At 45.1% G+C, this 143,126-nt stretch overlaps 1 protein-coding gene across 1 annotated transcript; it reads left to right on the top strand.

Annotated features, from left to right (window-relative positions):
* The first annotated feature begins 31,582 nt into the window (after positions 1-31,582).
* PRKCH (protein kinase C eta) lies at positions 31,583-138,252 on the top strand. The gene is made up of 14 exons (XM_065747534.1): positions 31,583-32,009; positions 54,562-54,625; positions 73,669-73,819; positions 74,600-74,634; positions 75,998-76,086; positions 78,017-78,146; positions 78,963-79,090; positions 81,076-81,219; positions 81,923-82,096; positions 95,568-95,722; positions 119,517-119,655; positions 120,534-120,722; positions 135,634-135,777; positions 137,187-138,252. The coding sequence occupies exons 1-14, from the start codon at positions 31,650-31,652 to the stop codon at positions 137,331-137,333; spliced, it is 2,049 nt and encodes a 682-aa protein (XP_065603606.1). The 5' UTR covers positions 31,583-31,649; the 3' UTR covers positions 137,334-138,252.
* Positions 138,253-143,126: the final 4,874 nt, after the last annotated feature.

Here is a 143,126-nt window from a genome sequence, read left to right as displayed (position 1 = left end):
AAATACAACTATGGAAGGAAATTTTACTTCAGGCAGAAAAAAAAAAAAAGTGACAAACTATGAGCACAATGAGCACACACATTTCTCTTTCCATAGACATTATAACTGACTAATGTTGGGCAAGCCACGCTGGAGCTGCACATCAGGAAACTTGACCAACAGTGTCATGGCTGGTAGTCATCTGACAATGGACCTGTTCTGCTCAGTGCCAACTAGCAAACGTCTGCGGTAACCAATGCAGTAGAAAACCCCAGCAATGCAAAGTCCAGAAATACCTGTTATTCCTCATATTCCTACTTTGGCCTTTTACTGAAGATTTAATTAAGACTTTAATTACTCTTTGGTAGTTTTTGCTCAGCAAAAACACATTGGAGCTGATCAAAGTGCCTGTACTTTTTTTGGCCAAGGCAAAGTACTGAAGAATTGATTTGAAGAAGGATTTTGCTTAGATTGTGCCACAGTTACTGGGCTTTCGAGCTGCATCAGTTGCCTTCTTGCTTCCATAAGGCTTTCTTTTTGAATAAACTCCCTCTGTTCCACAGCCATCTGGCTTCCAGCATTTTCATCCCAGTCTTCTTCATGCACAAGCACAGATTACAGGAGTTTGTTCCAGCTGCAGATAAGTAACTAGTAGCTGGATCTCTCTCTTGCAGCTGCCAAACCGCCACAGTCCATCACAAGAAACACAGCCCCAGCTATGCATCACAACCTACAGAGCTTTGAGGTACTTGGCCTGCAGCCTCTATTTTGTCAGCTCACGTGTGTGCAGAAATGAATATAGAGCAAAAATAAACATCCCAGGCTCCCAATAGGAGAATAAAATAAGTGTCTGCAAGGCTGATTACAGCAATTGATGTTTTCTTTGTTGAGGACGTTGCATTCTTGCTATTCCACCAGAAAATTTGAACCAGCACTAGTTAAATGTGAGGAGTGGGTTTCATTCGTCCAAATGGAAATGCCTGCAGTGTAGTCCTTCATACTGTGTTAATACTGTGCATTTCTTTATAGCCCGTTGAGAGAGAGCCCCATGGTGTGTGATTTATCTTACTGCAGACCTCCAAAACACTTCAGATGAACTAGAACTGGAAGTGCTTCACTGTCTCCAGTGGCTGAAGGGAGCATAAGTGATTATAAAACAGACCTCTAACTGGAAAATTCTCTCTAGCTCCTTAGAGAAAGAAGATGTGAGAATGTCTGCAAATCTGCTGATTTGGGTAATGCATTTATTTATTTTTTTTTCACCATACTTTGGCCAAGCACCGACTAGACATGAGCATCTAAGGGTGATTCTAACAATCAGGTATTTGCAGCTGTGACATTGCTACCACAGGCTGTAGATCAGAAATTCCTCCAGACCAGTTGAAATGTGCTTCCCATCAATATCAGGTAGGGATATGTCTCTTTCCCTTCCTTTTTGATTGTAGGGAGGGGGGCTGGGGAGCAAACCACATATTTTGCAATTCAAAACGGACGCAGTTCCCATATGACTTTCTTATAGTACGCTGGGAACTTCGGGAAGGGGGATCTTGTTTCACACACATCTGTCTTTTTCGAACCCACATCACCACAACAGCAAACACTTGGTTTTAGTGACCTCCTGTGCCAGTACTTGTGTCTCATTGGGGAGGGAAAGGATTTTCCTCACTTGGCAGGTGAACGTCTAGATTGTGTCTCATATTCCATCTTCTCAGAGCCAAGGCTCACAGAACATGCATTATGAGGGCAGCAGTCTTAAGGCCTCAGGAGAACAAGCCAGTGTTATTAAACCAGTGCTCTTTCCCTTTACAATGGTATTTTTCTACCTGTGGTCTCTGTGCCCCTGGGAGCCTGTAGAATACTTCCATGAGGTCCATGAAAAACAGCTAACAGAAGCAAGCCTATTGTCAGTTGGTTTAAATTCTCTATACAAAGATCCATACCTCTTCTGTAAAAATTTTAGAGGGCTTGTTAATTGAAAACTGTTGAAAACTGCAGCTCTATAACGTCTCGCAGAGTAATTTTTTTAAGTGCTCAATGCATGAAAGGTCAGAGGGTGATTTATTCTAGCTCAGTGGTTAGCACAATCACTCTGGGAACAGCAATTGCTCCAATGAGCATTTAATTATTTTGTACAAACGAGAGACTGAAAAAGACCTACCTCAGAATATCCGATAGTGCAGAAAGAAGGAAAATCTCTAGGAAGGTGAGAAGCTCAAATTGGGCAGGAAAAAATGTGAAAGTCAGTACATCTCCGTGGAATGTTCCTGCCCCCTCAATGCTGGGTATAATAGAAACACCTTTTCACACATCTCTCTTCCTGATGTGTAGTGCCGCATTGGATCTGGTAAATGCTTCTCCTTGTGCACGTGCTCAATGTTGGGGAAGCTGCACGTGTGCGTGTCTTTGAGTGTGCTAATCTCAAGCAACTCTGCAGCAGGGTGCTGAGCTTCTGGGTTTGTGAGTGGGGCACCAGAAGATGTTTCATGGTGAAGCCTGTCACAGTGTGTCTCAGGTTTTCGATATGAGCAACAAGGGCAGGACAGAGGAAAGGACAGTGCTCTGGGTTGGGTGTACAGAGAGGGTGTGAAAAGAAATAGGTTGGGCTTGTGCATCCAATGGGGCTTTACAAAGAAGGTTACTGCTGCCCCACCATGAGCTTCCTGTTGGGCTTTCATGTAGCCTTGCAGGGAGAGGCAAAGATAGACTCACGATTCTAGTAGAAACAGTGCTTGGCTAAAATAAATAAATATGTCCTGCAAGCTGATCCTTGTTTCTTATTCCTAGAAAGAACTGTAATGGAAGTCAATGCAATCCACTACTTCCCAAGGGCTCTGTCATACTGTTCAGCCATCCTAAGGAACTATAATTGGATTTTTACTATAAACAAGTATTGAGAAACACGTTTCTTATTTAGATTGGTTCGTGTGTTTGTTTCCTTTTTTGCTTCTTTGTTAGTCAATAGAATTTCTGTTACTGCAAGTGAGAACGGGAAGTTAGCAGTTCAAGTGGGGAAGGGCAAACCTCTGAAACTTTACAGACTTCAAAACTATCAACCTATTTTATGGATTTGAAAAACAAAATGTTTGCCTTCACAAACATGCTTTGCCTGTAATTTAAACTCATTTTAAATTTCAAAAACAAACAGATTTTCTAGGGATTGCATGTATGTATAAAAAAAAACTGACAAAAGCAAAGCAGCCACAGATCAGTCATCAGTAAAGTATTTATGTCCTTCCATCAGACTTTCCAGTGTTTCCTGTTTTATTTGTATTTGTTGTATTGATTGTATTTATTTCTAAGCTTTTGTTTGTATTTTTTTATGTGTTGTAGCCTCTCTTTGCTTCTCTTTTCTTTCATTTCATAATGTCTCTGCCAACTTCTCTTGTGTGTGGCTTGCATTTTCTAGCAGGAGATTCTACTCTCTTTAGAAAACATGAGCCCAATAACGAGGGAGGGAACTTTCAAACATAATTTATTGATGTTGTCAAAGAGTTTGGACAGTTACAAACCCCAAGGGAAATATGGCTCAGAAAGCAAATGTTTAGATATGTTGAGAACAGGAACATGATTCTACAATTCTATGAATATTTCCAAATCTTCCTTTCATCTGTACAAAATTCACTTGGTATAATTGTTTTTGTTGTGGCTTTTAAAGAGTCACATTCTATTTTTTCATCTATTCAGAAAGTTTTGACACATAGCAGTAGCAAAAAAATGAAGGCTGAAGGAAGCTGAAGGCGATGGACATCGATGGGTATATTCTCACCCTATTTGCAATGGGCTTGAGTCAAAACCTCATGAAATCATTCTGAGCTTTCTCTTTGACTCCAGCTGTCTTTGGCTCATGTCCAGTGAATGGGGAGCCAGTTGACTTGTATTTCTGACCCCAACTTATTTTTATTTATTATGAGTGGACACCAGCTGTTTCTTTGTTGTCTAAAATATACTGTCTGCCCTTGAACTTCAACATTTTCCTTCCAAAAGGATGATTTAGACTTTGTCAACAGTTTGCCAAACCAGCAGGTTACCTTATAATTCTGGACTTCCAACAGATCACGAGTAGCTAATCTCTCACCCAACTTCGTACAGATGCATAAAGTGAAATACAAAAAACACACACAAGGCCTTATGAGATGGGAGTAGTGATCGACAGGGCCACAGTTGGTGTGTACCACCTTTGCTGATACATTCAGTTAACAGCCTTGATGAAGAGAACCTGGTTTGGGTCTCTCAGCCTTACTTCATATAAGTTGATAGTCCTCAGCATCCAACAGTGGGATAAACCAGATTCCTTAGCTTTCTTTGTTTTGGCCTACCGTGTCTCTTTATGAGGAAAATGGTCAAAGTAAAGTGCTTCCTCTGTGTATTTTGACAGGAAACAGTACTAATATGCTTTCCTTTTGTCGTATGCCTTGCTCTTTTCTCTCTGTGTTGTTTAAATATTTTCAGTCCAATGACATATTTATTAACCCACCACTCTCTGCATGGGGTAAGACTTTGATTGGCCCATCTGTAAAGACTCTCAGTTAAGGTGGTTTTTTCAGCGAGAGTTAATAATATTACTACTATTCACGTAAAACTCTGAGACAATCTCTTTAAAAATGGAGCACATTTATCTAAAACAGCTGGTTAAGAGAGCATGAGGGCCCAGCTAGAGTCAGCAAGGTCGGGGGTCAGGGTTAACACCAATCTCTGTGGAACTTTGAAGCTGACATTTTACAGATTATATGTGTCTCAGTGCACAGTGGGCATGGCATATAAATTGGTCTTAGAGGCCCCTATTTGTTCTCTGCATTTTTATGAGCCCACAGAGTTGTTCTTTGAAGCAGCACACACAGAAAATAAAAACTCATTTTAATGTTGTGGAACTATTTGCAGTAAATCATGTTAACATCCTGGCTTTTCTTTAGAGAGAAGAAGTGTGCATTTTCCATGTTCTTGGGTGCTGCGATTGCTTCAGTTTTAATCCTATGCTTCAGATTTAATCCTGCATTTTTCTTTTTAATCTCACTTTATACTTCTCATCTTCTTTCCTGATCCCTACGTTGGTATTTACATGGTTATCCTGTATGCCTGACCAATACTGAGCTAGCAAGGATGCCCTTATTTTGTTTCATGCAGTGACCTAGCTATTGTTAAGTCCTTATTCTTTTGCCTATTGAAAATTCTCTGGCATTGTAAACCTCTTGTTATTATATGGTACTGTAACCTTACAAGAAAGCATCTGATTTCAAAGAGACTAAGTTCAATTCTGGAACTAATTATATCATTTACTTTATGGATTTTTTTTTAATTGCTAGGTGTTTAAACTGGAAAATCCTGAATTCTGGAGAGCCACAAGGAACAGACACTGCTAACAGAATCTGCTGGAGGTATTTTAGCCACCTAATTAATTTTCAATAAATGCTTCCAATAGGTAATTTGCTTCTGGCCAAATGTAAATCAGCCAGAGACAAATAGGGTTAAAATTAGAAATGTGTGATGGGGGCAATGTTTATGGACAAAATAACCTGGCGCTCCTAGAAATAACTTGTTGACAGTAATAGAAAATTAGACCACACAGATGTTAACAAAAACTAAGCTTTGCATGTTGCATGGCTCCAGTAGAGTTCCTCCAGCTGGACACATAACTGGCTCCTGTGTGTGTGTCTCACCACAAAAGGCCTGCCTGTCCTTAACTTTCCCTTGGTATGGATTGTGTCTAACATGGCCTCTGACCTTCTTTGTCTAACATGCTTCTAAGATTCCTTCTCTCTGTGTTTCTTTGCAAATACATACCTTACTGTCCCCCTGAGACCTCCAGGGAACCTCAGAGACACTCCAACTAGCAGGAAAACCCACTGCACAGCTCCAAGCTTTTATGTCATAGGATCACAGAATGGCTTGGGTAGGAAGAGACCTCAAAGTCCATCTAGCTCCAAATTCCCTGCCATAAGCAAGGTTGCTTTAAAGGCAACTAGTAGCTAAAATACAGATATCTGATGAATAATGTTTTCAAATTTTATTCATTAGTAACAGTGTTAAGCTAATTCAACTTCTGGGAAAAATATACAATTTTTGACAAAATAAACCTCTTGCTATTTGTTTTATTTATTTATTAGTTTCCTCACCCCTCTCACATGCTCTGCACTCACGAAGATGTGCCTTCTAATTCTCGGATAAATCCCCTTGTCTTCTCCTGAAAAAAAGTTCTGTATCTGTCCCTCTCTAAAAGGGCTGGTGAGAGGATTTTTTTTCCTAACTTCCAACCCCCTGTGCCAGGTAGCCCTTGGGTGGGTCTGTCAAGTGATCAGGGTCCCATAGAAAGCGATTTGTATAAGTCCCTTCTTACCCTTGAATTTAAACTGTAAAAAATGAGTTTGTCCTGGATAGTAGGAGACTCTAGCCATGGAGGCTTTCATTCTCTTTATTATGTGTCTTATGTCACTTGGCATTCTAATTCAGAATAAATCAGACCACTTGATTCAGAGAACATTACCGGTTTGCTGTTACTTGGTACTGAGTGTGCTTGTGAGCTGTAGATACTGGAACAGCCTTCAGATAAGAAAGGAGATCTGTCAAAGCTGACTTTCATGGGCAGAATAGCAGCAGCACTAATGAGACATGGTGGACTTGCATGACATTGCTGATCTGAAACACTGGTCACGGATAGCTACGGAGTAATGGACATGACAAATATAGGAACTATTAAGTAAACATAAGGACGAGTCAGCTTTGGCGGCATGCAGTTACCCTTCTAGAAGGAAGCTTGCTTGCATCTTTAGCATTATCTGAAAGTGAAAGTCAATGACAGAAGCTTACAACTTGTATAAACTTCTGAAAACATAAAGGAGACAAAGCAAACTATGAGAATTCTCCAGGTATTTTTCTAGCCTGTTACTGAAAAGATCCTCCCAAGATTTTTCTGAACGTTCTCAATATTTTCCCAAGTTTCAGTGGATTTAGGTCTGGCTGTGCTCTGTAGATAGGACCTCTGTCAAGTTCAGCAAAAGGACTTGGAAACAAATTTGCTGGTTGGTGTAGCTAGAGTTTTTAAAACTATAAAATCACGAGGGGGTCTGGAAAATTTTGTTCATCTTTCTGCAGCCTCACAAAGTTTATTTCTGTCACTTTATTTTTCCGTGATGGCCAGTGTATGGAAAATGGCAACATATCAGGCTCCGTTCCTGTCTCTAGCAGCCCCAAACAAGGTTGTGTGCTGGCTCCCACGCTGTTTTCCTTCTTTTTCTTGGCTGTGCTGGCGGAGGCATTTTGCTGACATTGAGAGAGGAGTATTTATTTAGTTCTGTACCAATGGAAAGTTTCTCCATCTGCAGTGCCGCTCACCAGAGATCTTCTTTTTTCAAATGACACTATGCTGGTAACCTCTTCAGTTGGAGGCTTTTGTTTAAGCAGTGTCCATTTTGCTGAGCAGTGAGTTGAAGTGGTCTCCTGACTGGACAACAGAATACACACTACTGCTTCTCTGCGGTCTAGGAGATCTTTCCTGGTTAGTAAGAATGCTGGCACGAAAGGCCCTACCCACTGATGAGGGGAGCCATGGTACGGCTTCACATTTTGGCTCTGGTCACATCTCTGTAGAACAGAAAGCTTGTGAAAATAAGTAACAATAATGATGCCTGTCAAAATGCCCAGTTCATAATACTCCAACGTGGTTATAAGACATGGGTAAAATACCATTGCTCCATCAGAATATCTAGGCTATACAGGCTGTATGATTGGGTTTGTCCTGTTTAGGAAGTTAAATGATGGGAGAAAATACCAAATACCTAAATTTTGGTATACTGAAATTTTTTTTTACTATATGGCCTTACTATATGGCTTGAAAATTCTTAAGGGAATATTTTATGATTAAAAAAACCCAAAAACCTAAATCAGCTGTTGTGATTTTGATGGAGTAATGCAAATCTGTCTGGAAAGTGTGATGCACTGACCTCTACAACAGAGCAAGGTGGGGGCAGCAGTGCTGTAAGTGCCTTTGAAATAAGTACAGAGTTGTACAAGGAAAGAGCACTGTTCCTTGATATCTGTAATATTTCCACTTGTCCCACATCCAGCTACTCTTATGACTTTGTCATGGCTCTGGTTTTTATACCTGGCCAAGCAGAATGTTTTCTGGCTTCATTTTTGCTGAGATCAGCACGAGACTTGTTATTGATACAATAACAAGGAAGGCAGAGGAGCTCCCCATTCAAACTGAAACGTACATCTTGATGCAAGATCCCATAATCAAACAGATATTTTAGATGGGCTCCCCAGGGTGATGTTCTGAAGTAGTTTAAAAATTGATAAAGGAAGCAACCGGATTGAAAATATTATGTAGAGATGAGGTCAGCTGGCAAAAATTTCTATTGCTCTGAAGAAGCCAGTGGAGCCAGACCATTCTATAGTAGATGATGATTCAGCCCATAAAATTATCCATTTCCATTGTTAATTATGAGCTATGTTTTTGAAATTCAGTCAGGTGAATAATTCTATACTTGACATGGTGACTAGTCACACATTTGAGAGTTACAGGAAGAGGGAGAAATAAATATAAAGACCAACATGAGAGAATCAGAATCTGATTCCATACAGTGTTTAAGAAATATTTTTCTGTTTTATCATGGAGGAGATGAGTTAATTCTCCTGAATCACACTTAATAATCGAGACTCAAACAATCAATGATGTCTTCTAGGAATTCTAATTCTATAACCCATTCACCTACAGTAGTGAATTACATATGTTTGCTAACTGTTTATGATGAAGTTACTATGAGCTCTTTTCACTGCTAATGTTGACTACAGATAATATAATATCAGAGAACTGAATCAGTTTGGGATAATAGAGTCTCAGCTTTTGGAGAATGACAGATATTTATTCCTAAAATTATGTGAAGGTAACTAACAGCAAGTATTTTGTAATCTCAGTGCTAACCAGTAGTATAGGTTAGCTAATAAGTAACTTAGAAAATGCTGGGAATACTTTATTTTTGAATTTATGGACATTTGATACAGTGCTGAATCTATATACTGCCTTTAAATGTAAAAAAGCATAACAAAACTCGACATTTTCTGCATTAAGCTAGACGTATTTAATTAGTAGTACAGCACGAGGCTGGGAGCCAGGAGGTCTGGGTTGGAACCGCTATGGGGATCCTTTGGAAGCACTCGCCTTCTCTGTCACCTGGGAATCAAAGTCTCTCCAGGGAAGTTTTGCCACAATGGAACTTAATTTATGGGTGTTTTTAAAGCATTTTAAGGGGCTGAAGTGGGAGGCGTAGGACAAATGAGAATTGTGTGGAACTACTGCACGTCCTAATAGCTGGTAACTGTTAATGGTGGGCACGTTATAGAAAGTTTACGGAACAGCCATGTATTTCTGTGTACAGCAAACTTACAGCCCATTGCTTCCAAAATGCAAAAAGTCCCACTCTAACCCCAACGAAAGCAAGAGCAATCCTTGTTCTAGGTCTGTGTGAAAAAATGGTGCAAGGACATTTTTGTAAATTAAATGGAATTTGAATTTTAAGCTGAAGACGGGCTCTTCTTGAATGCTGTGTACAGATTTATTTTACTTTGCTATTGCCGCTTTCTGTATCTGCTGCCAGTCACTGTTCATTTGAGCTCTCACGTTGTGATTAAACACATTGAGTGAATGAATGAAGATGGGAAATGCCAGCATACATAAATCACACAGACTGCCAGTTGTTCTCCATTTGCCTCCTCCTCCTCTCCCCACACCCATGATCAGTGCTGTTTCCTGCTTGCTTTGCTCAAATGGAGGTGCAGCCTGATCCTGCCTTACTATACACATGGTTTATAAAGCCTCTCTGTTCCAGATTTCCCTTTTTTTTCCTTGGGAAAGCCCAAGTGAGCTCAACTGTAATGCTCAGGTGACTCAAATCCAGTCGGTCTCCATCAGAATTGCAAGGGACAGGAAAAAAAGATTGAGTTTTCAGCCTCAGTCACGTGAGGAAAGCTCTTAACACGTATCTGTTCTTGTGTGTCTATCCCAGCAATGGCTCCTGCTCCTCACCAAAGAGTCTTTCATTGTGTTGCCCATAGAGGAACATGGAAGGAAAAGGTGGTGCTACATTTGTAGCATGGGTGTTGAGATGAGAAACGCACTCTTGTCTGCTGGTATCTATTTCTTTCTTTGGAGAAGATCGCAGACATGATAAGAGAAACAGCAACAACAACAACAAAAATGGTAAATCACTCAAAGAAAACTAGATCTCTTTTGTTTTGTCCCAAAGCGTTTCATTATAATCATAAACTATAAGGTGTTAAAGGGGTTAACAGGCTCTCAACTCATTGTCAACTAATTATCTTTAAGGTGTTGTCATCACATACTAATCGCTGGGTTCATGCCAGTTCCACCGCTGGGAGGTGCCCAACCCCAGGGTGACCTTCTCTCACCTAACAGATGCTTACTTCATTAACTTCAACCATCACTTGCCCCCCAAAAAAGCTTTTAGGAACTTTCATCTTTTTAAAAGGGCAGGGAAAAGAACTCTAATAAACTGGTAGCCTGGTTAGCAGTAGGTGATAGCTTTAGCTTAAGGCACCATGGGTGGCTAAGATGTATGAGAAACAGATGTAAGGCCTTTGGTGATAGGTCTGCACTTTCTATTTATTGACAAATGAAATAGGCAATAGAAGGCAATTAAAAGCCAATGATTGCACACAAACAGTGAAAACCGTAACAGAAGAGGGGGAAGAAAAGCAACAACACCGTGCAGCTCAGCTCTTTCTGGGCCAAGTGATATTGAATTGGGAAGCAAAACTGTGATTTATTTTTAAAGAAAATGCTTTGAATTAAAAGTTGAGGAAGTTTGATATTTGTTCTTACTTTTGTGTTCTGTTTTTCCCAGAATGCTGCCTGCTTGCAAAGCACTTTCTGTGTGTTTCTTCCACTTGTTTGACTCTAGTGGGCTTCAAAGAGGATATTTTGGTATTGCTTTTAAGTGATGCAATGAATGAGAGTGAGAATCAAATGTGAATAGAGCAGCAACAGGACCGTTCTTTCTTTCTGCGTCTGAATGTGTCAGTGGTTTGACATCAAACTACAACTCTGATCACCTCTTTGGATTTAAGTGTGCTCTTAACAGGCAGGTGAGAATTGAACACAAACTGATAAATTGGAGTGCCTAGACTCAGCTTCTCCTAAGAGAGAGATTTGTCATTTTTTTTTAACTAATCTTCTGTCCTCAAGAAATAAGTTTGCAAGATCATTTATTTCCTAAAGGACCTGAGGAGCTGAGTTCTGCTTGTGGGCTGACCTCCCGACCCTGGAACATGCAGACAGGTAACATGGGGAAGAGGAGATCTTCTTTGTAGGCGCTTTAACAACCATTTTATACTCCGACCTGGGATAACACCTACTTTTCACTTAATATGCTGAAGGTGCAAATCCATAGGCCTAATTTAAATGTGCCTTTATTCTGCAAACTATAATTTTGCACCAGAGGCATGGGGGAAAACAGTTCACCCTCCCAGGATGATGTTATGGCCAAGGAGAATCTCATTAAAAATCAATTCCTTGTGTCCATAAAACAAGTTTATTTTATCTTGTGGGAGCCTGCTGCTAGTGCTCACACAGTCCCATTGTGTGGAATTCTTGCCTCTCGTTGTATGCCAAGCTGCACAGTGTACCATTAACGAGTTTCAATTTTATGCTAAGCTTTTCAATATTTTTGGTGTCATTTACTGCAGGTTATTCTGCCAGCATGTGGTGTCTTACAACATACGTTATTAATAGTGATGACATGTTTAGGTTCTGAAGGTTTAAACAAGACCTCCAATATTTACATTTATAAAAACGGGAAATGATGAGAGAAGGACTGTGATTGGCCACCAAAGGCTCCAGCTGTGCAGGTATTCATCCTAACCCTTGCAGGTCAAGGTTTGCTGGCCAACTGTTACAAAAAACATAATGCAAAACACATTTTGTAAGTGCCACAGGACACGTCAATACATGTTAATTATCTATTAATCTGCCCTTTCTGCAGAGGGCAGTAGGAAGCACACATTTCTGACCTTGTGCTCCACAGAACCCCATATACACAATGGAGGTGTACACACCACCCTGGGAGATGCAGAGGGTGCCCTCCTGTGTTACCCTATTTAATATCACAGCTGAGCAGTATTTTGTCACTGGGGCCGTGCTTGTACCTGCAAGAAAAACAAGATAAAACACGTTAACTTCAAGCTCAGAAAAAGAGGTTTGACTAAATGCACTTCAAGCTTTATTGCAACAGATTAGGAATATGTGCATGCTCAGTTACTGCAGTTTTGTTGACCTATAGTAATTTAAGCTGCTGTAACTGGATTGTGTCTCTAGGTCTTCCACCTACAGAGCTTTTATATCTCTGTTTATCTGTGTTTCCATTTCTGAAGTTGTTATTTGGGATTTTTTAGGCACTATTATAATCAATAAATAATGATGTTGTAGAAATTAAGAAATGCCAACGTAGAAAGCTGGGAAGAAAACACGATATGCTGAAAGTATTGTGAATCTGGCGTGCGTCTGTCTTGGGGGGAGCCACAGTTCTAAGAACCAGATATAATTAGGGTGATTAGTCAGTGCTGACTACGCTGTAGATTATGGTGCTTGAGTATGGTGCTCTGTGGCACAAGAAAATGACTCATGTTTAGGAACGATAAACACAGAATCTTAAATGAATAATAATGCATTCAGTAGCAGCGGAAGAGTCTCATTTTGTATTTCTGCTGCACCCAAAATTCCTGGGCTAGGGTTTTCAGGACGCCTTTGGTTTTATTTGGGCAGGCAAAAGCTGTTGACTTTGCTCCCTCAGATTCCCTTAGAAATCCCAGTGACATCAGCGGATGTTTTCAGTTCAGCACAGGACTCAAGCATGGAAAATGGCAGCTTAAAGGGATGCTTCCCATGAGCAATGCAGAGTTCCCATGTTCGTGACAGGTAGATGTGGGTAGCAAGGAACCAGTCACAAATGTGCCTGCTGGCCCAGCTGCACAACTTCCTGTATGTTTAACAGAACTAGGTGCGGGCATGAGACCACTGGAGAGAAGATGACTGCCTTTTATTCTTCTCTCGCTTGGCAAAACGACATCCTCGAGGGCATCATCTGTTTATTCAAAGCATTGTGTACGTGCAACATATTGAGTACATAATAAACCAATGTTTTTTTCTGATCAGGGCAATTATGTCAGGTTTTTAGATGCTTTGTTTTCCAAAATTCTTCTTTCCCAGAATGAAACAAAATGCATTGCACTCAAAAAGCAAGTGCAGGAACTTCACATGTGAAATCACACTCCTGTTCATTGTGTAAGCCTTAGCAATAGAGGAATACCACTTCACATCTTCTGTCTGGCTGAGGGCAATGGCATGTTATGTATAAAGTGGTCCTGAAAGCCTGTAATCTTTACACTCTGTTGTGTCGTGAGATTTCACCACCTAGCAAATATCTGTGAACCTTTTTATTTCCAGCTGTTGTCTGGTGGCTGATGGTGGCACGTGAAGAACTGAGCAATCATTATACTTTATATAACAGTGATGTTACTTGCTGTAATATCAAACGCTTGAATTAAAATCTAGATAATGAAAAATATAGCATAACCTCATGCCAGTATCTCTGGAAGAGATCATCATAGAGCACAGCCAGGAGCTGTGTGACACATCAGTTGTTGGAATAATCCTCAGAAATAGTGGCTGAGCACTGGCACAGGTGGCCCAGGGAGTGGTGGAATCACCATCACCATAGTCAACTTATTTTATTTTCCCAGTACTTTGAATTGGAATTTCTCAATAAATAAACCCAGCAATAAAGTATAAGTGAAAGTACGATTATGGATAAAGAAACAAAATTATCTTACTTCACTTTTTTTTCTTACATCTGTATTTTCAACTTCCATTCACCCAAGAAAACTTTTGAAAAGTTTAAGGGAATACTAACCAAATGATACAAACAGGACAAAGATTCAAATAACTCTGCGTCCAAATCTGGGGCCCTAGTGTGGGAAAGATGTTGAGCTTTAGGGGAGGGTGCAGAGGAAAGCCAAGAAGATGATCCAGAGGCTGGAGCACCTCTCCTGTGAAGACAGGCTGAAGGAGCTTGGGCTTGATCAGTCTGGAATAGAGAAGGCTGTGGGGAGACACTGTATGGCCTTTCAGTATTTAAAGGAAGTTTATAAACATGACAGAAACCAACTTTTTACTTGAGCAGATAGTGAAAGAAAAAGGGGAATGGTTTTAAACTATAGGAAGGGAGATACAGATTAGATGTTGGGGGAAGTTTTTTTACTGAGAGAGAGGTGAGCTGCTGCAATAGGTTGCCAGGTGGATATCCTGTCCCTGGAGGTGTTTAAGGCCAGGTCGGATGGGGACCTGGGCAACCTGATTTAGTACTTGATCTAGTGGCTGGCAATCCTTCTTGCAGTTTGAGAGTTGGAACTCAATGACCCTTGAAGTCTCTTCCAACCCAAGTGATTCCATGATTCGAAGCACGGATTCAGAAAGTATTCTAATGGATTTTAGGGAAATAAGCATCTGTGCAAAAAAGAAAGATCCAAGTGAATGCCCTCACTGAGAGAAAGGCTACAGCACAGTGTCTGCTGTATGAATAGAGATGGGAATTACGTGAGAAGGACTTATACTGAAGACCCAAAGAACAAAAGCCTTGCTGGAGTTTGTGCTGTGTTACACGTAGGGTGATCCATGTGTGAGACAACCACAAGGAACAAGGTTTCACAGGTCACGTTGTTTGCAGCAGCCCTTGATGTTTCCGCCCGCAGAAATTACAGCTGAATTTGGATTCAGCATCATAGGAGAACACCTATAAACTGGAAATCTCTCATAGTCAAGGCAGTTCCACAGAGTTCCCTATAAGGTAGACAAGGAATCATTTGCTCTTAAATTTGTTAGATAAGTCAGGAAATATCACTCTAATTTTATTTTATCTAGAATAATTAATCTTTTTTTTTTTTTTAAGTAATGTTGGAGGTTTTCAAGGCAACCGAACAAGCTAGATATCCCCTGCTGGTTTTCAGTGGGAACTCTGCAATTCAGACATACTTTTACTTTAAAATCTTCCTTACTAGAATGCAAGCACTCATTTAGGCAGGGATAATTATAGATAGAAGAGGGGACCAGAGCTTTTGTGCAGCTCCAGGAGCAGGGGCTCAGCTGGGTGGTGAGCCAGCTTCTGTCCCACCTCACCAATGCACTTGCAAAAGCTGCTCCTGCATGTCGGCTTCCAGCGCTGCAACGCCAACTTGAAAAATGAAGCTGGCGACTTTTTGTTTTATTGTTATTTATCTCCTCTTCTTAAAAATCTCCAGGCTGGCTAGAATTTCACAGCAAGGCCCCCTGAAGTCAGAGGGAGTGAAGTGGTTGGAACTGGAAAATTTGGGCCAACCGGAATGATCTGATCTTTATTATTGATCCTCCCTGGTTTGCACTTTATTGCTGTTTTGGGAAGTTGTCACAACTTAGGTAAGGTATCCCTTAAAGGTCACTCCAAAACCTTTTGGATTCCTGAGAACCCTCACCTTTCTCGAGTTCATCTGTTGGCATAAAGGAAGGAAGTGTCTGGCTTGCTCACCCTTCCTGTCTGTGTCTCCTCTTCAGGACTCAGAAGCCATTTCCTCTCCTTCTTGTCTGGATGTATTTAATCTCAGCTGGTCTTGCAATTAGCAAGTATCCCTCTGCTATAAAAGTATGCCCCCAATTCCTGTTGTCTGCGTGAACGTACAGTCCCTTTTGTCTCTTTATTTCAAAATTCTCTTTCTGCTCTGCCTTCCTGTGTTAGGTGACCCTGAGAAGATCTGAAGTGACCAAAGTCCCCTACTTTAGTTCTTTTCCCTCCCTGTCTTTGTGTGTTTATCAGACTTTAAATAAAGAAGGTGGCAGCCTTCTCTCTGTCCAAGGCATTTAAACAAGCTATCAGCAATATGTAATGACCCCCCTTTCTTTTTATTAGCCATGTGCAAAGGCACAACACTTTCTCTGATCACCTCCTGTAAATTCTGGGACTCTTCAAGCCAAAGGGAGCCAAGAATGAAAAAAAACCCTGCTCAGAATGGAGTTTGCAGCCTCTCAGCCATGCAGAGAGAGTCCCCTGCACCGAGCAGCATTCACAAGCTGTGTGTGGAGAGACTGCCCAAACTGTCACTGAAGTTAACATGAATTTTTATAGTCTTTCCCTAGGAACGTATATTACTTTAACAAAATAAAAAGACTTTCCCCTTATCAAGCATTATTCTTTAACATTTACAGTTTGTCTGACATACAGGAGTAATATTCCATGGTTTGCTACAACTTATAAGTTTATGACCCTTCTGTGGCAGATCAGACTAAACATAATTCATTCACAGCTACTTAGTGTTCTGGGAAATAAACCCCTGAACTTAAATAACTATAGTGTGACCTCTGTAAAATATTATTTATGGGTTAAGAACTATTATTATGTACATATCAAGATGTGCCAAAGGTTATAAAACAAACACTAGTCAGCAAACTGCACTGTTTACTGGCCTAGTCACTCGTGACTTTCTTCCTGGTTACAGTTCTACAAATATATGTAAATGGAGAGAAATATTACTTGGCTGCCTTGGTAATTAGAGTGGCATTGATGCTATGGACCACTAAGGATTCAACTACAAATGATCTCTACTGTAAGAATAATGCCAAGGTACAACTAAGTGATCCATTCTGTTTGTTAAAAAACACTGATTGCTGCAAGGGTGCAGCCACTGTCAATATCAGCAGGGAAATGGCAGCTGCTCGTCTGCTATTCATTTTGTTAAATCAGCCAGTGCGTTGCAGGGGGAAAGCTCCAGGCACATGCATACAGCTCCAACAGGGAATGTCAAGTTCTTTCTCTGATATCTAATGACCCACAGGGGATTGGAGAAGTGTGTGATTGTGCAGTCAGTGCTTGTTCGTGTATAACCCACCTATATCAGAACACATCTTGTGCTCAAGGCTCCTAAAGTGTTTTACAGGCAGAGGTGTATAGACACATACATCAGAAACATTCATATTAGTCAAAAACACATCATATAATTTTATGTGAGAAATCTGTCCTAGTTTATTCCCCCTCACCACCATCCCAAAACTAAAGTTTGGTTGGGAAATGAACCCCTGACTCCAATTGGACATGTTTTATAGCAGCCGAGCATAATGTTGCAGGTCTGATCTCTGTATCCCTTCCTCAGACATAAAATTTCCCCACTGGCTGCACAGTGGGGTTGCAGTAATTACTCAGTGAGGATAGACATATCTGCACACAGGTTCTCCTGTCTTTCCAATCAAGCCACTGCTCAAGACATAAAAATGCCTTCCATCCAACTCTGTCTTCAGACATCAGGGATGGTTTCTGGCATACAAGAGAGGTGCTAATTCCTTTGCGTGGGGAAGCAATTTTTTTTCAACCTTGGAAGAATTTTTCTCTTTTTTTAACCTTTAACTACAAAAAACGCTGAGTAAGAGGGCTGGTGCCAAACAGCAAATAGCCCTGTGGTAGGGCATCTGCAGAGATGCTGATGACCCGAGTCCTCTGGCCAGTGTGGGATCTACACCTTGGTTTTGCCTTGTCTGCTGACCTGTGTCTGACGCTGACCAAAATCCCACCCTGGGCTGAGCTGGGAGCTGAGAGGAAACCAACACTTTTCCCATCAAAAGGGTTTTGATTCAGAGGAATGCTTCAGTTCATTTTGCTGAAGGATTCCTTGCTGCCCTACCAGTTAAGCATTCTTCTATCATAGTTGTTGTGGGGGTGTGAGGGACCTCAGCCCATTACGTATCTTAACATTTCCTTCATAATGTGAACCCTTTGTATCAAAGATACATGTGGAGCAACCCCAAATACTCAGAGAAGCTGTTGTTTACATTGGTTTGAGGCTGTATGGGAATTGTTGAATCACGGCCTGATCCACTGATGGATCAGCTGAGGTGAGCACTGAGTCAGCCACGGGAGCACAGGTGCAGGCAATGTACCTGTGTGACCAGAAGGGGTGGATCTGGCTCCACCTCTCCCAGACCCCATTTAAGGGCTGATCGCCACTGGGGAAGGTTCTCTTGTTGGAGATCCCTCCCATGTGGAGTTATTGTCAAATCTCAACTATGTGCAAAAGGTGAGCCTCTCTTTATTTACTGTTTGTCTGTTTACCATCCAGATAAGCCTAGCAAAATATGCCATTTTCCTCACTATTTTCTCTGAGTACCACTCTTGTGGGTTATTCATCCAATAGAGGCTGGTTTTTTTTAAGGATACTATTGTATACTTCTTCCATACTGTGCTGTTTGATTGTCCTGGCATTTGCCTTTTGTGTTCTTTCTTCACTGATGTCTGAAGAGCAGTGAGAAAGACTGTTGGAAAGGGGATGCTAATGGAATAAATCTGAGAGGAAAACTTTTCCTGTGGTTTGTAGTACAAGAATGCAAATTAAAGACTCCAGTTTAGTAGAAAGCAAAATGGATCTTACCATCAGTCTGGAGCACTGGGGAAAGGAGGTTCCAGGAGTGGGGAATAGTTTACTCTCTGTAGCCAGGAGTCCTTACTTCCCATTGAAGTGAGCTGGAGTTGCATGAGTTCAGGATGCAGGATTTTCTGGATGACAGCCCTGACCTGGATGAAAACTATCACAATGAGTTAGAGTAGCCTCAAAATATGGCAGGTGCAGACAGCCAGCAGCCTGAAGGTGTACAGGAGGAACTGGAACAGTCAGAGCTTCTAGTGCCAGATTTGCTTTCCATTGATGTGAAAATGAGTGTTATTTCCAAATATTTGGTCCTTTTTGCTAGATCTAGGTTTGGGAAAGCGTGACCCAAAAATGAGAAACCTGGTAGGGGAACTGGGCAGCTTGGCTTCTAGTCCTGGTTCTGCTCCATCTGCAGGGTGTTCTTGGGACACCAATTTGACCCTCTTTTAGTCTGTTTTCCTTCCCCCTTATGCTGATGGTGAGTTCTGCAGGACAGGCTGAGTACTCCTTACTAGGTGTTTGCCCACTTCCCAATGCAGGGCAGTCCTGTGCTCATTTTGTTCCCCTTAGGCACGGCTATAATACAAGTAATATTACAGATCTGAACATTTTTGCTCTTATCTCTCCAATAAAATTAAATATGTATTTTAAACGTGAGCTCCTGCGGGCCCCCTGCTGTTTTTCATTTACTCCCCAGGGTCATTTGCAGCTTTGATTGCACGTGAGGCTATAGCAGTTCCATTCTGGGCTGGAGCTGTTAGTTGAAAGCACGGCTGTACGCTGCATGGCACAGTCCCAGCCTGCCCAGGGGGCTGCTGTGACTGAGCAGAGTCAAATTAAAGCATGTCATAAAATTACGGCATGCTTTTCTGTAAAGCTCTTTTACTTTCCTGGGCCTGGCCTTCAGGTATCATTAGGGGCAGCATCCAGCCTTGCTCCTGGCTCAGTACCAGCATGCTAAGGGTACCCTGTAGCAGAACAGGCACCGGGAGCTACCAGGTCCAGGGCAGAGGTGCAAAGAGCAGTGTAATATGGTTAGTGCTTCCTTCTACCTGCCCGCAGTTCTGGTGTGGCAGTGCCCTCCAGGCTCACATGAGCTCGCAGGCTGAGCATGATGCTCGTGTGGTCAACAGTCCTCAGAGCTGGCAAGCTTGAAATCTGAGGGTACTATGGTGCACTGAAGGGACAGGCCTTTCAGAGATGAAGTGCCCATTTGTAGGAGGAAGAGGCCTCTTTTCTTCTTCAAGAGAGTCTGTGTCAGCGCTGAGCTGAGCTTCCAGGCTTCTGTCAGTCTGTACTACCCCAGGGAGGCAGATCAGTGTGGCTGCCTTCTGTCCCACTGGGCATCTGGCACGTTGGTGGCATTCACATCCCAGTGATCTGCAGTCTGCTGTCCATCTTTTCACTCCTCAGCATTACTCTTCTGGAATAGGCAACTTTTAAAATCACAGAATGGCCTGGGTTGAAAAGGACCTCAAAGATCATCGAGTTCCAGTGATCTGCTGTGGGTAGGGTCCCCAACCACTAGAGCAGGCTGCCAGAGCCGCATCCAGCCTGGCCTTGAATGCTTCCAGGGATGGGGCATCCACAGCCTCTCTGGGCAACCTGTTCCAGTGCCTCACCACCCTCTGAGGGAAAAAATTCCTCCTCATATCTAACCTAAATCTCCTCTGTCTTATTTAAAACCATTCCCTTTTGTCCTATTACTGTCATCCCAGAAAGCAGTACAAGGGCGTGGGTAGTACGCTTTGTGTCTCGAAGGACTGCAGAAAGGCTCGGGACATCTAATGACGGGAAAACACGGGTGCCAAAAGACGCATACACTGCTGCAAACGCTAAGCTTCCTTCCCTGACAAAGCATTGCGTTTCTCCCTGCTTTATGACTAGCGGTGTCTCACTAGCTGGTGCTTGGTTTGAAAAGAAAAGGGGTAGCTCCATCTAGAGGAGTCAGGCAGTAGGCAAAGACCTGGTGTTCTTAGCTCTGTGCTTACAGCTTCTGGCTGGCACAGCGTTGTGTGCACGGGGTGCTTCCCTTGTGCAGCGTGGCTGCATCTTCTGGTTTCTAAATGTTCAGTAAGTTCTAAAACTTCGGAGCAGGGCCTTGAAGATTTAGAGCAACCCTGTGATACTGATTTTCTTCCCCTGCTCTTTTCAAGTTGCAACTCAGGAAGAGCACCCATATTGCATACAGATTACAGCATCTGTGTGCTTCCCAGCAGAAATGGGATGAACAGTGTTTCTCAGTTGTTTCTCTGTGTATTCATGCATGTCTCATAATTTCACAGTGCCATTTGTAGAGACAGGACTGCACTTGAGCCAGTGTTGGTGTTGTTGTCTGAGCTTATGGAAAAGATGAGAAGAGTGTCACTGTGGTAATCCCTGTGGACGGGAGGATGGAGACACGCAGGTAACTTACATATGTTGGTGTGCACCCATAGAGGTATTTTTCCAAGCAATTAGGAATCTAATAATTCTTATCAAGGAGTACTTGGGACAGCATCTTTGTGTCACAGAGTTATGATTTACTGAGATTTTAAAGAGCTCAGTAAAAGGGCATATGCAGCATGTTTTCTTGCTATCAGTAAGGAGGAAAGCAGAAACACGGACACATCTGATGCACAGCATATCCTGGAAGTACAGGCCTGCCACAGCACTGTACTGGTGTGCTGGGGATGTTTTGAGGTTTGCTTCCAATCGAAGAGGAGAGTACTTTGTAATGAAGTGAAGAAAGAAATCTGTATGCCGCATGTTGAATTGAAAGTCTTGTAATGCCCAACAACTCCTATGTACTTCTTTTTCCTGTCACCTCGTCCGGGCAGTTGCTCCTTTCTCCCTTGGAGCAATCTTTCTCAACATTATATTCTCTATAGTACACTTACCTCGGTATACTTTTAACTCCACTCACTCTAACCCTTTCTTGCTTGCTTTCCGACTTCCATCTGCTCCATAGGTATGAAAGATGATAGCTCTTGTGGTTACAAGAAAATGCACAGATAAATAGAGATTATTGGTGAGCTCCTGCATTTCAGAGGTACAGGGTTCAGCACTTGAGATGATGAAAAGAACGTGCAGTTCTTGGCAGATGGATTTTATTTATTTCTGATGAGAAAAAGGAATTTAATGAGAGACACTGCAGGAAAGTGAAAGATCAGATTAAGCTCTGACAAAAAGAAGAACCTTGAGGGCTTGCAGATTCTTTGCCAGTGTTAATGGAGTCAACTCAGGTATTATTAGCTAATATGAGTCCGCAGCATGTAGTCATTATAATCCTATCACTTTAATGCATTTCTTTTTCTTTCCTCTTTAGCCTACTTTACTGTTAAACAATATCTACTATTGTTTTAGCATAGGTCACAGTTCAGTCTTTCGAGGACTTAAAAAAGTATATCAAATTTAAGCTGCTCAGGAAAAGAAAATCATCCAACATCTTAAGGAGCAACATTCCTATTAGATAAACACTTCTGGGGGGCAAACGGAGTACTTGTTCTTAAACAGACCTCCAGTCCCCACTGCAGTGGTTTGGTGCTCCAAGCTCACCATCGGTCATTGCTTCACCTCCTCCGTGCTCTCCCACGAGAGCCACGCAATTAGGCACAATTGGTGCTGATTTCTCACAGAGATTACTTCTCACTCAATGCAAGCAGGTGGGTGTTGCTTTGTCTCCTGGGGGCCAGAACATGGCAGCCCTCAGAGCTGGCTGCCAAACTTCCTTAGCAACACAGCCCTCAGCTCTCTGCATCTGGCAGAAATCTTCTCCCAGAGACATGATGTTGGCACCTGCACAAGGTCTGGTGCAGCTGAGGGGCTGTGCTGGTGATCTGGAGGCACACAGGCTGGATGCACCACACCCTCCTTATCTGTCTGCCTTTCTCTAGCAAACTCTGGTAGTGTGGCAGAGTTATATATGTGTAAGTTTCTTCTAGTTTCAGAGCATGTGCCCAGGTTTTCACACCTATGAATCCTTTTACTATGCCTTTAATGAGACTGTAACTTAGAACTTCTCTGGACTGTAATACAGGCCTTCTGTGATCCCTGTCGATATCACAAAAATGCTTTTGCGTGCGTATAGAAGAGCTTTAGCAAGGTCTCCTTGTGGGTACCATTCAGACTCTGGGTTCAAAAGGTCTACCTTGCATCTTTGGTGATGGAGATCCAGCAGCAACCCAGGTTACAGAACAGAGGTTCTGTTTGTCCTACAGCACTACCCTACAATGCCCCAGCTGGACTTTACCCTTTTTATTTTCTAAATGACTGACATCCAGTCAACACTTAAGCCTCAGGACCTACTCATTTTCTGTTTTACTTGATTAATCTCAGTCAAAGGACCCCCCTGAAGATGTCCCTCTGATGCAGTGCTGGTCAGTGGTATAGCAGTAGGTGCTACGTGGCTCACAAGAGGAGTATCCAAAGTCAGTGCAGTTGCCCTCTATCCAAGAGACATTGACTTGTGGAGTGAAGTCTTGGTGGTCGAGACTCAGACTGAGGCCCTTTCTCATCAGGTGGATTCCACTAGCAGGGACAAAGGAAGGACAGAAAAAGTTTTATGGCTATGTGAAGGAGAACGACCTGAAAGCCCAGACTCCTTAGGTTCATTATTCATCTTAACTTCAGCTTGCTCCTTGGAGTTAGTCTTTTTTTGTGTGTGTGTCTGAGTAGCTCAGGATCTCAGGACATGGGCTGCCAGTGCAAGGACTTTATTTGGCTGTGGCAGGTAGCTGATTTGAGAAATTGTTTTTCCTCCAGGGTATCTTGGCAGCTTTTACTTCAGAGATCTGCATTTCTGCTTGCTCAGGTGTGTGCTGCAGAAACAAGGGAACCACAGATTGGAAAGCTCAGTTCTGGTTCTCACTAAAATCTTGCTTTTCCAGTAGGGAACAATGGGGCTATATACTGTCACAGCAACAGGTTCTGCCCTGACTCTCTTCTCCCCTCTTTTAAAAAAAGTGGAAATTGAAGCTCTTACTGCATGCAGCTGAGGCTCAGCAACTATGCTTGGGCAGTAGCTTTTGACCTGAGCAGCATGAAGAGAATAAACAGCACTCAAAAAATTGAAGGGTCAACCTGTCAGCATGCTGTGGATAGGTGCACCAGCAAATCACAGCATGTTCTTCAGTTGCTGTGACAGGATCTCTTCTGCTGACTGACACCTGGATCCTTGGAGAAGGAAAAATGATTCAATGAGGGTAGTGTTTCGTGGAGTGCATAGTGACTGAAGACCCACTCCTGCTAGAGGAGCTTGAGGCAGAAAGATAGGAAAGAGAGGGGTGTTGGTAACATTGCACGATGTCTCATGCAAGACCAGGGAGCGGTGTGCTCAGCCTCTTTGTGGCAGAGGTCTAGATCACAGCTCTGAAGCCTATTTTCTGTGTGGAAAGCAAAGGCACTGCTGTTTTCTGTTTGAGCAGTTCTGCTGTCCATGGAAAATCCTGGGATTTTATTTGTTCTGGAGCTGCATCAGGAGGTGAAAGAGGCAGAGATGCCCTTTTTATTCTCCCCTCTCTGTCACTGCAAGGTAAGAAGGATGCATATATGCTCAACAATCTGGAGCCATTCCTAGCAATTCTCCACTGAGTCAGCTTCTTTGTGGTATAATGTACACATCTCAGGCTTCTTAAATATGTTCACATTTCTTGTCCAGCTGGTTCTGTTGCACAAGATGCTAGCACGTGCTAGATTGGGAAAGAGTAGGAAGGAAGTTGTTATCAGAAGCTGATAGGAGGGAAGCTGTAACCAAAGCGTCTCATTTATAGGCAGGAGCAGATAAGCTGACTTGAATCTTTCGTTGTCTGACACTGCGGCACCACAATTCCCCATGCACACACCACCCAACACGCGGGCATGAGATAGAGAAGGGGCTTTAATGTCTGTCCCGGGGATGGTATAAACACTCTGAAATGACCTGACATGGTCATGCAGTGTCTTGAGCCTGTTCTTAGCAGAGTATCTCATCCTTTTCCTCTTGATGCTGAATAGCATTCTGTTTGCCATAGCATCAAAATGTGTTTGCAAATAGCAATGGGCTGATGTACCTTGGCCAAATCTGCACTCTCTTATGGCCCTCTGATCACTTTGTGTGTAATCAAACCACGGTAAGACCTTCTTTCATGAGCCAAATGAGAAAGAGGAGTGGTGGGGTGTCTCCAGCACAATATGCTCAGACCAGTTTATATGAAAGAGTGTAGCCTTTCTTCCTCAGGCAATTTAGCACCTTGTGGAATCACAATGCCTCTGTGCTGGTTATGGCCCTATCTTTCTGGCTGTCCAAAGACCTTAGTGAGTCAGTAGCGTAACTCATACTAGGTACACTCTTACAGCTTTGTAAGAGAAAAGAAATTACAACTACACATAGCATCCATAACTGCAGCGCAGTAGGAAAAGCCCAATAGCTCAGAAGTTATTTCCACCTCATAAAATACACCCATCCCCAGAGAAGGTAAACCACAGTGTCACTGCATGGATCTGCTCAGTGCTGATAGCTTCCTTGCAACACCAGTCTGGACTGATTGGCGGCAGTCTGGAAGATCCTGTTTCCAAAGAAGACTAACAACACATCTGTGTCTCCTCCCTCATGGCAATGCAGGTGAAGAAAGCTGCTTGATGAAAGCCACCTTCATGACAAGCCTTTGCTGGTCCTTCATGACAATTTAACACTGGTATTGTCTTTTCTATTGCTTTGAGCTGAATCAGGGTGAAGAAAGCAGAACAAGTAAGATGTGTGCCAGGGGTCTTTAATGTTCAGAATGTGGAAGGTCTTCCCATGCTTGATAACACTGAGTAATGTTCCTCATGTGCAAACGTGAGTAAGACTGGCTCAAAGCTGTCAACTGCCTGGTCTAAATGTCTATACAAGAAAGAGATGACCTTTACTTGATGCATCAGTCCCAACAAGGAGGAAGTAAAATACGTACTTAAACTTTCATGTTGGATTTCAGTGAACTAGGAAGGGAAGGGGAGAGAGACAGAAAGAGATCCCGAGAGAGGTAACAGTGAGTGAAGCAGAAGGTTTCAAGGAACGTGGCATGTGGCACTGAATGACATGGTCTAGTGGGCTTGGTGGGGATGGCTTGATGGTGGGACTAGATACACTCAGTGGACTTTTCCAGCCTTAATGATTCTATGATTCTCTGCCTCCTAGATACAGACTGAAGTGTCTTCTTAAATCCCCTTGTTCTACACGCAGATGAAATGGAAGCTGCTGCCAAACAGAGATACAGATACATCAGAAAAACAGGCTCCTGCAGCCTGATAGATAGCTTGGAGCTCTGGTGTAAGGGAGGTTTGTTGGGCAGAAGGTGACTGGCACATGAACTGACTGTCTTCATGGATGACTTGAACCCATTTCTGACTGTGTCAGCTACATTTGGGAATAAGCAAGTAGCTATATTATAAGTAATAGGGCAAGGCTGCTGGGAAAGAAATAAACCCCCATAAACCAAAGCAATCCGTTTGTTCTCCAGTGTTTCCTGTACAAGTAATAAAATCTAATAACTGAGTTGCTGTTAACTGTTAATGACCACTGCATTTGTTAATGGACCCAGACAAATGAGAGCAGTTTAGTACAACAGACAGACCATTAGTTGTATTAATGGTTGGCTTGTAGGAGTTAGTGCTCTTATAAACTATATTCTGCAGTTTATAATACCAGCACTTTATAAAATGACTTGGTGCTTAAAAAAAGAAAAGATCAGGTGAGCTCCAACTTAGCTGTGGAAAATAAGTATACATTCTAAATAAGAAAAGCTAATATTAGTTTAAATCTCTCTTTCTGGTTTGCACTGGTGTAAATCAGGAGCAAGAGTGGATATACCAACCAGGGCTGATTCTTATGTAGCTTAAATGAGTGGCAGTTTTTCTCTTAACTTCAGTGAATTTTGGATTGATCCTGTAATTATTATCATTAAAGAGGGATTAGATCTTTTTTCTTGTTGTGTGCTTTTTTTTTTTTTCCCAGACCACAAATGATTCCACAGATGGGATATTTGGTTTTTAGCAGCTGTCATTATTTAGAAAAAAGAGAACTTGTATAAATAGACTAAAATTAATAGGGAAACGAAATAGAGTAGTTCCTGCCTTGCTAGCCTCTGCAGCTCTTTTACTTTTTGTGTTCTTAAAATGTATTTAACTGCAGTTCCATTTACAAGAGATGTCAGCAGTGTTTCTGCAATGGTGGTTGTGAAAGCTGAGGTTTTTCCATCACTTTACAGACTCGCTTCTGAATGTAACCAGTGTTTGGTAGTGAAATAGTCCAAGCATTTGCCCTCTACTTGCCAGATGGGGAACGATACTAAGTTATTAGAGAATTACAGGTTACTGGTGAAGGGAATAGTGCACATTTTGCTAGGGAAAAGGAAGCAGAGGCTTTTACATGACACATGAATGGGCTCTAATTCGTGTGTAGCTGTAGTGTGAAATGAGGCCAGGCCTTAAATCATAAACTTAAATCATAAGCTGTGTTTGCAAAGCCAGATTGCAAGTTTCCCAGATAGGCTACCAAAATCATAAGAGAGCTTGCATAAACTTACCCTTAAGGTTACTGTGACCTGAAGGAAAATGCAAGAGTCATCTCAGGGAGTTGGTCCCTTCTTTGGCCATTTGCTTGTCTGCAGGAGTGGTGTGACTAAGCCAGTCTCAGGAAGTGTCTTTTCTGAGTTTTTCTCACTTAAATATGGGAATTACAGTCCAGGGGAACATCAGAAGAGGTGTACTCATTCCCTTCTTCGTACTTCAGCTGTACTGTTCCGTACAATGGCCAGTAACATAGGCTTCAGAGTAAGAAATAAGATGCTGAAGCAGAAAAGGATAAGAAATAAGAGAAACACAGCGTTCCTTGCTCTGTGGAGTCTCCCAGCTGCCAGTTTGTGGTTAAAGGACTTCCTGAGCAAGGGTTTGTCTCCTGGTCAGTAGCCACATGGAGTCTATCCTCTATAAATGTCTAGCCCCTTTATGAGGCTGTTTGTTTCTCGCCTCCATTCTTAGCAATGGAATCTATATTGGAACTGTACATAGTGTTAAAAGGTGTTTACTTCTGTATGCTTTAAACCTGCTACCTCCTAATTTCAGCAAGTACCTCTTGGATTGTAAGTTGGAGAAAATGAAAAATCCTTCCCCGTTCATCCAGTTCCAGGTTTATGATTGCACAGATCCCTCCAGCATGTTCCCCTTCATTCTTTCCCAAACTGAGAAATCACAAGCCAGCCAGTCCCTCTCCCTCTTCCACAACTCTGTTTCATGCCTTTGATCACCTCTGCCATCTTTTATTTTTTATAATCAGCTGAGGATTTTTTATGCTTTTTTAATAATCAGATTTTTTTTTTTTAGTTTTTTTTTCCCAAGTGTTTCTCCACCACTGCTCTGAAATCCTCTAGACTGGTAAAGCTCATTAAGAGTGTCCATTCCCTGATTGTTTATTCTGCCATTTGTTACTCAGCTTGTGCTTTATTCTGTGTTTGTTGCCGTTGGATGCTGCCTCCATCCTGCTGCTCGGGCACAGCACCAGGACATCCGTGCACTCTTCACAGCCCTTTTTGGGAACAACTACGTGTCATAGCGGCCGACCGCTCAGGAAACCATACAGCTGGGCAGGAAGCACCAGGAAGGACTCAGCCTCCCTGCACACCGACAGGGCACAGAATGAACCAACTTGCCATGCCTGGAGCCAGTTCTCTGAGCTCCTGCCAGGGATGAGGTGAGAATCTGCACTTCTGCAGACACCTCAGCTCCTGCCTGGCACCGAAAGATGTGCGCAGAGGTTCAGTGCAGCCATCACCAGATGGTGCTGCTGCATTCAGGGTCACTGCATGCACGAGCATTGGGATTCCTGGAAGGAAATACTGAACTGTGGATGTTTTCCCACTGCTTGGACGTCTGGAGAGTAGGCAGGGCATGCTCTGCCTTCACGTCACTAGCCAGTTCTCTTCGGGCTTTGGCCGGGGATTCAGAGCAGGGGTGGGTTCAGATGATGTTTGAGATGATCTGATCTGTTCCAGCCTGGTTCAAGTGGATAAACAATATTAGTTAGGCCCACATCGTAGGATTCCATGAGATTTATTTTTCCTCCAGTGAAAAACTGGCTGGCAATGGGTACTGCTGCCAATCAGGGAAACATATCACTACAGTTCAACCCTTTTTTTCCGTAAGTTTTACAGTTTTATTTTTTATTTTTTAAAGACCAAACTCCAGGAATCATGTTATCACATGAGAATCCAACACCTAACACACAATTGTACAGAAAATGTCATATCATCTTTCCTACATCTATTACATATGAAACCATGGTGCACAAAGAGCTTCAGCTGATGTGATTAAGCAGAGGAAACAGCACTGAATGTCTATCTAGCAGATTTTAGTCTTCCCCATGGTGGTGGCAGGAAAGGTGATTAATGTAAAAAGTGGCTCGGGAAGGCTTTCATCTCTGCTTCCTCAGAAAATGGAAGAAAAGGTCAAAGGAAATATTTTGGCAGAGCAGTTTGCAATTGTAATTCATGCTTATCTATTAATTATAGTCTCCATCTTAAAGTTTATTTGAACTGCTGGGGGAGTGTGCAGAGCTCTCAAATTCTATAGGGCAAATAGGTGCAGTGCAAGAAACTCAGTAGCTAAGCCAAAAGTTGTACTTTTTTTGAATCAGCATTCTTCATTGCTATTGCACTGAGATCTCTGAATGCCTCTAAGCTGAGGAAAATCTATGTTGGATGATCTGGAGCTCAGAAAGTAGGTGCTCCAGCCTCCATAAGGTTCATCCTGTGGACATTCAAGCTGTGTGCTTTAAAGCTCTGACTGCCTTTAGGTCCTGGCTGCAGCCATCACAGAGTCCTGGGGGAGCTCTGTAAGAACTGGGATTTGGTCACCCAGGTCAGAACGGGATCTGCTCAGACTCATGGATTCTCAGGGACAGCTCATGGCTTGGAAAGATAGGGATGATGAAAGTGCAAAATGACAAACAGCGATGCTCTTAAGAAAGTAAACGAGGAGCTTTTTTTATTTTATGGTGTTATGAAAGAAGAATAGTGGTGAATACCATGAAACTAAACTGATAGGAGACAGCTGCTAAAAACAAATGTTCCTTTCTGACTAGCTGTGGAGTAGAGAAATCCAAGGAGATCTGAGGATTAAGAACAGAACAATAATGAACACTAAAATGAATTTCAAGAGGAGTATCAACCCAACAAAAAATGCCTAAATCTTGAAGTTCTTCATGGAGATATACTATTCTCTGCTTGCTTGGCGATACCTTCTGTCAAAACACCTGGAGTTGGCCTCTGCTGACAACAAGCTCTTGGACCCCGTGGTGTCTGGATATCATCAGATATCATCATTTGGAAATTTCTAAGGTTAGACACAACAAAGCTCAAGAACACTTAACCCTTCTTATCTTCAGCTAATAGTTATACATCATGGAACTTAAAAGCTTCACAAAGATGTATGTCAGAAGTCTGATTTTTAAGGATCTTCAAGTTTTCCTGGCAGAACTGTTGCTTCTACATGAGGAATGATCCCATGACCGAACCTGTTCCACCTGCTCTGTCCTGAGGAGGGAACAGGAACCCTGCTCTGTCTGAGGCTGACAGAGTCTCCTCTGAAATGTGAAGTGTCTGGAAGGAGGAAAGGGCAAGGAGAAAATGGGGTGGGAGACCATCAGTAGCAATGTGAAAAGTGAAGAGCTGAGGGGAGAGGAACAGCCTGGAAATGTAAAGTAAAATAAAAACACAAAAAGAAACATGGAAATAAGACAGCAGGATGATGGGAGAGGGGCGGTAATGAGTTTGACAAAATGAGAGGGTAGAAGAGGAAGAATGTCATCTCATAGTTGTGCAGGACAGTGTTGGTTGCACAGAGCAACTGTGAGGACAGAGCTCATATACAGGAAAAGAGAGCTCACAGGGCAGCCAGGAGAAATCAGAGCAATGGGAAGTGAGGAAAGCATTTCATAGAATCTTTTGAGTTGGAAGAGACCTTTAAAGGCCATCTGGTCCAACCTCCCTGCAATGAACAGGGACACCCACAGCTCCATCAGTGCTCAGAACCCTGACCTTGGCTGTCTGAAGGGATGGGGATCCCTTACTATAAAAATGCTTTCCTTATATCCAATCTAAATCTCCCTTCTTTTAGTTTGAAATCGTTTCCCCTTGTCCTATCAAAACAGACCCTGCTGAAGAGTCCGTCCCCTTCTTTCTTACAGCACCCCATTAGATGCTGAAGGGCTGCACTCAGGTCTCCCTGGAGCCTCCTCTTCTCCGGGCTGCACAGTGCTCTCTCATCCTGGCCTCGAAAGGAGGCATTCCGTCCCCTGGAGCATTTCTGTGGTCCTTCTCTGGATGTGCTCCAACAGGTCCATGTCCCTCCTTCGGTAAAATCCCAGCTGAGGGCACCACGGTTGCCCCGTGTCTATTTAGTGCCTGCAGTTCGTGACCTTCGTGGGGTCCCAGCAGGATGCCCATCGCCGTGCTCTGTATTCTTGGCCAGGTCTTTGTGAGCGCATCCGCTGCTGCTAAGCTCACAGCACCGCGCAGTGCCAGTGGGAGGGAGGATGGTGCGGCTCCCCAGCCTGCTTCACGCTGTGAAATCCGAATGTAATTAAGTGTATTTAAGTCTGACTTTTATTAATTGCGTGCAGAAACCAGAAAGGAACCCACCCCCAAACAAACCCCGCGCACGGAGTGCTGCAGAGGTTAATCACACGCGGCTAATCCCCAAAGTCGGGGTTGTAGCCGTAAACTTCCCAACAGCAGAAGCAACGTTTCTTTACGTTTTCTGTATGTTTCTCTTCTCAATTTATTTCATAGAACCTCAGGACGGCTTCGCGTGTAAGGGACCTTAAAGATCACTACGTTCTACCCCCGCGCCGTGAGCTGCCCCCCCCCCAGCCCTGAGCACCTCCAGGGACGGGGCAGCCGCAGCTCCCCGAGCAGCTCCCCGCCCTCCCGGGAAGGATTTACCCTCCCACCCCCGTCCCGCCCTCCCGGCTCGGGCTGCCGGCCCCGCCCCGCCCGGCGCCGTCCCACGCTCCAGGTGCCCGCGCCGAGCGGAGCCCCGCGCCGCAGCCGCGAGGGGTGGGGCGGTGCGGGGCGGGCGCTGTGGGGTCGCGGCATGGCGCGGGGCAGGCTGCTCCGCTGCCGCCCGGCCCCCTGAGCAGGCGAGGCGAGGCGAGGCGGGCCGGGCCGGGCCGGGCCGGGCCGCGGCTCCGGCTGTGCTCCGGACTCCTGGGCGCCCCCGGGGGGGCGGCCATGTCCGGGGCCATGAAGTTCAACGGGTACCTGAAGGTGCGGATCGGCGAGGCCGTGGGGCTGCAGCCCACCCGCTGGTCGCTCCGCCACTCGCTGTTCCGTAAGGGCTACCAGCTGCTGGACCCCTACGTGACGGTCAGCGTGGACCAGGTGCGCGTGGGGCAGACCAGCACCAAGCAGAAGACCAACAAGCCCACGTACAACGAGGAGTTCTCCGCCACGGTGACCGACGGCCATCAGATCGAGCTGTCCGTCTTCCACGACACCCCCATCGGCTACGATGACTTCGTGGCCAACTGCACCTTGCACTTCCAGGACCTCCTGCGCTCGGCGGGGCACGGCGACAGCTTCGAGGGCTGGGTGAGTGGGGCTGCTGTGAATGAACGGAGGCAGAGCCGGGGCTTGTCCCCGCACGCCCGTGCCGCGGATGCGCGCCGTGCCGCCGTGCATCTCCGCGTGTCGGTGCCGGACTGAAGGGGACACGTATGTGGTGACGGCTGAACGCTGATGCTGAGGACGGCAGTCTCGGCTTTGCGGCTGAGGGCTGTGCAGTCTCCCGAGGGCATTTGTACGTACAGCAAAGTACACCTGCGCTCACGGGGTTACCGGCCTGCCTTCCCTCGTGGCCGTGCACGCGGAGACGTGGATGCATGCGTGTATTTCTGCTGGGATCTACACCTGCTTGCACAGTTGTTTGCTGCGTGCCTTTCCAGCAGAACGGCAGGACCCATCCTGCATGCGCTATTTACACCGCTGTACTGCTTGAACACGGTTTCACTTAAGGTTAATTTTAGGCTATTTCCACATCACTTGTATCCAGCCCAGAGAATCAGTTATGTTTTAGTCGTGATGGTGAGTGAGAGGAGAAGGACAGGCTCTGAAGTTGTGCCTTTGTTTCTTGTGCTTTATTGCAGGAGGAAATGAACACATAGATTCAAACTGTAGTTTGCTCCTAAGTGTTAAGCTCAAAAGAAATACATAACTTTTTTCTGTGGGCAGAGAATGTGCAGAAAAACACAGCACTGCAGAAGTTAATACAGGTATTAGTGCTTAAGTACCAGGAAGCTCAGCCCGTGTGGTCAGGTAACCACCACAATAAAATCAGGCAGGGAGGAAAGAGCTGACAGCAGAGAGCTGATAGGTGTCTGCATGGCATGGCTGGGACAGTGCTGGTGCTTTCAGTTCTCAGCTGCTGCCTGTGACTCAGGTGTGAAGCTGCATCTCTGGGGTGACTACCAGGAAACACATTCCAGTTGCAAGAGCACTAATATTGGTGCTGCTTATTTATTTATTTTCATTGTTATTCTTAGGTACCATGTTCTTAGGGCTTAGCCCAGTGGGTGTGTACTGAGCTTCCCAGGTTGTGCTGTTGGAGAGAAATTGTCCCTGTGACTTGTGATAAAATGGTTTATGTGTGGCCAGATCCCTGTGGGACTGAGCAGTGGAACACGCTCAGGACATAGGCTTGTGGTTTTGAGGGTTTTCTTCCTGTTTGATTTTTGGGAGTGTTTCCTATTTGCTGCTGAGAGAGCCCTTAGCCCCTTGGAGTGCTGGAGTCCTGACTGCGGTGGGTTTGGGCTGCCCTGTTGTGGGGTGGTGGCCTTATTTACACTACCAAAATATAACGTTGCCTGTGATGTGGATGTGTGCGTCCAGAAGTCCACCGCTTCTTTCCTTCCTCACATCCCATAGATGTTGGGTTTTAGGTTAGGTGCTGCATGTGGCCTGCCAAGCAGTTTCAAGTTCTCAGTTAGTGTTGGATTGGTGTGTGTCCTATGAACTCCTGTATCAGTGAGCTGAGAGGTGCAATGGGGTGGGAAGTCGGTGTCTTAAGCATCAGTTTACATCGGTCTATAGTTTGTCTGGGTAGTAGACAGAGGTGAAGAACTGCTTCTGTCTTTCCAGTTAGCATCCAAAATGTGCAACTGCTGTGGATTTAGTGGGGAGGGTGAGCAAGTGTTTGTCTTCTGTGTCCCTTTTTCCTCCTGTCCTTTTTGACGTGCTCTGCTAGATTCTTGCATAGCGTGCAGCCAGGATCGCATGATGACAATGGGAACAGCATCTTGCCCTGATAATTTAATATGTCTTGATAAATCCAGCAAGGCTGGGTTTTCTGCAGCCTGAAGGATAGGAAGTGCTGCCCTGTATGAACACAAGGTGCACGAGCTGCTGGCATGAGAAAAGGCACCGCAAAGGTTTGAAGATGATCTGCAACATCTCCACACTGAAATCCCACGTGCTGCCCTTTTTCCAACCCCTAAACAAAAGCATGTATATTGTTTCAGGCAAGGAAGGAAAGGAATTAAGTGAGGGGAAAACTGGTGAGAGTTTAACCTGGCTTATACTTAGCTGTATGTAAAAATCACAATGATAGCAGTTAATTTTTTTTTCCCTAAACTTACATAGTCCTTCAATACAAAATCGTTGAGAAACAGTGATAAGGAATGCCCTGGGGGATAGAGCATCCCGGATTGTTTAAGTATCCTGACAGGAACTGAAGGCAGAGAAGAGCTGGTAAGATGTTTGAATTGATGGTATATGGGAGGGAAGAAAGGAATGTTTGCTGGTTTTTGTTTTGGTTTGAAATGTAATGTTTATGTTCACTTTTCAGAGAAGCTGCAAGGACAGGGATGTATTGGTAAACACCAAGCACATTTGCATTGATACAGCCATGCAGTTCAGGGCAGCTGGAGGAAGGGAGAGGGAAGCAAGAGACATCTGGGGACTACCTGGGACAGTCCCCCAACCAACATACTGCCCAGCCCTCAGGCTCTTGTTCTTCTGTTGATCAGTGTGGGTTTTCTTCTGTAGGGGAAAATAGTGATTGGTTGCATTATTCAATGCCAGCTCTTTGTTAGAGATAATAGGAAGTGTCAGAGAGAAGCAGGTAGGAGAAACTGCAGAGCTCTTGGTCCAGAGGAGGGCCACTAAAATGATCAGAGTGCTGGAGCACTTCTATGAGGAAAGGTTGAGGGAACTGGGCTTGTTTAGCTTGGAGAAGACTGGGGAGACCTCGTTGTGGCCTTCCAGAACTTGAAGGGAGTGTATAAACGTGAGGGGGAATGATTGTTTACATGGGTAGACAGTGATAGGACAAGGGGGAATGGTTTTAAAGGGGAGATTTAGGTTGGGTGTTAGGAGGAAGGTTTTCACACAGAGGGTGGTGATGCACTGGAACAGGTTGCCCAGAGAGGCTGAGGATGCCCCATCCCTGGAGGCACTCAAGGCCAGGCTGGATGTGGCTCTGGCAGCCTGCTCTAGTGGTTGGTGACCCTGCACATGGCAGGGGGGTTGAAACTGGGTGATCTTTGATGTCCTTTTCAACCCAGGCCATTCTATGATTCTATCACTTGGTGTGTAAACGTTGGTGCTTCCCTGGTGACTTGCAGGTGCATCACTGCAATTATCACCCCAACCGTTTATGCACATGAGTCAGTGTATGGGCATGAATCGTCTCCTCAGTAATGCTCGAGTCATCCCACTCAGTACTGGACAGGGGACTGTGGTCATACTTTGCGTTAAAATCCATATTCTGTAGACTGTCTGAAAATACCTTTTTCTTCTCACCATTTGGATTGTTTTCTGAAGTTCTTTTATGAAACAAATTACCACAGTCAGAATGTACTTTTTAATTTTTGTGTTAGTTGGTCAAACGCCTTTGGCAAACTTCCCACAAATCAAATCTGTGAGAGCTTATTCACCTCAAGGCCCCGCTCTCCATTTCCCATTATTTTACATGTACCGGCTGGATGGCAGCGCAGTACTTTTCGGTAGTATTGTCAGCTGAATGCCATCTTGCCTTGAGCAGGCTGTGGCACAGCTGACATGGGCGAGCTCCCTGGTGCCATGGTTTTTCAGGTGGGCGGTTTCCTGTGGATCAGTGGGTGTGAAATAGTGCAAACCTGAATGGTGGCATTTTACACAGCTGCACATGACCCTGCCAGGTGCAAGTAGTAGAGAATTCAGCTGGTACTGCCTGTAAGCAGTGAAGTTGTGATTTACAGCAGGAGTTAAACCTCTTTCTTCAAGCATTTATTTAATTTAGCACGTACTAAGATCTTTTTACTCCTTTAGAAGGTAATTTCTCCTCTTTTTACTGTCTTCAAGGACCGTGTAGGAAACATCAGTGAGACAACGAATAATTTGGAGTACTGAGTTATTGAAAAAGAGACTTGCAATATGCAGAGTTACTCCTATGAGGTTTACATAGTAGCTGAACTCATTTTTAAGCTTGGAGAGGCACTATTTATGAAAGATAGTGAACGGCATTGGGAATGATTTAATTATGACTGAAAAAATGGTTAGTCTGTGGGTAGATGTGTAATTTCGAACGGGGAGTTAAAATTAAACCTTCTGTGACTCAATCTTGAAATAGCAAATTATCGCAGTACACTGAAGGAAATTAGATAACAGATGGACTATTAGATTAATGAGCCAATTGCGACTTCCTGATGAGCTCGTTCCCATGTGCTCGTTTGAGAGCTGCTAGATTTGTTTGCAGGAAGAGATTAAAACAAATAATCCCCATACGTTGCTTAACCTGAACTCCTTCAGCTGTACTTTTTTCCTGTGATTTTTCCGTTCTTAAAGCAGAAAGAATAGTGTTTTAGCCATTCATTTGTATGCAGTCGTACTTAGAGAAGGTGGTGGTGAAGAGCTGAAGGAGAACATGACTTCCTCCCTCGAGCGCTACGACCTCAGCAGGGTGCTGGGGTGTGGTGGGCCAAATGCTGTAGGGTTTGCAGCTCCCACTTTGCTGCAGTGTTCTCCAGGTGGACAAAACTGGCATCAGGAAGCCAGAATATCTTGTAGTCATTGACAGTGGATTTTGTGATGTACATGGTCTCTGAATTTTCTGAGCTTGCTTCACATGGAGATTTGAAGAGAATGATGCGACTGCTGAGCAGAATGTCAGATGAGGCTGTCTGAGTTCAAAAAGAGGATTGTGCTTCTTACCTGTCTCTGTCAGCTCATCTATGGGACGGACTGCACCTTATGCAGCTGGCATAAATGGGTTCTCCATCCATAAGCACGAAGAGCAGTAGCATTTTGTTTGTGATTTCCCATTTCCATGCACGCAGTGGAGATCTCTGACAGCTGTTCTGCACATAAATGACAAAACAGGCTTCAGTAAACTGAGCTCCATCTCCTTTTTGTGTTAAGTCTTGTGTTTGTAATGGTGATCACTGATAGGCAGTTACATAGTTGAATAGGAACAGTGGAGAGACAAGCCCATTGCAAGAAGATGGTTCTTGAGGGCTATCAGAGTTTCAACTTGTCTCTTTCTTTTGGCAGATAGCTGTACTCTATATGAGCAAACCCTTCAAAGCACCAGTCCAGTGCACCAAGATACCTGAACGTGCCTTGCAGCCTAAAACAAGGATTGTGAAATCTAAAGAAAGAAAAACTGTTGCTGTTTGTCAGGTGCTTACATAAACCTGGCTTGTGTTGTTAGCAGCTTTGCTGATTGAGGCAGGTGAGAAAGAACAAAAGTGGTTGTATTGTGATGGGCTGCAAGTTTGCTGCCCTGTTTCAGCATCAGAGATTGAGAAGAGCTACTCCTTTATTTCTCTCATCCACTAAGTCCTCCATAGGACAAAGCCTGTCTGACAGCTGTGAGCATCCTTGGAGAATGCAGGTATTCTGCTTGAGAGGTTTTTTTTTCCATCTTTTTTTTAATTTGCTTTGTTTCTTTCCACTTAAGGAAGTCTGAGGCTGGAAAGGTTTGGTCAAACCATGAGGAAATCCAGTTTCCAGTGATGGGTGTCACTAGGATGCCAGCATGTGTCTGTAGGACCGGCGGCTGTGCCCTGAATTAGTGTTGGATACAGCAGGACACTGAGTTCTCACCTTAATTCAGCCAGGTGCCTGTTGCTGCCATGGCTGGAGTAGGGAAGGGTTCTGGGAGTTCAGAGAGGAGCCTGCCTTCCTGCCCTGCCCTCCTGGTTGGGAGCTCATGCCTTCCTACCACCCAAGGCTTTCTGTAACTGTCTGCGGAGCCCTTGCTCGTTTGCTGGCTCGTGGTGGGGTGCAGGGCCACTTGTGGAGGTGGAGAAGTGAGGCTGAGATGGCAGCATGAGCACTCTGAGCACCACAGGAAGCTTCTGTCCCTGCTCTGTGCAGCCTCTGCTGCGTGCACTGGTGAGGGGAGCTTGGCTTCTTTGCTTGCTTTTTATTTTTAGCTTTTACCACAGGTCTTTCTGTTAAAATGTGTTTCATCCAGGCCATCTAAGGCTTTCTGTTTTGAGTATTTTCTGGGTAATGATTTGGTTCCTAGCCATTTTGAGCTTATAGGCAGTAAACCTCCACAGAAAATATTGTCAAGGGGGCTGTTCAAGCTATTGAAATGCCATTAAAAAGTCTACTGATTTACAGTGTAATTCACTATGAAAGCGTATCCTTTACTGAACTGAGTAAGACTCCCACCCTTCCTTTGCAGCCTTTGAGAGCTCCTTTGATGTTTTAGGATGATTGTAGCTATTGTGCTTTGCTAAAACAATCAAGAAGTCAGGGACCTCTTATGTAACCTCGGTGGGGGGCATGGAAAAGACAAGCAGAATTGTTGCTGGCAGCTTTGTAAAGGATTCTGCGTCAGGCATCACACCTTCTTGCCTGCAACATCTCACCCTATTTAGGCGAGCAGTTAATATATGTCAAACCACACTGTAGGCTTCGTTTCTTCTGGAGACAGTGAGCAATTTTATTTAGTTTGCTTATTCCACCCCTGCACTGTCTGTGTGGCTGTAGTGAACCAGGCTGGAGCCCTGGGGAGCACCTGGCTTGGTGTCCTGAGGGCAGCCAACCTGCAGCCCATCAGCACTTGTTCCTCTCCTGAGCCATTGCCCTTGGTTGATACTAGGAGCCATGTCTGATTATGAGGGAAAGGCTTGTTTTCTAATTATATCTGAGATAGCAAATGCACATCCAAAACAAAGTGCCACCCAAAGCATCCAATTAATGTTGCTCAACCACTTAGTGTTAGCCGGACAAACGACTTAAACTTCTGCAGTACCTTTTTTTTTGTTGTTCGACATCATGAAATGTTCTGCTCACTCAGGGGAGTCAATTGCTGAGGAAACCATCCTGCTCTGTTTCTAAAGGCAGTGCCATGAGCTGGCACAGCTGCCCTGGGAGTGGGGAGGGTCACCGTCCCTGGAGGTGTTCAAGAACAGCAGAGATGTGGCCCTGAGGGACGTGGTCAGTGGGCACGGTGGGGATGGGTTGGGCTTGGAGGTCTTTTCCAACCTTAGTGATCTGTGATTCCACAATTCTATAAACTGATAAAAGCCAAGTTTAGTGGCATTAGCACAGTGCTGCGTGAGACTGAACTTATCTGGGCAGCTGTGGCACTGCTGATAGTGTTAAAATCTGAGTGACTGCTCTGGGCCCAAGGTGACGGGAAAAATGCATTAGGCATTGCTGCCTGTAGGCCTGCACCCGTCACGGTATCCACTGCAGCTGGGGGTGCCCGATGGGTGTGTGCCAGACCTCGGTGGCAGATGAATTGTGTCTTTGAGGGCAGCCTTACAAACAGATGAAGACCAGCCTAGGAAGTCTGTGAGCCTCAGTACAGGGCTAAACACGGGACCTGTTTGCAACAGGAGCTCAGCTTTTCTGCTAACCTCCCTTGACACTGTGTGCAAATCATTTCTGCGTGCCTTTACAGTGTGTGGACCTGCCCCTCGGGCTGGTGCAGCTCCTACTAGAGTTCAGGTACACAGGTATAGCTACCCACCTGCTTTGCCAACACTAAAAAATGTTGGCAGAATGAAAGGGAGGGGAGCGTGAACCTGGAGATGACACTACGTAAAACCTTTTCCTTGGCATACAGCTATTAAGTTTCCTAAGTATGGAGTTTCATTAGGTAGCTGTGTTTGAGGCAGTGGCAGGGCAGCAGCTCTGCAGGTTTCCTTCCACTGAGCGGACAGGAGATGGAGTGCTGGTGTGTAGACAGAAGGTGGGTGGTGGTAACTGACAGCAGTTTGTGAGGTGAGAGAGTTATTCCATTTTTATTTTTATTGTAGCTAGCAAGACAATGCTGGCATAGGCCTTAGTGGAAATCATTTGACCTTTTGTTTATTTTTAATTTCTTGCAATATGTGTATTTCTGTCAAAGGAAGGAAGGGGAGGAAAATATGTCCATAGCGGACAGGAGTGCTGCATGTCTGCTGTGTCTTATTTATTTAAGATAAAATGATTTGCAGTGCAAAATCACTTGGCAGATGAGCAGAGCCCTATAACCGCTCTGATGCAGGTTAGTCAGGGAGAGGATGTGAACACCATGACATGTGTCTGTTGTATTGCAGGGCATCACAGCTAATAGTAAGAATTGTACTGACAGACAACCTGCGTCCAAGAGGTTGGAGATTTGAGATGGTAGTTCCATGTTGAATGCAGCTTTTCCTGCCTTTCTCTGCTGTGTTTAGCATCAGCCATCTTCAAGGGCAGGATTTTGACTGTCAGCTGGTCTGATTTTGTCTGGAACTGCAGCTCATTCCTTCCTGTAGCACTTCTGATTTAGCCCTCTCTCTGGCCTGTTCTGTGGTTTCTGTTTTTCCTTCACTTGTTTGTTGTTGTTTTCTTGGCAGTTTGTCATTAGTCTCCATTTTGGGCTAGTACTGCACTTTGCATTTCTCTCATGACTAAATTCAATTTTATCCTGTCACGTAAGCAAGATGTCACTTGTAAATTGAACTGTTCACGTAATCCATCTCCGTTTGCTTTTGTGTCTTAGTCCTCATACAGTAGCAAATGGAGTCTTAGTTTGCAAGTCTTTTTTTTAATTGCTTTTGGATATGAAATATTTGCAGTCGTTCAGTAGATTTGACTAGGACCCAGTCGTAGTTGTGCTGAGTGCTGTAGGTATGAAGCAGACAGAAGGATGGCTTGGGATTGTGTCAGGTCTCTGGAGCTGCTGGCTCTGCTGCCTGCACAGGAAGGTGAGTGACAGTTTTACTAGGTCACTGAAAATGAGCGTGGGATGGCTGCACTCCTAAGAGCTTTTATCTGACAGAACAATTGCAACAATGTGCTGTCTTTGATAGTATAAAAGTTGTCTTGTAAGTACAAGCGAGTTAATCTCTAGTGTACTCTCTCCATCCAGACTAGTCAATACGCTCATTCTGTATTAAATATATTCAGTTCTGCATTGAGTTGGTTCAGAATAAGGATCAAGAATGACTGGTAAAGGACTAGCTCATCCTGTTGAATTCTTACTTGGTCCTGTATTTATTTCCCTTTGCAAACAAGGCCATACAACTTGTCCAGATTTTGCCCAGGACTGAGGAAAAGAGGAAAAGCGAGCTGATCTAAGTAGTGCAGTCTGGGGAGTGATTCACTGAGTGCTTTCCTGTATCTCGTATCTTTTAATTTTCATTAGATTTAAATGCTTTAAATCTGGAGAAGAGAGAGCAAGGTCTTTTTAGAATCATAGAATCACTGAGGTTGGAAAAGACCTACAAGATCATCCAGTCCAACCGTCCACCTATCACCAGTCATTCTCACTCAAATCTGTGTTCAGGGAAGGCCAGGAGTTGGGCCACAAACTGTTGCACTCTCTGAATCTGCTCTCTGTATCTCACTTCTTTCAGGTGTCTATTCTAAATAACATATAAGTAAATGAAAACCATCTTCCTCCTTTCTCATTTGTTGCAAAGTGTTAGTTTATAAAAACTTCCCATTTTTTGGTGAGATTTCAGTAGAAGGCTGGTGTGCTCCACTGCTTTTGCTTGCTGGGTTTACATCCCAATAGCATCGACGGAACTACGCTGCCTGCTTTGCACCAGTGTAATTGGGAGAACTGGGCATACATTCCTTCTTCCTGTGTGCAAGAAAGATTTATGATGGCTGGTTATACATTATTTACTGAGCACAATGTGCTCATAGAGCTCTGAGAAAGGAGAAACTGGCTTCTGTGCCATGAGTTTATTATCTAGGTCATTCACAGACCGAGGCATCAAACATTAATATATTCAATGAGAATTTATTCTGTAAGGCAGCTTGTGGCTAAGCTTGGAAGCAATGTCATCGTGTGAGGAAGATGCCCCTGTGTGGTCCAAATATATGGTGGGGTTTCTTGTCAAAGCTACGAAGTTGGAATGTGCTGCAGCTTTTATCTAGGACAAAATCTACAGTGGTGTCAAATGCGTGGGGTGATCAGCCACCTCCTGACAGGCTTCTCTCTAGAAGCATTGCTGATTGTCATCATTTTGCAAGACTGAGCCCTGAAGTTAGCTCTTTGTTATCTGTTTGCTTTATAACAGAAAATCAGAATGCGGGAGCTCTGCATGCTCCTGCAAGAGTTGTTCACCAGATGGGTTTGTGAGAGCAGTGACTTAACGGTCACTGATTTTAGGCTCATTTCCAACAGGTTTCCTACCTTAAACTTTCCAGCCTCTTGTTTGTGGAGGGAATTCATGATGTGACAGCTCACAGATCTGCCCTAAGAAAAATGCTGTTTTATTAAGTCTTAAAGTAGTGAGATGTAATTGTGAGGGTTTAGTAGCTATGATACAAGCAACAAGCCTGTATTGTTCTTGGCTTGGAACAAAGCTGTTTAGAAACCCACCTAGGATAAGATAAGCCGTCTTTCTCAATGAATATAACCCATCAGTACGTAATGCTAGGAAGTCATTCTGACCAGATTTTCCCATAATTATCTAAAGGAACATTTAGCCTGTCTTGCCAATAAAGGTAACAGACAGCTGTCTCCCATCTTCCTTTCTATGAAGAAACATGCTTCACCTAACTAACTCTGGAGTGTCCGACAGGCTCAGGAATAAAGCATCAGCAGTGCGGGCTATGTTGCACGTACAGAATGGCTCTCAGCCTCTTGCAGGCAGAACATGTTCATGCACTAGCTAATAACAAAACCCTTCTCATCTGGGTGAAAGCTTGCAAAGTTATCCAGACTGGAGATGAGTTTTGCATCTAGTCATGATGGAGCAGGGCTGGAACTTAAGAGCTCTGGCAGCTTGTACAGGGCAGATGTAAGAGGGTACCCGGTGGGGTTTTGTGCTCTTGGGCCCCAGGAGAGGTGGAGCACTTCCTGCTCATGTCACTGCTTCTCACCCACCCAACTCCACAGCCCTGCGTGGTGGAGAAAGCATCAGCCAAAAGCGGAGTGAGCTGATGCAGTGGGCTGTGAGCTGTGGTTTTGGAGACATGTGAAAGCAGAGTCCATTCTGCTGCTGCAGCAGGGTGCTGAAGTCCGAAGCAAAAGGGGGGCTGGGGACTGTAATCTCTCATTGATCAAAGCTTGGCACCAAGATGATTTTCCCTGTTAGTGTCTATTGAAGAGCTTGGTTAATTATTTGTTGGTTCTTAATGGCCTGCTGCTGCACCCTTGCACAGGAGCACAGTGCATTGATGCTTGTGGTGTAGAAGTGCCTGTGTGTGTGTGTGTGTGTGTGTGCTGAGAGGTACTCATTTCAGTTCCCATTTAGCACTGTGTCTATCTGGGAGAAATCCCTTTGGCTGGTTGTTGTCTCTCTAGTCACTGCCTTGATGGGTGAAAGACTTAGAGCTAAGAACTTTAGAACTGAAGGATTTTAAAAACCTTAGAGTTAGAATGACTCTGTTGTCAGTAATTAAACTGTGGGGTCGGGGCAGTTTTCTTCCAAAAGAAGGAAAGAGCATTCGAGTTGTTGCAAGTTTTAGCTTTTGTGGAAGTGATCTCGGGGGGCACATGGTGTGACAGTGTAAGTTTGTCATTTCCCTTTGCATTGAGAGAGGGCTATTGTGATTAATACAAGGTTGGTTACGTCTATATATAAAGGAGCTTACTCCGGAGAGAGTTGCTTCAGAGCTGGGTATGCAGTACTCACTCTTTTTAAGCAATATCACTTCTGTTTTTTCCTAATGCTTCAGAAGCTCCTGTTCCTGTTTTGGACATGAAAATAAGGTGAGCAAAGGCCGAGACTTACTGGTTTTAAGCAACCCTTGGTGCCCCTCTGCCCAACTCCTGAAAGATTCTGAAGGAATCTCACTGACCAGAGGAAAGATCCTTAGCATTTTCTCATTGCGAGCTTTGCGGTTCTGTTCATCTGTATTTACATATAGATCTCCAGAAAATGCATAGTTGCCCAAAGCTTCTATTGTACTTATTTTTACCTCTTTTCTCAAAGTGCATTTATCAGCTGTTTCCACAGGAACAGTGCTCTACAATAGACAGTGTTGTGGCTGCTTCGAAGCCGCAGTGAGGACGTGTAGGTGGTAAAAGAGCGCCAGATCTTTCCACCTCTCACTACAAATTTTCCAGTGGGTCAGTGCTTGTTCAGTCTCTGTATCTCCATATCTGAACCCCCACTCTGGTGATTACTGTGTATGTTAATGTCCCAGATGCTTTTCAAGTGCTGCTCAACTGTGAGGGGAATCTTCAGGTTTATAAAAAGCTAAAAGTGATTGTGCAGCTTTGGCAAGGGTGTAGACAGAAGCTCAGTTCAACTTGTTAAGGGTTTCCTCACTGAAGATCAAACTCTGCTTCTGTCATCTTACCTATGGCTCTTTGATAGTGTGCATACTAGCTGAATAGCATCAGGTATTCTCTTTTTTAGAGGATTTCTTTTGTAATAGTTCACTTCATTGGCTGTGTGGCAGTCATTAGAAGGACTGTATCTTTCAATTTCTTCCCTCCCAGGATTTTTACCTGACATGTTGCTTATAAAGAGAAGAGGAACTGTTTGGATTCTCAGCTTTAGGGCTTAGTAAACCTTAAAGAAAGGAAGTTATTTGATTTTGTTTTGAAAGAATATAAATGCTGTCTGGGGGATTTCTGTCCTCAGCTGGTGAAAGCTCTCTGGTTAAGGTTGTAAGACTAAAGTTGATGTGGCTTTTCCTGGAATGAATGCGATTTTACTTTTGGGAATTAAGGCAGGGCGTCCTCCCTCAGCAAGGGATTTTTGTCAGTGGGAAGAGGAGCATAAGGTCCATATTAACTGTGCCACTCAGGTGGGGAAGTGCTTTACTCCAGAGAGGAATTTATATTTTTAAATGTAATATCTAGTGGGCTGATTTTAAAAGCACATGCATTTGTATATGAAGCACGTGGATTGCTGACTGTGGCACAGATAAAATACCAGCTTTTCTGTTCACAAAGGAACAAAATATTTATTAGGGAGGGAATATGATGGCAATTGCTCCAAGGGATGGTCTCCTAATAGAGCCTGTTGCTGTTCTTTGCTTAGCTAGGTTTACCATGTGCTTGGTCTTGCAGCAATCCCCTGGAAATCTCTGTTTGGAGAAAGCAACATCTGTCTGCAGCTTTGCAGAAGTCACTGAATCTGGATGATATTGAGCTTCAGATGCAAATGTGGTCAACATTAATTTGCCATTTTGATTGACTACTCAAAACCACGTTCTGACGCCTTCCTCTGTGGATCCTTTCTGGGTTTCCCTTTTCTACTCCTCTCTTAATCTCCTTTAATCTAAAGTATGTCTTGATCATACTGAGAAATGCTTTCTCATCTTGAAACTGCGCTTTGGAAAGAGAAAAAGGAATATTACAGAAGGGAAATACACGTTGACGTGCTGCTGTTAGATGGTAACGTGCTGCCTGTCAGCTTGCAGTCACACAATGCCCAAGTGCACCCTCCTTCAGATGGCAGCAGATGGCTGGGTCAGCATTTCCCACAGTGATACGGAGCCTCGTCACCCACCCAGGGGCCTCAGGAAGGCTGCTGCTCTTCAGCTCCTTCCCATCTTGACTTGCTTGTTGGAGTCACAGCTATGACTGTATGGTCACAAGTGCATGGTGAGATCATCTCTCCCATGAGGCAGAAGAGGAAAACTGTAATCATAGATGTGATGGGGCTAAAAATTGCCCGGTCTTGGACAGTCTGTCTCTTACTGCAGTGTTTGGCCTCAGGTTTTTCATGCCTGTTGTTTTTTTTTTTTTCCCCTAATACTTTATGTATGAATTCACAAGCTAATCCTTCCCTATGAGGAACCTCATCTATGCACCTTTTTCTTAGCTGCTGCTGTGCAGAAATATTTTATTGCACACCCCCCATGAAACAACAACAGAAAAGCCCCTCTAAAACAGGAAACCAAACATGTAAAGAGAAACCACTATACAAATGGGCACGAGCTAACTTGGCAAAGCAAATGTTGGCAGTGGCCCGTGTCCTTTCTGGGTGTTGTCAGCTGCATTCTGGATCCTAACCAACATTCTTCATGCTGCAGGAAGGCTTGGTGATGACTCTCAGCATTGAGCCTTGTGGGATTAGTGTGCGGACACGGGCAGCAACATCTGGACACCACGAGTGAGGTCATGCCTTCAGGAATGCTGGGGGAGTGCATGCCTTGGCACTCCTTTTTGTACCTTCAGAAATAATCTGATTCATTAAGTGGCCAAAAGTTGCTATTGCTTTTACGTGGTGTTCTGGGATATGTTGTACCAAGCAGATGTTAAACAATCCAATGAACCATGGCTGGGGATGGGAGGGGAGTTTGTGTGCAGTCTAAAATGCTTCTAACCTTCTCCATCTTTCCCTATGGCCCAAGTAGTGTCTCTCCTATATGACAGCACTCTTTTATAGCTTGTTTTCATTCGTTCTGTCTCAGTCATGTTGCTAATAATCTCGCTAAGTGGAATACGGAAGGAGATGTGGTAGATTGCTGGCTGGATATAAAAGTCAGTCTGTAATTGTTTCGGCGGTGAGAAACTGCCAGGTGAGGAGGGAGGAAGTCACTGAAATGAATGCAAAACATGGAAAGAATGGTCAGAGCATAGGTGGTCTTTTCTGTAGTGTCACAGCCCATGCTAGGATCCAGGTCTAGAAATTGCTGTAATTAATCCCTCCCATTCATATCCTCACTAAAGATCAGTAATGGCTTTAAATGGGGATACCTGTCATGGCATCTTTAGTTCTAAAGACTGCCATGCCACTGAGATGTGTAGTTTGAAAAAGGGCAGCTTCTCTTGCACCAAATGAGCAGTTAATTGGTTCTTCTTGACATTTGCGCCTCTGAAGTCAGGTACGTGCTGCTTTCATGGGTGCTCTAGAGCCCTGAGGTTTTGCAGGTCAGAGAGCCTGCTGTGCAGTGTGCTGCGTGAGGCTTTTGAAGACCACAAGCAGTTTCTAGCTCTGCTCATGCCGTTCGCATACATCGCTTTCCGTCTGTGACGCCCACAGTGTAAGGTTCCCCTGGCACCTTGAAGGGCGTTGAGATCTTTGGGTGCAGAGGTGGAGGGTACACATGACTTCTCAGACCCCACTTTGCCCATCAGATGGATGCAGCAGCAGGGAGCCCCCCTGGGTGAAAGCAGGCAATGTGGCCCTATCTGGTGTGGAGGTTCCCTACATGTCTGGGGTTTTGCTTTTGCCAGTGCGGTGTTGTTGCAGCTCTGGAGGTGGGCCTGAGGTCAGTGAGCAATGGTCAGAGCAGAGCTGTTGGCTCTGTGTTCAGCAAATGAAAAGAAACCCAGCTGTGGAGTGTGGGTTATTGCAGGGCTTTCCACGAAGTACAGATCTTTTCCAAAACACTCAAATGTCTAAATCTGCAAATCAAGCCCTTTGCAGATTTTTTTTAGTTTGTTTCAATCTCTGTACTGTGGATCCCCAGCTTCCTGCATTTAAGGTGTAGGCAGCTAGATATTTATCTAATCACACTCTCAGATGCTCTTTTTTATTTCTAATTCTCTCAGTTTTATATGGTGATCAAGCGTGATAAACAGACCTTTTCAGTAGGTTTCCTTTTGCTATATCACTGTGACTTAACATGTTGACTGCTACTGAAAAGAGGGGTCTTCAGAAGCCAGGCTCTTGGAGAAGAGGTTTACAATCTCATCAGCTGTAGCCTTGTTTTCAAAAGAAGCTGCTGCTTATGGGCAAAAGTGAGGAAGCAGCAGTGTGCCAGAGTGATCTGTGTGTTGTAGGAATATGCTGTAGCAATAGTGACGTGCCTAATGGAAACCAGCGAGAACAGTTTCACAGAAATTCAACATTGTACAATAAAGCCTGTGAAGAACAAGAAAATGTTTTCTGGCGCTGAGTACTGGAGAGTAAAGTAAGTGTTAATGAGCAGGTCCCTGGGAAGACAACTGTAAATGGATTCTTCATACTGCTGCTGTACTTAGCTGTCCACGATACCTTGGGTTGGATTAATTGACAGAATGTTGAGGGCCCTGTTCTGCATTGTGCAATCAGATGGATTTCCCTGATGTTACACAGCACTCTACTGCTACAGCTGTATGCTTGGCAGTCCTTAGGTGGCCAACAAAAATACCTTGATCAGAGAACTTCAGACCATTATGCAGTCTGCTGCTTTATGTAAAACCATGAATGATTCATAAGCCTGCTTAGATTTGTTAATAAGCTTAATTAAAACTGCAGGTGAGTGCTGTGCCTTGGAAGACTTCTCAAGAGCAAGGGCCTAGTCTTTTTATTTTGTTTTGTCCCTCTGTTTCTGTCCGTAGCCCTTTCTGGCTCTCCCCAGTGCAGTGTGCTGGCTGGTTCACGGGTGCACAGCCTCGCACTGACCTGTTGTCAACGATTGTCGAGGGACAATCTGTCAGCGATAAGCTCAGCTATGTCAGTGTTTTTATTTTGAGGAAACGCATTGCTGCAGCCCTTGGACAGCTTCCGAATGGAAGTGCCACCAACATGCCTGCTTGGCAGCCATCACTGACTTATTTATCCCTGCAAGCAGCAAAATTGGCACAACTTCCTCGGTTTTCTGCCAAGTTACATTGAGTTGAGTTAATAAAGATGGTGAAAAAATGTGTTTGTTGATCATCTCTAGAACTTGGAGATAGACAGCAGTACCTTCCTGCAGTGGATGCTTAACAAGAGATCTAAAACTTGAGTTGTCATCATCATCCCTTTGTAACTGATGTGTCCAGAGCACTATAGCTAAACGGTGTCTTCATGGCTCAACGGCTGTTGAAGGATTTGTCAGTTGAGGTTTGCTGACTCGTTACTCTTCATTGGATGGGAATCAGAGGGAAGGTTTTGTGAGTGTGTGTGATGTGAGGATTTGTCCTTTTTTGGTTGCCGTGGTATTTTGATTTGTTGTTGTGTTGTTGTATTTTTCCAAAGATCCTAAGCTCTCTTGAGAAGAGACCTTTGTGAAATAGACTTTCAGCCTGTTTTGCCGGCAGTTGTTTGCAGGCAGCTGCATTGCGTGTTCAAAGCCAGTACGCTGCTGTGGGCAGATCCTGGGACCAGGTGTTCGAATGGCTGAAAATGAAGCGCTGTAGTGCTGTCCTTTGAGTTAGTGGTCCAGTACTGTTGTCAATATTGCCTTTTCGGGAAATGGAATAGACCGTGTTTTCCCCAACCCCCTGAAAAACCCAACAAAATAGCTGCAGGAGAAAGGCAGTGATAGTCCAGAGAAGAATCCAGGGGAGGGTGGGCACGAAGAATCCAGAATGGGTATTGCCATGCAAGTTCTATGTTCAGTACGTTTAGGCCTCTGCTGGTGCATGTGTGTGACAAGGAAAGGCAAAATATGTCTTGCCCACGTGATTTTTGTTTTGTGGGGCTTATAGTAGTGCACCCTGTGTGAGCAGTGGGGTGGGCAGCCTGGAGGTGTCCAGTGAGGCCCTGTAGGGCAGGAAGCTGCCTGCCTTTTCTCAGCTGTGTGCTGGTGAATTCAGGACTGTGGTGAGCTTGGACTGCAAAGCCCTCTGACAGTGAGCTGCAGAAGTGAGCGTTCCTTCCTCCCCCAGCCTACAGGTCCACTGCTGGAGTGATACTCAACCGAATTGATGGCAAAGGCTTCGAGGCAGGAGCTGCTTGAGGGTAGATTTGCGGAGCTGTCCCACTGTGGGCTGCACTGTGCCCTCAGAAACACACCCTCACCGGTCATCTTGCACCGGTCTGGTCATCTGCGTTGTCTTCTCAACTGTCCTAGAGGAAGTGGTATTGCTGGGGACAGTACTTTGAGAAACTTCAATACTGTGAAACAGGTTTTCTTGGCAGGAATTTTCCTGGGAAAGGCTAAGTCTTGCTGCAGCCCTTACTGTTCTGAGCAAATCTCCTGTTGAGGTGAGGAGCCTGTTGAGTGAAACCAGGTTAAAATTGATTAAAGAGTCTAGGATTGGCTAAGAGTGCTAAGTTATGCATGGTTGTTTGTGGCCGTCATGCAGCTTATAATTATGCAGCCTGGCTGAAAACAAAAGTAATATTTTAAACAGTTGTCCTGGAACAAAAAATCAGAATGACAATGTTACAGTAACAGCCAGAAGAACTGGTTATAGGAGTTAGGAGGGAGACTAACTTTCCACCCATTTGTGGGTTTACTTTCGGAGTTAAACACACGGCAGCGAGAGTCACTGGAAGGGCTTCCTTTTCCCACCGAAGCTGGGATGTCTGCTGTCACTGAAAGGACGCAGAGGTTTGAGGCTCACTGGGGGCCGGGCTGACTCCCAGTGCTTCTCAGTCTGATTCACAGCTCAGGTGAGATGAGAGCTGGAGTCTCTGCCTTGCCTGTGTGACATCACTTAGGGTCTTCCATGCAGTAAGCCTGCAGTGAGTCTCAGGAATGTCCCCATCTGCCCTGGGCAGGAATGTTTGCCGTACGCTTGCCAACCTTGGCAGGAAGGATGAAGGTGACTCCTGGCACGCCAGGTTTTTAGGCACGCTGGTTTGAATCCTAACTAGGATTCAAATCCTTGTAGGAAAAAGTACCTTCATCTGCTGTTGGTCTGGAAATGCAAAATCCTCTTTCAGTTAGACTGCCTTAGAGATTTTTCTTAGGTGCTTCACTTGATAGACGGGTGTCGGTCAGGCTCCAAACGTCCAGGAGGGACTGATGAATCCAGACGTGTGTTTGGGTGAGAAAGTTGTGACTTGACCTGTCTGACGAAGGCATGCTCAGGGGGAGGTGCTATGTTATTGAAATACAGAAAGAACTGGCATTCCATAACCATGACCTGTTTGGAACTTGAGCAAGAAAAAAGGAAAGTAGTAACTAGAGGCATGCGAAAAAACAGCTTTAGGCTAACCCAGATTCTACCAGACTGAACAGAGCCTTGGGAATTGCCTCTGCAAATAAGTGATTATATATGCACTTCTGTTAATTAAATGTAAAAATGATGTAGGAAGTCAAAAGCTATAGCTACTTGTTTAATTAAGCTAATTGACTCCCCAGGTTGCTTTTATATTTGCTTTATTCTCTGCAAGTGTCTGGCTCGTTCTGCTTGTGAAGCCACGTCAGCCCTGACATGGGCTCAGGAGAAGGCTGTGCTTCTAGGAGAGTTGCTCATTGTGCCTGTGGGGAGGAAAGGTCAGAGCAGCAATGGGAGAAAGGATGTTCTGGGCCCCAGGGTAAATGCAGTTTTCGTTTGTGCCTGTTCCAAAGACATTAAAAGGATTCCCATTGATTTCAGCATTGTTCAGATCAGGATTCCCAGATTGGATTATCCATGGAGAGGAGTGGGGTTAAAAGGAGAATGCATTTTAAAAAAGATCTTAGTTGACCAGAACTAACGTTCACGCCAGGTGCACTGCTGCCAGTGTCTTCTCGTCCCGGAGGTTTGCTGGCTCCCACCTTCACTGCTGTGTTTTAGAGACCCGTGGGCAGCAGCCAGCCCCAGCTCTTCTGTCTGGGGCAGGGTTTGGGAGGCAGGCCAGGCTCGTTGTGAAGGTGACTGACTATACCTGCTCTTCAAGTTCAGCGGATGTTTCAGCTGGGTGTTGATACGTTGCCTCCTTCTGAAATTGTTTTCCAAACCTCTTCCATTGATGAATCATGCACGACTAGTTTGTTTTTTTTTTCATACGTGAGGAGGCATATGATTAAGGAGTCCTGTTTTGGTCTCTCTACATCTCTTCCCTCGTTTGCTCCAAAACTAGGGTTTGTCTTTTTACACACAGGTGAGGGGGAGGGGGTTAATAACAGCTGCCCGGTGGTGAGGAATGACACCGACATCTTCTTGTGTGAAGGTGTGTGAGATGATTGACTGGGCCCCTCCTATGGGAACCAGATCTCTCCCAGCTCCTTTTGAAGTCACACGGAGCTGAGCAATCCAAGCAAGTTGGGGCATGGGCTGCTGTGAGCGGTTTGAATTACTGAGAGAAGTCCTCCGTGCTCCTGCTGTGTGCCTGGCTGCCAGAGTGCTGCATTTCACAATGAGGCTGCCATGAAGCCATGGCTGAGCTCATCACTCCTTGCCTGCTCATTTCCAGCTCACTTGCCAGAATCCTCCAGTGCTTGTTTTCTCTTAGGTATGTCTATAAAGTTCACCACCAGTGGCATTTGCTTGGAGATGGGTTGTTGCATTCTCTACGTGTGCAGAAAAATTGAGCTTCTTCACTAATACAGGAATCCAGAACTTCTGCTGTGGTGTACTTGCTGCTGTGATATTAGACACTACCAACATCATTCTGTTTTCCTAAAGAAAGCTTCCCTGTGCCAAGTCAGTCTTGGCATTGGGAAACTTCTCTCCATAGTAGCACACACTTCTAATGTCACACATCACTCTCTGGATGTTGTCTTCAAATACATGCAGATAAAGTTCCCCTGTTGCTTATCTCCCATATTGTCACAGCTCCTCCTTAATGTCTTATTTGTTGTCTTCACACTTGAGTTTTTCTCTGAGCCTCTCCACCAGTGGCTTGACCATCTCATAGCACGCTTTTGGCTTTAATAGCTCTGTCAGGAATAATACTGCGGCTCCTGTTTCTCTGCTGAAACATAGGTTTTGTCTTTGAGCAGCCACAGATAATACTGGGAAGAAAAAAATGTGTGGAGATGGTTATAAATGTGTATAGCAGGGGCAGGTGCTCCATGAGGATGGTGGAGGTTAGCCCTGGGGCCTTGGTTTAGAAGCTGTTCAGCCCATGAGCGTTGGCTTACAGGAGCGTTGTAGATGCAGTCCCAAGCTGTTAGCACAGGGTCCCCCTGCACTGCACAGCCATGGGGCAGGGCAGCCTGTGAGCACTGAAACAGACAGGGGTGCATTGGGTGGGTGCTGCTGTTGGGAGCTGCTCTGCCTCCTGGGCTCAAGCAGGTCTGCGATCAGGTGTGAGAGTCTCATTTGCTTTTGGTTTTCTGGGTCAGAGACTATTTTCTGTTTCAGGCACTTGCCACGTATCTCTGAACTGATCTCAGATACCGTGTTGGCTGCTGGTTTCCTGGTCAGATGTCATCTGTAAAAGGAGATCATGGCAGTTCCAAAAGGCAGGCTTCTATCAGTAGTGCATTATTTTATTTTGTTGTTTCTTATCTGTCGTTGCTTCTATCTGTGTCAGACCAGAGAGGCTGTTAAGATGGCCTGCTCTGACCTCTTGTGCAACGCAGGCTGCTGGTTTCACTGCCAGCCCTATGCCCCACGGGTGTTGCTCTGCCAGAGACACCTTCTAGGGCTTCGGTCCTCATTTTGGAGCCTCCCAGCTGCAGTGTTTTGTTAGATCCTGCCAATGTACACCACGAGTAGATCTGCAGTGCAGCAACATCCTCTTAGCTGAGCACTCCTGAATTGAGCTATGACGTGAGCACATCTGCTGAGTTGGCGTAGGGGATCTCAGTGGTCTTTAATCTCCAAGTTTGGAGGGGAGAGAGACTGTTTTATAACTCTCATAAATACGCTGCTAGTACTTTTTCAGCATTTTTCCTTGTTTGGTGAGACTGTGCAGGGGAATCTCATTTACAGGCGAGAAAGCAAGGTGTCTCACAGAGCTAGGAACTAAGACCTGAAACCCTGACAATCCATAAATCCATTTGGGTGACTGTATACATCTATTACTATACGTTTTTGAAATAACTTTTTCTGTACAAAGTCACATGTCTCCAGAGTAAACTGGAATTTAGGCAGAAAAGGTATATGATACCGCAACAGTTGAAGTTTGTTTGAGGAGCGTCTTCCATTTTCATAGAGGCAGGGGTCTGTTCAAATGCAGCCCATCCAGCAGTCAGTCCAAGCAAACTGAAAATTAATCCTGAAGCAAAACTGTGTATTTAAATTTTTGCTGAGGTGTAGGGATTGGAAAATACGGTGCCCATAAAATTAACATTATGACAAGGTTTTGCCAAGCAGTTCTAGTTCCCATGGTTTGCATTAATAGAGATGTCACTTCTGGTCTGTAGCTGAAGTTGTGTCAATAGGATGTGCTCTCTTCCTTTCCTTAATGCTATCACTTGTACTCATACTAAGAAATTCCTAATAACTTGAGAACAATTCTACTTCAGCAACAAAGACTTTGAACCAAGAAAAGGTGACAGCATGAAAGCAAACCCAATTAGAAATGATCACATTTAATCATTTTGCTGAGAGAGCTCTATTTTCAGAACTCTTTCTGCACAGATTATCAATACCCACGCGGTGTGAAGCTCTTCTTCATTAACTTTATCCTTTTTGGGGTTGCACTGGGAGAATGTGCCTTTCTTTTCCCTTTTTTTTTTTTAAGTGAGATTTCTGTGTGAGCAGCCTGACGCAAACTGCAGCTGTTTCTTAGCTGTGACTTTGTTCACAAGGTGATGTTTAGCAAAAAACAGGAGTCTAATTTAGATTTAGTGATGGCATATCTTCAGAGAACAACCCTAAGTTTCCTCTATTCTGTGATTTAAAGTCAAAAGGTGACTGATAGTAGAACTAGGAGTTTACCCCAGCACTGATGGTATTTTGAGAGGCTGAAACATTTTTAATGGGTTAGTATATAATAGGGAGGAAAGTATGCATACAGTTATACATGGATCTTTTGAGAGAGTTTGATGTTATTCCAGCATGGTTGAGACTGTTCAACATTTAGGGCTCCTTAAAAAACTGGGGATGGGATTCCTCCTTTAGTAGAGGCGTGCTGAACAATTCGGGTGACGGGTGCTTAATTTCTTGTAATGTTAAGGGTGTGCATGGGGGTACATGGAGCTCTGTGTTGGCACGTGCTGGTGAGATCTGTCCTGCAAAATCCTGAGAAGACAACTCTTCCCTTTGAAAAACAATGTCTTAATGTTGCCTTTGCTTTTTCAGGTGGATTTGGAACCAGAAGGTAAAGTGTTTGTCGTCATTACTCTTACTGGCAGCTTCACAGAAGGTAAGGGAGTTCCTTTGGCTTGTTTCCGTTAAGGGTTCACCTTTGGTGTATATTATTACCATCAGTTTCCAAGTGACACTTAAACAAGTGGCATTCCCCACTCAGGGTGCATGCTGCTGCGCTCAGAGGGATGTCGAGTGGCCGGAGGTCAGGGTAGGGCTGTTGCTAACCTCGTGTGCTGTAGTCCATCTGCTCTGCTCTTGCTCTGCTCTTGCACTGATCTTGGACCGAGGGAGTTGCTTCATGTTCAGCCTGGTTTATTTATCTGAAGTTGTCCTTCAAACAGATGGTTGTTGTCACGTGTACTTTTCACCTGGGTGCTTCATGATGGGTGTGTAGAATATGTTTAAAGCTTCTGGGTGACTTTTATTCCATAATGGCTCCCATCTACTTCGCATGCGTTTCTGCTTCCAGAGCTCACTTTGCACAGGAAACATAGGGCAACTTTTGAACTAAAAAAATTCCAAGAATTCCTGAAAAAGTATCCGGGCAGATATATATATATATATATATATATATATATATATATATATATATAGATATAGATATAATTATTATTATTATTATTTTTGTAACTATCTTTTATAGTGTGGTGGTTTCAATTCCCTGTTGTTGTGATAACAGTGAACTGTGATGTACATGTAGATGTGAGCTGCACTGGAGGAACCCAGGAAGGCTGGAATGGGCATCTGAAAAAGACAGATTATTTTCCTCAGGCCTACTTTATGGCTGTTGTTCGTTTTAGCTGTGACCTCAGACTATATTTGGGGGGTATCTCCTGTGTGGAAGCCAAGAATCAGGACAAGATCTTTTCCACTGCCCTTTACCTGCAGTCTTGGACTGTTGGATTTTTAATGCTTTCAATGCTTTCTCTCATCCCATCATGGAAACGTGTGTATATTTCAAACAAGGGTTTGCATTTAAGCTTGTGATTTGCTGTGACCTTCTGGGGAGCTGTGCCACTCCTGCTGAGCCTGCAGCCTGCTGTGTGCTGGGGCCCAGACAGCTGCTGGTGAAGCACTTGGCTTCCTTTAGGTGATGCACAGGACAGTTCTGCTTTGTGGAGCTGTGTCCTTTTAGAGCATTTGAACCTGCATCTGTCTTTGTCCAGCTGTTTTTCTTCTGAATAGATGTGTTCAAAGCGAAACTGGGTGGATCTCATGTGGCTTTGTGTGCCTTTGTGGTCCCAGTGTCTATTCTTGAGGTAACAGTCATCCAATTGTATTTTATTTTCTGTGCTGCATGTCTGTGAACAACCTCTAGAAGGAAGAACAAATTCTTGAAGGGCATCTCAGTAGGCTGAAGGAGCATTGGTCACTTTTTTTGTTGCTTTTATCTCCTGATTAGTAATCAGAGCTCAAGGAAGGAGAGAACAGTGCCAGAGGTGCTGCCAGGACCTTCCCATGGCTTAGTAGAAGGAATCCCTGGGCTGACATGTTGCCTTAGATGTACCTAAATGGAGCTGTTCTGCAAAACATGATGCACTCGGGAAAATGTGGGTCACGTGGATGGGGAAGAGCGACTGTTGGCTGCAAAGGGGTGGGGGTTTCTTCACGCGGTGATGGCTCAGGGCACCAGCTGAAGTGAACAGCAGTGATACTGGCTTGGACCTGAGCTGATGGGGAATGAGGTGCTGTGGAAGACCCTCCCACAGTCCTCACAGTGTTACAGCACGTGGTATGGGTGCTAGGAAGGAAAGGTGGGAGCCAAGTCTCTGGTGAGAGGTGCTTTTTGTGAGTTCTTAGAGTATCCTGATGGTCATAGGCTGTGATTGATGCAGGAAGTCAAGTGGTGTGATTTTACTTACATATTTTATTTATATGGCTTCTCACCACAGCAGTGATGTGGTCTGTTTCCCTTATTTTCAAAGGATTATGAAATAAGAGTGGAAGAGAGAATGTCTGCTTCGCAGGGCACTGCAGCAGCACGGGGAATACCTCTGTTCGGTTTTCCAGTGAAATTCACTTTCTATATAAATCTGGCTAAGCCACTCAGTATTACTTCAACTTTCAGTTCTGTATCTGTCCAAAAAGGATGCATCTTTTTCTGTCTCTGTATGAGCTCCGTGGCATGGTAACTGCTCTTGCATTTGCCCATGCACACAGTGTCAAAAGACGATTTACTCTTTCTTCTGTTTGGAGGCATTCCCCAGAACTTAGCTTTGACAAAGGACTGTAAGGATATATGCAAATCAGGTTCAATTGGAAAAAGCCTTCTGTTTGTCGGAAGGGAGTGGGGAGAGTGCAAAGGTGTACTGAGGAGGAATGACTCTTCTTGGAGGACTGGGCGGCCCCTCAGATGCAATAGGAGTGAAGTGACATTGCTAACAGCATTGCCTTCAACAAAGCTGATGATGAGAATAGTGGTGTTTCAAGATCACTAAACTACAGGGCATTTACTGAACAGCGTGGCAGTTCATATCCATGCATGATTGTGACTTTTCTTGGCCACTTAAAGTAAGGTTGAGCAGGACTGTTGGACCAGAGCATAAATCCATCCTGTGTGTGAAAGTCGTACTGGAGGTTAAACTGTAAGGACTTATTGCTAACAGGGTCAGATGAGGACAAATCTTTCTACTGCTTTCAGAGGAAAATGGGAAATAGTATAGTTCTGTTTCCTCTCTATCAACTGAAGATATGTGAATTTATAGAACAAGAAGATCAGAGATGGCTCCTGGGGCTTTCCTTGACTGATTAGTTCCATGCAAGGTCACCCTTACAGTTTCCAAGAACACATTTAATCCAGAGCAGGTCAAAGTGCAGATACTGACTCCTTCCTTGTTGGGAAGATGAGGCAATGGTTGAGGTTGCTTTTTCAAAACAATGAGATATTTTTCCATAAAATTGCATTTTATTCTGTTTCTTTTTTCTCTCTTCTTTTTTTTCTCTCTTCTTTTTTTTCTCTCTTCTTTTTTTTCTCTCTTCTTTTTTTTCTCTCTTCTTTTTTTTCTCTCTTCTTTTTTTTCTCTCTTCTTTTTTTTCTCTCTTCTTTTTTTTCTCTCTTCTTTTTTTTCTCTCTTCTTTTTTTTCTCTCTTCTTTTTTTTCTCTTCTTTTTTTCTCTTCTTTTTTTCTCTTCTTTTTTTCTCTTCTTTTTTTTCTCTTCTTTTTTTTCTCTTCTTTTTTTCTCTCTCTTTTTTTCTCTCTTCTTTTTTTTCTCTCTCCTTTTTTTTCTCTCTCCTTTTTTTTCTCTCTCCTTTTTTTTCTCTCTCCTTTTTTTTCTCTCTCCTTTTTTTTCTCTCTCCTTTTTTTTCTCTCTCCTTTTTTTTCTCTCTCCTTTTTTTTCTCTCTCCTTTTTTTCCTCTCTCCTTTTTTTTCCTCTCTCCTTTTTTTTTCCTCTCTCCTTTTTTTTTCCTCTCTCCTTTTTTTTTCCTCTCTCCTTTTTTTTTTCCTCTCTCCTTTTTTTTTTCCTCTCTCCTTTTTTTTTTCCTCTCTCCTTTTTTTTTTCCTCTCTCCTTTTTTTTTTTCCTCTCTCCTTTTTTTTTTTCCTCTCTCCTTTTTTTTTTCCTCTCTCCTTTTTTTTTTTCCTCTCTCCTTTTTTTTTTTCCTCTCTCCTTTTTTTTTTTCCTCTCTCCTTTTTTTTTTCCTCTCTCCTTTTTTTTTTCCTCTCTCCTTTTTTTTTTTTCCTCTCTCCTTTTTTTTTTTCCTCTCTCCTTTTTTTTTTTCCTCTCTCCTTTTTTTTTTTCCTCTCTCCTTTTTTTTTTTCCTCTCTCCTTTTTTTTTTTCCTCTCTCCTTTTTTTTTTCCTCTCTCCTTTTTTTTTTCCTCTCTCCTTTTTTTTTTCCTCTCTCCTTTTTTTTTTCCTGGAGATGCAAGAGACACAGAAGCCTGTGAATAACTCACAACTTAAAAGCACAAAAGATGGCTTCCCAGTTGTCTGCCTTAACCTAGGCGGCAACCACTCCTATGTCCTTACTGGTAGATAAGGCTAGCTTGGTCTGAGGGCTGTGTTTGTCTGCATGGACATGTAAAACCCAACCACCTACTCTAGGAGTTTGCATTGGACTCCATCAATGTAGCACATAGACTCATGTGGAATTTCAAGCAATATGATGTTTAGGACTTCTGTTCATTTTCTTGTGACTCTTGAATTAAGTGTGCCACTCTACTGTGTTTCATATGATTTAGTGGGTAGGGATGGTGATAGGAGGATAGTTGGGCTAGATGATCTTGTAAGTCCTTTTCACCCTAGTGTTGCTATGTTTCTATGTTTCTAAAGCATAGTGACAGGGTGCTGCAATAGAAGTCAGATTAAAAAACAGCAGTGTGGTAGAGCCCATAGACCCACTCCTTGAGGCATCCTCATGTGTTCAGAGCATCTCTTTGTCACTGCTTTCAGTAGATGCAGAATAGTATGGTGAAAATAGTGTGTGCTGTGGGGAGCATCTTCCTTTGCAAAAGCTGACTGAGCATCATTCATTAATCATATTAGAGGTGTTTTTTTTATAAAGATAATTGTTTGCTTAGGAAAACAGCCAAGTTCACCAAGTCTCAAGCACCACCATGTATTTCCAGTAAAGTGAATGACCAAAAAAATAACTAAAGAGAGGGGAGGATTGAATTAAAAAAGAGTCAAGTACACCTGACTCAATTACTTGGCATTCTTGGAAGACTTACCCAAAACAGAAGGGCCTGATGCATTGGCTGCTTTCTTTGGTGTTGGGAGTGGTTGTTTTCTGTTAGATGGATAGACCTTTTGGCAAAAAACTTAATCTGTTTCTACTTTGTCTATAATGAGAACAGAAAAGGATGGTGCTTCTATGACTGCATACAGAGTATCTGAAAGAAACATTCATGCAATCTGAAGATGCGTGCACTACAGAAAATGGACAGGTGGCAGAAGATTAGTCCTCCATAAATTCTTATATGCCCATCTGTCACTGGTTCCTGAAGTATTTTGGCATGGATAGAGGCAACAGTGCTGTGTTTGGAAGCCCATCTCCGGGTGTTCAGCTGAGCCTGGCTCTGCTCTGGGGAAGGTCTCCCTGAGGAGACAGGGGTGAGGCTATTTGTGCTTCTTTACCCATTTTGGGGTAAGGTTATTTGTGTTCCTTTACTGATTTTTAAAGTCCAGTGCTGTGTTAGTGACTGTCTTTTAGTGCTCATGTTATTACTTCATCCTCAGATCTTTGGTTGGTATTACGAGAAATAACTCTCAGGAGTGGTGATGCAGTGGCACAGCTGCCAGAAGTGGTGGGGTCACCGTCCCTGGAGGTGTTCAAGAAGTGGAGATGTGGCACCGAGGGACGTGGGCCGGGAGTGGGGTTGGGGTGGACAGCGATTGCAGGTGAATGACTCGTGCTGTTAGTGCATGTGGACATGAGTGAGGGGTGAGGAGAGGGCTCCTGGGAGCAGGTGGCTGTGCTCTGGTGCAGCGAGGCCAGGCTGGGTGCCTGCAGGAGGGCAGAGCTGTACTGCCGTGCAGCCCCCAGCAGCAGCTCTGCCTGCAGCTTGTGCTGCTCTGCCCTCTGTTTGCCACCTCTCTTGCTATTTGCTATTTTGAGCAAAGCTAATGAAATAAAGACAAAGTAATTATTTGACCGAATTAATGAATGAAGCAAACTCTGTAGAAAACAAAGTGCTTCTATTTTAGTGCTTCAAAGTCTTATAATTTGTCTTTTTTTTTTTTTTTGTCATTGCCACTCAAAGTGATAATCCTTTTTACTTTCAGTGTTGTGAAGTAAGTTATGGTTGGTTTTCTTTTTCTTTCAGTGTCAGGAAAGACAGAGACAAATTTGAGCTGTGGGCAAGAAATAGAACAAAGAGAATATTGAAGACCCAAGTGACTTGGTAGAGCAGATATAGCACCCATTGCTAAATATTTAATGTAGGTAGGCTTTGTGGCAGCACGGGAGCCCAAACTGCCTCTGAAGCAGGAAATGTTTCTTTAGTTTGTGGCTGTCACATGCTGTACTTGGGATGGTTTGTTCTCAAGCACAGCAGACTTTGTCTTGTGCTGTTTTTCTCAGAATGTGTTTTCCTAGTGTGACATGGTTTTTGTCTTGAGAAATAGCATTTCCTCAGGCAGGCACCAGTGAAACCTGCAGCCCTGAAGTCTTAAATGGTGCTGCCTTTGTGCTAAGGCTGCTGTGTGCTGAAGTGTGGCTCCTCAGCCACACCAGACTCCTGTTGCAGGTTTGTTGTTAGCTTCTTGCACAAGAGGGAGGAAAGAAAGCTGCTTACTGGTCCTCTGTGAACTGCAGTTTCATGCTGCTTTTTAAAGGAAAGGAAATTTATTTAAAGGAAAGTTATTTGGAAGTAGGAACTGAGACTGTAGAAAGACCCCACTCTTCTTTTTTGGGGTACTAGCTCAAATGAGACAATTTTGAGGCACATATTAGACACTGCACAGAAGGCCTCCTGGTCTAAGCAGACTGTATCAGTACAGGACAGTATAAAAAAAATGTTTTACCATTTCAGACATGCAGTGTGAAAATATGGAGGCCTTTCCTAGCACAAAGCCTCGTGTGACAGAGCAGTAGGGAAGTGTTTTTCTGTACCTCTTTTTTTTTTTTCTTCCAATACCTGATTGCTTTACACTGGACACACGTGCACATGCTGAAGGCAAGGGATTTCCAGATTTTGACTGTGTTGGCACAGCTCTACTCTTCCAGATGGAAATAGATCAAAATGACATTGAGTCCTACAATGGAAAAATCCACCCAAAGGACACCCTTGAGAAGGCTGTGTCCTTACAGAGGCCAGGAACATCATCCACCAATGCTGAGCATCTCTGGTGGGAGACAGGAGAAGCTCAGCCTTGCCAGAAGGTACTTATCAGGTTAACAAGTACAAGACAATCCTGTAAGTGAAGCTCTAAGAAGTTAAAGCTTTTCAGCAATACTGAAGATCCAAGGAGAGAATTTCAAAGCTGGAGCAGTGATGGACAATTTGGAGGTGTTTCTCAAAAAAAAGCCCCTCTGGGTGTTCTGAGAAACAACATGTGGACTATGAAATACCGTTAGTGGAAATGACTGTGATATCTTTAGTAGGGTGGAAAACCCGCTGCTTTGTCTTGACTGCTGGAAGGTGTGGACTTAGGAAATGAAGTGCTTTGCTTGGTGTTACGGAGGAGCTTGAACACAAAGGCAGGAGGTGAGCAGCCCACTGCATGGTCACAAGAGCACCTTCATTTCCTGGAACATGGTTGGTTTGCTCCACAGCTGTCACACTAAATCTCAAGCTGAGATGTTTTCGGCAGTAGTTCATGGCTGGCCAAAATCTACCAACTATGAAGATATTCAGACACTGTAAAAGTACCATGAACGGCAATATTAGGGTTAACTTTACTTCCTCGGCAGGCTGTGTTTTGTCTAGGCTCTGCAACCTAGGTATAAATATGCAAGTTTGCAGTCTGCATTGGGATTTCAGTGTTCCTGGCTGTGACAAAGGGTGAAGATTTTATTTTAATGTGATTCCTGGAAGAAGTGACGTTAGTGGCCAGAGGAGCGTAAACGTATTTGCTTGGCCTTGCTGGACATCAGTGTGTTGGAGTGGGTGTCTGTAGTCTAGTGAAGCACAGATGTGGGCTGAAGAGAGCAGAGCATGAAACTGCTGGAGTTTGGGATTGTGGGTGTGTGGCTGGGGATGATGGCAGCAGCCCTGTTCTGGCTGCCACTGTGCTGCCAGGACACATTTATCTATAGATAAGTGATTCTGTGCAAGGCTTGGGGATTTCTCTCACAGTCCTAAGTGAGACTTCAGGAAGGAAGGTTTCTGGGACAGGCTGCTTGGCATGAAACTCATGGTAGGAGGGTGGACGGGGTCTTGTACCACTTACCTGCAACCCTGTATGGGCCCATACTTCCTTCAGTATTTAGACGTTTCCTTTCCTGTCTTCTCTACACTTTAGATTGCTTTCTGAGATAAGATGGCAACCTTTTTGGGATAACTTCTGCAAGGGGTGGGAGGAGGAGAAGAAGGACAGGAGCTTGAGGGGCAATGAAAAGCAGCAGTGTAACAGTTGAGACCAGCAGAGCCTGTTTGCTAGAATCTGGAGCAGTTTTTGTGCCAGAATCTCAGCTCTTTTCTGCCGTCTAGCTGTGAAACTTGTTGAGCCAGTGTGACCCTCTTGTCATCAGTACTGGATCGTTGCCTCAGAGCATAGCTCTGTTCTCCAAGGTACTGCTCAGTTCACTTCATGGAGCAAGGACAGTGCTGAGTGCCTGAGGCCACGGACGGGGCAGTGTAGGGGAAAGCTGCTGTGCTTCCAGTGGATGTAAACCTGTTTTCAGTAATGCTTTTGTTTACGGAGATCATTTTAAAAATGAAAACCTTATCATTGCTAAAGTTACAAAGTGAAACCCTAAAATGTAAGGGAATTCTTGAAGTTGTGTCTAAAGTTTGGCCTTCGTATATGTTCATGATGCAGACCAGCCAAAGGCAGAAAGACATTTAATCCATCATGTGCAGCTCATGGCCCTTAGGGGAGCTGTGAAGTATCTGGGCCCCCTGTCTGCTCCTACACACCTTTTTCTTGCATTATCTGAGATCCTGTGTTTCACTTCCAGATGTGGGTTAAGGCAAGAAGAGCAAGTCCTTCAGAGAGGCACCAGCATCCCATCCAAAGTGCTGATGGTGTGTTGCACATCAGGGCTGTCATGCAGCAACACTGCACTGTGTCCTGTGCCGTGGGCACACGGGGCTGAGTGCTGCAGCACAAAGGGCTTTGGGCTGTGCTGTCTGGATGCTTGCAAAGCCTGGCTGTTAGTGACACAGATCCTATAAGAGACACAATGAGGTCTGGCTGATTTTCCTTCCAGCTTGTTTTCACACCTCATGCTGTGCCAACACAGCTGTTTGTGGGGTGCACAACAAACCAGATTTGGGAATTGATCCAGCTGAGAAGTGACTGTGGAAGTAGGCAGGGTGCTGCTATTTAGAGGAACTGCTTAAATCAGTGTAAGTACACTGTGAGTATCGCACTGCATTCTGACTTTCATCTTACTTCTTTTGAGCCTAAACAAATTCTCTCCCCACGTGTTCCTTCTCCATGGAGGCACTGGGAAAAGGAAGAGCTGCAGTCTGAGGTGTTTATCACAAGCTGATGGAGAAGCTGACTTTTATCGTGTTCACTCGCCTCTGAATGTCCGTAACTGAGAGGGGTGAGATGGGAGAGCCTTTGTAGAGGCAGGAGCAGCAATGGAAAGGGCTGAGAAAATCAAATTGGCTGGTGGTGCTGGTGGCTGGTATGGAGCTGGTGAAACCTGCCAGGTCCTTAGAATCGTAGAATGGCCTGGGCTGAAAAGGACTTTAATCATTTGAGTTGGAAGGGATCTTTAAAGGTCATCTAATCCAACACTCCTGCAAAGAACAGGGACAGCTACAGCTCCATCAGTGTGCCCAGAGCCTGGTCCAGCCTGACCCTGAGTGTCTCCTTTCCTTGTGTAAGAAGAGATCTTGAGCCAATGCAAGCAACTCCCTCTATGTGTAGCATCCAGTATTTTTAAAAGTTGTATTTGGATGGATTTGAGATACCTGCTTTTGAAATCTCAGTAATGTGTCTCTGAAATGGAGAAATATGTATTGCAGTGTAAAAACCCTGTTGGGGAAGAGTTGGGGAGGGGTTTAGGTATTTCCTTGCAATGCTGCCATCATCTTCTCGATGAAAAGAGGTGCTGCCTGTTGACAGATGTCTTTGTGGTAACAGTAAGCTTGGAATACAAGAGGCTGAATGTATTTTGTTTTATTTTTTAACAAGTGCTTCTCTGTGGCAGCGTTTCACTCAGCTCGTGGCATGTGGGAATGTGCGTGGGAAAGCATCGTGGTAAACAAGCCACTTATTATGGTTGTTGCAATTCGGGAACTTATTAGCAAGCTGCCATATGGAAATCTGGAGAGCAGCAGGGGTTGGTGGTGCAGTCAGAGCCCAGCACGCAGCCACAACGCTAGGGCAGGGTCCAGCCAGCCATGGGGTGACCAGTTGGCCGGGAGGATCCAGCTGCTGCATGGAGGTGGTGGTGATTCAGGTGTTGGTCATCCTTCCACACCAGTACAAAGCCAAAGCCTGAGCAAAGGCTTGGGAAAGGCTGAGCCATTGGGGATCGCTGCTGCACAACAGCAGTTGGCAACCCAAGCAGCAGAGCAAGGGGAGTGTTTAATTTGTCTGACTTACTTAACTTCCAGTTAATTCCTTCCTGTCTAGTTTCCAGTTGTGCTTTTGGTTACATTCTACTTTCCTGATGAAAGGTGCAGTGCCCTTAGTAAGGAAACTTGAGGTTTTATCCCAGGGATGGCTGTGATGCTGAGTAATGTGGTTGTAATTTGTGAAATTGCTGCAAGACGTTGGGTCCTTCTGGATACAAGCTGCTGCAGCAGGCTTTGAGTGCATCCCAGCTTCATTATGCATTTTGTCTCATGTTACATAAAGAATATCTTTCTGGTGCCCCCTGTTTGAGGCGGATGTTCAGCCCGTATCTCTCTGGAAAAGTTGCATTGCTTAAACAGTAAGACATGAAATTTTGAGCAAACTTACTTGAGTGTAAAACCACTGTTGTTTCAGTACAATTGGCTGATTTTCATCTTGAAGCTGATCACGTAGCCCTGAAGAATGATGTCCCTAGAGCATCGACTTAAAAGTAGCTTTAAACTGCATCTGGTTAAAAATAGATCTGTCTTGGAGCGCGTGCCGTGCTGTGTAGGTATGGCTTCCTGGTGGCATGCTGTAATCCCTCTGTGGAGCTGCCCACGAGCAGGAGCTGCTGCTGTTACAACACACACAAGCCCTGAGGCGTCAGGATCAGGGGAAAGTTCAGGATCTCCCTTCTGCTTGCCCAGCATGCCAATTAGGTGTTTGTCAAGGATTTTGCACAAGTGCTGGTAACTTTGACCTGTAAATGCTGTCACTCCGTGGGTTCTTATGCTCTGCAACCAGATCAGTACAGTTTGAAATCTTCTGAAACGTCAGGTTTCAGGTGAATGAATTAATTGTGGAAGAGATCGAAGTTGTTTTATTGGTTTTATTTTCCTGTTTTTGAATAACATCCTTAGATGGTTTAATTCCCTAAGAAGTCACATCTCAACGTGTTTCTCTTCAGTTTAAAGGATGGGAAGGACCAGGAGGAGACTTTACAATGGGAATTTGCTTGCATAAGCAGAAGGGAATAATAGTAAGTGATGAGGGGAGGAGAGAGAGGAATCAGTTGAAGTCTTTAATGGGTTATCCAGTAAGAACTATCAGTCCCTAGGAAGTATTTGTACATCTTGGAGTGAAGGGGAAGACTGTACAATCATTAAGGCTGGAAAAGAGCTTGTCAGTGGTTTATGGGCTGGATTAGCCCAGTTCTGTGATGATTGGTGTGGGCAACCCACGGACCCACGCCCCAGGAGAGGGGAATGGGGAAAGCGAAAAGGGAGATGGGCCTAGAAACAAAACAGCAGTAATGATCAGAGAAGGAAAGCTAATTTACTAAATAAGATATCAGAAAGCAAAATAACACAATATAATACAATATAATTAGAATTGAAGCTAATAGTGTCCGATAAACTGAAGGCCTTACGCTAACGCTGAAGGCGGACGGCAGCGAGCACCCGCTGCTGAGTGGATCCCAAAGGGAAGAGAGTGTCCCGTGACTGCAGACAGTTTTTATCTTTCCCTCTGGGTGGGAACACGTAAAAATACAAAGCATCACACAGTCCTCTGGGGAACACAGTTCTTCTCTTCTGAGACAGGTATACCCACCTGAGACAGGTATACTCATAACTATCAATGATCCACAGAGCTGGAGCATTAGCTCTTCAATTCTTAATTCTGTTAATGATATTATGATGTGGAATACCAATACCAAAAATCATAAAAACCATGACAGACCTCTAAGATCATCTTGTTCATGCCCACTGCCCACGTCCCTCAGTACCACGTCTCCATGGCTTTTGAATACCTCCACCACCTGGACAGCCTGTGCCAATGCATCATCACTCTTTTGGAAAATAATTTTTCCCTAATATCCGACCTGAACCTCCTCTGGCACAACTTAAAGCCATTCCTCTGTTCCTATTTCTGTTGCATGGGAGAAGAGGCTGACCCCCACCTCGCCACAACCTCCTTTCAGGTTGTAGAGTGATAGTCTCCCATGAGCCTCGTCCAGACTATCCCCATTCCCTCAGCCACTACTCCTCCAGAAGAGTCCTCCAGGCTCTTCACAGCTTAGTTGCCCTTCTCTGGACACACTTCAGCACCTCAGTGTCTTCTTTGTAGTGAGGGGCCCAAAACTGAACACAGAAATCAAGCTGCAGCTTCACCAGGGGGCAATCACCTCCCTAGTCCTTCTGATACTAGTTAGGATGCTGTTGACCTTCTTGACTATGTGGGCACACTGCTTGCTCATGTTCAGCCAGCAAATGTTCTTCTCTGCTCTGCTATTGCTTGCTGTTCATTGAGTTCAATTTAATTTTTTTTAATCACAGTGGGCTTTTCTGTTGTTTGCCTCTAACACAGCTCAGCATGGCAGGATGGAGCAATGGTGGCACATGGAGTTGTGCTGGCAGCTCCAAGGCACTGGATGGGGGAATCCATGGCACGCATGTAGCAGTGGTGTTGGGGCTGCAGTGTGTTTGCCCAGGCCAGAACCAGCTGGCAGATCATGTGCATCTGCAGCTAGAGGGAAGCTCCTGTCCACTGTCTGGTTTGGTGTGACCCAACTGATTTTCCAAACCAAGTGGGTACTGCCTCCTGCTGAGTACTGACAGAGGTATGAGCTGGCCTTCCAGTTATGGCCTCTGTGTGGCTCTTCTGGGCTCAGGTCAGCGTTCCAGGTGCCTGCTGTCTCCCAAGTTTCTCCTTTAATTTAAAATAAGAACCTGCTTACCTGGCACCTTCTCATGGTGCACGTTGAGGCATGTTATCACCCCAACCTGGTGTCTCTTTCAAATGAGTATAATGAGGTTACCATCTCCAAACTAATGCAAAAAGCTTGCAGAGATGGAATGATAAAAGTGTACCTAAGGAAAACATCTCTTGTTGGCAGAGAAACACACATAGAATGGAAGATGGAGCAGTCCTTTTCCTTCTGTCACAGTGGTGTGGCTGTAAAGAGATGGGAGATGGGAACATGGAGAAGTAAATGAAGAAACATTTATATTTTCCAGCTTTGTTCAATGTACTGCAGTGCTTTATAACTGTTGACATCCATAAAAAGATTCGGTTAAAAAAATTATATATATATATCCCAGAAATTATTTATAAAAGCAAACGTGAGGAATCATATTTTTGAACCACCCTGTGCATGTCTGAGAAGCTGTGTGGCAATCTTGATAAAATTATATGCAAAATAACCTGTATGGAATTCACAGTTGGTTTGTAGGCTCTCAGGTGTCAGCAGCATACACCCTTGCTGGTTGCTTTCAGTTTCCCAAGCTGCCTTCTTCCTTCTCTTGTTCTCACTGAACGTAAAAAGCAGCTGTTCTTCCTGCATCCGTAGCACTTAGTGCTTGAGATGTCTGCTCAGCGTTGTGTTCTCTTCCTCACCTGCTCCCACCAGGGCTTTGGCATCACTGTATCATTCCAGAAATAAGCTTGTAGTGGGGTTTATAGCAGTAGCTGAATGCTGTCATGCTTGCTAACACCATTGATTGAACTTTGCTGATCCTGTTCTGGCTGCTGCAGCATCGTCACTGAGCCTCGTACTCAGATGCTACTGACTGCTTAGAGCTGAGAGTGAGAGCTCAGATGAGTTTAAGTCCTCAGCCTGACAGGAAAGGAAGGAAGGAGGGTCTGCCCTACTTCAGCATGTGGGTGAAAAACAGAGGCCTTGCTTTGCCTGTGGAATTTGTGTGATTTGGTGCTCTGATTGAGGCAAGGATGATTTCACATTTTGCACGTTTCCAGAACTGCTGAGAATTCTGTTTCATAGTGATGAATGGGAAAACTCCTACTCTGGAAGGTCAGAGCATCATTATTCCTTCATGTTCTTTAGGTCAATATTTACTAGTTGGCATCTTAAAAGATGAACTGCCCACTACAATGGCTTTTCTGTGTAGTGTTGGTAGAAGACACCCCAGTCCTGCCAGCACCAGCTAGTTCTTTGGCCTTCATACCAAACATCTCCCAGTTTCAGAGGAGGAAGCAGCAGCTGGCTCAAACATCAGTCCCAGCCTCTGTTTGATGTGCTGTGTGTCTGCTTTGCAATAAACCTCTAACAGGACTTGAACCAATCTGTTTCTGTGCACAAACTGACAGGAACTGCAGGGCAAAAGCTTGCATGGTTGTGAAGTGGAGGAGAAATCTCAAGTAGTTCTCTGTGAATGTGGTTGTCTTCCCTTGGCAGGTTCCTCTGCTCAAGTAATTCTTGAAATAAACTGAAAACTCTGGACATCTGCAAAAAGGAAAGACGTTCAATCTATTAGTACGTATACTGGGGAAGCAAAACAGTCAGCAATGAAAGTACAGCTTTAGGTTGTGGCTTTTAAATCCTTTTCCCATTTCAGAGTTGGGCTATCAGACTCTGTGATGCTGCGTTGTGTTTGTTGTTCTAATTAGAAAGGCTTTCTGTGGTTTTGACTATCCACAAGATTATGATGTTAACTGTAACTCCTGTTTGAATATTGAGTCTTTGTAAGGAATTTGTAAGGTAGGATGCTTTCCAGCTTGGAAAATAAGCACCTTGGTTTAACTTCTGCTTATTTTCAGTCAGCGTGAAGAAGCCTGATTTAGGTACGTATTGAGAGAGCTCCTGCGGCACTGAAGGACGAGATGGGTACATGCTGACCCTCCACCTTCCATTTACTTGATCTGTTGTTTGTGCTCCTTTTCTGAAACCCCCAGTACTACTCGCTGGTAGGATGTGGCTAGGTGACATTCACCAAGCAGTTACAGCAGCAGCGAGGTCAGGCTCTGCTAGGTGGGCTCTGGCAGGCATCGGGGTGCAGCTTTCCCTTACTGCTGTGGTTACAACACCACTGTAAGGGCTAAAATGAAACAAACCCTCAGAATAAAATTATTGAGATTAAAAAAAAAAAAAAAAGCACAACAAAAACTGTTCCAGTGAGGTTTGTGAAGAAGTGAATTCTCCCCGGCAGAGCTTGCTTTGTCCTTCCTGTAACAGGAGCTGGAGGGAGCAGTGGGTAGTGCACTCAGTGGTATGGATAAATAGCTGTGTTAACAGCAGTTACACTTAATTGTCCTGAAGGTCTGCATGGAGAGAGAGAGGGATATCTCTGGCTGGGAAGGCACAGACAGGTAACTGCTGCCAGTTGACAATGCATGCAGGTGTCCCCCCCTGGAATGAGCACGTGTTAGGCACGAGTGGAGATGAGGGAAGTGGAGGTATTTATCTTTGTGATTGCTTTTATACATAGCTAGGCACAGTAAATACCCCATAGTTAAGGACATCTGAATTTAACCATAAATACAGACAGCTCCCATCACTGGGTAAAATTACTTGCTTGTTTTTACAGCAGTGTTTGGACATCTGAACTGTAGGTTTGATGCTTTACTGGAAATTAGAGGCTTCCAAATGCCTGGGTCTTCTAAAGTGGTTTAGAGCAGCTTTGTTCTGTAAAACACTGTTTGCACAGAGGAATAAAACACAGATTCTGAAGGAAACTCTCTGGAACACAGATCATGAACAGGAAAACTTCTGCGCTTCATGCTGTCAGCATGGGGGCTGCTGCATTGGCTGTCCTGTCCCAGGGCAGGCTGAGGATTCACCACTTGGCGAGGGCTGGCTGCTGGCAAGAAGCTGTCTTTGACAGCGGTGAGCTCCGCTATCTCCAAAGCACTCTGCCTTGATGTCAGAGGATGTTCTGTGGTGTGGTTCGTGGGATTGCTGGGTGCTGGAGCCTCTGAGAGAGGGATGTGTTCTGTGGGATGTGGCTGTGTATTTGGATTAGTCAGATCATATCACAGAATCACAGAACTGTAGGGGTTGGGGGGGACCTCTAGAGATCATTGAGTCCAGTGCCCCTGCCAAAGCAGCTCCCTAGGCCAGGTTGCACAGGTAGGCATCTTGAATGTCTCCAGAGAAGGAGACTCCACCACCTCTCTGGGCAGCCTGTGCCAGTGCTGTATATGACTGCTGGTCCCCACCTCCATGAGGTGTGTCGGGCAATCCCACCCAATTTCACTCCAGACAGCACTGGAAAACGTGAGTTACCCAGAAGGGTTGACTATGTTGGAAACAGTGCAGGGCCCTCCCGCAGAGCTTAGTTTTGTTAGAATTTACTGTGATGTGGGTATAAGCATGGGTGAGAATCACCTGAGAGATGTGCAGCATCTGAAGAAATTGGTGCACAATACAGCAGTGTAGTGTGGGAAAATGTGAAATCTGAGGAATGTTTTAAATATAATTGATATACATAACGGTGCTGGAGGGGTGTGGGGGGGTTCTTTTTAAAGAAAACCAACCCACTAAAACTCAACTTGTGGTGTGTGTTTTAATGAAAAATGAATCATAGGATGGTATTGCACTGTATGGTAGTGCAAAAAGTAATAACTAGAAAGTCTTTATTTGGATGGTTGAAAAGGGCAGGGGAAGGGTATTCCCACCTAACGTGTGTCTGCAAGTCAGAAGCTGTAGTGCTGCATAAGGTGTTGGTGGATGGAGAGCAAGAGAAGGCTCAGGACAGGCCTGGGATGAGATTCAGCCGTGCAGGCAGAGACGACATGAGCTAAATGGGGATCGTGTTCTCATAAACTCTGGTAAATGGGAGCACATGATCATGAGGGCATCTAATGGAGCAGCTGGTATGAACCAAGCTGGAGACTGGCCAGCTTCTTTAGGTGACTTACTTACATGCTCAGCACCCACTCACAAACTCTCCTTCATTTTTCTTGGAAGTTTTCTGGTACGTTCTGAACTCCAAGACTGGAGATTTTGCCAGCTGAGGTTTCCAGCTTTAATCCAGAGGAGCTCTTCAGTTTATGCTCACATCTAAATCAAGGAGATGTTCACTTGAATTCAAGGATGGCAAATTCCAAATTAATACAAGGAAAAATCGTTATTTTTATTCTCCTGCATGAAATTTAGGCTCAGTGAAGGAGAACTGGCTCATGATCTCCCTTGGGGAAGAGGTATGAACTGGTTGACCTCTTGAAGTTCTCCTTGTCATGTTTCCTAGGGCAGATAACAAGGCTATTGAAATTCTGCAACGATGATTGAATGTTGGGAAGGGATATTAAACCTCCGCACGTCAGCTCTCACTTAAGGAGATCAAAATGACATCTTGTGTGGGGGAAAGAGGCAAATTGCCTCGCAGCTGCGGGGTTCCTCCATCTTGTCGTCATGTGTTTCTGGTTGTCTGCTGACAGAGGCAGGATGCTGAACGAGATGGACCGATGTTCTGATTCAGTCTGGCACTTCCTGTGGTCCCATGAGTTCTGTTGAGTTCAGTGAGAATTAAATACATATTTAAGCACTTCCTAGAAGGGCTGGCTTTTCTACACCCGTGTCTCTGAGCAAACTCTTGAAGCTCAGCAGTGAAAAAGACATGTTTCTTTTAAGGGCTTGAATCAGCCATACCACATCCTTTTTCTGTTTTCATGAGGAAATCCTAATTTATAGCATGCTTCCATTTTAAAAGTAAATGAAAGCTGTCGTATGGTCAGGCTGACTTCCGTGTCACAGTCATGTCATCAGGTCTGAAGTTTCCCGTTAGTGCCTGTGGAAGGAAAGGAGCACATGCCTGAGTGGCTGGGAGAATGCAACAGAAAAATAGGAGCTTTATGGTTGGCTTTGCTTCGAAACCTGTGTGGCAAGAATACTGAGAGGAATACATCATGTGTCTTGCGTCCTTTGAAGTGGCTGGGTTCTGCACTGCCGGGATGGCTTCCCTTATCTCCACTCTTACAAAAAGGACCAGGAAATATGCCTGTGATGTGGGACTTCTACCCTTCAAGCCTTGATCGGGTTGACAGGTTGTTTTTTTTTTGTTTTCTTTTTTAAGCGGTTCATCAACAAAGCCAGTTGAAAGCAGGGAAATGCCCTGCCCCCTTTTAGTGGGTAGTTGAAGTGGTAGAGTAACAGCTGTGTTTGGGTACTGCTGCTGCTCAGCAGCCCTGGGATGATCAGAGGGCTAGGAAGTTTTCAGATCGCCTGCCTCTTCCTGTGCCCTTATATCTCTGCAGATGGATTTGGCAATAGCTGCCTTTCGTCCTGTAACACCTTGCCCTCAAAGCAGGAGTCCTGCAGCAGACCCCAGCTCGTGTTCTGAAGATGCACTTCTTAACAGGGCCTGAGCCTATCTCTTGGAAAGCAACTAACTTGAAAACTGAATTTCTTTTCTTTCTTCTGAGGCGAGTGTGGCCCAGATGAGGCTTTGATCTGGGACACTCATCGGAGTCTGACTTGGTCTGTGCAAGGGTCCCAGAAACCAGATGGCTTTTCAGCTTTGATTTTCAAGTCAGATGTCTGTTGCTGTATGAGAATGACTTTCTTGATCAGGAGCTCAGCTTTGTGTTTTAAGAGGGACTTGTTTTGTCTAAAATGAGCTTTGCGATGTGGTTTACCAAAACCATATAAAAAAAACAAAATTGATTTTGAGATAATGGAGTTCTTAAATGATGACAGCTCTGGGGTCTTGCTCTCTAGATTGTCTACCCTTTTGGGATACAAGCTTTCTCTAGAGAAAGAGATTGGCGCATACTGCACAACACATGGTGATGTTGGAACACAGCATGAAATACTGAAGGTGGATGAGCACCAGCAGTGCTTGCTTTGGCTCAGCATTGGTCAATCTGTTGCACGCAGTCATGTTTTTAGATGTTATTGTCCAAAGAGCTGTGGGTGTTGATAACTCATTAGCCTTGAGCTTCTGGTCTGTTTACACCTTGTGAACCCATGGGTTAGTGGCATGTCTCAACAAGGGAGAGGAGAGAGAAAGGTGGGAAGATGCAGTTATTTCTAAGTGTAGAAAGTAATTTCAAGCTATAATGGCCTTTACAGTTTACTTATTCTGCCTATCCCAGATGCTTTCCTTGCACTCGTCCCTAATCATCCAGTTTCTAAACTAAGAATGTAATCGTGGACTTGGAAAGAATTTTGTGCCATAGAAAAAATAGGGGTGGCAATCGTGCATGGTAGTGCTAAACTTCTGCTGCTTTTTCCTGCACAGGGACCCTCCAGAGGGATCGAATTTTTAAGAACCTCACTCGGAAGCGCCAGCGAGCTATGCGAAGGAGAGTGCATCAGGTGAATGGGCATAAATTCATGGCTACCTACCTGCGACAGCCAACCTACTGCTCACACTGCAAGGAGTTCATCTGGTAAGAACCGACCAATAGCAGTGGTGTGGACCTTCCTATCCTTTCATATTCTGGGGACCAACGTGCCACCCCAGATGCTGAACTCTTCAAGGGCTACAAAAATCACTCCCCCTGCCCACCAGGATTAGCAGGGTACGTTTGTACTGTAAACCACAGTCGTCTTCAGAGAGGCCAGGTGTAGGTTGGTTGCTGAAAGCCAACAGGGAGAGTGTGGAGATAGGACAACATTCCTCACCTGATTTTCAGGAAAAAAAAAAAAGAAGCTCTGCAGATGTTAGCTTGAGTGGGGCTTTGATACTGCAGTGAGGGGGAAAAAAAAAAAGAGTTGTTTGAAAAACTAGAGAAAATGACAGAAAAAAGAAAAGCCAGAAGAGGTGTAAGGTGTGGGATGATATGTGAGGGGGAGTAGGCAGAGCAGGGAGAAAAACTTATATGTCTCAAAAGAGTGTGGAGTGGGAGAGAGAATAACAGCACGTGGGCTGTTGGAATCAGTTTAAATAAGTGTAAAGTGTGTTGTAATAGAGTATTTTAGAAACTAGAATGACAGAATGTGAGGAATAAATGGACATTGACAGCATTGCACTGTGAGCTCTGGGCCTTACAGTGCTTTGCTGTGGTCACACACACCCATCCTGAATTGCACCATTATTGCTGAACAGTTCTACCCCAGGAATCTGGTCATCTGGGATCCTCTTGTCTTTTGACCCTCTCTTCTGTCAGAGGTCTACAAGTAGGCTGGCTTTCTGATATTAAATTGTGTTCGTGTTTTGTTTCCAACAGGGGCGTGTTTGGGAAACAGGGATACCAGTGCCAAGGTAAGGTGCTCAGCTCCTGAGCTCAGTGTCTGCCTGATGTGTGTCTCAGGAGCACTCCCCCTGCTGCTGCTTATGAGCCTCTCTGAAATCACCACATCTTCCCCAGCCAGCCTAAACTGAGCAGCTGTCAGGCTGTTGGCTTAAGTACATGCAGGAGCAATCGCCTATGTTCATGCAAGCATGCAGGGGGCCAGTTGCTGTGTTTCACCCACAATGTTCCTCCTGCACAGATCCACTGAGTTGCACTTGATGTGTGTGATGCCTGGCTAGGCTTGAGACCCAGCATCCCTTCAGTGCAGTGTCCAACTGGTAACTGCAGCACAGTTACTCTGTTTGTCTGGCCACCTTCTTCCTTTCTCCCTCTTTGCGGCTAAATGAAATAAAATTAGAGATGTGACTTCAAAGGGCACTTTCCTGACCTTGTGCAACACTTCAGCCTGAATGAATGATTTGGCTAAGTAGCTATATAGATGTTTGTGGTCCTCATTTACACTTAATTATTGTTCTTCCTTTCAATTTTTCTGTTGTAAGAAAGAGCAGCTACTCGCTTCACAGCTGCATTGTCACTCAGGCCTTTTAACACAGTCTGTTTCTTGTGCAGTAGATATCCTGCATAATATCTTTGGGTGATGCTATTTTTCAGACCCTTGTGAGTGCAAGCTTGAATCAGCAGCAAACAGAATAGTGCAGGACTCTGAAGTATATCTTCAACTTTTGGTTCCCATTAGAAAAACCTCACTGCATAGCCAGCAGCTGCAGCCCTTAGTTGTGACTGCAGTGCGCATTGGATTATGGAGTAGAGGAACTGAAGTTTGTGCCATTCAAGCCAGCTTCAGAGCTGCAGAGAAGCCAGCTGTGCTTTAGGACTAGTTAGCCTTCCTGATGAGGGCTAGCACATACGCCCAGACCACAGCACTGTTCTGCTGCAGTTATCCCAGCTCCAGCACTGCAATGAGTCTTACTGACAAACTAAAAGGCAGTGCTCGTGTGGGTATCTGGCAGAAAAGACACTGTGCCACTGAGGTTTAGGGATGGGTTTTGGTATCTCAGAACTCTGTTTGTGTATGTTGTGTGCCACGTGGTAAGTGCACTGGCAGTTTTTTGGGTTCATTTTACAATGTTGTTTCTGCCTGCATCGCCCATATTTTATGGTAGCAATGAATGATATGGTGCCAGATTTCTGTTGAAATTTGGAGATAAATCTCCAAATCTGTTGGAGGACTTTGGAAATTGTGAGCCACCCTGATTGTTTTTCATGTTTTTACTGTGTCCTGATGTGACCAAACCTTAAAGAAACGAGACTGTGAGGTGATGTGTTGAGTCTTTCAGCAGCTCTTTTCATTATGCCTCTTTTATTTCCTAGTATGCACCTGTGTTGTACACAAGCGCTGCCATCATCTAATTGTTACAGCTTGCACGTGCCAAAACAATACTAACAAGAACGATCTCAAGGTAAAAATGGTGTTCGTTATTTTGGGTCATCATCATTTGTGATTCTTCAGGATTGTCTGGGTTTGGCTGGACATCTTCCCATAGTGAAACTAATTCTGTGTCCCTTTGTTGGTGGATTTAAAACTGAGGAAGAATGATAGGGACATGCATCACTATTGTTATAATAGTTTAGTGTCATCTGGTTGTTTTTCTATTAATTCCACTAACTAGTTGGACTAGTGTATGATTTAGGAAGATTCTTCATCCAAAGACATTGAGAAATAGCAAAACAGCCATTTTCCTTGTTAATGTATTTTCATGATTAACTGTCATCATCAAAATTTGGTACACAGTTCTTAATGTGGATTTCTCTGGCTTGAAAATCCAACCACTGCCATTTGTTAGGTGTTTTTTTTTCCCTTGTAATTCAAAATGCCCATTTAGTCATTGAATCACACCTTCACTCTATGAAATCATTGATGTTGTAATAAAGAAACCCTTGCATAACATGTGTTTCCGAAGGTGGTTTTTTATTTTTTCTTTTTCTGGTGATAGTTTTGGCTGTATTTAACAGGAGTCATGTCCCTACCTAGAACTGCACTGCGCATTGCATGTCTCATTTCTGTAATTGGAAATTGTTTAATAATTCCTTGAGGAAAATTCAATTGAAATGTTCATAATTGGGAGGTAGTTCTATTATATCCCATGTGGAAACCTTCTTTGTGGTGCATACACGCAATTGCCTCATTATTTCCTAACTTGGAACTGCTGAGCTAGACTTCTTAAAAGAACTCCTTGCCAAATCAGATGAAAATGAGCTACAATACTTAAGGCTAAAGTGCAAGTTCATGGTGAGTTTTCTCACCCACCTCTTAGGATTGTGAGTGGTCTACGATATATCCGAGCATCATGGTTTAGTGGGCATGGTGGGGGTGGGTTGGCAGTTGAACTAGATGATCTTAGAGGTCTTTTCCATCCTTAATGATTCTATGATTCTAACTAAGCTTCTTGGAAAAATGACAGAGATGAAGAAATAACACTTGCTTTAAATTTATTATCTCAGTAGCCCCTCAAGCATTGTTAAACCATGGGTTCCCCTTGTCAGTCTTCTGACATCTGCTTATTGAGGCACAAATTAGAAAGTAATGAAGAGGTTGCATGGGAATGGGTTCTTTCAGTGGATGTAACATTTTTTAAGGTGTCTTTGAGATTGGAATGCTTCACAGTTGAAAAAAGGTAAGGTTAAAAAGGAGAGCAAGCAGTAAAGCTAAATGAGGCTCTGAAAAACGGACAAGGAAGATGAGAAAAGCAATAAGCATTTTAGGAGGAAGTTGGAGGAATATTCCATACTAAATCTAATAGGTGGTAGGTAGTGATAGGACAAGAGGGAGTGGTTTTAAACTCAAAGAGGGAAAGGTTGAGGTTAGATGTCAGGGAGAAGTTCTTCACAGAGAGAATGGTGAGCTGCTGGAACGGGCTGCCCAGGGAGGCTATGGTGCTGCATCCCTGGAGGTGTTCAAGACCAGGCTGCATGGGGCCTTGGCAACCCAAGCTGTTCTGTGTTTCTCTGATTCTAATAAAGTCAGTGGTTGGACTTAAGTTAAATGTATGCACGTAGTACGCAAGTTAATTATTTGGAAACTGGTTGGCTGCGAAATGCTGTAGCTAGCAATTCATATTTGGCACTTAAATGTGATAGGTTTGTGATGAGTTAATCTCGCTTCCTAATTCTAAGTTTGATGTAAGAATGTAGAATTTGCTAGGCAGCCCTTTTGAAATCTGCTTTGTCTGATACTCTTGGCTGCCAGGCAATTAAACCAGAGCAGTGAAGTGATGGATTTGGATATTTTCAGGTTTGGAATTATGTTCGTGGTTCTGCAGTTAAATGTTGATATGTAAGCTAATATCAGTGTATGTTGCATTTATGTGTGCTTTTCTTCTGGTGCCTTAGGTGACTGAACAGAGGTTTGGCATCAACATTCCTCACAAGTTCAGTGTCCATAACTACAAAGTCCCGACGTTCTGTGACCACTGCGGTTCCTTGCTCTGGGGAATCATGCGACAAGGCCTACAGTGTAAAAGTGAGCAGCTTCTGACTGTAATCTTTTCACAAAAATGTGTATATTTTAGACTTTTGATGTAGTCTTAATTTGTGCAACTTTCTAGAGAAAGCCAAGCAATTCATCTCTGTCAGAATTACAGAAATACTGATTTACTTGTTAATCTCAAATTTCCTGGACATTAATTTTTTTCTCACTGCAGAGCTTTGGTAAATTTGCATTGTTGATTTTTTTTCTTGGTTATTACTTCTTCCTGCATTAATTTTTCTTTCTGCTTGGAAATTGATTTATTCTGTCACACTGATACGCTTTGTCACCAGCTAGCAGTGTTTTTGTTTTGGTGATCCAAAGTGTAAAATCGAATGGGTAACTAACAATCTCCATTTGCCCTCTTCTCCCACAAGAGGGTGTATGTGTGTCTCTGAGTTCAAGCAAGAAGGTATTTAGTTTCCCAGTGAAGAGTATATCTAAAGTTAGATATCTGCAAATGCGGAGGGAGTTTAATGCTAACTGTGTAGCGTCATAAATCCTAATTTATAGGCAGGCATATCTTCAGTGGTGTTTATATATCTCAGACATATTTGAGCTTATGAATAGCTTCTGCTAACATAGCACCCTGCTTGGAGAATTTGGGTATGCATACTGCTTTTCAGGAAGTTATTCTCTTGAATCTTCTATCAGGGACAAAAGTGCACTCTTTTTTTCAGACCCAGTGTAGAGTCAGGTCAGTATATTTCCTGAAGCAGAACATTTTGCTAAGTTATTTTTTTATTAAGCCCCCTATGTTAATCTAAATGTTCCTTTGCTTTTATTTTCCATCCCTACCATCTCTGTCAGTCTGTAAAATGAACGTCCATATCCGATGTCAAGCAAACGTTGCACCAAACTGTGGGGTGAACTCAGCAGAGCTTGCTAAAACCTTGGCATGCATGGGCCTGCAACCAGGAAGCATTTCCCCAAATTCGGTGAGTTGTTCTTTTTTCCTCCTCTGTTTTTAAACATTTACAGTGGAGTCCAGCTTGCATGGGTGTGGGAGAAATCGGAGATGTCTGCTGCAGCAGGAGGCAGCGGGCTCCATGAGTAGGCTGTTGCTCTCTGGGTCTTGTGGCAAAGATTTGCCCTGGAAAATAAACGTCTTCTATCCAGGTTTTCCCTGCTGGGGGCATCGTGTGGTACTAAGGGATGTGGTTTAGTGGGAAAATACTGGTGGTGGGTGGTGGGTGGACTAGATGATTTTGGTGCTCTTTTCCAACCCTGGTGATTCTGTCATTTTGTATCAGTCAACAAATGTCACTTGGTTTACATTTCACAGCAGTGTGACTCCACAGACTCTTCCATGGTCAATGTGTTCTCAGTGATCATGCTTTCCAGTGGTCAGTGTAATTCATGCTGTGCCTTTCTTCAGCCTTTCCACAAACATTAAGTGCTCTGTCTGTGTATGTGACTTGTGATAGAGCAACAGGAGAGCTCAGCAGCAGGCCTATATTCTCTTCACAGCTTCGTTGCTGTTTTTGAGTCGTTCGGGGCAACGCTGTAGAGAAAATGTCTATATTCAGTATTAGAAGCTAGAGCTGTTATTTAATAACAAGTCAGTTTTCATGAAGCTTTCTTTGCTAGCAGTTTTGAAAGTTTGTTTGAGACCTCAGTAACCCATAGTAAAATGTCAGACATTTTTATTTGACCTAAAGAAGTAAATTCAAAATGAAAAGATATTTGCTGGACATGGTTAATCATGTCAGCTCCACTGATGGACCACATCACTATCTCAACCTTGCATGCTCATTAAGCTTTGCTAACCCCTTTTTACTTCAGTTGGCTCATGTGAAATCAGACTTTCTTGTTTTCCTTCTTCATGCTACAGCAGTTCGGGGTTCCTTTATTCTTAGAGATGTGAAGAAACACAATCCCCACACAGTCATTTTAGTTTTGTGAAAATCAGCACTTGTTCACATTCATTGTTTATGTAATCTATACATCAGGAAAAGATGAGAACAAGAAACAGTCTTATCTTATTACATGTAAGCTAAAGGTTTCAGTTAGTGTTCGGAAGGTTAAACTGGAGATTTTGTTGGATGTTGTCCTGAATGTTTTTGCTTCTGTCTGCACAGCTGGGTTTACCATTCCTGTAGCACCGAGGCAGGTCTTCTTGTGCATGGAAGAGCTTTGCATTACACCAGAGTAATCACAAGGTGGAGCCCAAGACGCCCCTGTGACTTTTTCACACTTAACAAACTGAACAAAAGCACTTTCAATTTCTGTGTATACTCATACTGAGTTTGGAGAGCTGAGAACTAAGGACACTGGAGGCTGATTTGGTCTTCTTATAGGGCAAGAATATGAGCTCTAGAAAGGTATACTAAAACTGTTGCTGTAAAGGCAGACACACATTGCTAGCATGGGCATGAACAGTATTCATTTAAATTTGCAGCGGTGGAGGAAGGCAGCTGTGGGGATGAAAAATATTCTGAGGTTTGGATCCCACTGAACTCTGTGGGCAGTTAGAGGTTTCACATCAGACAGAAACCTGAGAAAGTCTGATGAAATCATTTTGGATTCCAGATTTCACCTTCAGTTTTCATATTGCAGAAATGGTGTAGGCCTCCTCTGATGTTTGATGGGAGCCTTTATTTTCCACACTCATCCTATTGTTATGGGGAGCGAGGCTGGAGAGAGGGAGACTTCTCTCTTGAGTCTGTTGTGGGGTAGGTTTACAGCTTGAAATGCCTTGGTCAGGATCCAGTTCTGAAGTCTCAGCACACCTCTGCACGGTGATGAGGTTGGCTGGTCACGTAGCAGCTGTGTGGGGTGTCAGTACCCATGCACTTTCCATTCCAGTGGCACAGCAGTGCATTTGAAAAGGTCCTACGTGCCCACATTGCAGACCTGTGGTCACCTCTGAGGCAAAGTAGAATTTCTATGCAGATTGATTTGTACTTATTCTTTTCCACAGAAACTGGCTTCAAGATCTTCTTTGAGACATCAGGGAAAAGGCAGCTTGAAAGATAACAATGGGGTTAGTGAAAATTCAACGAACAAACTTGGGATCAAAGACCTGACCTTCCTTCGTGTACTGGGAAAGGGCAGTTTTGGAAAGGTGAGTGCTGTTTGTGGCTCTCTGGGGAAATACTCTGTTTCTTGTTGAAGAAGCTCTGAGGCATGTGGAATTACTTCATTATGTGACATTCAGGTTGCCCAGTGAGATGTGCTTTGTAAGCCCTGTGTGACAAGGCTGGTTAGAGAAAGTTTGGAGAAGAGGGAAGAGAAAGAAATCTAATAGAAAATGAAGAATGGGTTATCATAAAATAAAAAAAGAATATAACAACCGAAGATGCCATGTCCTGTACCAAGCACTATGAGAGTGTGCATTGGCACTAATTTTAGAAGCATATGAAGACTTTTCCTTTAAAAGAGACAAGGCAGTAGTTTCAAATGTAGTGAAACTGGGAATTCCCTTCTCTGCTTTGCCACAAAGCCAGTGTAAAATACTGCACTTGAAACTGAAATGAGGATGGATGGTGCAGCCCAGAAGGTCTGCTCTGGCACAGGTGTTTGACAGACCATGGATGGTTTTGAGCACCTATCCCCACAGCAGGCATTGCAGTGTGTTGCAGACAGTAATGTATGTGTCATTGGTTGTCCACTGTTGCCCACACTAACAGTCTGATTCGCTTGCACCCACGAGCCTGCTCGTGCGTGAGGTAACTCATCTTTCTAGTGTGATAAGGTACCAGAATCTCTGTGTTGCTCATAGAGACCAATGGCTCAGCCCTTGTGATTCACCCTCTCCTTTGGTTTAGGTGATGCTTGCCAAGATGAAAGAGAGTGGGCAGTTGTATGCAGTGAAGGTGCTGAAGAAAGACGTCATCCTCCAAGATGACGACGTTGAGTGCACCATGACCGAGAAACGCATCCTCTCCTTAGCAAGGAATCACCCATTCCTCACCAAGCTCTACTGTTGCTTCCAGACTCCTGTAAGTATAGCTCAGGCAGTGGAAAACCTTCTTCCTGATGCTGCCTGGCATGTTCAAGGTAGAGGCACTCTCCTGTGCATTTCCCCACCTGTTACAAGCATGCACCTTAGACTCAGGAGAAAGCTCTCTGCTCAAGGGTGGGCTGTGGACCTGTAACAGGCATTTATCAAACAAAATCTTGGCTTTCTGTGAGCTCTCTAACAAACTGGTAGTAACAGGAAAGCCTGTGTTTATATCTTTTGTAGAAGAATGTTTATGCATTGGGTGTTTCCAAATGGAAATGCCCACAGTCCTGCAGTATCATGCAGTTGTTGTGGGATCTCAGGCCCTATAGACCTCCTTCCTGAAAGTTAATAGCACTGCTTTTGCCTTGCCTGCTCTGAGTGGAATGGAAGATCTTCCTGGGATTAGTGGTGGTGATCTTAACTGATGTGGGTAGACACTGAATCAAACCCTATGCAGTCAGCATTTATTTGCATGCATTCAAGACAAGACAGCACTGCTGCCACTTGTGATGTGTGTACTTCAGAGGAAGAGTATGTTCTGCCTGTTGAGCTGAGAGCCTCCTCCTTTGTGTGTGCATGTGGATGGGAGCTTGTTGCTGATGTAGGTGGTAGGAGTGGCTGTGATGGAGGCAGTGACCACAGCAATATCACTGCAAGGTAAGTTTGGGAGTCCATGAGCTAAACTGTTGGTGGGACCAAAGCATTTTTACAGTGTAGCTCTTCCATACTGCCTTGGCTGACTTCCACTTGCTTTTGACCATTGGTCAGTGCTAGTAGAGTTTGTTTTCCCTTTAGAAGGGGAAGGAGAAACTTGCCCTTTTAATTGTGGCTTCGCTCCTTCTTTGTAAACTCAAAATGCTGAAAAGAAAAAAAAAGAAAAAGGAAAAAAAAGGCATTTAGATGCGTTCTGCCACCCACTTGTTTCTCTGCTCACTGGGATGATGCAACAGCCAGTTAAGGAGTTCAAGAATTATGCTCGTTTAGGGTGGGGCCCTTGTGGGAGACTCATATAGTAGAAATGAGGTCTTGTGGTTTTTGTATATACAGCTTATGTAGTTTCACAGCACAGTAGTACTGTATAGCAGAAACAATACATAAAGCTCACTTTTGTCCCTCGTAACCAAGGAATTTCTTTGTTTCATAACATGAAAAAACAGGGCCCAAATTTTAATGGCCTTACTGAATTTCTCATGTGGAATATCTGCAGTGTCCCATATTGATGCGTGCTGTTTGTGGTCGGATCCAGGACAACAGCATTTTTATGCAACCTGTTGCTATGGCTTTGTTTAGAGAATTGCAACGTAGATGTGAAAACAGCAAATGCAGTCCTGGGCTGTGTGGAGTATTTTCAGGGAACTTAGAGAAGGTTTAATGTCACTACCAGTACTGTCTGTCATGTTCAGAGAAGGAGTGCAGTCTGCTTTGTGTGCAGAGAAGGTCTGCTGGGCTGCTGAGGTAACTGAAGAGGCTTCTGCAAACGGAAGAAAAGGAAGAGCTCAGCTTGTTTAGACTAGCAATTTGAAAGCAAAAAGGATCTGATTTATGTCTGTAGATGTCACAGAGGAGGGAAACAAAACCGTCAAGATGCTGGCTGAGACCAAGTGAGTCTTGACTGGCCGTGGATACAGTTAGACTGGAAATGAAAAGGAGGTTGCTAAATGGTAGAACTGCCTGGAACTGGAATTTCTGGACCAGCTTCTCATCAGAGGAGGGGAAGGAAGAACCCTTCAGTCCTCGTTGCTCTCAGCCTGGTCAGTCTCTGAGAGGATGCCAAAGGAGCGGTGCTTGTTGTAGCAGGGTCCTGCTATTTCCAGTTTTCCCAGGTTACTCTTTTACTTTGAGTCTTGTATTGTTTCACTGGACCAGTAACTTCCATCCAGTAACAAACAAAAACAGAAAGAGAAGCAAGGAAGTGTATTTTAGAGTCACGTGCTTATTGCGTCTTTTGTCCGTGTTCTGCATACACTGACACCCACCTCAATCGAGAATAACCAGATTTAAATTGCTTATAAAGGCATAATTAAATCCCTTTGCTACAATGAAGAAATGATTGTGACAGTAGGGTGTTTGTGGCAAAGTGCTCCCAGGAGGGCTTAAAATGAGGCTGATAATACATAGGGTTTGTGCTTGTTGGCAAGCATGGCATTGGGTTATCCCCTCCATTAAGTCTAACTTGTCAGGAAAATATATATATAAGGAGAGAGAGTGTAATCGCTAACACAAAACGTCACCCTGGAGCTGTGTTTAAAAGTTAACCAAGCCAATTTCTTGTGCTTGGAGTTGGGGGGAGGTTTGCACAAAGCAGTACCTATTTTCACTCACAGTTATGTGGAAACTACATCACGTGGATCACGATTGCAGCCCAAATTCTGAAAATGTGGCATTAACTGTCCATGTCATAGGAAAACCAAGCATGACTGTGATCTGCAGTGGGTGGAGATTCTGGATAAACGATGATTTACCCAACCCACTTCTAGCATTTTTTAGAGAAATAGCTGTTTTGAGGCTTCTTACTGTTTTTTTCAAAAGGAAATAAGAACCTGATGCTGTGAGTTGTATCAGGGCAAGCTGGGACCAGGTAGCATCCCTTCTGCAAGACACATGGGGGTCATGGTAAGGGCTGAGTTCAGTATGAACCAACAGTTCAGACTCATTGCAAATTAGTGAACCTGTGCTGCTTCAGGGTGTCAGGGAAGTTGTTAGCCACTCTGCTTGGCACTGGTGAAGCCACACTTGGAATGCAGGTGTCCAACGTTGGGCTCCCCAGTACTAGGGGAAGTTATAGGATCTAGAAAGAAGGACCCCAAAAGCGTCTGAAATGCTGCAGTGCTTTGAGAACAACTTTTGAGTGTTTGGATGGAGCCAGAGCCATTGGAATTCACACTCTTGCATCATAATCTACATCGTAATCTACCGACGCCAGCAGGCAGTTCTGATGTGGAGCCTAGGGCTGATTTTAACAGCCTGGGGCAAGTCTGTGCTGCACAGTGCGATGCTGTGTAGTGCTAGTAATCTGGCATTAGCTGAGCTGGCACAAGTAGCAGAAACAGCAGTGCATTGTCCGAGTTAATCTGTGCTGCTGCTACTTTTGCTTGCCAGTTTTGAGTTAGCTGAGTTTTTCTCTGTGCTTACACCAGTTGCTGATGGTTTTCAGAAAGGTTTTCTGTTCTGTGATGCTTCCTCTGTGCAGCCTCTCTGTTTGGTGTGGTCCCAGCTGCAGCATAAGGGATGCACGCTGGCAAGGTCTACTTTGATATCCCATGGTGGGCTGAGGTAGCCTGATCTCCTGACAGCCTTCTTGCTCTTTCAATGGAGTATTGCAGCCACTAGGTGGTAGGAGCTGCAAATGCTGTCTCTGCTGGGTAGCTCACAGCTTCCAGGGACTGAAGGGGAAACACAGGGTGGCAGAGGCTGGGCATGGCCCTGGCTGTGCTGGGCACCAGGCAGGTGGCAGCTGGGGACTTGCACCTCCAGATTCCTTTCCTCTGAAGGGACGGAGCTGTGCTGGTCCTGTTCCAGCTGCACCTGTGTGAGGTCTCCTTGTTCCCCACAGAGATACATCTGTTATTCTAATTCTTTTTTATTGAATGTCTTGGTTTGAGTACTTTCAACCTTGCATAAGCTGTTTACCTCTGCTTTTCCTAGGGCCTTACAACCACCCTTTAGTGGCAGAGAGGATTACACTCCTGCTGCAGTAATCTGTGAGTTGCTGACAGGTGCTGGGGCTGACCTGCAGATAATCTTGGATTCTGTGTTAGGGGTCACAAGCACCCGAAATTGCTTGTTTCTGTTTACCTGGCGTTGGTGTCATCCAACACCTTAACAATACCGGCCTAGAACAGGTGGAGGAAGCTATCTGTTTAAATAATGAAGTCGGTAATTTAACACTGAGGAATGTAGATCCTGGAATGTTTTAATTAAAATGAGTTTGCAGTAGGCAGGTCCTGTCATCCTTGGGGTTTAGGAACCATTCTTCCTGCACAGGTGCATTGCTTTAAAATCCTTTTGTCTCAGCTCTTCTGCATGAGAATGAGGAGGACTGGGGGAGATTCGCTTCCCATGCAAACAGTGTGGAAAGCACTGGTTAGAGGTTGCTGCCTTTTATGTTTATTGCCCTTATCTCTTTCCTCATGACCACAGGGTGCTTTCAGGGGACCATCCCTCAGGCGATGCTGTTTCCAGCACTGTCCCTGTTACTCTGATCATTATATGGATTTGCTCTCCGTGTGGCTCTGCTGACTGTTGCTGAGGCACAGAGCCTGCCTGTGCTGTTCCAAAAATAGTGAGACACAAGAGCGTGTCTTTCTGTAACAAGTGTCCTTCAGAAGTAATAGCTCACAGGGTGCTGCTGAGGTCAGTGGGGATTCCAGTGCAGCTAATGGACCCGGGGTGCCTTTCTCAGAGGGCAGCCTGCTGACAGGCGCGTGGCTTTCTGCCTCCTTCAGAAGCCGTGTGCTGATATCCTGCTGGGCACAGAAGGGAGAGGGTTCTCTTCATCTCTTCTGGTTCCTGGAGCACTGAAACAGCTCTCCCAGGATCAGGGCAGGCATTGTGTCACAGGTGTTTGGGGAGGTGAGGCTGTGAGCACCTTCTGTAGGTGTTCAAGCTAACCTGGACCCTTTGACGGTATAATTTCAAGTGGGAGATTGCCAAGGACCAGCAGAAGTTCCTGGTGGGATGCTCAAGTGCCCTGACACAGGCTTTGGAGCATGCTGGTAGGAGACTGGGGAATGATGTTTTGACGTTGTTTGAAGAGTGCTGAGAGGGATCCCCTTGGGAGCAGAGGAGAGCTTTGATCATCTCCCAGGCTCCAAATCCTCAGCCTTCCTCCTGGCTTATCAGGAAGATAAGGCTTGCTGTGTGCATATACCCAACAGCCAAGCATGCTGCTGGGGTGTTTTTCTGTAGGCTTGCCGGTCCTTTTTCCACTTTTTTAAAGCATGGAGACTGGTGCTAGCCCCAGGCTACTGTGCTGGAAGGCCAGTGTGTGCTTTTGTTTCATTGCTGCCTGCCTAAATCAAATGAAGAAGATGATGGGAATATATTGTTTTTTAGGCCTAGCATTCTCTAAAAGCCTTCGTATGGCCTAGCATGCTTTTTGAAACAGGGAAGAAAGGGAGGCATCCTGCTGGAAGCTGGCTGCAGAGCCCTTGTTAAGTCAGGCTTGGGGAAGCTTGGGTTATGCTTAACCTGGGGCTCTAGGGAAGCAAGCCAGGGTTTTTGGGAAGTGGCCTCTCCAGTGTGGTGGGAATCACAGCATCATTAAGGTTGGAAAGGACCTCCAGAGTCCCCAAGTCCAACCCCAGCCCACCCATACCGTGCACACTGCCCAACGTCCCTCAGTGCCACATCTCCGTGGTTCCATCTCTCCAGGGACAGTGACTCCACCACTCTCTGGGCATCCTGTTCCAATGCATTACTGCTCTTTCAGATTAGAAACTTTTCTTATTATCCAACTTGAACCTCCTCTGATGCAACTTAAGGCCATTACCTCTTGTTCTCTTGCAGAGAAATTTCCTCCCTCCACCCTGTGCTCCCAGTGTACAGCCTGGTTGCTGGATCATCTCAACCACTATTTCATGAGCACCACATGGACATCCCACTTCTGTTTCTCAGTCTGAGTTATGTCCAGTGTAACAGGGAGTAAAGCCAGATCTGTGAAAACTCTGGTTTTGTGGGTGTCCACCAAAAAACCTTGACGTCTATAGTAGCACCGTGGTCTGAGTTGTTGGTAAAACAGATGTGTCAGACTATTAGAGTTTGAGAGGCTCAGCTGTATCTCTGGTGTGCTCTGTCACATCTCTGGTGGTCTCATTGCAGGAGGTTGGGTGGTTTTTATTTGTAGGCAGAGCAGCTTTGGCTTCAGAAGGTGAAACAAGATCAGACTGACATTTCTGACTTTATCTGTGAACTTTCTGGGTGTCCACACTTACACTGCACACTGAGGTGATATGAGCTGAAGTGAAAATAGGACCTGAAGTGTTAGCTACCATCATTTTAACACTGCTGCAGTCACTTTCCTGCCCTGGGCACTGGAGGGACTTTGGCTACCTGTATTTCCATGAGGCTGAGAAAAAAGTCCCCATCTGCAGTGGCTCATGAGAGATACTGTGCCTGTTAGGTAAAACAATCAAGGTTAGAACAAGGGTAGCCAGAGGATGTTTTGTTGCATATATTTAGTGTGGCTAACCGTAAGTAATATTTTTCTTTGCCTTTAAAATCTAAGAAGTTGCAGCACAAAAAGAATTGAAATGAAACCAACTCAAAAAATTGCCTGAATGACCAAATGATTGTTGGTACCAAGGAAGAATTAAAAAAAGAAGAAAAAAATTCAAGCTGTCAATGCTCAGAGAAGAGCTAACTAGCTGAGGCTGAACCCAGCAGTGCTTTCAGGTTAACTCTGAACCTGTATCGCTTTCCAGGCAACATTGGGTGGATTCATAAAGCCCTTGCTTCACCACTCTTGATTTTTCTGCAGACCTTTAGGTGGACTTTCAGAGGTCTCTGGTTTTCCCCAGGTGCAGTCTGAAGCCAGCAGACGTTGCAAATGGTATTTCTGGAAAACAGGCCAGATCTGTCTCAAGCTGATCAATCCAAATTAGACGTGGCAATTGCAGTGGCTTGTTCTGAACTGAGGGCTGTAAAAAATGGTCATCTTTGTGAAGCTGCTCTCTTCTGAGACACCGTGATATCAGCAGCTAGCTGGGGGGTGTAGATGTCCTATAAACTTCTGACTAACAATTGATGTCTGTAGCTTGATATACTCTCGCTCCTTATTCCTGGATTTATCCCTCCTGAAGTTCAGCCAGCCCTTTGATTTTTGATCCTTAGGTGGGAAGGAGTGTTTGTGTATTTTTCTGTGTTGTTTAATAAGATCTGGAGGATAAGATTTAATTTCTTCTTTCATTCTTCTGTCATTGTATTCTGCTTTTAAAATATTCTGTTTTAGTGCCCAACATGGCTTTTTTTTCTTCTAAATCGGGATTCCACAAGGATTTTTTGTATGATCTGGTTGATCTAGTGCCTGTGATTTTGGACTTTTTGTTGCCAACAAAACAAATACAAATGAATTGATTTTTATTTTTGTAATAGATAATTCTACTGTGAATTAGACTATCTTGTGGTGGGGAGGAAATCTGTATATTTGGTTCATCTGCGTTTCCCAAAGGCTGCATTGTCCCAAAGAAATGAATGCATTTGGCTGCATGTAACAGAATCTCTCCATCCTGTGAGCTTGAAATTTCAGCCCACCAGTAAGACGACGACAGGCAGAAACGTGGAGGATGAAGTGAGATTTTTTGGGAGCACGTAGGAGCCCACGGCTCCCGTCTGTGCTTGCCCTGGGTTGTGGCAGTCACACAGCTCTTCTGGCGTGAGCTCAGCATTAATGCTGTGCTGCACATGCGTGCACAAGGCAGCCTTTACCCCCAGGGACTCCGGAGAGTTTATTTATGCTAATGCAGAGCCAGTTTTGCTATTCTCTAGGCAATGTTTCTGTGCTTGACTGCTGCTGTGTAAAGGAAGCCCGTGTTGTGCCCACTATCAGCAGTGTAAAATTGCAGAGTGGTCATGAGCAGTAAGTGCCCCATTCCCCAGCTGTGACAGTGACGCAGGAGCCAGAAATGGGGGAAGTGACCTGTTCTTCTCAGAAGTGCATTTACTAGCTCATCAAGCTGTGAGGAAATGCAGCGGGCAGCAGCCCTGCTTTGCAGTCTGAATTGTTACTGCACTCCTTCCTGGCTAAAAAAAGGAAAATAAAAACGTGAGGGAAGGAGACCTTCCTTCTCTCAGCCCTTCAGATGTGGTGGGTGGGCACACCCTGAGCTCAACGGCCCCGGGGCTGTATGGCGCTGCCTGCTGCATTGCTTCCTTGCTGTGGTCTGATTTCTCCTTGGTATAAGCAGTTTTTGGGGCTGTGGCATGTGTTTGTAGAGCTGCTGAAGCATAGAGAGAAAATGGCTGATCAGGCAGCAGAGGTCAGCCAGCAGATTGCTGCAGAGCATGCTGCTCCACCACTGTGTCTGTATGGGGTCTTGGGCCATGGTGGCGGGTGCTGGTGGCAGTAATCACTGTGACCGTGTTTAGGAAGCGAAACTAATGCATCCAGATAATTTCAGCTGAGCAGACACAACATGGAGCTGTTTCTTCTCTTCCGCTTAATATAGTCACTCTGATATGAAATCAAAAGGCCAAAGCTTTGCCAAGCATAAATCAGCATCTTGCTCCATTGCAGCCGAGTGCTGCTTGGATTCTGCCTCGAAATTTGGGGTTGAGCTCAGCTGCTTTAGCTGGAGGTTGTATATTTGGAAAAACTTCTCCAAAAGAGTGGTCGAGTGTTGGCACAGGCTGCCCAGCGAGCACTGGGGTCACTGTACCTGGAGGTGTTCAAGAACTGTGGAGATGTGGCACTGAGTGCCATGGCTTAGTGGGCAATATTGATGATGGGTGGACGGTTGGACTGGATGATCTTGGAGGTCTTTTCCAACCTTAATGATTCTATGATTCAGCTCTTCTACCCATCTCTCATAGCATGACACCTGCAATCCAGGGTTATTGGTTGTGTTACACCTACAAAAATAAATACTGGGAAACAGACCTGCTTATTATTCCTCCTCCAGATCCCATGCTCTGGAGTGCATTGACCCAGATAATGGTCACTCGTTCTGCTGGCAGGGCTGGACGTGTGGCTTCCCAAAGCCCTGTCCTGAGAGTGTCCTGCTTGTTTGCACACTCCTGGCAAGACCTAGGGCAGACTGCTTTTTGTGGGGGTTGTTGGCCACAAAGGGAGAAAGGGAACATTGGAACACTGAGGGAGCCTGCCAGCTCTTGTAATTATCATGTAATAATTTGCTTACAAGCTCCCTGAGCTCTGCTACTCATTTTTGGAAGCAGTAAACTTTTGCTGTGGAGAAGTGACACAGCTGTCTCTGTGTGAAGATAATTCTGAAAGTCTGCTTTCCGCTCTGAAGGGCTCATACTGCCAAAACAGTAAAAAAATGACTGTTTTCTTGGGGAAACCCTTTGGCTTCAGTGAACTCAGATCAAGTCCAAAGCTGATTTTCTAAGGAGTTGTGTGCATGAGTTACTTTGAAAAGGATGAAATGCAAGCTTAGCAGAATTCCATTGCCAGACCTTTTTTATTTTTTTTTTTTTGGAGGACTGGACTATTGCTCTGAACCACATTTGACCAGCACTCCATCATCCCTAGATGGCAGCTGTCAGCAAAAGAGCAGGCTTGTGTGGAATTCCTCCTGCGTTGTGTCCTTGTCCTGCAGGGAAGCAGCGTGGGCAGGAGCAGTGCTGGGGGAGCTCTGCTGCTGAGGGATGAGCAGAACTCCTCCAGGCCCACTCTGCCGGCTCTGGCACAAAGCTCTGTCATCTTCAAAGTCCGCACATTGGAATGCATCTCTTCCCCTTCTCCACTCTCTGCACCCCTTAAATTAGGGCATTGATGCTGCCCTGTTGCATTTACTTAGTGTGGAAGGAGGTGATGTTCTCGCCCTAGCTGAATTCAGAGGTCTTTGGCATGACACTGATCTTGTGTGGCTTATGTGTGGGCATCAGCTATGGTTCTCAACTGGAAGTGGGTAGAAACCAGCCATAGTGCTGGCCCTTTTTGGGGCAGGGAAAATCTAATAAAATAATGAATTTCAGATTTTTAATGTTCCTATGATGAAAGCAATCTTAAATAAGAGGAAAGTTATGAAGATTCAAAATAGCTTCCTAGCAGAGCTGGGGAGGACAAAGGGCTAAACCAGTGTTTGGGTTGGAGCTTGTTTGAGGGTAGCTGGTAACTGGCTTGGTCTTAGGGCATTCATTGCCTGTTCCTCATACGGCCCCAGCATGGCAAACTCAATTTTACACAAACAAATCTAGAAACCCAGCTGGCTGGCTGTCAGTGAAGTTGGCAGGGCTGATCTCCAGCTGTAGGCCAGCCTTGAAATGAACGTACCTGATTCTGGACTGTATTTATGCTTCCTCCAAATGTTTGTTTCCTGTAACAATTGCTCTGTGGCTTTATTCACCTTGATCCCAGTACAGAAATGCTGCAATGTGATTTCCTCCTGTGGCTGCCACTGCTGCGAAGGCTTTAGCGTCACTGCTTCCTGTTGACTCAAATGCTCTTTCTTACTTTGCCAACATCAAGAAGAGATAGCAAATCAGGGAAAACTTGTGGGCAGTGAAAAACAGATAACAGCTGTGAGGATTTCAGCACTGAGCTCAGGCAAAAGCACTCCAGCTTTCTCTTCTCTCTGATTCTCACCGAGAAGACCCCAAGGAAGGAGTGCACAGCTCTAAGTGGCAGTTGGGGTTGGATCTGAGAGAGGAGCTGCAACCTCCTGATATGAAGCAGAGCTCACCTGAGCCTCCTCTCACCTGTGTGCAGAGCACCTGCACTCAGGAAAGACAGGGAGAGCCAGCTCAAATTTGCAAGCACCTAAACTGTCTGCTATTTTAGGCTTTCCCTTTCCTCATCCCCCTTCTGAGCTTTTTGTATACTCTTACTTTGCGTACTGCAGATTGCCCTTTTTATTTCATAAAATATCTCTGTTTATTTTACTTCTCAACAATTCCTGGAAGAGGAGCTGGTCTTTGTAGCTTGGCAAGCTGATGATGTCACTTAGGAGTGAAAATGGCAGCCCTTGCTTGGTCCTTAGATCCAGGATTCCCACTGTGCTGATCTTGCTGGCATTTGTGGTCATGTATGCAGGAGGCCAGTGCAGACGTGCTGTGTTCTGAAGAAGCTGCTCTTTTCTTTAGTAACCGTGCAGGATTTCTATGTTAGAAAATGGTAGACTTTAGCTGGACATTAGAAAGAAAAAAGTGAAAATAAAAATTTGGGTAGTCAAAAGTTGTGTTAGGCCCAAGCAGGAGAACTTCATTAATTAAATAATGGATTATTTACGCTCGACCTGTGAAATGAGACCATGGGTGGAGGAGAATCTTAGAATGGCTTGGGTTGTAAGGGACCTTAAGGACCGTGGGCTGGTTGGCCCCACCAGCTCAGGCTGCCCAGGGCCCTGCCCATGGCTTTGGGCACCTCCAGGAATGGGGTATCCACAGCTCTGGGCAGCAATGCCAGGGCCTCACTGCTCTCTGAGTAAAGAATTTGCCTCTAACATCTAATCCAAATCTCACCTTTTAGTTTAAAGCCATTCCCCCTTGTCCTATCACTAGCCTTAGTTAGCATGCTTGTGAGCACCATGCAACTCATGCAATAGTACTCTCTCGTGTCTGCTGTGTATTCCCATGTAAATAATAACGTAGGTGCTGTGATAGAATGTTTCAGTGTTTACTGGGGTGTTTAGGAAGAAAGAAGAAGCTTCCTTTAAGCACTGCAGAGCATAGAAGTGCATCCAGAAGTCTGAGATGGGCCATGGAGCTCTGCCAGCACTGGAGAAGCAGTGTACACTTTAAGAGAGAAAGGGTTAACAGTGTTTCCCTGAAGCTTACCTTTAAGAGAGAGTAGAAAATACAGATTCCTAACTATGTGCATGTTTATACAAGTATACTTATTACTTACATAAATACACACACACATCCCTTGTCAGGTTGCTGGTAAATTAAATTACTTCCTGTAGAGGAGCTGGGAGGAGGGATTGTAAAGATGCCTGGACAAGCTGGGCTAGATAAGCATGTGGCATGTGGAGAGATCAGGAGGAGGGATGGAGATGTAAAAGCTGGTCCGACTGGCATGGCAGAGGTGATACCTGGGCTGCACAACAGGTAGGCATAGCAAAGCCGCATCCACTCCAGCCTACTGCAGTGAAGATGTGGCTTTATAGATGTGATGTGACTGAAGATCCAGCGTTGGTGCTGCTCTAGCTAGACTGCTGCCATAGCCAAGCCAGCCCTAAGCTATGCAGCCAGCATGAAACAGTGAAGTGCTCTTGTCTGTATGGACTGGAAAGAGCAGTCAGCATGCGGCCATGGTGCTGCATGCACTGTTGTTAGATGGCTGGGAGCGCACCTAGCTTAGCCTTGCTGCCTCCTGAAGTAGCACAGAAGGAGCTGTTGAACCACACTCAGGATGGTGATGAGCAGCAGGCTGTCCTCTTCCACCACGAGCTGTTGGCTCTTAGATGGAGAGGACTGAAGGGATTCCTGGTTGCTTTTCTGTGTACATCTCAGGATGCTAATGCCATTGCATTAATAGTCATTGCAGGCTGGCTGGCTGCCAGAAAGTGGAGAATAACAATACTCATCCTCTGAAATTTAGAGAGGGTTTAAAGCCAGCTTGTAGATGATGAACATCAGTCCTGGAAAGGGGCTGGTGGGGAGAGAAGGGCAGGCAGTAGCACTGCAGGGCTGGCTGGCCTCACGTGAGATGTGTGCCTGCTCTGCAGTCTGCTTGTTCATGTTACCCCAAGTAAAACTGAAACAATTAATGCTAAATGTCCGGAAGCAAGTACCAGGGGAAATTCTGAAACGGTTTGAAACAATCCTAGGGTTTAGTTTTGTGGCAGATCATCGCATATCCATTCTCTCAATTATGTGAGCACCCTTTTGGCACGCTGAGCACACACCCAGACTGTTGAACTTGCAGTGTAAGCAAGTGTCTCCCTATCTGCAGACTTCTGCAAAATCCGGAACAAAGGTAAAAGAGAAACTTCAAAGACCAGCAGCTATGGTTAATGGGCTGAACTTTATTGAGCTGCTTGCTTTGCTGCCTGGTAGAGACTTTGGTTTATGCTTTGTCCTTATCAGTTCCTTCATCGCACAAAGATCTGTGGTTAATCAGACCTGTCAGGAAGGCTAAAATGCAGAGGCCTAAAAGGCAGCTGCCATGCAGTGGATGGCAGGAAGTCCCTCTCTGTAAGACAGCACGTGTTCCCTAGAAGTAGTATCGGGATACCTTAGAGACAGAGCTGCTATTGCTGTTCAGAGCTCTGGTGCTGCTGAGGCGAAGCTGCAGTCTGGCTGTGCACAGTGTACTATGAAACGTTTATCCCCAGAAAGCTGCAGTGAGAGAGGGGGGAATTACACTTTTCACATAATCATACAGAATCACAGAACTGAAGGGGTTGGAAGGGACCTTAAGAGATCATCGAGTCCATCTCCCCTGCCAAAGCAGCTCCCTAGGTCACACAGGTAGGCATCCAGGTGGGTCTTGAATGTCTGCTTGGCTCAGAAAGTGCTGCTGAAGGGGTCTCCCACTGCTGGAACCATTTCAACAGACCCTCTGTATCTGCACATGCTGATGAGCCCAATCCACACGGGAACAGGAATTCATTTCTGCAGGCAAAACTTCAGGAGTGGGGGTGTGCATGGCAAGGAGGTATTAACAGATCTTTCTGACATTGGCTAAAGTCCTCCTCTCAGAAACAGTGAGCTTTTCGCCCAGCGTCGTATGGATGCTCAAGCAGTTTCTTTTTTGGGGGGGGAGATAGATAGATAGATTTTTCTAAGCCTGATGGAGGATGTGATTAATGCTGTTCATATCTGTTGTGTTTGCATGTGTGAAGGATCGCCTGTTCTTTGTGATGGAGTTCGTAAATGGCGGGGACTTGATGTTCCACATTCAGAAGTCGCGTCGCTTCGATGAAGATCGGGCCCGGTTCTATGCTGCAGAAATTATTTCAGCCCTTATGTTCCTCCATGAAAGAGGCATCATTTATCGGTGAGCTCTCCATTCGTTCATTCTCTTTGTCTGAACCCCATGGCTGAGATGATAGCTTGAGTTTTCTGCTTGAGTAAATAACTGTCCCTTGCTGCCCACCAGGAGCAAGTTGTCAGCTGGGATAAGGGCACCTCTGCTTTCCCTGTAGAAAGTACTCGAGGTGCAGCCAGCTTCCAGGAAGGAGTGAAATTTCAGCTTGCTGCATTGTCTGCAGGGAGGGTGTTCCTATGACATGTATGCAAACACAAAGAAAACAGGTTTTCCTTCCAACACGTGGGGTATTTGTGTTGGTGTCAATTCACGTGGCTCTGCAGACCTGGCTGCCCATCAGCTCGGAGCTGGCACTGCTCTGCACACCCACGTGTCTGTGCTCTTGGTTGTGGGGCATTGCTGCTGGGTGACCAGAGCCCCAAGGCTCAGGGGCCTGTCCCACTGCTTTGGCACACATATCAAGCTGATGGCCAAGGGGGAAGTGTTCAGTGAAACCCTTGTAGGTTTTCTGGGAGGTGAAGACAAGGAGCTGTTGCCTTTGCCACTGTGTGCCTTTAAATAACAAGGCAAATTGGTGCTGGTTACACCTAAGTCTTTTTATTTCCCGGTGCTTAAATCCTATGTATTTGACATGCCTATGTTGTGCCATTCAGCTCAGTTACTAAATGTCATTTCATTCCTGGCTTGGTCCTACAGGGGAAGGTTTTTCTTCCTGCCTGTGTCTGTGTTTGACATTTTTGCATTTGCAGTAGGGTCAGAGCAGTATTGCCTCCCAGCATCAGCCTCTGCTCCCAGGTCCCAAGGCTGTTCTCAGGAAGCCGTTTCCTATACGTAACTCTCTTGTTCTGTCCTCCCCCAGCCCCAGGACCCAAGGGGGGAGTTTGGTTAATTCTTTCCTTTCTCTGTTTCCAAATTGCTCTGCTATCAGCTCCAAGCATCACGGCATGGAGCAGGCAGTGTGGATCAGACAGCCAGTCTGCTCTGTGGGCTCCCTGACCTGGATGACCGTTCAGTCAGCATCCCCTGAGAGCGCTGCTGTGGGTGGCACAGGACGCTGTAGCAAGGAGGTGTCAGTACTGAGACGGTCTAGTTTAAGAGAGAGGTTTTTCTGACGTGCTTTGCATAACCTCTGGCATCCTCTCGCTCCTAGCATTGGGAAGGAGGAACAGTCAGTTGTTTCATTTGGATACTGTTACCTGGTTTCCATCAGCAAAACGTTCGTATTTGGGTATGGTCTGCTGTGGCCTTGCTCAATTCTACTTGTGGCGTGCCAGAACAGTGAAGGATTGGTTAAAGCTGTACAGCTGTGACCCACATATGGGAACAATTCCAATCCGAGTCAGACTCTGTCAGTACCCTTTCAAGACTGTGGGCTGGACCAAGTGCTGTTTGGTTTTGGGTTTTGCATAGTTTAGTTCAGGTGATGCTGTTTTGTGTTCAGTAGTGCATTCTGCCATGTCAGATAAACCCAGGTTTAGATACATTAAAATCTGAATAGCTGAGAGCTAAACTGGCCCAAGGGGTTGTGCAGAACGTGCTTTGCTGTAGCAAGATTATAGGATAAATCAAGTAAAGGCGAATTCTCTTGCTCCTCCTGACTTGATCTCCATAAGAAACAGATGGTCAGATGAAGACAGAGAATATTAAATTATTTTGAAGTATGAAATCATGTGATATGTATGGCACAGTAAAATAGAGAAGGAATATCACCTTAATATTCTCCAGGGCCCAGGAGTATGAAAATTACCAGTGATTTATACCATACATACCGAGCTTCTAAAGCATGGTGATTGTCTGCGTGGAATAGCGAATCTGCTTACTCTACAGCTGCATTTCAGTCTAATTCTTCCCCTGTGAATAATGCCAGCTGCTGAAGAGAGATGTTGCCAGATAATTAGGCAAATGACATTATCCCTAAAATAGTGACATCCAATAGTCCTTGTCAGTCATTCAGCAGCAAAACTGTGTCTGCGCATAACGTAATGCCACTGTGCTTCCAGCTTGTCCTGTACCCAGCCCACTGCCTGTCACTGGACAGAAGTAATCGATCCCTCTGAGTTTTGGCACTCTTCAAGTGCTGCTGTAAGTCATGATAGAAAGTGGAGGAGTAATTGTAAAGCTGCTTGAACAACTGCATGGGCTTTGATCTTGTTGTGAAACTGGTTGAGCCGTGGAGTCGGGTGGCTTCAGCTGCATGGGGTGCATGTGAGGGGTGGCTTTTTATTTTTAATTAGCCAGGGAGACTCCATTCTGGAAGGTGTAAGGGGACAGAGCTGCTGGTCATAGTTGTGGTGAAATTGGCTTCAGAAGGGAGTCTGCAGACAGGAAGGAAATACTTGGAAGAGAATCATTACGTTTCTGTAAGAGGGTTTGGTGATTTTATTTCCTGAATCTGAATGCTTTCTTAGGAAGCTGGAAGGAGTGGGGAGAGACACCAGGAAAAAACTGACCAGAAAGCGTTTTGCCAGAAGCTGTTCAGTGAGCCTCTTCATTTTGGGATTCACTGGGTCAGTGGAGTAAGAGTCACTGGCCCAGAATACGCTGTGTCATATGTTTTCTTTCTGGGCTAGCCATCAATATAACAATACAGTATTTCCCCACTCCCTTCAAGATTAAGCAATTCAGGAGACAGCCTGCATTTACCAACACCGTGACTGTACAGGACCGTCAAGCTTTTGCAACACTTCTGCCAAAAGCTGGGCTTTCTCTGCTTTGAAATGACAGAGAGTTTTGGGATTGAGCCCTGAAAGTTCACTGATAAGCAGCTGAGATGTGTCACTTCGGCTTTGTGTTTGCCGAGTTCTTTCTGGCCACACGCACACGATTTGCAATGGCTGCAGTGTGGTGTTGCTGCAGTGAGCCCATGAGAATGGGGCTCCTCCGGCAGACGGTGTTGGTTAGATGTCAGAGTCAGCCTGGTGCTGGAAGGATGCTGTCACACGGTGACGTTCAGGATGTAACTGAAACGTTTGGTGGTTGTCTCTCACTTTGTTGAAAGTTTGCTCTTTGTTACTAAACTCTGGCTAAAATGGAAGAGCTATAAATGTGTGCGCACATATTTCTGTGATTTTTCTTTAAGTGAGCTTTTAGTTTCACAGATACTTTTTCTCCTCATTTGCAGCATGACAAAGGAGAGGTGGCTTTCAGGCCTTATCAAGGAAACATGCCTGGCTTGCCCAAAGCAGAGTTTAGCTATCATCTCAGCAGTGACTATTTATAGTTGCTTCCTGGAAACACAGTGTTGACAAGTTTAGTGTGGTCCTATATCCTGTCATGCAAGGAATAGAGCTAGGACAAATGCAGCCATGAAAACGAGCTTTTCAGCATATCAAATCCTAGCATACTGCACAGCCCTAGGCACGGAGGGGTGGGACAAGGACAGCGTTAGGATCAGCTCATGCTCAATTTTGCCAGGAAAAGGTTAGGCAGTAATCAAAGCTGTCATAGATAAAATCTCTGCTCACAGGGCACACTTCTTGCACTGGTTCTTTATTTAATGCTGGGCCCTATTGCGGGCTGGTGGGTTTGTGATTTTTTATGTAAAGATTGCGTGCCTCGTTTTTCTTAAGGCAGCTCTTCCCGACTTTCACTTTCCAGTTCAGCAGTTCCCAGGCTGTGGGAAGCATGCTGTGGCTTCTGTGCATGCCAGGAACAAAACAAAGCAGCATTCAGTCTGAGCAGTGTGGGACGGAGCAGTGGCTTACATAGCACAAATGAGCTTCTCCACTTGCAGTCTTCTAGAAAGAAGGAGATGGTAAATAATTATAAGGGTTTATTTTAAAAGCAGAGCTTTTCCTTCCAGGTAGCATTGATGTGAGAATGTCTGGTCTGCCCTTCTGCCCTCAAGTTCAAACCACTGAGTAGGGTGGCATTACAGCTTTGCTGGTGGCTATGTTCCCTTGCCCTAAAGGTGTCCCTCAAGAAGGGCACCATGCCTGCACATTGAAGGGAATTGAGGTTTCTTAAACTGGATTGTTTTAAGGGGGGAAGGGGTTAGGGGAGACATACAGGCATTTTAGATTTCAAAAAGATAGCAGCCTTTTTGTATCAGCATGATGCCATCAAACCAAGCTGGCAGCATGGTCTCGATTTTTTGACAGACCTTTCTCTGCCTCTGCAGCTGTATCTCACCAGCAGCATGAAGGGGTGACGGAGCAAGTGCTTTTCAGAATGTCTCTGCTACATGTGGAAATGATGCAGGATGCAGGACGTGGTGACATGCCCGAACTAGCCTTGGGATAGTAGTTTTCTGGAAGCAGAAACAGTCACTCTGCACATCAGGGCTGGCTTTGGCAGGGCAAGGTATGGGACTACGTGGCCCAACTCGCCTCTCAGCACAGTAGGTGTATCACTAAGGGTGTAAACAAGGTAAGTGATGAAAAGCCTGAAAAGCTCAGGGCTGGAAAGTTCGAAAAAGGACTGCTTGTTGAACACCTGATAACCCTTCTTATATTCTGAGGGCCATGCTAGTTAGCCCACTCCATTGCCACTGTGACTGCCTGATTTGTATTGTGGCTGGCCCACAAAGAGGTGCATGGGTCTGCTTGTGCTGTGTCCCACCTCTGTGTGTGGGATGGTGTGCACCAAGTCCCTGTGCTCTGCTGTGCCACCAGCACCAACACAAAGACGGCAGAGCGGTGTAGGTCCTGTGACTTGACTGTGTTTAATGGCATGCGTGGTCCTTTTTGAAGGCAAAAGATAATTATGCAGCTCTCCATATGAGCACATGGTCTTGCTTTGGGGCTGAACACCACGAGCTCTTGGAAAAAATATGAGAGGCTCATTAATGGCAAGCATTTACTCTTTTGTCTGTTATCAGAAAGCGTCACCTTTATGTGTGTGGTGCTCCTTAGGACAGGGAAAAGCTGCTCCTCTGAGATGTGGAAGGGGTTGGTAGGTGCTGGCCAGCTCTCTGAGATCACCTTCCTTGGTGCAGGAGGCCTGTCAGCTCTGCAGCTGTGCGTCTCATGACCAGCGGCGTTTATAGGCAGTGTGGTTTTTTGCAACAGGTTAATTCCCAGCCAATTCAAACAGTAAGCCAGTGACATTTGGAGGGAGGTTTACATAAGCCTTTTAAGGAGTACGGTATTGCTGGAAAGACTTTTATTAACTGAACAACACTACAGTTTCTTTCAGCGAAATCAATTAAAAATTACATGCTGAAAACAGGAGCTGAATGCCTTTCCTAATTACACAGGGCCACTGTTAACAGAGCAGCCCTTATTAGCGTGCTGTTTGCTTTTTCCACGGGTCAAGACATAGGATCTCTCATGTTCTCTCTCTGTTTCTTTATTTTGCCAGTGGTGATTTTGTTTATTCTCATCTCATGTTGCCTCTTTTCACATCTGGAGCCAGATCTGGTTTCCCCTGAAGCCGAGAGGTTCTCCCCAGGGATGTGAATGGGCAGGTGGGCTGGGTCTGCTGTTAGCACTGCCCTGCAAGGCAAACTGCCTGCTGGGAGGCAGGCTGGGGATTGATCACTGTTGCCTTGCTTAGGTGCTATGCATGGCTTTGTTTTCTTAGCAAATGCAGGTGAATCTTTTGTTTCATGAGCTGAGATCTGTTCTGAAAGCTCTCATGTGAGCGCTCTGTGTGTGATGCACCTGTAGGTGGGCTTTGCTGTGCTCCATGCCTCTCCACTCTGGTTTGGCATAACTTTAGCTGAGGGATGTGATCCCTGCTGCTTTGAGACCTTGGCTGAAGGAGCTTCCCTGGGCTTGGTGCTTTCCTGAACTGAGGGAGGACAAAAGAAAAAAAGAAAAGAAAAAAAAAGGATCTGCTATGTTATGACAGCAGCAGAAAGAATGTGGTTTAAACTGATTTTATGGTGAACAAGTGAAGCATATCAGCTGAAAGCTGCAAATTGGCACAGAATGGCATAGCAGCAGCCCAGTCCCTGCAGCAATGACTTAGTGCAAGAGAGAGAGCTTCATGCTGCAATACTTGGAAGTGCTTCTTTCAGCTTTAGAAAATATGAAGGCATGTCTCTCGGGGTGGGGAGCGTGGTAATGTCTACAGCTTCTGTACAGTGATTTGCACTTATGGGTGGTATCTTTTCTGTCTGATTTTTCACTGAACTGTGGTTGTGGCACACGTGCAAGCTGAGCTCCTGCCTGTGCTGTTTGAAGTGTTGTTTCTCTGCACTTGGTCAGATGGAAAGTGCAGAGAGAGAACGCAGCCTCTCACGGCTCCATGTCACATTGAATCAGTCCGTGTGAAGACAGCGCAGTCCCGATTTACAGTTGTGCTTACGGAGAGCAGTACTGCTTTGAGATCCACCATCAGATCTCTGTGCCCCATTGACTCCACTGTGTATAGTCTGTGAACTTTAATGCAGCTTTCCACATGACTAAGGGCTAATGAATAGCCCACAGAAGTTTTTGGCTCTGCTAATGTCTACTTTTCCTTTTTGCTTATTTAAAGGGATTGATTTGAAACCTGCAAACTCTGCACACGATGAGCTTATATAAATCATTAAAAACAGAGCACCAAAGGGCCTCAGGAGTTTGTCTGGTTCATCCAACTTTTTCAGGGCTGGATAACCTTCACCTAAACATACGTCCCTTGTACTTTTACCCTTGTTCTTCTTTGGTGTAGCTTTGCTTTTGCTTGTAATGACTTCTGTGCTGCACAGAGACATGGACTCTCACTGCCGAGTGCTTGAAGTGAGAGCTTTGTGCTGTTTAGTAATCCTGCTACCAGTTCACTGGAAATAGGCTTTATTGCTTGTGTGTGGCAGGGATAAGCAATTAAACATTAATTGTTTTCTGTTTTTAGGGACTGCTGTGTCTGTATGAAGACATTTCACAATTAGAAAGCATACAATGTATGTATTTGCTACACAGAGTGATTACAGCCAAGTTCTCAAAAGAAGGAGCCTAGAATTAGACTCAAGTTTTTAGATCCCAGAGCATCTGGAAATACATAGATTAGAGTTTGTGAAAATAAGAAATGGTCTTATCTATGAATACCAACTTTCCTGCCCTCTCTGTTTGTGTTTAAAAGAGTGAAGAGCACAAAAAGGAGAAAGATTAAAAATAAAAATAATTCTAAGAAATGTTAAAATTTATTTTTAAAACTACCCTTAAAGGTTATGGCCGCCTTTTTATCCAGAACTGCTCATCTGATTTTTAGTTCCTCCCTGATATCAGTAGCACTCCGGTTAGTAATATCCCACCATTAATCCAGTTGTTTTGCTGGTCTTTGAACCCACCTGCGCTCTGGAAATAACACTGAATTGAAGACGCTTTCAGCATTAATGTCAGAGAATATGACCCATGAGTTAGCATTAGGGAGGCTGATATTTATAGCTGAGGAAAAGGTCCCTGTCAGCCTTAATGAATGTTTTCTACAGTGTTTTTAAAACAAAGATTATTCCAACAAAATGCTGTTGCATCTGCTCCATCTGTCTTACTGAAATGGCAGATTTCTTGCAACACGACGTGTGAAGCTGCTAGAGGTGTAGGAGTGACAATGAGAAATCGGCTCTGCTGACACAGTTGGCCTGCAGCAGCTGCCCTGACTTTCCAGGGGCAATGTGACTTGTTCTGGAGCAGTGACAAGATCAGCTGTTTCCTTGGTCAGTTATCGCAGTGCCTAGATACTGTTGTTTATGCATGTACGTGCACTGTTTTTATGCAAACAGAAGGATTTTGTAAAGTCACCTCACAGCTTTTGATATCAGCGGAGCAACCAAAACACCAAAGATTCTAATTCAAAGTCACTAGCTGCCCGTGATGTTTACTTACGTGAACTAGAAATACTTACAGCATTATTTGGGAACACTGCAGTAACTACCACCTGTTTTACAGCAAAACTTTCTGGGGAAGAAAGTCCTACAGTTTTTACTTTATTCCAACAAATAATGTGGATTTCCAAATGTGAAAGTGATTTTGCAAGCTGGGAATTCCAGGTGTTCAGCAGCTCTAGATTCCTTCGCAGTGTTTATCCAGCATCTTGCAGTTGTCAGCCATAGCCTAAGCTTTGCTAACCACCTTAGGAACAAGCACTGTCACTGCTGGTTGTCGGACAGGGCGGCCTGGCTGTGCCATGGGGTGAGGAGCACTCCTTGTGTCTGTGTTGCCCCAGGCAGGACAGTGGGCATAACTCTGCTCCTGCCCTCTATGTGCCAGCCAAGCTGGCTCTTGGGGTTGTAGGTGGCTGCTGGCACAGCACAGGATACAAATTGCAAGGCCTGTTCCTATGGTGCAAAGGGAAAGCATTGTTCATCATTTGGCCTCTGAGTCATAGTGCTTTTGCTGTTAATGGGATCGAGATACTCCCATTTATCAGGCTGTGCCTAAAGGCATAATTTAGTCTCAGGATTGTATTACCTGATTATTATTCCACTAAAGCTAGTGGACATATTCCAGCTGACAACCATGGGAGCAGCAGCAAGTCTCAACTGTATACAAGGTGTGATATATTCAAAACCGCAGAGGTGCACCGTGCTCTGAACTGATGTCTTCTGAATCAGTTAAAGTTTCAGAAACATGATTTATTATTGACAGGTTGAGCAGCATTCACAAGTCTCTCAAGCGCAGGGAGAGTAAAGAAGTGTTTGAAATGTTCCTGTATCAGGAAGATTACTTCCAGCTAGGAGAGTCTGTTTGCTAATTCTCCAATCCAGGCGTATTGCCATGGCAAAATTGATCCATGGAATCATTGGAAAAGACCTCTATAGGATCATCCAGTCCAGCCACCAACCCATCCCCACCATGAGCACTAAGCCATGTCCCTTAGTGCCACAACTGGAACACGAATGTTCACATCTGAATCACTACATGGCAAGGGAAGGTGTGGCACTGCAAAGTGTCCGGGCTCTGTGCCACGTTGAAGTGGGCAGCGGAGTTGTGGTGCCTTGCTGAAGCAGGTCACAGCTTCATTCATTGCAGAAGGTGCTGCTGGAAAGGATGAGTGGGAGATAGCAGTGTTAGCTGCACAAGCCAGTGCAGGGAACTGTTAGGTCTGTGTGGCAGAAGGGGCAGTAAGGAAGCTGTCCCTTCCAACTTAATCATCTTTCAAATTAGGCTGCAAGTGCTGGTGCCGTGCAGCTGCAGCACATTGCAGCGTGCAGGCTGTATGGGACACGTGTTAGAGGCTGAGCCAGTGCATGGCATTTAGCAAGCAGGCTCTGCATTGGGTTACATTCCTTTTGACATTTACCTGAGCATGAAAAAGCAGCCAAGCACCAGGCGAGGTGCTGTATCCTCGCTGACTTGCGCCTGAAAGCTTGAACGACTGTGCTTTGTATTTCATTTTGCCAGCATCTCTGGGATTCTTGTATGCTTATCTATGTTTTGGAGATCTCACAATGTACTTTAGCTTTTGTCATTGCCTGTGTGTTTCTCTTAAACTTTCCTCTTGCTTTATAACTGTTCTCCTTAGGTGCAGCTTGCTGTTTCAGTACTTCTTACATCGCTCTTTCAAAACCTGGTGTCCAAGCAGCAATGCTACAGCTGTAATCTCTACATTCAGCCTCTGCTCTGCAAAAGGAGCAAAGATCTTGGCAGTGGGCTCCTCCTTCTTGTGCCTCTGCCCGGCCCTAACATTGATGAGGAAGCCAAGGAGCTTCTGTGTCTCTGCCAGCTGGCCACACTCCCAAGGAGACAGCCCACCCACTGCGAGGTCAGAGCTGTGCTGCAGCAGCCCGGGCATGGAGCAGGGGCTGGTCCTGCTGGCTCTGCTCCGCGGGGACTTGGGGCTGGGTCTGAAGCTGCAGGAGGGCTGCAGCTCTCTGCCTCCTTTGTGCTGCTTGGGACACATCAAAACAGTGAATTCACCTTTGGCTGTTCCCACTTTCAGTGATGAGGTTTGTTCACAAACACTAGAGAAGAGGAAACAGCCTCTGTACCCACATTGATTGCAGGCAAAGTGGAACAGGGGCTGAATGCCATGATTTGTTTGAGGAACTAATTGATTGTGCAGACGAAGCCAGCAGCAGATAGCTTTATACAGTGTGGCCCAGCACTCCATTGTGTCCTTCCCTCCACGCATTGCTCTGCTGCCTGCAGAGGGCCTGAAGCCCTCGTGCCTTGAGTTGTCGAGCTAGTGGCAGTGCTGTGATGGCCCAGTGATGGCAGCCAGTCCGGATTTGGGTGTAACTCATAACTGAACTTGCCATTTGCTCAGTATCCCTAAAAACTGCCCAAATAAGCCATTATAGCCCAGTGTCTGCCAAATAGGTAGCTTTTATTTGTGGATGAGCTGCTTGAAATTTTTGGTTTTGTCTCCTCTCAGGAAGGCAGTGCTAACTGTGCTTCTTGATGGGAAGCAGTTGGAGTGAAGTGAGGCTGAGCTTTTGAGCCACTGAGGCTGTGAAATATCTGCAGTTTGAGTAGGTGCAAGTCTGACTCATGAGTGGAAAGTCTGTTTTTCTTGATTTAGTGAAACCACATGGCTCACATTGGTGACTAGACAAAAATTAAGAAACGTGATAAAAAATAACACAATCTGTCTTGGATCCTGCTCTGTTCACTGCACTCAGCCTCTCCAGTCACAGCTGCCTTTCAGACAGCCTCCCCCAAGCACTGACAGCATTGACCATCAGGTGAGATTCCTTCCCAGCGTCAGCTGGTGGTACCTCTTGGTGACCTGATCCCTGTTGGCCGGGAAGCCAGGCAGCAAACTGCAACCACTGCCATAAGTCAGTGAGCTGACACTGGGCTAAGGATGTGTGAAAGGGGCGGGATGTCAAAGGGCAGCTTCTGGGAGCCTACCTGTTACTTCTGCATCTGAGTTAAAAGTGGCTGAAATTAACCATAGAATCATTTAGAAAAGGCTACTAAGATAACCATGTTCAAACCCCAGCCCACCCCCACCATGCCCACTGACCTCATCCCTCGGTACCACTTCTCCATGGTTCTTGAACACCTCCAGGGATGATGACTCCACCGCCTCTCTGGGCAGCTGTGCCAGGGCCTCACCACTCTTTCTGAGAATAATTTTTCTTAACATCCAATCTGAATCAGGTGTCTCCGTGTTCTGTCATGTCTGGGACAGCTTGAGAGCTTTCCCCACTTTCCCTTCACTTTCTTATAAGTAAAACTCATGCTGAAGTTCTCTGCCTCTTCCCTAATGATGTTTCTAATGTGACCTGGGATGGCTTCATCTGTTCTCCTGTGCCCGGTGGCATGCCTCCAGTTAGAAGGCTGTTGTCTCCTAGCAGTCTTGGTTCATAGATGTGAGCACAGAATTCCTGTAGGCTCCTGATCCCCAATTCCCTGAAGCACTGAATGAGTGAGGATTTATGTAGCCACTGGTATAGCACAGGCATTTCTCACTTCTACGCTTTTTTTGGCGGCTCGCAGTCTTGGCCAAGTGAGTGGCTGCATCCCAGGTGCTGTTATGTAAGGAAGAACTTCAGTGTTAATTGTGTGCCTTGGCTTTAGGATTCATTCTGTCACTCTGGACACCAGATGTATTCTCAGAAGTTTCACTGTTGCTTCTGTAAATGAAGGAAACCCAAACATCCAAACTTTATTCTGCAGGATTTGGGTTCTAGTGCCTTATTCTGGAACAAGAACCTTTTTCCTCATCCAGCACTTTTTCTGGAGGAGTTGCTGAGTGCAGTTAACACCCAAAAGTACTGGAGCTGCTGAAGTCAGACAGATGAAAAAGGAAAATGGAATATTTCTCTTTGCTCTCCTCGCTCTGACGTCTAGGATAGACACACAGATGTCTGTAGAGGTGTGCTGAGCAGGAGATGTCTGTGCAGCCCATGGTCTCACCCTAATGGCTTTCCTCCCCCATCCTTGTGCAATTGAAGTCATTGATGTTTGTTAAGCCAGGATGGAAACAAACCCAAACAGCAGTCTACAGAATAATTTGGTCACTCCAGACTGCTTTTTTTTTTTTTTTTTTTTTTTCCTCCAGTGAAGCAATTAGTCTCCTATTATCCCCTTTTTAGCCAGGCAGTAAACAATGGGCTGGACAACAGCAATTCCCCGGGCAGGCCAGTCATCCGATCTGCCTCAGTTATGGGAAAGGTGAGCAGTGTTTCCTTGAGTCTGTCGGTCTGTTGGGAAGAATCTCTAGAGAAATTCCTCTCTGTTGGCCTCACTGAAAGCCTTGCACTTGTGCAGCCTCCTCGTGAGTCACAGCCTGGCTCCTCCAAGAGCCCTCTGTGCTTTTCCCCTCGGCCCACTGCAGGGTTAACATTTAAGCCATTTGCACACGTGTATAGCCCTGCCCACTCACCGACTGATGATGTGGATTGCGGGTGCTGGAAAATTGTGAAGTAATCGGTGGTTTATACCAATGACAAGCCCATACAGCACTCCTGCGGTGGAGGGGGGAGATTTTTCCAGCCTTGCTCATCTAAATGGTACTTGATCCTTGGTACGGCTCACCCTGGGTGATGGGACAGTGCTGCAGAGCAGGGACTGCGCAATACGAGTAAATGCATTGGAATTCAACACCACGAGCCTCAGCGCAGCTTGGCCGGGGTGATCTGGGGAGTCTCTGTGTTCCCGTAGGTGCTTGCAGCATGAATAACTTGGAGTGGTGTCCTCTGCCTGGGCGAGGGCTGCAGCTGTACCCACGTGCAGGGCTGGGGTTGGCTGTAGCTATGGAGAAGCACTGGGTGCCCCTCTGTCGCTGCATTACCTGCCCAGCACCCCACAGTCACCGATGGGACAGGAAAGTAGTAGGAAAAATAGCAGTAGCAGGAAAGTAGTGTCGTGCTGCCAGACAAGAGGCCAGAGCAAGAAGGCTTGTCCTTAGCTTATAAGAGCAACTCTGCTGGTAGCTTAGCTGCTAAACCTGAACACATTCCTTTAAAGATTCAGGAAAAAGCAGAGCCCAAATCCACGTTCTATTTCATTTCTGCCCATGAAGTAAAAGCCACAGGCTTGCTCATCAGATGCCAGAAAAAGCTCCAGCTGCCCGGGGCAATCGAGGACAGAGGAGCTCTGCTGGTAAAACCAGCAGCCGCCGTGTGAGTAACACTTCATTGGTGTCAGAGCTCCGGCGTCTGTGGTATGAAGGCAGTGTGGGCACTGGGGCTGTGGGGCACCTCCCCTCGACATAGAGAGAAGTGCTCTGTGAATAAATTTGCTGTACAGCCTCATCCATGGGTGCACAGATATTGCTTGTCAGCTGCTCCCACTCTTATGTCTGGGCAGAGCTCCTATGGGAGCATGTTTTGGTTGCTGTGGGGGAATGAAAGCTGTTGATAAGGGTTTTCTTCTTGTTGGGCGTTTTCTGTTTTAAGTCGTTCCAGCCACAATGAAGGTTGCTGCTGGCGCCTGGAGGGACCACAAGCTCTTGGTCAGGGGGCAGAGCTCCAGATCCCAAGGGCTGAGTTCTCTACAGCAGGGCTGGCTGTGGAGGCAGGCAGGGGTGGGGAAAAATGCAAATAGTACATAAGAAGAGGAACCAAGTTGAGTTTGCATTTGTATCACAGTGGTGCTTCCCAAGTCACCACAGGGATGACATGGGGTGGAAAGTGAAAGTAGCCATGTATTTGAGAGTTAGTTCCCAGTGCAGATGAATGTAAGCTTGATGTGCAAGTGGTCGCTGTATCATGGTGTGGATGTTTTCCTTTTGTGGTCTAAGCCCAAAGGATGCTGCAGGACCAGCACTCCTACCCCTCTCTGTTCTCACAGCTCCTCTGTGAAATCAGTTTGCATGCAAAATCATAATGAGATTTGCAAATCGTCTCTAAATAAGACATTGAGGTCTGCTTGAGAACAGAAGTCGGGATCAAGTAAACCATGTGTCTATGTAGCATTCCCAAAGTGCAGAGTGGATATGGGTCTTGTGTTGTTCCTTGTCTGCGTCGCCTATGTAGAAGAGTTCCAGGAATTCCAAAGCTTTAATACATCTTTTGTGAATGATGTGAGTGATGCATTTTGGCATCTGAAAGTTAAAATAATTTGGGTTTTGTTCCTTTTTCTTATGTCAGTAGTGAATTGTACTTCCCCTGAGCTTCTGTGGTCTTCCATTAGTCCTCAATCAATTATTTATTGATGGGGAGAGTATCTGAAAACAGTAGTCCGATCTAAGAGGAGCTGTACTTCCCCGTGTAGGTGGGGCTGCAGTACCCGGTGGCAAAACCCGCTGGAATTGTCAATAACATTAAGAACTGCTTTCCTGCCACAAAATAAAAATACACGGTTGTAGATGAAATGTGCTGAACTTTGATGGGGACATGAGCTACAAAACAAAGCAATTTAGATATCACCTGGGTGTTTGGTACCTTTAGCAAGGACAGGCAAGAAGTTCCTTGAAAAACATCTTGCCCTCAGGTTGGCTAACTTTTTGTACTGTAATAGAAAATATATATGGTTGTGCGATTCTGTCCTGTTCAGATGCAGTATGTTTAGTTTTGAGTTTAGTTCTGATGTGGTGTCATCGCAGCTGTAAGCAAAGATTTCTGTTTTCCCTGTTGTTTCTTGTCTTCCTAGATTAGAAATAAGTTTAGTGAAGGTTTGTAGTATCTAATTCCTGTAGAAAGAGATCTATAGAAAAAAGACTTAAGAGTGTAGTAAAGGCTTGCATAAAGAGGAACCTGAGAGTTTCAGATCTTCCCCAGTTAAAACAGTAAAGCCTGCAAATCTGTTGTGTTGGCCTGAAGAGGGTTGAATTAAAATCATTTACCAGATACCTTCCAGTAGTCAAGGTGTCCTGGTCGTGGTGAGCACACAGAGTCACAGTGTGAGCTGACTCTGAATCAGCTGACCGAAAGGCACATGGGCAGCATCTCCAAATTTCCATCATATTTAGAGCTGGCTGCATGCTGAAGTTAGTCATTGTTCCCGTTCCTATCCTGAAAGTACCCCTTTGTGCCTCCTTCACGTAGACTTGCCAGTCTGCTCCGTGGGGTTGATACCCTGTGTATTAGATTATGAAAGGAAAGGGGCCCTGAGACAGATAATTTTCATTTTCTGATTTGTTTCATACATTACAGGAACGGAATTGCCAGCCTTTTGTGCACGCTAACCGTGTCAGCTGAGCATCACCTATACTGGAAACTCAGCCTTGCCAGCTGGTGAATCGAATTTTAGAGGGGCCGAACTGCTTTGAGAAAGCACCCCTCTCCCTGTGCTAGCTGAAGGGGGAGTCCTGACCAAAGAAACTCATAGGCTAAGTACCTGATGTGAAGCAGGGATAAGTTGTTCATGGGTGGCTTTTGTTTACAGCCAGCATGGTACTCACATCAGATTCATCTCATCCCTGTCATCATGATGCAGAGCTGAGAGGAGCCCCCAGAAGTGGGAGTGGAATTGCAGGGAGCTTGGCATACCCCGCCAGGAGTTTACCCGGCTCTGCCCTCCTTATCCAGGGTATGTGGGCTTCACACAGCCTGGATCGAATTCCCTGCAAAGAGAGATCAGCAACAGTAAACCACATGAAATGAGAATCTAAATCTTGGAATAATGACCCATTCACCACACTCTTGCAAATACTTCTTCCATCTGATTTCACTGCTGCTATTTAAGCAATTGTGGCAAGGAGCAGAGAGATCAGAGCAGTAAGGAGAGCTCTTGGTTTGCCCACGGATTCACTGGAGCCTTAGTAAAAGGAGTCAGTGCTATCAGCAATGGCCATAAACATCTCAAGTCAGCGTGTCCTAGGAAGCAGACTTAAAATCTGTTCTGCTGGGGGCTGGGCAGTACTCCCTCCTGTTTAGGGCTGGGACATCTGTGTGTTCTATGCCCTCAGTGTGTCACTGGCACTAAGCCTGCTTTTTCATCATGTGCAGGAAAATCCTGTGCAAACGGTGAGATTTTGTGAACTGCCCATTGTGTCCCAGTAATGCTCCTTCCAAAGTTAATCGTAAATTTGACAGTGGAAATCTACAGACCAAAGCAGAGTGCTTCTAAGAAATCCCCTCTAAAAATACAGAATACTCTTGCCTTCAGCATTGTTCATTCCATTAGAGAAAGGAGATTAGTGCCTATAGCCTTAGCTTCATAAATCTGGATCTGTAATTCAGAGCCTTAGTAAGGTTATTATTTTTTTTTTCCTAAGGACTTAATCCAAAATTGACTGAACACGACAGGACGTCTTCTGCTGATTTCCCAGGATTCAGGATAAGAGTCAGAGTAAAGTGAACCCGACCTGTGTTATAGGAGTACAAAGAAGTCTGACAAGGCATACAGGTTCAGTGTAGGAGTGTCTTCTTCCCCACCAAGTGCTGTTGGCATTACAAATGCCCATACAGGTTTGTTTGCTGCCCAGGCTGTTGCCAGAGGCAGTCTGCACATAAAATCATGGTGGATAGTGCCTCCTTTTTTTCCTTTTAGGTATTTACTGGAGTGAAATGCTCCTCCTAAGACTCTGAGCGTGGCGAGGGTAGACTTCATGAGCAGCTGTGAGATTAGCAGTGAGAGCGTGGAGTCGCTTGAGTTTGAGCTACTGGCTAATTCCCATAGGGCAGGATTAGCAGCAGGAGTGGTGACACAAGGATATGTCACTGTGCTGCTGGAGAGAGGAGGCTCTTGAGCAGCGTGGGCCTGTGCTGATCCGACAGGGACAGGGCCTCAGAGCAGCTCTGGGGTGGGCTGTGGATAGTTGGCATCCATCTCGTTGGCTAACTCTTCCATCCCTCTGGAAGCACTGAGACCACGTTGTACTGCAGGCATAGGCCTGGTTTTATTTTAGTTTCTGTATCAGGCTTTGAGTCAATACTGCTCTATTTTTGTCAAGGTGACATAACAGGCTTATGCTTTTTAATCTTTCTTGGCACCATCCTTCGTAAGTCCACCTCTTATTCTTGTTCATGCATTTAAGTCTCAAGTCTGTTGTATGCTTCCTCTGAAGACTTCAGGGAAAGGGACTCACAGAAAGAGGTGTTGTGTTTTGGATTTGTTTTTTTTCTCTCTCCCTCTTTTTTTGGCAGGGATAAAATAGAAGCCCTGTTGGGAGTAACTCGGCAAATGATGTTTTCTAGGCCAACAAATTCTGGTGTTGCTGCCCAGTGGGACCAAGGAGTCTATCACAGGACTCGGCAGTCAGCCTGGCAGCTCATCCGGAGAGGTGTGTGTGGTGTGCATACCAAGGACTCGAAGCCTTTTTGTGTCCACCTCTCTCCTTCCCACAGTAAATGAGACATTTACTTTGGGATTCTGGGAAACACCTCAAGTGTAACTAACTCCTGTTTCCTGACAAGAATACCACATAAGAGTGCTGCAAGTAATATATATGCACATATTTGTATATAAAAGAAAAAATAAGGCACGCAAACATGTGGACATGTAAATACTTATGGGTTGCACCATCTTTGGGATTACGTAGCAATCTCCAGCGCGTCTGTGTTTCAGCAGTAATGGCCCCAGCTCTCTGCTGCCCCATTTCACAAGATTGTCTTTCTGCCCTTGTAAAACTGCCCGTGGAAGCTGTCATTAGCTGCTGTGTGTATGGTAAAGGTGAAGCTCTGATAGGTATGCTTGACCTTGAGGGGCCATGGAGCAACCTCAGAGTCCCCCTGGATTCGTGCCCCTTGGGTTCAGACCTACCAGTACGATGGAAGCTTTGTGATTACACATCGCGGTGTGCCAGGGGTTTTTGTAGTCTATGCCTGTATACTTTAGCCTACCACCCTAATTTAACTGGAGAGTGAATCATGCCCGTTCATCTCAATAGCAATGAAATCATGTCAGTAATTGTATTAGCTTCCACAAGTGCTTTTCTGAAGTGCCTAGAGGGAGGGAAGGTGGGACTGCTGGTGTTCCAAACCAGCAGAAATCCTGGATGTGCCAGCTTGCCAGCTGTTTTGCTGTAAGAGAAGTCAGCCCCGTGGGCATAGTTTCATCTCCAGAGCAGCAGCCCAGGGAATGTGGGGACGGGGCTGGTCACAGGAATTTGCTTTCAGAGAGCCCCTGCCAGCCGGAAGGAGTCAGACATGGAGGAGCCTGGAGTGCCATTCCCAGCCCATCTCTGCCAGAAAACACACGGTGCTGCCTTAACTGAGGCAGGTGGCTTGCAGAAACTTGTCCTTATGCTTGGGGGGCTGCTTGACTTTAAGATTAAAACATAATAACAGAGTGCATCTGCATGCAAGTGTTTGACAGTCTTAGTCTGAAGCCCAATCAGCCAAGTAAGGGTACATTTTAAAGCTTAATCAGTCTTATCCCAGCCAGTGCATAATGTTGATGCAGAGTTCCTTTGGACACACTGATTGGCACAGGTACGGGTGGATATGAGGATTTCTTTCTGCCTTGCACAGGTTCAGACCCATCTGCCCTCCAGAGCAGTCCTTGGCTGTGTGCTTGGCATGAGTTCCTCAAGGTTTCTGTGCCTGGGCTGTGATATGAGTGTGTGTTGCATCACTGCATGCCAGCCTGATGTCTGCGAGAGCCTGCATGGAGGCTGGGTGGTCATAATCCATCGTGCCATTATCCTACTGCACAGGCACAGAGCATCTCAAAAGCACGCCAAGCGAGGACAGGAGCTGCTCCCTGTTACGTGGCCTAGCAGTGAGAGTTAACTTCCACAGGATTTTCGCTCATTTGAGCCACTTAGACTGGATCATAGTTTTATTCTTGGATTATGATATCATACTTCTGGTTTTAATTTGTTTCTGAGAAATTCTGTTCTGTGGTATCATTGTGGCTCTATTTATGGTCACTGAACACCTAGGTGCAGGCAGCTTTAGAAAATAACTTCTGGATGTTAGGACAGTGGAGGAGAGGTCAAGACTGTATCCTGCAGGGACTCAGAGACTACGTTGTGTAGTAGTGGGTGGGTAAGCAACACTTACTATCTCAGTATGTCAACCCCAGGGGCTGTTGTTCATCAGCACTATATGATACCTTCAGTTCTTCCTTTGATTCTGCACCCAGCAGTCAGTGCTATCTGTAAGCACCACGAGATTGCTCAGGTTGTAGTGGTTTTCCCCTTTAAAGCGCCGTAAGAGTTGTGTTGGAATAAGCTTCTGAGGCTGGAAGGGAGCAGCCACTCTTCATTTCATTCAGCAACAAACCTGAGGCTTTCAAGCTGCTTTTCCAGCTTGATCTTTTGTCTGATCTCTGCTTTGTGGCATCATTTTTCAAAGGCTGGTAACCTGGTTTTTCATTTGCGATTTCAATATTTCTCCCTGTTCTAAAGATGTGGTTGTTATTGGAAGAATGTGAGAGATGCAAACCATTTTCTGTGAAGAAACTTTCAAGGAACCTAAGACTTGTGGGATTGGAAATTGATTGCCTACATTCCTTAGTTCTTTTCCCAGGCTTTCTTCTCAAGGTGGCATAAAAACTTTGCGAAAAAATTTGGATGTCCCTATTCCAAAACCAGTGGGAGATGGCAATGTGAAATCAATTATATTCTTTGAATTTGGCTGCTGAGCCCCCAGAATTTAGCGTGGAAAGAAGGAAGGAAAGGAAATTTCATTTGGGCCCAAGATGATTGTTAGGATGTCTTTAAAAAACATTTTTATAACTCAAGAGAATGTTGGTTTCAAGTACAATAAGATATTTCAATTCTGGTGTTATGCAAAGGAAAACTGGAATATTGTTAACTTCACGGAGGTATTTAGGGCTTTTCTTAATGAGAGGGCTCCGCCCGCTCCTCTCCTTATTTAGTCAAAGTGTTAGTTTGAATGTGTTGTCCACGGTGTGTATTTGGAGCAGGTCCTCCAGCTTGAAAATCCTTCCTCTTAGATAAGTACCTTAACAACTGCGCTGTTATGCCAGCTATGTCTCATTCATTCTCCTCTACTGAAGTTGTTTCATCCTGGAAAAAAGAATTACAGTTTCACTGGAGCAGCAGGAGATGGAAACACGTATTACTCTGGCTGGGAAAGCAAGCACTAGAAACGCATTTCTTCTGCATCCTAATGGAGGTTTTCGTATGTCTGCAAAGTAAAATGATTTCAACAGGAGAGGTGGGGAAAAATCAAAGTGTAGTCCGTGCATGCAAAGGAGGTTAAATGCACGTTTGCTCTCTCTGAATGAATATTCAGAGAGATATTCAGTCTCAATATTCATTCAGAGACTTTGAATGCTGAAGACTGAAAAATCAAAATGTTCCTATTCAGGAACGCCAAAAAATAAATAATTAGGCTCATTCTGGGTTTGGCTATTGTATTGTACGTATACACTATAAATATATATTTTTTAACATTTGGCTGGAGTACAGTCCTCTGTTTGTATGTAGCTGTTGGTGCATTGTATCTGCATCTGCTGTGACTAAATCATTTGCCTTGGGGTGGGATCACTAAGCTTTTCTGAGCTTTAAACTGTGCCTTTGGGATTTCCAAACCTAGGAGGACCTCAACATGAGGCAATTCAAGTGGAAAGCCAGCTGCTCCTGCAAAGCAGATCCTTACTGCATGCACAGCCCTTGCAACAGAGTGCTGAAGCCAAAAGAAGGAAAAAAAAAACACCACCACAAAGCTCGATCCCTTAAAATATATTTCTGTGCCATGAGTAAGACGATCTGAGCAGAGTGAGTGGCAAGTGCTTGTATAACACCTATTCATTGGCAAAATTTGCTGGTGCTGGGAAATTGTATTTGATGTGCTCAAAAAGGACTGGATCATCTGCAATTGTAATTGATTTTTTTAACAAATGTCAGACCGAAGTGGCTGATGTGTAAAGAGCACCTCGGTGAATGATGCTTAGGCAGCTCATTTTGTCATTTCTTCTGGGTCTAGAATAAAGTGACGCCGTTAACCCGATGTGCCATAACTACGTGCGAGGACAGAGGCTGCCTTTCTGAGTCAGGATGAAGTCTGTTTTCCAGGGGAAGTTTGCCAGTGAAAGGCTTAAGGCAGAGCCTCAGTAGGACCTTTAGAAGCACAGCCCTCAGAGAGCCTCTCTGCCGTTCTTGCTTCATGGAACTGCTAAAAATATTGAATGGAAAATGCAAGTATTAAGGAAATGAGGTAGATCTGGGCCCTGTGAGCTGGATGGCTTCCAGTTTCATCAGCTTCCCGGAATCCCTGCTGCTAAAATGAAGAGCTCCTTGTAAATCTTAGAAACCTGTCAGTGTTTTTCCTCTCATGTGACTGCACTGGTTAATGTGGCGGGATGCACAGGAGAGCTGTCAGCATGGAGCAGCAAGTACTGAGCTTACAACTGCTGCAATCTCTGAAGACATTGAAACCAGCTCCACCAGAGCTGTCTTTAGGATGGGTTTGTAGCCAGAGGGAGCTGCTCTAAAGCTGCATGAGGGAGCAGCCTTAAATTGTGCCAGGGGAGGTTCAGGTTGGGCATTAGAAATGTTTCTTCTCAGGACAAGTGGTGATGCAGTGGCACAGCTGCCCAGGGAGTGGTGGGGTCACCATCCCTGGAGGTGCTGAAGAATCATGGAGATGTGGCACTGAGAGACATGGGCAGTGAGCATGGTGGGAGTGGGTTATGGTTGGACTTGGTGATGTTGGCAGTCTTTTCCAACTTCAGTGATTGCGTGACTGGAGCCTCATTTAGTCCGTGTATGTGGCTGCGTTTCTCCTGGCTCAGGTGTAACAAAGGTGTATTCTGTGGTATTTCCGAGGCACTTCAGGACATGGTGGATGTTTTGGGGGTGGGAGCAGGCCTGGAAGGGGGATCTCCAACCGTATTCACCAAAATTCTCCTTCTGGTCACATGGTTAAGTGCATCCTCCCTAAAAAGTCAAGCATGCCCAAGACTTAAAAGGCATTTGCTGCATTTAATACCAAGCCAAGAATAAACTGTGTGTTTCAACCACCACTGTAGATTCCTGGAAACAAGGCCAGCCTTTATGCTTGGAGGGCTTCCCTGCTCTGCCAGTAACCACAAGGAAGAGCAACAGCAGCTTTGACTGTAAACTGCTGTTGAAGGCATACTGTCCTGGACGAGTAAGAACAATACCACTCATTGTGCTCACCTAATCCTTTGCCCACAAGGCTTAACAGTTATGCTTAATTCTGAGAAGGGGAAAAATAAGTATATTCTATTGAGCATCCCACCCAGAGCAAACGCTGCAGTGAAAGACAAGCATGGACACTGTCCTCTACCTTCAAATTTCACAGGCCACCAGATAGCCAGTGGCCTACTGGGAAGGGCAGCATCCTGACAGAGGGATTTTTACTGGCTTCTGTTGTTCTGTCTCCTGACAGTTGGAGTGAGAGGATGTATGTTCTTGAACTGATACACTCAGGAAGTTTATGTTCAGTCTTGGTTCTGGCAAATATGTGTGAATTCCTGACCTCCACCCCTCGCTTACCCATCCATTCAAAAGAGGCTAATAATACTTTTTCTTATCTCTTCAGGGCAGGATGTGGTTCTATCACAGTGTGTCACTGATCCTTCCATTGTAACAGTGAAGTGGTGAGAGAGCTTGTCTCAAACTCTAGAGAGGTTTCTGGTGGTGGTGTGGGCTGTAGAATGCTAATGCAAAGCATCGGTCATCCACCTGATTTTCACCTTGAGATCATAGAGGATGAGTGGGATAAAGTTGGATTCAGATCCACTCCCACAGATCTTCACGTTGGTATGGAGATGCCACCTGTGTTATTACTCTCCTCATTGCTCCCCCTTTCCAGGAAAATAGATGTCCAACCAGAGGTCAGAACTGATTAGATCTCTGTCATGGATTTCATAAAGGGACCCTAAGAACCTCAAATGATTTTTTTTTTTGTTTTTTTTTATGGGCAACCAGATGACTTTGAAAGGGGCTTTGTCTAGGCCCATGAGCCCATCGTCCATCTCAGTAAAATGCTGATGGTAATGCTTCCCTGCCTCAGAGCTTGTGTGAGGGCTGCACAGAACTCTTGGCCAAGGTTAGCCACGGCTGAGATGGTTACTGTGGGAGAGCTGTGACCTGGAAGTTCATTCTGTATCAGAGATGTTTAAATACATCTTGTGTGAGTAGCAGCAGAAACTTGTATTTTAGTATGCTCAACTACTAATGCAGCTTTTCCCCAAACTGTGAAAAAAAAAAAAAAAAGTGACCTATTTGCACTCCCTTTCCTCCATCTGTGATGGTGCCTAGAGCTCATCTGACATCTGAGAAACAGAGGTGCCAAGAGCTAGTATGTATTTTTAGGAAGGCATTGCCTAAGTCTGCAGATGACCCTGTGCTTTCTGGTCATGTTCCTGACGGTACTTATGACTGCAGGCTATTCCCTAAGGCATTCTCCCTGACAAACTTCATGAAGACTCTGTCATTTTGGCAGCCTTATTTTTGATGAGGTGCTTCCTGGCAGTTACAGGTAATGTATTGGAAAATGTGCCTTTCTGAAGCTTCCTCGCTGATGGCATTCAGCTCCAGAACTCTCATATCAGGGAATGGGTACGAAACAAGGAAGCCCCCACCCCAACAAGCTTTACAGGTGGGAAACAGGTTATTGCATCAGCTGCTGGGAGGAGTGCAGCTGGAAAGGCTTTAAAGACTTTGCAGGAGGGGTTTATCAGTCAACTTTGCCTCAGTGCAGGGAAGTGTGGAAGCTAAACCCTGAGGAGCAGAATGTGTTCCCCCCAGCATGGTGCTTTGCTGAATCATAACATGTCACCTGTGTGGTGTTTTGCTGCATCAGAGCATCATTACACAGCTCGACAGCAATGGTGGCTTCTGCTCCCCTGAGTCCCAGAGCTGAGTGAGCAGGAGCTGTGCTGGTCAGGCCTGTGGTGTGTTTGGAAAGCCACGTGGGAGAACTCTCATAGCACCTACCCATGTTAAATGCAGTTTGGCAGAAAAGCGTTTGTTCCTCCCTCCCTTCTATAAGGGATGAATCAAAAGAAAATCCCTCCTGCACAACTTATGTTTATTTTACTTCTTTTTTTTTATGATGAGGAGGTTTGTCCAATTTGCAAGCTAAGCTTTTGAGGCCTGGGATGCTGCCTCCATTTGTGCTGGGGCTGCTCCAAGCACGTAGCAACTTGTCTCGTTGCAGGGACTTGAAGCTGGACAACGTGCTGCTGGACCACGAGGGTCACTGCAAGCTGGCAGACTTTGGAATGTGCAAGGAGGGCATTCATGATGGCATTACCACGGCTACTTTCTGCGGTACACCAGACTACATTGCTCCAGAGGTATAAGAAACTTTTCTTTGTCCAGGAAATGTCAGTTTTGAGCAGCCAGCCTGCTTTCTGGTGTCTTTAGTTAGACCTTATTTGGCTGCTGGGTGCAAGGTTACACCTACTAGGTGCATTCTTCTGTTACTGGTCCCTGGTGCAAACAAAACATGAGGCATCAAGATAAGCATATCTTTTTCTTAAGGAAAAGTGAGGTAAAAAGAGGAGCTACAACTGCAAAACCTTGAGGAAAGGCACATACAGATCCTGGCCTGGTTTGATTTGAAAGGAGATCATATTCTCCCTCTTTCCTCTGTTCCTTTTTCTACCTTCTCCCCTTCCCTGTTATTCACCAGCCTCACTAGAAAATTAATAAACACCTCTTTAAGGAACAGCTGCCATCCAGATGCTGCCTGATGTTTTGACAGGGTTTCAGGTCCTCCTTTCAACACAAATGAATTTTTGTTTGTGGTTGGAGTTTGTGCCTTTCTCACACACTCATGCTCCTTCCCCTCTCCAGCTGAAAGTGTTGCTGTTGGAGCTGCGTGAGCATTTCATTCCCAGGGGCAAGGAAGAGGTGGTATCAGCTCGTGCACATGGCTGCTCTGCCAACTCTGATAGTTTAGCTGAAATGTCTCTTTTCCTCCTAGCATCATTTCTAAGGCACTGTTGACCCAGTGAGCAGCCCAGCTAATTCAGTCATTTAAGAGATCTGATGTACCTTAATGCTGATCAAGGGATTCCCAGCTATATGACACGTAGGCATCCAGCCAACATAGCAGAGAGAACCGTTAGGGCACAGCAAGAACTTCTGCAGTGATGTTTCCCGATCTCCTTTCCTCCTTGGCCCAATTTAGGAGCGTGTAGGGGTGATGTCATTCTCATCTCTTTTCTAGATTCTACAAGAGATGCTGTATGGCCCTGATGTTGACTGGTGGGCCATGGGCGTGCTGCTCTACGAGATGCTGTGTGGCCACGCGCCCTTCGAAGCAGAGAATGAGGACGACCTCTTTGAGGCCATTCTGAATGATGAAGTTGTCTACCCAACGTGGCTCCAGCAGGACGCAGTGGCAATCCTCAAAGCAGTGAGTTCCTTCTGCTGTCTTCACCCTATCATGGCTTTCTTCAGCCTAAACCTAGCAAAAGGAAACAGGGCTGGAGGATGGGCACTCAGAAATTGTGGTTTCCCTGACACTGACCCTTTATCATCTTGAGCTGAAGGATCAACTGAAAAAGAATATCCTGCCACACTTCAGCATGCTTTCATAGTTATGTCCTTTATATGGTCCTGCAGACAACTTGGCTAGCAGAGTGTGTACTTGTCTGCCTGTCTGGGCCTTCCCTTCCTGGCTTAATGATTTACAACTTACGGTCATCTTCCAGAGCAGAGTAGCAGGTATATATACAGTATTATCAGCACTGACTGTATGATAGGACAAGGAGTAACAGTTTTAAACTAGAAAAGGTAGGTTTAGATTTGATGTAATGAAGAAATTCTACACTGCGAGGGCGGTGAGGCCCTGGCATAGGCTGCCCTGCAAAGCTGTGGCTGCCCCATCCCACAGAATGTTCAGGGCCAGGTTGGGTGGGGCTTTCAGCAGCCTGGTCTTTTGAGAGATGTCCATGCCCATGGCAGGGGATTAGAACTGGATGGTGCTGAGGGTCAATTCCAGCCCATGCCATTCACCAGTTCTGTGGTTTCCATGGGGCTCAACTGTCAGTGGAGACTTGCTGATAATCCTTTGTTCTGACTGTTGGTACTGTCAGCGTTCCTGTGGGGATCACTGCCTACCTGCATACATAAGTTTCTGATTTTTGTGTGTTTGGGGGGGAAACAGGGAGCCTATACAACAAACAGTTTGAGGAGAGCTGTTGTTGGCAACACTTAGTTCTTGTTCTAGCATGTATTTCTGAATTTTCCCAGGACCTCTCCTGTCCTGTGCCTCACATATTTGCCTGTGACATGAGAAGGAAGCTTTTTCAGATTTCAGACTGTGCGTGTACAAACAGTGCCTACTGTACTGGGGTTCCCCAGCTTTGTAATGAATCAATGACGAAGGCATTCATCTAGGAGTCAGGAGACCTAACTTGGCTGTTCTGCTGCAGACTTCTTCCTGCCCATAATCACACCTATTAATATTTCTAAGTATGTTTCTTAGAGAGAAGGATCTGAGTATGTCCTTTCCTTGCAAAGCACTGTGAACACGGATTTATTCAAGGTTATCAAGTGTATCTAGGTTTAGAAAGCACTTGATCGGCCTGTCTTCTTGAAAAGCTTCATGATGAACAAGGATAATAGGTTTTAGGACCAGTTTCATGGGTGCTGTTATTTTGTTTTGCTTTCATTTACCATAATTGTGTGTTGCCAATTTCATCAGAAACCACCTGATTTCTGAAGATTGCATCCTGTTCATCTTTGTAGTTTCCTGATGATAACCAAGATATGTTCTTAAGATCTCATTTAGAGCAGTGGGCGTTATTCACCCACTCACTCACCTACTCACCTCACTGCCCTTAGGGACCATGCTTAGAATTCAAGTTAGAACAATTTGCACACTAAAAGAAATTTTCTGTTTATTAGTGTTGTTTTTTTTTAATTTTGTCCTTGATGTTCAAGTGCTGGCAGTGGGGCAGAGCTAAATCAGCGTAGATGAACAGGATTTGAATGGAATTGGTACTCCCAGAGGAGGGAACCGGGAAATCCCAAACCCCTCATGTGTACAGTACTTTGCACGGCTGGAGTGAATCACTGGGAAATTCAGGGAATAGTGGGTTCAAATCAGGCAGGCTGAACTCGAACTGAGGTCTTCTGCTTCTTGGGCATGCAAGTCCCATTGGGCACGGATTTGCTTGTGGGCAGGAAGGGCATGCAGAAAAGAATTACTGCTGAATGGCTTTAGACCACCTTATCTCAATCTGAATAGAAGTTTTTCTTTTATTACAATCCTTTCTTCCCCTCTCCCTCAAAACTTGTATTTCTCCATAGCTCTACCCATAGCAACAAATTTGTCCAGAGTAGCACTGGCCCTAGTGCCACAGGATCTGTGCCTGTAGAAGAAACCCTTTCACATACTCTGCTATCAGCGAGGTAATCACCGATGTCTGATGACAGAGAGGCTGTGAAAGAGAAACCTTGTGAGCAGGCAGAGAGCGGGGACTGCTGGACCGTATCTTTTACAGTGAGAGTGCAGCTGGGGTTTGCTTTGTTACAGCAAGTTGATGTTTTGAATTTGTGAATTGTTACTAGCAGAAAGTGCTTGAGCAAAGAAACTAGCTTTCCAGGCAGCTGGAGGCTTGGGGATTAAGCTGAGTGGATTGCAAAATGAAATACAATCCTCTTGTTTCCCATAAGCAAGGTGATATTTCGGCTGCGTGTTTCACTTGCTTCACGTATGACTTTTTCAAATGCAGTGCAGTTGCGCTGTGTTTTAACTGCTGGGTTTGTTTGTAGGGGACAAAGAGGGACATACTGAGAATTGAAGCTCAAAAGTGGAGGAATGGGGAGTAAATTCACAGGGAAAGCTGCAGGGATTTTCTTTGGTGTCAGATGAGGAGGACAGAGTCTGTTGAGTCACTCTGTGGACTGATCTACTGAAGTAGCCATGGTTGGCCCAGAGGTCTGGAAACTTGGGTGAGGAATTGCAACTTAGATGTTTTTACTCTCAGATCCAAGTGACAGCACGGGTTAGAAAGCAGTATTTCCCTAGGGAAGTGTTAACGTTGCTCTGCCTTCAGCACCCTGGGTTTCTAAACCTGGTGTAGCTGAGTTCAGTGAAGCTGAGGTTTTCTCTTAGCATCTGTGTACTGAGCTCCAGTTATAATGTCAGCTTTGAAACACTTCTGATCTAGCTGAAGTACTGGTTCGAATAGTGAGGCTTGGGCATGTGGCTGGGTGTTCGGACTAACGCCTGTTTGCCCTTCAACTGGTTAAATACAGGTACTGTGGAGAAAGCACCACTGGAGTTAAGCAAAAATGCTGATTCCCCATCTGAATGGCTTTCATGTGAAAAATAAACACCAGGCAAGAGAAGAGGAAGATGCAGAGGAAGCTGGCTGTGGTTTCAGTAGCTTGTGTTCCACACCGGTGCAGGTGGAACCACACAAGGTAGCACTGATGCAGGAGGGTTAGCACGAAGAGCATTTTTGTAAGGAGGGGGAGGGATGGAGAGGTTAGTGACCTCAGTTGAGAAAGCAAACATGATCCATATCTTGGAGAAGAAATGGCGTCAGCAATACAGTGAAAAGGATGCAAAAGCAAACTTGAAGTTTATCTGTTTTTCTAGAGAATGATAGCCTGGAAGGGATGCTGAGTCAAAAAGGAAATGCTGTGGTTTAGTGCAGTCTCTGCTGCTTTGTGCCACTGAGTTCAGTTCCCCCCTCCGGCTCACGTGGCATTCTGTGAACTCTGACACTGAGGTGTGAACACCCACCCCGTGCTCCCGTAGGCTTTGCTCTTGCAGCCTTGCTTCAAATCTTTTTTGTTGCTGAGTAGACATCAAGGGGCTTTAACATCCATGAATCCGCACTTCAAGCTCAGATGCAGAGATAATGACGTTCTGTGGGTCAGCCAAAGCCAGGTCCAGCTCTTAGCCCAACTGTTATGGACACATTTTTGGCTTTTGGAGCACGAGGTGGTTGAGTTGGGATTTCATGCCTGGCTTTCATCAGCAGCCAGGAGTGAGACTGTGTGGGAGCAGCAGAAGTGGGAATGGTTGAATGTTAGGAAACATTTCTTCTCTGAAAGGGTGGTGATGCAGTGGCACAGCTGCCCAGGGAGTGATGGGGTCACCATCCCTGGAGGTATTCAAGAACTGTGGAGATGTGGCATTGGGGGGATGTGGTCAGTGAGTATGGGACTGGACTTGGGAATCTTCAAGGTCTTTTCCAACCTTAGTATGATTCTATGAATGTGCCACGTTATAAACCCAACCCCATGGTCTCCAGGCAGCCTTGAAGCCTGATATATAAGGAAAAGCCTCTTGTCCCATTTCTGTGAGCCCATGGCAGACCAAATACGAGAAACTTGAGCATTTCCATTAATTCCTTAGCTCTTTTGGCTTGCTTGTACAGCTAGTACTACAGCAGTATTCAATACCAAGAGCTCTCTGGCAGTGTAACTCAGCCCTCTGTCCTAGGAGGCAGCACACACAGCTCTTTCTGGAGAGCAAAAAAGCCACTCCGGAATGTCGCAGTGCAGATGGCAGCAAGTCACTTAATTTTCAGTGGGAAAGAGGCATTGGGGCCCTTTCACAACCGCTCGGCCAATGATCAGCGTGCTAATTAAAAACGCCACTCAAAACCTTCTGTAGGAGTTTGTCATTCCTTTGCTGCTCAGAGAAGTGAATACAAAGCTGCCACATGTCCCGCCGGCACTTAACGTCAGAGCAGGCAGGGCTACAGGAGAGTTTCCCACAGTGTGGTGCTGGTGGCAGGTCTGTAATCGTTTGTGTGTGGCTCCAGAGGAAAGTTCTGTCCAGCTGGGAGTGGGGAGGCATGCATATTGCTGGAAACTTTGGCCAAATTCTGCCTTAAAGCAAGAGAATGAGTTAGGGAACATGGGTAGCCAGTTGTAGAAGTGCTTTATGACAGTTTTTTTTATATTCATATGTAGAAAGATGTTAAGTAACAGTAGAAAAAGTGTGGATATGAGTTTTAGTCTCCCCTAAATCTGCAGGAAAAACTAAATGTTCTGTGTTTTTTCCCCTTCTCCCAGTGAAAATGAGCAGTGTTTTTCTTTGTTTCAGTACAGATGTGAGCAGTGACTCTGAATGAGACAGAAATGTTACTTACTATTAGTTTAATGTGTGCAAGAGTTAAATCCAGTAGTCTGTGGGGAGCACAGATTGATGATATTAATCTCCCCCTATTCTGAAGTAATTCTTAGGAACGTCAGTTAACCCACATGCCCAGAGCACGGGGCAAGTCAGTCAGGCTGAGCGCAGGATAACTGCTCCAGCAGAACCCTTGGAGATTTGGGCTTTGCTACAAGAGCTGATTGTAACAGGCAGGGAGGAAAGAAGGTTGGAGAGGAACAAAACAAATACCCCCAGGGCACTTCACCCAGCACAACAGCAGAAAGCAAAGTGAGGACTGAGCTGAGCTGCAGAGGGAGTAAACCGCGTGGTGAGGGGACAACATCGTGAGCACCTGAAGTCTTGGTCCCTTTTGCATGTGTTTTAGCTTATTTTCTGGGAGGTTTTCTGGTTGGTGAGCACTCAACACTGAACCAGACTGGCCCCAAGGCTGTAAGTAACTTGAAAATGTCACTGATGTGGAGAGAAGGGAGAGGCCAGGGTTTTTGCAGCAGAAAGACTTGGAGGCAGATTTTAACATAATCTAAGCAAACAGCCTGCAGTGACAGGAGTGGAAGGAAAGGGCTGGTTTTCAGAGATCTGAGTGGAGAGACGTGCCCGCCCCGAGCTGCCTGCTCTCCACAGCTGCTCCCTGAACGTTAGTGCAGAGGATGAGATCCTAGGAGATGTTCCTTCTCTTCATGCACTGTGCTTACTTACAGTCTAGCACACCTGGATGCTGGGAGGTCAGAACTAGTAGGAGCTCTTATCAGCTCAGACACCACGGTAGGTGTATGCATCCTCCCTGCATGCTGCAGCAAGCAGCACTTGACTCAGAGCACCTTGGCTGTGCTTGGCTTGGCACATCCAAGCGCAGTATGTATGTGCTTCCCACTGCCTTTCTGCCTCACCTGTTTGCTCAGCCCTGGGCACTCAGTTTGGCCACTGTGTGAGCAAGGCCAGACCTTTGTGCTTGTGCTCCCCTGTCCTCACCTAAACGCTTAGGAGCTGTGAAGCAAGGCAGCCAGGTGCTGATGGTGTAACGCTGCCCACGTTTCTTGTACGCTGCTGCACAGGGCATATGGCTCTCCTTTGCACTCGCATCCTGCAGATCTGAGCTTTCAAACAGATGGAAAAATGCAGATAATCTGTTCCACATGCAGTGCTGGAATAGTCAGAATGAACCTGGTTTTGAATGAACCAGATGCCGGGAGTATTTTTTAAACAGAGATTAAAAGGAAAAGGAACAACGCGGTGGTGGACCCACTGAAATCAAAGGGGGAGTGAGGTGGACTCATTGCTTTATCCTGAGAGCTAAGGAGCCAGCTAACAGAGGCAGATATTAAAAATGCCTTCAAATATTCCAATAAATTATTCTCATTGGCATCGCTTCAGAGCTGGCCGGCTCCATAAATCCCTTTCACAGTTTGATTAAGCTTTGGCTGTCACACTCAGGCAGATATTTGAATCTCTGTGAAACTCTATGCTGGATCTGTGTAAACATTTTTTCTTTGTTTTGTTTTCAAAAATGCTTTCATCTCGCATTTCCTGGTTGGCTCTGGAGCCTCTGCAGGAAAAGCAGGACCCTGGAGCCGGTTGTTTCCCAAGCAAGAAGGAATTCTGCAGCTTTAAACGATCTCTCATCTGAACCATTTATGCAGTGAACACGCGGTGTGGTTTAAGCGACGGGGCCGAGTGAGCTCCACCACAGACTGTCATCCTACCTCTTTCTCCTGAGCTTGCCTCTCCATTACTATAATGTCCTGTCTCTTTGCCATGTAATGCTTAAAAAGCAGTCAGTATTCCCCAGTGATTTTAATCTCTTCTGTTGATTGATCACACCTCTTTCTGATGTGTTCCTCTTCCCCGCAGTAATAGCCTCGTGCTTCTGAATAATTCACTGCGAAAGAAAGCTAATGCCATCCCTATATAGCCTGCCAATGCCAAATTCATCTTGAAGTTGTCATCAGATCTTTCACCTTTCCTTTCTCAATAGGCTGAAATTGGCTTCTTATTTAAGCCCACAGCGTGCAGGCTCAGATTTGCTTCACAACAAAAGCTCCTAACCCTGCCTTATTGTTGTGGCATTTATGATTCATCCTTCTCTTTCCTGCCAGAGATTAAAAAAAAAAAAAATGGAAGCTGCATTCATCGTGCCAACTTTCTGCTTTCTTTTTCTTTTTTCTGCTTGCTCTTGGTGCATAGGAAGAGGCAGTTCCTGTGGCCAAGCCTAAAACTTGTGGCCTGGGCTGACTGCTCAGCTCTGCCACAGACAAACACGGTGATTTCAGATCCTCAAGTGTGTTTTGGTGGAGTTCATCAAATTGTAACCTTGGGGAAGGGCCGAGAATTCCCTTGAGGACCCATCTGCCACCTGGACACGGGAATAACCCCTCCTGGCTCACAGCTGGGGCCATGCCTGCCCATGGAGCGCATCCAGCTGGGGGTCTCAGCGCTCCCCTCGGGGCTGTGGATCTCCCGTTGTCCCGGCTGTTCAGGGCTGGAGGTCTTTCTGTCCGCTCGTCCTTGCAGCGTTGACCTTTCTGACCCACTGTGTCTTTTCAGGAACTTTGAAATTAAAAGGATCAAAATATAACCGTGGCCACGAGAGAGCTCCTTTGAATATTTTCCTGTGGGGTTTTTTTCCTTTTTTTTTTTTTTCCTAATTGGCCTTTACAGGTTTGTCTGGGGCACTTCAGGCCCCATTGTACTTGACCCTATGTAAATAGGCCACCCAGGGTTGTGTAATAAATCCCCAGTTCCTCTTGACAAGACTATCAGAAAAGGATTAATTGTTTTCCCGTGCAACCCAAGGGAGATCTTAGTGCTGGTTAAAAAAGAGAGTGGGATCGTGCCCCTGTCTGTTAATGAGCACACTGCTCATTCCCTCTGCAAGTTTGTGTTACCCTGATTGATGTATTGATTTAGTAATTGACCTGTGTGTCCCCATGGTGTATCCATAATCCAGTTGGGAAGCTCCAAGCAGCCTGTGTGGCATGTGAGCCATGTGGGAGCTGAGTCGTGCCCATTCGTTCTTAAAACACGGATTGATAGAGTGACATCTTGACTCAAATCAGTGTGAAATAATCCACATATCTAATGACGAAAGGTAATTTCTCTGTAGTATTTATTAGACAAGTACCAGAGTCAGGAGTGCCTGAAATCACTATAGCTGTCATCAGGGGCCAGTATAAAGCTCCTGCATCTGATATTTGTGGCCTTTTCATTCTACATTAGTGTGGATGAGTTAAATTGGGTGGGACGAGGCAGGCAAGCAGATTTCAACACAGCAAGGAAGTTTGCAGCCATTCAAGCAGTATTATTTTTGGCCCAAGTCTCACCTAATAGTAGTGAGCAGATTTGCACCTCCAGGAAATGTGGAGCCAGATGCATCCAACCCATATGTGAGGTGCTCTGTCTACCTTAGGTTATTTAGCAGCAAGGCTGACGATTGATTTTTACCTGCTTTCCTATTGCTTTTTTATCTGGAGAGGGAAATAACTGAAACTTCACTTTCTGTCTTTCTCTCCACCTCCCCCTTAAAATGCTCTCGGGGCAGCCTTGTACTGAGCCCTGGTAGTGGAGGATTTCACCTGCTCACAGTTCTGTGTTGCCAGGACCCCAGAATGGGATCGTGGTGCCATGTGCACGTGTGGATCAGATCCTGGCTCACAACGGATTGCACTGGTGCAAGTTATGGCTTTTAGCAATCAATCCTACTGTGTGCAGGGTGGAAAGCTGAGGAACTGCATGGCCATTAGTGGCTGCTGTCAGGTGTAAAATTGAGGCAGCACTCAGAAGTGGTCAGTGGGACCAGGCTGTGGTACAACAGCGATGGATGGGGGGTGGTAGGAGCCTTGCCCAGGAGAGCAAAAGGTGAGGCAGGCTCAAAAGAAGAGATAAAAGTCTCTCTGCTATGCTAAAGCCGCCTGACTTCCAGGCATTAAAAAGTATACAGACGCTGACAATAGGAGCCGTAGAGCCATCTTTCTTCACTTTGTTAGAGGTGGATGAGGGGCAGTGAAACCCCATACCGTGGGGCTGTGTGCCTTATGTAATGGGCAACCAAACTGTTTTCAGCGACTGCAGCATTCTGTCGGGAGACTCACGGAGGGAAGCCTTAATTAAAGTAATTGCTCTATTTATGTAACAATTCCCTTTTGTCTGAGATCAAACATATCTTTGAGAAATCTTATTTCCTTTTGAGTTAATTTCTGCCCTGTTAGTTCAGTGTGCGAATCCTAATGAACACGAGCACGTTCGGTGTCTTGCCATCTCCCCACTCTCCCCCATTACTAGAGGGGAGACCGTGGGGCCTTAACCTTCTGTGCTGCTGCTCTGCACTGGGTTAGCAACACAGGCTGTGAACTGGCTAATCTCGCTTGCTTCTAACTGTTTGGGATTGATGATGGCATGGGCACAATCCCAAAGAATTTGACTAAAAATCAACATCTACACGGGTGGATAGTGACAGGACAAGGGGAATGCTTTTGAACCAAAAGAGGGGAGGTTTAGATTAAATGTTGGGGAAGTTTTTCAGAGGGTGTTGAGACTGGCTGTGGGTGCCCCATCCCTGGAGGTGCCCAAGGCCATGGATGGGGCCTGGGCAGCCTGTGCTAGTGCCTGATGTAGTGGTTGGCAACCCTGCCTTCATCAGGGGGGTTGGAACTGGATGATCTTTGCAGTCCCTTCCGAACTAAGTGGTTCTGTGAATGAGATTTTGAGGCAAATGGAAGTTGTCATGGTGAGGAGGTGGGACTGAAGGTCTGCCCTCATACCCATGGCAGGCTGCCCTGGGCTCAGCAAAGCAAAGCAGGAGTTCCTCTGGTTCCCTCTTCGCAGTCTGCAAGATGGGGGTACTGTGGGCTTGCATTAAACAGATGTGCTGCTCGGGGGCAGTGCTTTCTCTTTCAAGGTGAACACACTCTGCCAAGTGCAGTGGAGTGCTGGGAGGAGCTGGCACATCCAGGATGTTCTTTAACACAAGAAATAACAAGAAATAACTCCTCTTCCAGATGACTTGATAGTGTGAAAGAAATGGTTGTATTCCTGAAGTGCATTTCTTCTGTGGGGTGGTCTGGGTTTGTTACTGTTTTCCTAGAACATGAAGTAACTTCATGTAATCTATTCATTGTAATATTACTCACAGCGTGAGTTATCCTGCTGGAAACAGCACACAAATGAAATACATAAAAACCTATCAGAATGTCAGTATTGAGAGAAGGAACCTGCAAATTCTGGGAAATGAACGCCTGCAAACATCTGTGCTGTACAGACAGCCCCTCACAGACCTCCAAGCACTGCATGGGTTTACACACGCTGCCTCTTGAGACGGGAGCTGCAACACTGCACGTGGGCAGTGCTGGGGAAGCACAGTACAGCCCTGTCCTGCAGCTGAGAGACCACAGCCCTTCCCAGCGTGGTCCCAGCAACGTGGGTCCCTGTGCCCCAGCAGCTCCTGTGCTCCTCACCTGCCTGTGGGCCGAGCTCCCAGGGCTGACACTGATTTTTCCCTCTGCCTGGCACTGCTGTTTCTGCATTTTTTCCTTGTAACTTCACAGTCCCTCCACAGACTGATCTCCACCTCTTGGTTTCTTGTCGTGGCTTGCTGCGTTTTCTTTCAGTAGATGTTTTCATGAAGTCATGTTTTTGGCTCTTTCCAGCTGCTGGATTTGGCTGCGCTGTTGCTGAGGGGGTTAGCTGAGGTCAGCGAGAGCCCTGCTCCGGTCTGCTCTGCACCCCAAAGGGACCCAGCCCAGGGTGCTCTTTGCACTCCCTGTGGCTGGATGTGATCACACACATCCAAGGCCTGGCAGCAGGTTCAAGCTGAGCACTGGTAGACTTGCCGTTGGCTTTTCTGGGAGGCTTTCTGATTTTTGATGATGTGTTTCTTTTGCTTAGGAACATCTCTGGTTTGCTTTGTTGGTGTTACTGTTGGACATTTTTCTGTGTTTCTTCACTGGTCTTAGCGTACCAGAGGGTGACATTAATTATGGATTCTGGATAATCATACAAAATTAGAGATAATAAACATTGTGAGATTACATTTTGCCATGAAAAACTTTCTGCAGAACGTCGTCTTTCACCACCTGCAAAAACACTGGAGAGTTGTACTTGGAAGGATGCTTAGGACTGCCCAACCTGAGCCTAGCTGTGAAGCAGAAGTCTGACCCTGGCTTTCCTGTGAATGCCAGGAGCAGCTGACACTTCTCAAGGATCTTTCCAGCCCCAGAGCCTGGCTGTTTCTGAATGCAGCAAAAGGTGAGCTGCATTTACAGAAAGCTTTCCCATGCACAGCCTGCACTTGGGCAGAGGGCAGCATCTGTGCTTTAGGCACACAGCTCTGCCTGTCCTGCTGCTGGTTGTTTCAGAGGTGCTGCTTCTATGGTCAGAGCTGTGGGTACAGGCTCCAGGTACTTATTTCAGAGATAAAAGCTGGGCTTGTCATTAAGTTCCTCAGAAATCCCTAGTTCTTTGTTTGCTGTGCTCTTAAGTGCCATCAGATACCCAGAGCTGTTTTGATACAGTCCTTCAGATATTGCCCTACTGCAGCACAGAAATGTCAGTGCTGCCCCAGGTAGAGAGAGGAAAGTGTTTGTGGACTTTAAGCTTCGGGAGGTCATTATATTCTTCTTCGTTTCTGACCTCCTGCATAATGCAAAGTGCATCATCCAGTTTTTTGTCGGTGCACTAATTTCTGGTGGATTCAGGTAGGGTTTGAGTGGGTTAGCTGTATGTTCTAGTGAAATCTGACTTCAACAATGCCATATTTCAATTTTATCTCTCTCATACAGGACAGCAGGTGCAAAACATCAGTGCTCTTTCCTTTGTAGTCACTGTTTTTGCACCTGATTTTCAGCCCAATTGCCTGGGAAGGGCTGGACTCACTTCCCAGATAAGACAGCTCAACCTTCGCCAGGCTGGGGCAGACCTGCTACTTCCAAAATTCACCAAGAGTTTTCATGTAAAGGAAGAGCAGCAGTGACTGATACCTGTTTTTCTGTCACAGCAGCTGGGTGTGGAGGTGTGTGTACATCCACAGGCTGAGAGATCTGACAGGGATCTGTGGCTGCCCAGGGACAGGAGCATGTTTCACAGCCTGCATGCTGACTTATGGAGGCAGCATTTTCAGTGCCAGTTCCCAGGCATAGACGCAGTCAGGAAGTCTCAGCACAGTGAATAGTACATTTATCAGGGTTGGAAGTTAACAACAGGAGGTCATCCTTTGGAATTATATCCGACCCTTTTGTTGGAGCAGAATGTTATGAGTTTGACTCCCATGAAAGAGAAGCCTCTTCTTGCTACACTGATACTCCTTGTAGAGTGCATGACTTACATTCACTCTCTTAGCTCACTTTTACAGATGAAGATAGGCAGCAGTGCCACACATGTGCCTGACAGCTAGGGTAGATTGGATGTCCCATCTGTCAGCTTACTGCTTTGGGGATGAGGACTAATTCAGAGAGTTTCTGCAGCAGCCCAGCATCACTCTGCAGCCAGTGAGAGGACGTGTTCCAGCAGTGAGTTTGAAGTGTTCACTCACCTCCTGCCTCCTCTGTGCACCAAGCATGGAGTAGATGGTGCCTAGAGTTGCCTGATGTCTGGTGTCAGCTGAGGTTTCTCAATGTGTGGGTCGAGCACACAAACCAGAGCTAGCTGGTCAGCTCTAAACAGTCTTTGTTTTGACTCTTAGGTTTTGTTTTTCCAGAGCCTAAAACAGTCCACCTCAAGGGACGGTGCTTGGCTAATCCTTGTCCTAACAAAAGGGGTGTTTTCAGCAGTGAGGAATGCATTTACGTTGGCTCTCAGCTTGTTGCATTGGATGCCTTTGCTTGGTGCAGTTTTGGCATCACTTTGACCAAAGCAAGCAAGTAGGAATGTAAACACAGTTTTATATCCCAGGGCTCTGAACTGGTCTGGGTATGATCAGTCAAGTGTAGGTTTTGGTCTCTTATGGTTGAACAAGAATGGGAACCTGAGAAAAGCATGATAACCTTCCAGAGATTAAGTCTTACATGATTTTTCCCTACACACACATTTTGCAGAAGCTTCCTGGTGTGATGGAGCTGGTGGTAGGTCAGAAGCCAGGAGGCATGGGCCTTATTCCCAGCTCTTTTTCTCCTCTTTGTCTCACCTTTTGGATTCTTTCAGTCTTTACCACTCCCAGAACCAGTGAGCTCTGATCTTGTTTGAGCTTTCTAGACGTTCCAGCAATGCAAATCAAAGCTAGTGAGGTGCAGATATCCATCTGTGGGGACAAAGAGCTAGGCAGGGAACTTCTAGAGAAATACGGGCTTACCAGGAGATTTCTGGCCTGTTTTTGCAAACCAAAGAAGTTTGGTTAAAGACTTGCAAAGGCTTGTTTGAACCAAGTCTCTGAGAGAATTTGGTTGGACCCATTTCTGGTTTGGAAACCAAAATATTGTCTGGAGATAAGAATCACACGGAACTTTTGGGCCAGAGTCCCTTGGGAAGCAAATTGTGTTTGGTTTCTGTCGATAGAAAGGGACAAAAATGGGTTGAAAGGGTCAGGGGGAAACAGAAATGGTACTTTTCCTGTTGCTTGACCCTGAAAAAACTCCATGAGTGAGGAGTCCAGGGAGAGCACATGGACGCCCCAGCTAGAGAGAGCCATGCTGGTTTGTTTCTGTCCTGGTGATTGCTCTTACGACCTGGATGCACCCAGCAGCACTTTGTATTGATGGTTTTGGGGTGGGATGGTGGAAAAGAGCTCTGTCGTAGGGAATGCAGCAGCAGTACCTGTCCTCAGGGGGGTCAGGAAGGAGGAGGGATGTCGCATTGGAGATGAGGTTTTGTGCCAGCTCAGCAGATTCTGGGGTCCTATGAGGTCTCTCAGCTGCAGATATCCCCTTGTCTTTGTCTCTGAAGGACACCCCAGACAGGAGCACTGGGGGAGTACTCTGGCAGTCTTCTCCCTGTCATCTCTCTAGTTAGGGAGTGACCAGACTTTTCATCCTTTCGTCCTAGGAGAATTTGTACCTTCTGGAAAGCTCCTACATTTAGAAACAAGCTGACTTCTTGCTGCATCTCCCCTTCTTTTCATTTCCCCACAGCCCAGATGCAGCAGACTTGGTCATTCCCAAAACAGTGACCGATTGTCTGGTTTGGCTGGTTCAGCTATTGGCTAAACATAATGCTCTTTCATCTTCGAGGAAATCGTCTGGACACCTCCACCAGAGCAGAGCTTGCTTTATGCTGCTGTTTCAACAGGCAAATAAGAGCAGCTATTTTACCAGCTTAAACATAACCTGATTTCTGCAATGAATTAGAAATACTTGAGGGGAAGGAAAAGATTGCATGGTACTGAATTTAAGAACTATAATCCTAAGTTAACAAGCACACTACCTCTTTTCCTGTCTTGGGAAAGGATTCTTTTCCTCCCCCAGTATTTCCCTGCCCCTTAAGAAATATCTGCAGCACTCACACTTCATCATTCTTGTCGGGACCTAACGAGGGCAGCCACCTCACACCGTGTGCCCTCTCACACTGTGTGCAAGGTCTGTGGCTTTCCTTTTGCTCCTTGGCAAATCAGGGTGCTTTGACTGAAGTTTCAGATTTCTTTTTGCTAGTGGCAGAGTGAAACGTATTACAAAAGGAAACCCTCTTTTGGAGTTTCACCACTGAGAGGAGGAGACAGTCACCTGTCAGTATTCATCTGCTCAAGGTTTTGGGAGCTGTGAAAGCCAGCACCTCACTGTTTTTTGTCTGTTTCCTAAGATGACAGGAAGGAGAGCGTAGGCTCTTCTGGCTGCGCTTCAGCGGGCTGAGGCTTAGGAAAAAGACACAGCTGAGGACAGGCTCTCATCCAAAGCCTGGCTGGCAAGTGAGCAGCATTGAGTGAGAGCTTGTATTCCTCAGAAATTAATACAGAAATAAATAACACCCCAGACACTGTGTAACATCTATCACATTACAAGTGATGCCCTTCAACTTTCTTTTCTTGTTGTGGTTACCAAGGTTTTGACTGAAATAAGAGGCCAGGGAGAAATACACCCAGACTTCTTCCTCTAGAGGGTGAGTCAAGTTCCTTGCATGCGGTTCCAGTACAATGAAATTGAGAAGTCTGGCCAGCAACTGGGTTCAACAGGAAAGCTGAGGACAAGCTTTTGTGCCACTGCTAATAGGTCTTTCTCCCATGGCCCTGCTGGACAGGAGGAAACAAACAGCCCTTTTTGTTTTGCAGTTCATGACGAAGAACCCCAGCATGCGGCTGGGCAGCCCGGCGCTGGGCGGCGAGAGCGCGATCCTGCGGCACCCCTACTTCAAAGAGCTGGACTGGGACCTGCTGAACCAGCGCCAGATGGAGCCCCCATTCAGACCCCGAATTGTACGTGGGAAGGAGGGGTGGGGGAAAGAAAGGGGCCCGTTTCCGTTTTGTCTCTTCTGGGGTTTTTAAGCAGGTTTATTGCTGTGAGATCCAAAAGGCAGAGGAGGAAGTGCAGCCTTGACTCAAAAGCCCTGGTCTGGGAAGCAGGAGGTGGGGTCTCTGGTCTTGGCTTGGCTGCTGGTTGGACAACGGACGTTGTTCAGCTTGCTTTTCCTCTCCGTGCTGGATTTTTGAAATCAGCTCGGTGCTGAAAGAAGCAGGTTTGTAAAAGCAGGTGCTGCTGGTCAGGAACCTTTTGCCTTGCCCACATGGAAAACAGAGTAAGCAATCCTCATTCCACGTGCTCCACCAACCTCCAACAGCAGTGCTGCCCATTTTCACATCAGTGCCACACATCCAAAATGATGCTCTGTGTTGTTCCTCACTGTGGAGAGACTTTCCAGGATCCTCTCTATGGCTTCACTGCCTTCAAAGTTTGGTTAGGGTGGCTTATGTCTCATGCTGTGGTCACACTGCTAACTCATAATGGCAGTGGACAACTTGGTCCTGCTCCACAGAGCTCAGTGGGTGCAGGATAAGGCATCCTGGGGAACAGCAGCAGTACAGGGTCAGCCACTTGATTGGTTTTTAACCTTAATTTTAATTTAGTAAGCTTGTGGTAGCAATGGTAATGGGTGGATGGATGGACTAGATGATCTTGTAGGTCCTTTCTAACCTTGTGATTCTATTATTCTAATCAAAGACTAGGGGACCCTCCTTAGTGCATCCTGGAAACATTAGACTTAAGTGTCAAAGCATCTTGTTCTGGATGCAAGGAAAACACGTGCCTTGTCAAAATGTGTCACAAACCCAATTTGTGTGTGTACACTGTAAACAGTCCCACTTTGTCTGGTGAAGCTGGGAGTCCAACGCTTGGAGTCGAGCCATTTGTCTTCCTGAGACCTCATAATTCATTATTGTGCAAGTTTAATGACTGCATGTGGAGGAGTTATCCCCCAGCAAACCCAGGTGAGACTCTGCAGATGAGGTCTGTGTGAAGTTAGCTAATTGGAAACAGTGCTCATGGACCATTCTGAACGGCCAAGTTTGTGCTAACAGTGGAGAAAAGGGATGGATTTATGCTCCCTGTCATCCTGTATCAGGGCAGGCAACCCTTCAGCAGCAGTATCAGTTAAATCAGCGAGAAGTTTGCCTGTCAGAAGCCTGCAAAGACTCTAAAAGGCTTTACACTGTAACAGACTCTGAGGGGCACTCAGCTGCTCCCAGTCCAGCCCCAGAAAAGTCTCCCTGGAAGCCTTGTGGAGGTAATGGTTTGTTGCACTCAAGACCAGACTAAAGATGCAAGGCAAGTATCAAGCAGGTGGTGCGTGCTTGTGATATCTCTTCCCTTTGTCTTTTCCATTTGACAGAAATCCAAAGATGATGTGAGCAACTTTGATCCCGATTTTATAAAAGAGGAGCCCGTCCTGACTCCCATTGAAGAAGGAATTCTTCCGATGATAAACCAAGATGAATTCAGAAACTTTTCATTCACGAGCCCAGAACTGCAGCATTAGCTGCAACTCAGGAGGGGCTGCGTAGAGGACTGGGGGGAATGAAATGGAAACCAGGCTTACCAGAAATTGCATTCTCAAGGAGTAACGACGCACTGACTTTACGTGATACATCAGCACCGCCGTCAACGTTACCTTAAAGTGGAATTGAAACCTTCCTGTGTTTGTAGCACTTATTCAGCTCTTGGAACAAATATTGACAGGGTGGAACAAATGTGATATTGTAAATAGCTGCTGCAGAAGGAGAATTGGATGCTGAGCTGGTTGGCTCAGCTTGAATGTCATCGCTTGCAGCGAATTCGAGGAGTTGACATGAGCACGATACAAGTGTCTTGCAGCTCTGAGCCAAACAGACTTGTAATAATTGTGATTGTTTGCAAGGCTGTTTCGTGGAGTCCCAGCACTGTCTAGTGTTTTAGAGCCGTGCCTAGCATCCCGTGGCCTGATCGAACCAGATATTCCCACTGACTTCACCTGTTTCTGAAGTATTTATTTCTTTCTGAAGGACAGTTGACGCTCTTTGCCACCGTTCGGGTTTGCAAGTGAAATATTTCATTGTGCTGACTAGCAGAAGGGAAAAAAACAAGTACCCTGTGCCCACACAGATTCTTCCAAATCAAAGGGAAGTCACATGCTCGTAGTGTTTTACTGTTCGTGCGATATGAAAAGTTTCAGTGTTGCATTCTGTGAAATGCTTTTTTACATCATTCATCTTCAATGCTCCATTCTTTGCCTCCCAGCTGTTTTCAACTATAATGTAACTAGTAAAACCTTACTGTTTATTTAGTCCCATTCTATTTAATTATGCTATACAGAGCCCCTTATGTGGGTTTAGTGCCTCATTAAAATTTTGATCCAAAGTGGTATTGCTTAATTGATTTATAGCAATTGATTATTGTGATGGAAGCTGCAAAGCTCGGAAATCCCTTGAAGGCAAAGTTGTTGGCCAGCAGGTAATGTAAAAGGATGACTTTCTCCCATGAGAATGATAAGCCTTATCTAAGAAAAGAGGGGCTTGGTTTGGCTTAGATTTAAGGGCTTATTACTCAAGGGGCACGTCTTTTCAGTTGCAGCCTCAAGCCTCTGCCAGGCAGACAGAGGCCAGTTTTTAGTGCTGTTTGTAGAAACCAGACACGAGTCAGACTGTGAGATATTTCTCTGATTTCCCTGCTCCTCTGAGAGTTGAATGATTTTCCTGTAGCTCCATGGCACAACTTTGTGTTCTGTGCTAGGCTTTCAGTTTTTATGTCAGGATTATAAGCTCTTTTTCAGCTGATAAATTACTGGAGAAGAAGAAAGATTTCAAACTTCTTGTCAAAAGGGCTTTTACTTTACTTGTGCCTTTTACTTCTATCCCTAAATCATCCTGTGAACTGTTTGTCTGGTGGAGCGTAGGTTTTGTTACCTTTGGACTCTTTTTGCCTTTGTGTTTGTGTGTTGTGCCACGCCTCCCTCTTTATTTCCTGCATTTTCTCTATAATCTTGAGCGTAGTTTCATCCTCTGGTCTCCTCCCTTCTGTGGACATATTCTGGCTGTATTGCATCCAGCCAGGCTCTCAGGCCTTTGCTGATCTGTAGATAGCTGGCTTCGTCAGAGTGGAGCAAGAGAGGAGGAAGGACAGATGTGTGTGAAAGAAGGAAGAGTGGATATCCAGAAAACGAATCCAAGAGCCAGCTGTGCAGGCTAGCTTGGATTACTTTCTCATATTGGAAGAAGTGGTACAGGAATGAAAGCATTCGTGTGACAGGGTCACTGTGGCATCTCACTGACGTGTGTGTTAGGCGTTTGGTGCAAATGTGACCTTAAGCAGCCCCAGCGTTACTGACTGCAGCACTGCTGGCTTCACAGGGGTGGTCGCAGCAAATCTGACCCAAACTTTTGAAGCAGTGTTCTGTGAATTCTGTGACACTTTATTTTTAACTTGCTTTCTGTCAAGGATTATGAATGAGCCACCCTTCCCTGGAGAACAGTGCAGGAGAACAATAAGTGACAAGTGGTTTTGCTAAAATGTTGGTCTCATCCCAGGGTTTCATTGGTGATGCTTTCCTTGGGGCTCTGGAGTCCTCCTGGAATGATTCCTCCTGGAGAAGCTTCCTGGAGAAGTGCCATAGTGTTGTCTTCAGCATCAAAACATTTGATCTTGTCTCCATGACCATGGAGTCTAAGCAGCTCTGCTTGAACTACGGATGGCACGAAGCATGTGGAAGATTCACCGTTGGGGACTTGTGTTGCTGTAGCAGGTCCCTCCCCAGCCAGTCCATCCTGAAAACCTGGGGAGTGGAAACTAGGACACTTCTGTAGGTGCTCCGTTGTGATGTTTGTGAAGTGTAAATCAGAAAGCTGGAAGATGTAAAATGGTGTCCGAGGCCATCCTACAGAGCAGGAAGAGCTCCTGCCCTGGCCAGCCAGTACCTGCTCTGACCTAGGGCTTTTTGACTTGATGGGGCAAGGATGAAATATCAAAGGGAAGTTCTTCCCCAGCTTCACTTCTCATTGATTTCCTGTGCCGTCAGGGTCACTCCACCCTACCCCTAACCTCATTGGACAGCATGTTGGGACTAGAAGTCTAATGTTCTGCTGTAATGCCTTTGATTTTCACAATTTCACCTGGATCTTGCTTCATAATTCAGGATAGCTTTTGCCCTTCCATAGCCTGCCTGTTTACGTAATGATTTCAGCCGCTCGAGTCAGCAGATCTTGAGTCAGCCACATTTGGCTGAGATCCGTGAACTCTGCTGTACTTTTACGAGAAGCTGCCATTTCAACTGCGCTCCCTCCAAGCTCTGTCAGCAGCACAGATGAAGATCAGATCATTAAAAAGTATCTGTGTGATAGAGTGCTTTTGAAAAAGCTGAATTAATGTTTACGCTGCTGTTGAATATGCAAAGAAGTGTTGATTTTTAGAACAAAGCAGGAAGGAAAAGAAAAAACAACAGAGCCTTTCCATGAGGTAGCCTGCCTGCCCTTCTGGCTTCATTGCTTGCCTGAGTGGATGCAAGATGATTTTACTCTATTAATTTGGTCCTGGCTTCAGGAGTGTAAGCTGGCAGACACAGGTTGTAAGGCTTAAAGCACAAAATGCTTGTCTTTGCTCCAGTGTGAAAACTGGCAATAGAGCAAATTGTAATTAGTTCCCATTGCACTGCTTTTAGTGCTTGCATGAAAAGGGAAGGTCCCTTTGATGTCCCGAAATTTGTGTTCTGTGCAATTCTTCCATTTTCAAAGAGGTTGATGAAATTTAGCTATAAAATTCAATGGCCTACATCTCATTCGAGGCCTTTGAAAGTCTATTGGTAAGAAGCAGATGGTATAGAATGAATAGATTAAAATCATCTTGCATCTAACTCATACTGGCTGGGCTGCCAAAGACATCATTTTTAATACCACTACTTGATAGGCAGTGGGAAAAAAATCTCTTTACTCCAAGTGCATAAGGGATTTTAATGTACAAAAAATATAAATTCTAACTGCTGGATAAAGATGTTTTGTGTGCATTCTCAAAGACTGCACAGGTTCTTTTATCTTTATGAAGTCCTAAATGAGAGTTAATGGTCTTAAGTTGCACCAGGGGAGGTGAAGGTTGGATATTAGGAAAAATTTCTTCTTGGAAGGAGTGTTAATGCAGTGGCACAGCTGCCTGGGGAGCAGCAGGGTCACCATCCCTGGAGGTGTTCAAGATCGTGGTGATGTGGCACTGAGGGACAGTTAGTGGGCATGGTGAGGGTGGGTTGATGGCTGGACTAGATCTTAGAGGTCTTTTCCAACCTCAGTGATTCTGTGACTCTATGAAATAGTTTGCCAGTGGCATTTTTGCTTGAAGGTGTGTGTTCCTCCTGCAGAAGTTCCCCTGGCTGGATAGGAGATAGGCTCCAGTGTCTGCAGTACGATGACTTGGTTAGCCAGAGGCAGGAGAAGTGAAGGGGAAAATGAGTCTGGGGTCGTTTGGTCTATCACCAGCAAGAAAGAAGAGAGCTGCTGGTTTGTTCAGCAGTGTGGAGTCATGAGATTTCTGCTCCTCCCCAGGGAACTGTTTCACAGCTTTTACAAGTCTTGCTGTTAAGTAAATTTCCTGATATTTGGAAATGACATGAATGAGATAAAAATCTGCCTTATCATGCCGTTAGGTTTCTTATTGGAAGCTGCAAGTAAGACTTTGTATTACTAAATAGATACAAGGCTGCCAAACCCCAGCATTCAAAAATGATTAGTCATGTCTTCTGAAAATCACAGCTCATTCAGAAATGAAGAGCTTTCCAAAATAATAAATGTCAAAATCTTTTCCTTTTCATTTTTTTAACATCTGGATTATGAATATTTCAGATTCTGACTTGCACTTCTCCACATAAATAGCTTGAATGTCTTGTAATCACTTTTTTTTTTTTTTTTTTCAGTTGAAAGCTAGAATTTGTGATTTGATGAGAATCCAAGCATTGGAGCTTGGAGAGAAATGCCAGGTACCAAAAGATGAATGGTAAAACCTCAAGAACAGAAGACATGTGATGGTTTTTATGTATTTTTCCACCTCTTCCTGTTCCTTCTGTATGGTCACCACAGTGTGGTCCCTTGCCTCCCTATCTCCAAACCCATATAGCAGCATAGACTCGGGAGTGAAGAAGGTGAAGAGGAAGGCTGGGGAAGGCATTAATGACTTGTATTGTTGCTGTGAACAGGGCTTGTTGAGCAGCATTGCTGACCTCCTGCATGAGTCCTTGCACAAGAATGTCACTTTTGCCTTCTGCTCGGCCATCCGCACTGTGCTCAGCACTGCCCCTGGGCCATTGCCAACTGGAAGTCTTCTGCTGATGAAGACTAACCCATAGGAAGAACGGGAGGTCAAAAAGCATGCAAGAACAATAAGTAAGGACTGGTGCATGGCTACCAAGCAGTGTTGGCATCTTGTAGTCTTGAATGAAGTGGTGAGGACCCTGAGACAGCCAGAGTCCTAGTGATATCCATATAGAAGCTGTGGGAGAAAGCCTGGCTATCTCGCTTCTCATGCAAGTACTTAAAGCTAAGAAAGAGAAGGGACAGGATGGTCACCTCTGGGAAATGGGGTCACAATTCCAATTTGCTGCTGCTCCAGCTCTGATCTCCCACAACTGTTGTTGGGAATGGATTTTGTAAAAATGGAGATGAGAGATTTTAGCAGTGAGTTCAGGATTGCTCAAAACTCATGACTCAGCTCCTTCAGAGCTTCCTTCCCTCCCTCTCCATCTCTTCAAAAGAGGGGTTTGGTTTTCATCTGATTTCTCATTTCCTAACATTTAATGTGGGCTGGGGTCAGGGTTTCAGTTTTTCTATGGTGGTGAGAAAGGTATTTTTTCTTAAGTGAAACCTGCTCCCTCTTCATCTCATTTGATCCCAGGAGCAAGATTTTGAGGTCCTCAGAACCTCACCGACATCTGCAACACAAGAAATGCAGCCACCAAATATGCTAAGGAAGAAGAGCATGGTGATAGCTGACAGTAATGCCATTTTTGGAGACCAGCTGAGGTGTGCTGTGGTTGGATTGGACATGAGAAGCAATTTTATACATTTCATCTTATCTAATCCTAGACTCAAACACAGAACACTTCCAGGGCTCCTAGTTGTTGTCAGCTGCCCAGAGCTACCTTTAAGTCTTGCTTGTTCCCAAATGCAAAAACTAGAAGACAGAGGATCTCAAGAACCTCAGAGCTTGGTGTTAACCACAGATTTCTTCTGAAATGAGATTTAGTATCACATTCACCCCAAGAAATAGGTAATTGTGTTTTCAAATGCTGGCAAGCCTCTAGCTGAGATCTCTTCTAGCTTCT

The sequence above is a fragment of the Cyrtonyx montezumae genome, unplaced genomic scaffold, assembly GCF_038088225.1.
Source record: "Cyrtonyx montezumae isolate F1298 unplaced genomic scaffold, pur_monq_1.0 scaffold_10, whole genome shotgun sequence".
Classification (NCBI taxonomy): Eukaryota; Metazoa; Chordata; class Aves; order Galliformes; family Odontophoridae; genus Cyrtonyx; species Cyrtonyx montezumae.
The sequence above is the reverse complement of the archived record's forward strand: the minus strand, read 5'-3'. Positions and strand labels throughout refer to the sequence as shown.

Excerpts from the sequence above, each read along its gene's own strand:
- PRKCH (XM_065747534.1), top strand. The coding sequence starts at position 31,650 with ATGTCCGGGGCCATGAAGTTCAACGGGTACCTGAAGGTGCGGATCGGC. Across the intron at positions 54,626-73,668 it reads TACTGGCAGCTTCACAGAAG|GGACCCTCCAGAGGGATCGA; the intron begins GTAAGGGAGTTC and ends TTTCCTGCACAG. Across the intron at positions 79,091-81,075 it reads GAAGCATTTCCCCAAATTCG|AAACTGGCTTCAAGATCTTC; the intron begins GTGAGTTGTTCT and ends TCTTTTCCACAG.